Raw genomic sequence first — 144179 nt, 5'->3', positions numbered from 1 at the left:
AATTTCCATTCCTCAGATAGTGAAGTGCTCACAATCTCAGCCAACATATTAAAGGGATACATATAAACTAATAGGTTAAACATGCCTGGGACTGTTGTCTGGTATTAAGGCTACTAACTGCATAATGTCTCATGCCTGTATTATTAAACTCCTAATGATTCAAAATAATACAGTCACATGCATCTACTGCCCATTGGTGACGGTTCCTGACTCACACTAATTTCCAAACTGTGCCCAGGAATTGTCTGGGAGAGTGCAAGCTAGTATGCTTTTAGCATGTGCCAAAGTCTGTTTAAACACTAACATACAATTCTTAGACAAATTATTTCCCGAGTTTCTGAACACTTTGTGGTGGTTCCATTTACAAAACATTTTAGAGACACAGCTAATGCAGTCTCCTTGGAGTGATGAGCTAGAATAAAGGCAAGTAACTGTGGTCCCCCAACTATAGATAAATCGCCTTAATATTTCCAATTAATTCTTTATTGAAACAATCATCCAGTATTTTATCAGCAAAACCTCACAAAATAAAATTGATTGGAATCTGGCAATCATGTTAGATATTAGCTCATGTGAAGGCATCTTAAACAGTCCTGTATGGTGGCTAAAAAAGCCTTCTAAGCTGAAGCACATTCCTTTCTAGGGATCTTGCAGCTTTTATGAAGGGATATCACAGAACGGAAACAGAACATTGCACATTGTGCAATAAAATGAAGAAAGAGAATTTCTACACCCCTTTAAATTATGGATGTTAACATCAATTTGAAATGAAAATAACTTGTAAAATGTAATTGCTGTTTTTAAGCTAAACACAGAAAAGGAATACAGATAAATAAAACATCACTGGGTATTTTCTGAATGCTGACTATTCCTCTTCCAAATTCCTTTTCCAAGGTAGGAAAAAAAAAAAAAAGATGACTCAATTTTGTAACTGAACATTTATTAGCAGCTTGATTCCCAGTGTGGCCACAGGGACAAACATCAGTTCATCTGCTCTGTCAGCACTTCAGAAGACATGTGGGTGCTTCATTAGTGGCCCAGAAAGCAGTATTAGTTTGTCACAGATTTAAGTTCTCACTGACTTCCAGTGTTGTATATTCTAAAGCAGAAAGCCTTTATTTAGTGTTTATTTCAATTATCGGTAGTGATAATAGATGGTCCAGAAAACTGAATTATTGACTGGGATAAGCTGCCTAGACTTTTACAGTGCAATTACCTACAGATAAATGTCTCTGCCTAGGTGATGCAACTCTGGTGCAGAAAAAAAAAAAAGACTGAGAGAAGAATGTATTTTTTAGAAATGGTTAACATGGAATTTTCAAATACCCATAGCTAAAAAATCTAGTCACAACAATCTAGTTATGAAAAAATGTACTTTTTTGCATAACAATGCAATTAAATTCCAAATTTCAATGTTAATAATTTTGCTTTTGCCCTCCTACTGCTTTAAATAATCTACAAGACTTCCTTTAGGTTCCCTAAACATAATTCATATCCTTGTAGATAAGAACAGCATAGAAAATCTTGGCATAAGAGGTACATGCTATGAGAAATGAGGATAAGCATGTATGGTTATCTTAAAGGTTATAGATAAGCGGAAATTATTTACAAATCTTAACTACAATGAAAGAGCATCAGTATGTATAGCATTGTTAATTATGTTAATTTATAGTTTTAAGTTACTACTGAACATTTTGAAAAGTTGTCTACTTTCTCTGCTGAATTCCTCATAAAGATTGCAATCCTGTGTAAGTATCATACTCATATGAAAGAAGACAATCTGGCCGTCCAAAGAGGCTATAAAATATATCCTTTTGCTTGGGTATTTTCATATAGATTTTATTCCATTAGGATAGCCTGTTATCCATAATACTATTGTTAGATATAACATATTACAGCTAACGGTCACAGATAGTGCTTTTTAAAATCATTATAAGAAGCAGTTAAACTTTCACAAACAAGAACAGCCTCCACCAAAGCATGGGTACGTCACCATATAAAACAAAGGCACGTACAGGTGGCACATGTGTTGAATGTTGAATATTTTGAGGATTTGCGTGTGTGAGAAAAAAAAGATGTAAAATGCCATGGGAACAGGTGCAGACACAGAACCCTACACACCAGCATGACCAAGCACCAAGAGTGTAGCTCTAAGTAAAGGGAGAGAAATTCAAGATGACTGTCAACCAAAAAGGACCTGAGATTCTGAGTGAAATTTTCCATTGGTTCTAGTGGACAGGAGCATAGGTACAATCTTTGTAAACAATATGCATCAAAATATCTGATGCCACCATATATTTCTTCTGACAGACAATCAACTAATCAAAGAATGTGCCAGCAGATTTCCAGCTTTAATCACAGCTGCCTTCTAAATAGATCCATAAATAATAATAGCCTGTCAGAATTCAAAATATGAATTTTCCAAACAAGAAAATATATACACATGCCCCACAAGATACTCGTTATACTTCCATCCACTAGATATTTTCCTGAAGCTACTAATTACTTTCTATGGTTCAAGTTCTGTTTCCCTTCATTTCCAGAGTAAAATCAGTCCTTTGCTTTATTTCAGGATACACTTGTGACCACTCTCTTCTGGCCAAAGTTCTGGTTTCTCCTGCATTTCCTTAGGTAATGCTTATCTTTTCTCTGCCATCAGACTGTGTGCTCCCAAATGTACTGGAGTGTTTCCTCTCTCTAGCTCCCAATGATAGGGGCAACATATAAAAGCCTTTATTCACCTTCTTTTCCTATTTTGACTTTTCTCACTGGCAAAAATAATCCAAAATCTAAATTGGATTTAGATTAAAGAATCCACTGGCTTAAGACAGATTTTTTTCTACAAGTAATCATCTTACTGCTTTTATTTTTTCTAGTACTTATGTTTGCAGGCTGGTTAAATGCCCACAGAGACAAAAGAAGAATGTATTTTGTCTTTGAGAAGGTAAATATAAAATTCATTTTGGTGGGTATGTCACTTTGATTCTATTTTGCCTTGCAGAATTCACACAGAAAATCTGTGTTAAAATAATGTTTGGATAAAAATGTCAGTTAAATAGGGGATAATCTGTTCGTAAAGAGATTAAGTGTAAAACTTACATTAAAAAAATAATATTTAAAATATAGCATACCATAAAAGTACTTACATGAAAACACCATTTCAGAAAAATTGTTATAAATGTGTATTTGAAAATACGGTCTTTCTATTTACAATTTTTTTCACACCTAGTTTCAGAATCCTCACTTAAATTACTCAGAATAAATGTTTCATTTCTTTTTTTATTTAAAATGTAAATGTCGTGCTATGTTTACAGTTTTCTGCAAAGAACTTAACATGTTACTTATACTATGGAAACTCCTGGGTCTCTGGAATCTTCAGAAGTATTCGAGTTGATTGTCCAGCCTAGGAGCATGCTAAATAGAGACGTACAGGCTACTTTTGGTCACTTTATTTCCTAAATCTTCTCATTTATACCAGTTAGAACTTGAAAACAGAAAAAATCCTATTCCTATGTTGTTGATAATTAACCCAAAAACGTAACACGAGCTATGGGAGGAGTGTCATATAAGCATTTTGTGGTCTATCCCTAAGGCTTTTGTTCCATTATTGTGGATAATGATGAACTTCTACAATGTGAATTTAGTATAAAACTGCAAAATGCTCAAACATTCAAGATCTATCAATCTAATTATCCTTAGCAGTTACTTACATATATTTGTGTGTGTTTCTTAGTCCTCATTTAATAATTTTCCCTCCCAAAACTAATAACAAATGTGTACATTTAAATGAAGGTTTTTCTTACCAGGCCTCTACCAGTTTTGCCCTCTTCTAAAAGCAGATCAGAGATGTCTACGTGAGACTTCTGTATGGATGGGACTCTTCACGTGTAATAGATATAATTTGTCCAGTTCCCCAAAATTTCATTGAAAATGCTACATACTGATGCCAAAATGCCTGAAATAGAAAATTTCACATGTAATTTCAGGGAAGTTACAGAGCAATAATAATCTGGTAATAGAAATAAAATTACATGCCTAGGTAGCTATAGAATTATAGCTATTTCCTGGCTTTAGGAATGTTTTCTTCTCACTGGCAAAGACTTAAAGGCCAAGTTCTTGCAACTGAGTAAGCACCAAGGAAGAAGTTACTGTTCAATTAATCTAATAGATTTTCCGCAGTATACACACTTCCCTTTGATTGCAAAAATATACTGCAGCCTTTTTGTTAATTAAATGCTATTTTTGGTTATGTGCTAATTTAGAGCTCAAGAAAGGTTCTGGTTTGCTAGTGTAGTAGACTGAAATCCACTTATCCATGAAAACAAACAGAGCAGGAACAATGATTAATGCAAACTTCCCTGTGCTGCCTTGCTGCTGTGCCCCAAAGGGACCACCATTACAGTTATAATGCAGTCCAATCTCTTGTATGTGGACTCCATGCACTTAGCATGATGGTATTACTGCTTATACTGCTCAGCTGGCACATAACATTGGATAGACAAGACATGTTCTTATGAACTATGGAACTATAAAAGAGAAAATAAAATGCAAGCTAAAAAAAGAAAAGTCAGGGGGAAGAAGGAGGTGCTTCTCAAAGAGCAGATCCCTCCTATTCACCTCACTCTAGGCTCCTAGTTTGTTTATTCTGTGTGGTTTTGATTTGCTTTTAAGTTTCAGAGATTCTCAGAGGAAGTGGGCTTGGCATTTTATAGCTGCCTGGGAAGCACTGCACATGCTTATGATCCTACAGAAATACTTTCAGTATGATGGAAAGCTCTCATGTTTATCGCTAATAGCTGCTCTTACAGCAGCTACTTCACGACCATTTTAAGCACCCTCCGCTTCTTTCCATTTAGGCGCAGATCAAAGGACACGGTTCCTTACTTCCTTGACAAATTCTTATTATGGGCCTCCGAATCAAAGGCTCCACGGTATAACCTCTTAGGAGCGAAAAGCATTTCGTGTACAAGCTGACGTTTTAAATAGATCCCAGAGCACACCACAAGCGTTTCAAAACCACTCCAGGGGTGTAAGCCAGAGCGCGGAGGACTCCTGGCGCCGAGCACAGCCCGGGCGCTGCCCGCGGTGGCTTGCAGTGCTCCCGGCGCTCCGACACTCGGAGCGGCAGCCGGTCCAGTGACTCCTGTCCAGGCTCAGGACTCCGAAAAGCCGAGCCTCTCTGTTACACTGCTGCCGCTGAACAGCTTGCGGCTCAGTACACCACGTTACCGTATTTTCACTACAGAAAGCCGCGGGGCTCCTGGCGGAGCGGCACCCCGGGCTGTCCCGTGGTGGCTGCTGCCGCCCTTTTGTCACTTCAAGCCCCACTCCCGCCTCCGCTCCCCTGCCCTCCCTTTCTCCTTTTCTCCCGGTGCCGCTCAGGTAACCGGGCCGGTTACGAGAAGCGGGTAAGGAGGGAAACTCCGTCGATGCTGCAGGAAGAAATCAAAGCCGACCTAAAAGCTCCTAAAACGCCCTGCCAGCCCCAAACACGCTACCGGGTGCCGCCGCGCCTCCTCCCTCAAACCGGGCTGCGACACCGACCGGCGGCGGAGCGGGACGCGCCCACGCGCCGGAGGGCACAGAGGAGCCTCAGAATTTTACCTCAGCGTCACTGGTTTTAACTCACACATCTCCTCCTCGTGATTTATAGTGGCCATTTCTGCCTCTCCTTCTGAAATTTTACATCGAATTTCACAGTGAATTTTACGACGAATAACAAAGAATGTGGAAGTAGACTCCCCCCTCCCCGGGTAATGGAACAGCGCGATGGGTTCCTCCGCGCCGACGCTGCACCTTAACTCCTTCTTTGCCAAATCCAAACGCCCTTTGTGAAGGGTTGCTTCTTCCAAAGAAATAGTTCGGGTCTTGACTCTGTCATACTTCAACACCTCACAGAGATTGTGAGAGCACTCTCCCATGGACAGTGGGAAGTGTGGAAAATGATTGCACACTCTTCAGATAGACTTGAATGCCATTAGATAAAGTCATGCATTGTGTTTTCTTCTCATGAAGTTTTGTAGAGATGAGTGGCAATGCTTAAATATTAGTTGGTTAGACATCTTTTTACATTTCTTTTTCACACGTTTCGGTGTAAATTTCCACAGCCCCACTTGGCACCCACCTTCCGCCGCTCGGTGATCCCCCTGTCCCCAGAGGACGCATGGAAGGCTTCTCTCAGGTGGGCTCACTCACCTCCTGGAAACAACATTTTGCCTCTTGAGCCATAGCTGGAGACATGGAGATGTCCCAGCCTGAGGCCTGGGGTCCTACACTGTAGTTCTTAATTTAAACATTTGAGTATCCATGGTAAGATGGTGCAGATTTTGATGTATGGTCTTTCACAAGGACCACTTCTGAGAAATTACAAAAAAAAATTATACTAAACACAGTTACATTTTAAAATGATGTATGGTGAGGGGTCAGTTAGATCAGATTTCTGTTTCTTCAGCCATTCCTCCATTTCTCTATTCCTGTTTCCCCTCAACTTCAAGTGGCAATTCAATCCCTCAAAAAGCTTCAAATAAATAATTTTCAAGTAAAGCATTTGAAAATCCTATTGACTTCATTTCTGCTCTCAGCCTCGTCAGTCTCTTGGCTGTATTGAACACTAGAAGCCCCATTTCTATTCCTCAGTCTCTCCTCCAGGGGCCAGAGCACTGCCTCTCTCTTGTATTTTCCCTGACTTTAATGGTTGCAATTAAATTTTTTCCTCTTGCTATTTTCCTTCTATGACATCTTTTTCTGGGTCAGTGTTTCTTCTGTGGGACACTCTATTTTCCATTTCATTCTCTAATTCCCACATGATACTATTCTCAACAATACTGTTTTCATGAAAAAATACGGGCATATAGCTTGAAGTAAGTGCAGAGGAAAATTTTACATTTTCTCCAGGTTATTAAGATTGTTAGGCATGTGTTGGTAGTGGCGAACATGTGGAAAGAGTCCTGGTAAAGGAACTTCTGAAAGTTCGTGTCTCCTGCACTCATGTGGGAGAGCTTTTTCCAGAAGCTTCCAGAGCTGTATGAATGGAAGTACATACTGCAGCTCCCAGAGTGCGTAAGGCCAAGCAAGGTTAGTTCCTTGTACTGCTGTCTGACAGTTCATGAATACTAGTATCATATTTCCTATAACAAACTAAGCATTAGGATATTTAAATGTACTACAGCTTTATAATTTCTTGTCTGAAATGGGTTTTTGGACATTTGGTTTATATTTTAACATTTGGCCTAGTTTCCTAATCTAGAAGGCACACATGGTGCACAACTGCAACCACAGCCCTTAACAGTAAAAAGAGAAGGAAACGATTTTGCAAAATAACAATAAATTGCAAGACTTTGATTAATACAGTGCATATGAGAAATATTTGCTTTTTCTTAGAGAACTTGTGCAAGTTTTTTTAAAATGTGCAATTGAGGGTGTTGTATTCACGCACAATCTTGTTGTTTGCTTCTCTTTAGTCAAATGTTGTCCTTTTCCTTTCCATATGGAGAAGTCTTGGGAGCGCTGGGAACTCCTCAAGTTGTGAAGTTATGGCTGATTCTGTTGCACTCCTGATCTCCTCTGCAGTGAGACTCCAGAGAGGACCTCTTATCTCTCCTACTATAGCCCCTCAGGTGTTGTGATATTTTATTTGATTTTTGGTAAAAATCCACGGCTTATTTTTCTTCTTTCTTTTCTGGGTTCAGCCTTCATCTTTTCAGAACATGCATAACCCTTCCCTGTAGTAAGCATCTTGGTGTCTTTTTTATTGCTATCTCAGTGTCTCTATACTAATGTTTTTTATTATTTTTTATTTACAATGCCCAAAACCAAATGTCCCTCATGGCATTTGTCAGCAGCTATCTAATTCTCACATCAACAAATTCAGTATTAGAATTGTATTTGCAAGAAATGTATTTAGATATGGAAATACATAGCTAGGTCTAAAAAAGGACACAGGTCTATCTTATTAAGAGCTGAGGAACAAATGACATGCTTTAGTAGTTTAATTCTGGTCTGGAAAATACATGAGAATACCCTAGCCACAGTAAATTTTTCTGAATTACCACATCCTTTTAATGTCCCTGAAAGTATCAATAGGAATTTTACATTTTAGCTCTATTTGATGTAAAATTTGTACAGCAACCCATTTTTTTCCTTCGTTACTTTAATAGGGTTATTGCTTTACAGATGCAATAAGAGGATCTTTGATTTTTTTCCCCAAGAACGTTTTTCTAGTGTTTTCTTCTCGTCTTTATTTCAAAGATTGAGAAAATTATGTATAGTTGTTTGATTTCCCCGAAATAATCAGGTCAGCATGTGATGCTATTCACAGGAGCAGAATTAACAGAAAGCAACCGCCTTAACTGCTGGTCCACAGCCAATTCTCAGTCCTCAATGCTTCACGTTTCCTTCCCACTAGGTGGTGATATAGGAAAAGCTCTGGCTCCCGCATTTGTAGGACAACAGGTTAATCTCCCATGAGCTAGCGGAAAGCAATACGTTCACTCTTGCATAGTCTTTTAGACATCTGTGTGCAATTAAAAGTACTCTCAATCAGAATTTTTCTCCTGTTTTGTAGACCGAGCTGAATATGGTAAGATTAGGAAGAAAGTTGAATTTTGGAGAGTTTTAGTCTGAATTATTCATGTGTAAATATGCGTGGTGATACTAATATGCAAAACTTATTACAACACATAGGAGCAATATTTTGGAAAATTATTTTAGAAAATTATTTAGAAAATTATTTTAGAAATGTGACATTGTAAGCTCCCCCAGTCAATGTCTTTTGTCTAACTGAGAAGAATGGTTTATTTCAATACATAGCAATCATACAGCATGAATGTCTGTGTGAAAGGCCTCAGTGATAACTGGAGAGAGTAGTGTCTGGAACTACTTGAGTTTCAGGGACTTAGATACGTAAAGACTGAAGCAGAAACTGAAGCTATGAATACATTTAGAAGAACAAGCATTTGTGACAAGAAATACAAGGTATATCATTAGGCAACTGGATATTACATAGTTATGCAAAAGTAACAGTACATACTGTAAATAACTGGTAATGATTCAAAATCTTACACTTGTTTCATGTGGAACATTGTTCTCTTAAATGTAGAAATGAAAAACTCATTCACTTTAGAGGTTTGTAAGTGTGGGTTACATACAAAAGATTTGCTCCACAGCTCTCACTTCCCACTAGTCCTCCTGCTTCTTCCTCTCATTTCCTACATGTTATTTAAGTAGTTATTCTCAGCCTTGGTACATCTATAAGGGCGAGGGTAATCTGAGTTGCAGCCTACACTCTGGAAAGCATAAGATATGGTATACTGGAGTATTGAATTATAAGTTTAGAATGGAAAGTTTTTGGTTTTGGTTTTTTTCTGGAGGGGAGGGGTGGGGCACAGAAGGACCACCTTGCATCTAAGTAAATCAACCAAATAGAGGAAAAACCTCAGAATACAAACTGACATTGAAATTATCATAGAAAAAGGGTACTTTTAAAATATTCGTCTCTGAGACCTGGATATCATTCACAATATTTTCTAAAAAAAATAAATATGAGAAATTTTACAAAACACTGGCAAGAACATTTCAGATGCTTCTTAGAAGTAGTTCAGTGTCTCTGAAATAGGGGATCAGGCTTTATTCCTTCACTGGTTAAAAAAAGGAATCTGAATCCTGTCAACCACATAATGGAAACATTAATTTCCTTCATATTTCTTAAGGCTTCACGAGTATCTAATATTTATGCTATTACATCAGAGTTTAAGAAATATTTTTCTTTATAATATTGTTAATGATAAGTAGATAATAAATTTATAAATTAGTTGGAGAATGAATTAAATATTTTAATATCTTGATAGTAGCTAACTGATTTCAAAATGTTAAACAATTTCAGATATTAAAATTGGAGAGAAAACTAAAGAACAGTAAATATCAAATCAGTTGTGTTTTTATGGTATTGCAATCACTGAAAATTAGACTGTGTGAAAGACTCATTTTGATAGAAGAGTAGACTTTGTATTATTGTAGCGGCACAAAATGCTGCACAGAATACTTTATTTTTTTAATATGCTTCTGTCTGAAAATCAGTGGATGTCTCATTCCAGAATTAGATATACACACAAAATTACTGTTGAATTTTAATTAACATTTTCTATAGATTACGGAACTTCTATAGAGTTCTATAGCTACTGTTGACCAGATTTTAGAAGGTTCATTAATCATTGATAAGTTAGATATTTTTACAGAAAGACAAAATTGATTGCTCAGAAAGGGTAACTAATCAAACAGTAGCTTCGCTAACCGCACTGAACATTTTAAATTGAGCTTTGCTGCTCTGCTTATCAGCATCCAGTTTTGTTTTCTGAAACAAAAGGAAAAGTTGAAAGTGTCCTGGTACAAGTTGTTGCTGTTAGAAATAGACAGGAGGGAAGACATTTTAGGAGAGAAGAGGTTTCCCTGTATGGATGATTTTGTTATTAGTATGAATATTTACACCAGATATGAACACCATCTCTCTCAGCCTTAGCACTTTGGAACTTCCCTTGATTTCCTTGAAAGTAACTTGGTTATCCTTCATCACATTCTATCATATCTCTTATGATTTCAAAAATGTCCTCTTCACAACATTGATAATTATTATCTTATCTTAAGGTACATCTTTCTGGGGAAATTTGTAAGTATTTTTCTTCCACATTTTTGCCCTGAGCAGGACCAGATGACATGGTGATTACACCTGCATCCTGCCTACACTGTAGTTGCCATTCTTACAGATATCATTAGAGCTACATTAGTGGAAGGAAAACAAATAAACAAACAAACAAAAAAAGAAAAAACAAAAAAACTCCATGCAGATATTTCTTTAAGACTGTGTAGAAATTCCATCTGCTGGAATTTCTACATGTTATTTCATTCTCTCTTATAGACTGAAGCAAGTTTTCAGAAATCAGCTTCTACAGAATGGCTATGTCCACTTTGCTCTAGGAGCACATGTATTTTTAGCACGTTTTTCTAATGCCTTACTTGGTTCCCACAGTCATTGCAGATTTTAATCAAAAGTTGCTGCCTTCATCTTTACAACATAACATGGGCTTGCATTTAAGAAAGACAACTGGATACCCTCTATGTAAGAAGTATATTATCATTCCACAGTCTCATCACTGTTGAAAATGATTTCTGGAACTATAGTTTTGGATTCTAGATTTCCAAATTTGAAACAGACAAACTTAACATAGGAATAAAAAAATGTAACAGTAAGTGTATAGCCGGGAAGTTAACAAAGTATTAAAGCAACAGCGTTATGAAAGTAGTCAGCTTAGCAAAGAAGTGATTTTTTTCCAGCTTTTGATTATGTGTTCCAGCCACCACCAAGTCTGGGCTTGTGCCAGGAGCCAGCTGAAATGTGCAAATACATTTAATATGTGGAATAATATAACAAAGGGCATAGGAGCATTCTGAGCAAGCTAGAGATGATATTTTGTAATGCAATATGTAACAGAAAAATGAAGAGCTGAGGTACACCTAGAGTGGCCCAAAAGATCAATGAAATGTGATGTGCCTCTAAAGAATCAAGTTTTTACTTCCTCTTACACCATTATTTTATCCATGTGTTCATTTTTTGTGTGCTTTATTATTGTTCCTACTAGTTTGTTTGGGAGGAACCACAGACTTTCTCGGCTGTGGTTCTAGTAGTAGTGGGAAAATAATAACAATAATCTTACTTGATGATGACTATGTTGTGAGTGTGGGAGCTTTACAAGATGAAAAAAGAGAAACATTTTATAATTGTATCTTGAAATAAAAAAAAAGCAATATCATTGCAATTAAAAGGGTAGAAATAATGACTTTAGACAAAAAATTGCAGAGAGGAACTGAGAACCAAGTCTTAGTCAACCACATTTAGTGCTGAAATTATTAATTAAAACAATGCTTAAAATTCTGGTTATGTATCATAACAGATAGGCATAGTAAATACTGACACTCAGAACTAACAACTAGTTAATGACCTTCTGCAATGTGATTTGAGTCTTAAAAAATGGGAACTGCACATTCTTAATGTATTCTTATAAATTCTGTAAATACAACCATGAAATGATTGTTCTCATACTGTGGCTATTCTGTTTTACATGTGGTTGGCTATTTGCATGAGTAAATAACTCTTGTAACAAGTTTCTGTCTTAGCATATGCCATTGTGCACATAATCACTTTTTAAATCAATCTGTAATATCTGATTATTTATTGATCGTACAGTGTCTTCAGTGACACACATTCTTTATTTCCATTTTGAATCAAATCACTTATTTTCTATTACTGTTGTGTAGCCTTGACATATTATTTCCCTCTCTCTCTTCTTTTTTTTTTTTTTTTCCCAAATAAAGAGGAAGAAATGGATTGCACTGCAGATAAAGATATCTGCATCTATCTATAAAATAACTGTGTCACTGCTTCTGTGATATTGCTCAGCTGGACACTGTAAAAAGGACATTCTTTGTTTCAGACCCAGCCACTTTTGTCTGATGTACAGCTTGGAAATTTCTTCCAAGAAATGTTGTGGCTTGAGCAATTTCAAATATCTGGGAACTATACAATATCAGTTTTCTAGTTAGAAACATATTGTTTCCTGAAAGAGAGCGACATCTGTGCTACTGATTCATTTGTGTCTGATTTTCAAGCCTTTATGTGCCTTCCAGTCCTTCAACATTAGCCTCCCCTCTGTCCTTTCAGTATTTCTCGACACTGTTGGAATTATCACCTTCTGTTCCTTAATCTCTGGTATACCAATCTTCCTTTTTTTCCATTTCAGCTACTTTCTTGTTTCCTGAGCTGAAGTATGAATCTGTCTTCTAATCTTCATTCCTGATTGTTGAAAAATCTAGTGAGCTTGTATGAAAGTGAATATACCTGTTGTTTGTAGCAGTAATTTGTTAGGATAGAGTGCCAGCAAATTTCACTGACAAATATGAAAGTGAGAACCTTCTCCACTCTTAGTTTAGATAAACAGCTAAGGATTGGATGAGAAAGAATGCAAAAGTAGAATTACTGAGCAGGTGATTCTTTTAATTTTTTTTTCTCAGATTTTTAAAATTATCTCTTTTTAAACATGCAGAGTACTCTTAAAAAAAATCATTTTCTGTTTTCTCTCGTTAGTTTGTGAACATTTCATCACGAGATCTGACATCTGTGAATCTTTAAGGCTATAATCAAAATATTAAAGACAGAATAAAATCTGGATGTTTTTCTCTTACGGAATGTAAAAGATTTATGTAACAAAAGAGAAACTATTTTTTTAAAAAAGCTATTGCTATGAATTTGATGAACTCATATTGATGTTACTATACGAGATAAATCTTATTTGTACAGACCATTATATTATTCGAACTTTGGTGTGGGGAAACACTTACTTTAGTGTTCACTATAAAATTTGTAATCTTCAGAGAAACTTACTCTTTCAAAGAAACTTCGTTATGATTTATTTACACTCCTAATTTGTGCAGGATTCTGCAAATATGGTTTTAAGCTGATGAAATTTCATAATAACAAAGTGTCAGAAATAGGTAAAAGACATTAAAAATTGTCTTAAAGCATCATATAGAGTCTATGCTGTACCCCACCAGCTTGCTGCCAAGTATATTCTTGCCCCTACTTGTCAGTTGTGCCCATCCCACATCAGTCTTCCTGGTTTATCAAAGATGTGCCTTAGATCACAGAATGAATTACTGCAAACCGTGTTCATCATCAGTGACTCACTAGAGAGATTAAATATGGTTATATTCTTTCTTGCAAACTTACGTTGGAACTAGAGCCAAAAACACAGCTCTTCTGCTTTTAAGATTGCAGTGCAATTTTTTTTTCTGCTTTACTAATGGTCAGTCATTAAGATAAAACTTAATCTTACATCTGACTTGATTTTGTAGATTTAAAATCAAAGAATCAAAAAGAATTGAAAGGAAACTCATTTAGTCAGTTGTCTTACCCAAAGGCAAGATCTAATCTACCACAACACCTGTCCTTAAAACTTCAGCAACAAACATTCGACTCCATCTACTCCCATCTATTCCAGAATTTAACTACCACTGTGTAAAAATGTTGGGCACATTTTCTCTAAAGTTTAAATTAGATCTTTCTTCCAGCAGAATGAACTGTTATATTTTCCTTCATCTAGAGCAAACACTGTTGTGCCCCTTTATATTTTTAAATATACTTCTCATATCTGAACATAGTTCTGATAGTTTCCTCAAGAATTTCTTCTTACGGCTGAACAGTGTGCAGATTACTGTACTATTGTTATTAAATCATATTATTGAATAGAAATTTTCATTAATAATTCATTAAACAAGCCATACAAATAAATACATTAAAATAAAAAATACATTAAATTAAATTCAAATTAAGGTGCACTTTCCACAAAATGTATGTTCTAATTTATGTTAATAAAGGAAATACCTTATGAAAACAGAAGTTAAAACAACCCTCAGTAAGAGCCAATGGGCTTAAAAGGTTTTCTTTTTTCTTAAGGGAAATTAGATGAAAGTGTAAGGAGGCCTTTGAAACTATACCTAACAATCTCTTCATTGGTGCTGATATATTTTGCAATTACAGATCAACAAAACAACTTGAAATTTTTAAAAAATATCTTCCAAGGTAAGAACACTGTAATAATATATTTTCATGTTGGAATAGGCATTTGGTTATGGGCTTATAACGACATTACCTTAACTTAACACTGACATTAGTGAAATATTGAAAAATTTTGCATTTAACATTTGCTTCAGATGAGTTAAAAAAATTTTATTAAAAAAATAAAGCTCTATAACTCTTAATAAAAATGTTTTTGTCAATAATTTGTTCTAGTGCTAGAGTTTGCCAGGTTCTAAAAAACACTCTAACATATTGTGCTGTTTGGAAATCTAGTCAGTAAAGCATCCATTTGTGCAGCAAGAATAAAATCAGATTAAGTTTCTAACAACTGTCCCAAGTTTAATTAAATTCAATTTAATAGGAACTGATCTGAGTTTATATTTTACTTACAAACCACCATCTTAAGACATTTCCTCTAATGATGTATACTTACACACGCAAAAAAGAAATCAAAATAAAGGAGGAGCCACTATAGATGTTACTACCTAATTAAGATGATGATCTGTTTGGACTGTCCTGATTTCATAGGCTAAGCCTCATGACTGAAGTATGAACAGGGAATAGTAAGTCTTATTAGGAAGGAAAGACAGGATATAAATATTGTCCAATAAACAAACGCAATATTTAGATGCTTAAATGTCCTGAGTAATATGTAGGAACATGGCTATAGTATTTGAAACTGGTAAAGGGAAAACTGGAGTATTTTGTTCAATTTTGATCATTGTATTTCAAGAAAGTTGGGGACAAATGGAGAAAGCTTATAAAGAATCAGTGAGAAAAATCCTGGAAAACAGGCCATGCTTAACTACTTTGAATGAATGCACACTGTGTGTACTCCCTTTGATAAATGAAAATGAAGATCTAGCCTCCTTAGATGTGAAGGCTGAGGTACTTAACAAGTTACTTGTCTCAGTCTTCACAGCCAGTCAGGCTTCTCACAAATCCCTGAACTTTTAAGCGGGGGTTGGGGGAGCGAAATCCCCCCTCCAATGAAAGAGCAGAGCAAGTCTGAGATCACCTCATGAGACTGAATGTGTACAAACCTATGCAGCTCAAAAACATACATCCCAAGGTTCTGAAGGAACTGGTTGATGTGGTTGCCAAGCTGTTTTCTGTTATACTTGAAAAGTTGTGTCTGTCAGGCAAAGTCCCAGTGACTGAAAAAAGGGTAAAATCACTCACATATTCAAGAAAGGGAAGAAGGAAGATCCGGGGATCTACAGGCTGGTGAATCTCAGCAGAGGGACATGAACAGACTCGAAAAGTGGGCACATGAGAATCTAATGAGATTTAGCATGGCAAAATGCAAGGTGTTGCACTTGAATAGAGGCAGTCCAGATATGAGTAAAGACTGGGAGAAGGATTCCTTGAGAGCAGCCCTGTGGAGAAGAACTTGGAGGTTCTGATGGACAAAAAGCTGGACATGAGCCGGCAGTATACTCTAGCAGCCTGGAAGACCAGCAGTATCCTGGGATACATCAAAAGAGGGATGGCTTGCAGGGAGTGGGAGGGGATTGTCCCCTTCTACTCTGGCCTCATGAGGACCCATCTGGAGTACTGTGTCCAGGCCTGGGGCCCACAGTGCAGGAGGGATGTGAAAATGTTGGAGTGGGTCCAGAGGAGGGCCACGAAGATGATCAAAGAACTGGAGCACCTCTCCTATGAGGATAGTTTGAGGGAGGTGGGCTTGTTTAGCTAGGAGAAGAGACAGCTCTGGGGAAAGCTGCCAGGACTTAAAGGGAGCTTACAAGCAGGAGGATGACCAAGTTTTTTCAAGGTCTGATAGTGATAGGAAAAGGGGCAATGGGTTTAACCTAAAAGAGAGGAGATTTAGGTTAGACATTAGGAAGAAATCTTTTACTCAAGGGATGGTGAGGCATTGGAGCATGTTGCTCAGAGAGCTTGAGTGTTTCTGATCTCTGGAGGTGTTTAAGGCCAGATTGAACAGGATCCTGGGCAGCCTCATCTAGTGGTTGGCAACCCTGCCCATGGCAGTGTGATTGGAACTAAATGATCTTTAAGGTTCCCTACAACCTAAGCCATTCTATGATTGTATTTTAGAGTTAATGGAATTTGTGTCAATAAGAATATATTCTTTCAAAGTAACCTGTATAGATCCAAATAAATATCAAGAAGATAAAGTCAGAATTCTTTGTCAAGGAGCACTAATTTGATCTAGTCTTTTGATTTAGAACCCGTTAGATGATATCTATCTTGAAATCTTGCTTTCTAGTGAATCTCCATTAAGCAACAGCTGCAGAGCATTACTCAGAAATCTAATCCCTAGCCACTGAAGTAGCTGTGCTGAGGCTTGTCTTAATGGTGGTGCTACATTTAAAATATCAAACTATATTAAATGTTTAGAATGTAGAGTTGCAGTCCAGAAGCTCTTTGGCCATTAACACCATATACATTAGTGAAAAAGAAAATGTATTTTCTCTTTACACACCCACCCCAGACTACAGCAACTCAGAGATTATACAAGTTCTTCTAAAGTTGAAAACAAGGAGTTTGTTATTGAATATTGCCTTTGATTAATTGATTTGTTTTTGATACTTTCTACTTCATTATTATTTTGTCTTTAGTATTCATAAGCTACATTTCAGATTTTGTAAGAGTGATGTTCTAGCCACGGTTGTTTAAAGATATAAGCAAGGCTAGAACTATCCAAGTTAATCAAGGGCTGGGGATTGGAGATGTTAAGTCTGATGGTGATGGTTATGACCTTCCTACATAATTATTTGAAGTAGCTTCTGCCAGTTAGTCAGGTTTTTGTTTTTCTCTGTTTCTCTCTTTCTCTGTTTCTCTCTTTCTCTGTTTCTCTGTTTCTCTCTTTCTCTCTCTCTTTTTCTCTCTCTCTCTCTTTCTCTCTTTTTTATTCCTTCCTCCCTCCCTCCCTCCCTCCCTTCCTTCCTTCCTTCCTTCCTTCCTTCCTTCCTTCCTTTTTTTCTTTTTCTCTTTCTTTTTCTCTTTCTTTTTCTTTCTTTTTCTCCTTCTTTCTCTCTTTCTCTCTCTCTTCCTTCCTGCCTTCTTGCCTCCATCCCTCCCTTCCTTCTGCCCTTCCTTTCTTTTCAATTCTATTACAAATAATGCATTTAAGTGTCTTCTCTATGTCAGTTACTGCATATTATAGTTGTGGTATAGTTTTTCTTAGTTTATTTGATATGTTTGCTTGATGAGCCATTCAGAGGTGAAAAGGCTTGACCTAAAATCCAGTATTGTCACTAAGAATTTCCTATGCACTTAAAAAGGAGTAGAGATAGGCTTTAAAAAGCATGACTCTCATGAGTGGCTATAATTCCAAGATGTTATTACAGTTTTGCTCTTATGTGACATAACATAGCCTTTGTATATTTGTAATACTAAGAAAGACTATTGATATTGGAATCACCTCTGGAATGGAAACTCACCTTTTCCAACTAAATGATTTTTATTTCCACTGTTTCGCTTTTTCTTGAAAAAGCTTAAATGGAAATTCAGATGAAGATGATTTTTGTAAGCTTTTTGCATTTGCTACAGGGTTCGTTGTTGTTGTTATAGTGACTAGCTGAAGCAAAATCACTAAGTATCTATATATAATTTATTTTATATTTCACTTATTACAAGTTTAGAAGATGTTTCTTGAAGTGCAGAAGGAAATATTTTCTAGAAAATTATTTAGCAACTCACTTCTGTTGCATTTTCCTAAGGAAAAAGAAGTGGATTGTATTTGCATGTCATATTCTGTTAAGTTTTACATATTACAGTAAAAACAGTTACTGTTAGTCTTCCAGAGGATTTATTGCCAGTACCTCCACTGGATTACAAATGTATGGGAATGCTGATTTCAGTCTTCAGCCCAGAAACAGTCACAGTCTGTACTGCCCACTAAGTAGCAGGTCCTTCTGACAGCATGTATTACGCTTTCTCTGCTCTGGTCCCTGTGACTGGGAAAAATCTGTGGGGAAAAATAAACAAACAAACAAACAAACCAGAGGACAAAAATGAAAAAAAAGTCATTGTTTTCACCATTTTCCAGTTCTTCTCCCATGACAGAACTGTAAAAACTATACTGTGCTCAGTTTTAGCAACAGTTCATTATGTGTAACTCTTTGTTGTTTAACTGTTATTTTGTCGCTACTTTCGGGCTTTGTTTGTGATGAAATTGAACTAGGATGTGTACAGCGGTGCACCTAATGTACTGTAACCACTAATTGTCATTTGGTTCATGGCACCAAGGTCTGCAACGCAGACAGAAAGAACATTGGTCCTCAGCACTGACCATTTCACTGTACAAATTAACTACTATAGTCCTGTGCTACTTCTAGCATAGGCAGCACTTGCCTCATCCTTTGAAGTGTTGGGCTCCTTGTGTGTTAGAACTCTCAAAAGTATGTAGTTATTTTTTTACTGTCGTATGTCATTGTTAGTCCATCTTATAAACTACAATATCTGAAACACTAAAGGGTATAATCTGTGGACTAATATGATTAAGATAAACATGACCTTCCTAGAAGTTTCTCATGTTTATTCAAAGGAATAGAAACTTTTTTACATGCTTTTTCTCCATGATTACTATTGGATGTAGCCAGCTGTCATAGCAGCTTATAAAAATTGTAGTCTTTTTTAAGGGAAAGGAAAAGAACTGTAGAAAATACCTGAAACAGAGGTTATAGTGCTTAGATTTTTTTCCCTTAATGCTGTTAAAATTCACTTACAAATATATAACTGAAGTTACATCTTCTTTGAATGCATTATTTCAGTATTTGCCTGTTCATTCATGCAATCATTCTGAATAGTCAAAAATAAAAATGTTGTTACAGGTAGTCACTGTTGAAAACAAGATTTCAAGGCAGTGAACTAAGAGAAAGAAATTACTTCAGCTCTTGTATTCTTTGTTTTTGACAGGGAGGCAAAATTTCATAGTTCATGAAAGACCAATTAATTTTCACCATAAAACTTCATCACTTCCATCTCTTCATCACGTTCAGAATATAAATTCTACCAATGCATACAAAACCAAAGGACAACCATTTTAAACACTGAATTTTGTTGAAAACACATTTCTGCTTTGATGACTCTATTTTTTAAAGTGCTTTGAAGTGATTTTGGCCTGAAAGGTACTGTGGGAATGAAGAAGTCATGTTTTCCTTCTGTTACTGTCACATAGAAGTGTGGCCAGCAGGGTGAGGAAGGGGATCCTGTCCCTCTGCTCTGTGCTATGAGACCTTACCTGAAGAATGGTGTACGGATATGGACTCCCCAGTACAGGAGAGATGTTGGCCTTTTGGAGTTTGTAGGCTTTAAAATAGAAAGACAAACCAGACTTAATTACAGGAGCATTGTATGCATTTTTATAATAAAAAATTACTCTGTTACTCTCTTCCAAGTTATTACATCTGTTAGTCTGCAGCAATGCATAGGTACATTTATAATAACATAATCCTTTTTTAAAAACACCTATAAGTCAGGATGTACTTTTCTTTATTACTGACACAGAAGAATAAGTTCATTGGCAATAAACTGGTCACCTTTGGGATAAAAAGTGACGTTGTAACTGAATGAACCAATACTACTTCTGTATCTTCAATAAATAAAGAAGCTTGCAGCATGCATTAAAACTACAGAAAGAATTTTTGTAGAATTGATAAAATTACTCAAGAAAAAATAGAATGAAATGACGAAGAAGATGTTGCTTTGTTTTTAATTATAAGACTTGCATTAAGTGCAAATGAATCAGTGATGTCGCAGAAAATGCAAACATTATTTATAGCAGACAAATTTCTGAGATTTCCCTGATTCAAAATCTGGCCAACTTGACCTAATGTATCTTCTAATGTAATCTTGTGGTAAAAATACTGGAATGAAGCTGAAAATATGTTTATTTTGTTCTCGTTAATTTTTCAAAAAGTACATTTTTGCTGTAATGATGGACAATTCACTTGATGCCTATAGATTTCACAAGAGAAATTTAAACGTGTTCTTTGTATATAGGCATTCCAGTTATATATAGATTATTGTTGTTTAATCCTCATTGTCTCTTCTGTTTGCCACATTATGAAAGTTTTTACTAATAAATGCTTTGGAAATGAATGTTCTCAACTTCTGTATATCTACTCTCAATCATCAATTATCATAATGGTACTCTTGAAACCTGAAGCCCCCCAAATGTTCTATCATTCAACATCTCCATTTTCATTATTCTCTGGACTACAACTGAGATCCATTGATTGATATTGCCTCCACTTCTGCCGCAGTCCTTGTTCATTCTATGATTATTTCCTACCACAAACCTTAAAATTCTTCCTTTAAAATAATCCTAAAAAGAAACTAAACAAAAACCAAAACATCAACAAAACTAACCCCCCCCAAAAAATGCTTCCCAGATTTGGGGGAAATATACATAGCTCCTCATGGAGACTGATGTTAATATTTTATTAAATCCTCTTATATTTTTGAAGGGTACAATTTTTTTTTGAGTCCATATAACTCCCCACCCTACCTCACCCCTGGTTTTTGTATCCATCTCTAATTTCTACTCCCTTTGCTACTCTGATCTTATCCCCTTTTCAGCAGTTCTTATACCTGTGAAGGAAATGCCACTAGTGACAGTGCTTTATTCCCCAGGAAAAGAAATCATTCAGTGTAACTCTAGAGTTTTCTGTTTGTTCTTGCCCTTTCTGTTTGATAATGAATATGATGAATATTATAAAACAGCAGGGAGTGGATGAAGACCGAATTATAATACAAAGCTAAATTCAATGCCTGGAAATACAGGAAGATTAAATTTTCTGTTCAAAAGTTCCATTTATTTTATTGGATATCCACACTGCAAATGCCTTTTCTAATGGACCTCTGATATATATCTTGTTTTGTGTATTTTTCTTTATCAATACTGTAATTTTACTGTAATTATTTTAGTATAATTTATAAGGAGATCACTGCAAAAGAATTGTGGAAGAACTTCTTTGTCAACTTTTTTCTACAATTGTTTCCTGATAAATAGTTATTTTCAGTTCCACTGTGTGAAAAGAAAAATGGACAGCATAATTTTCCAAATACAAGCTAAAGGCAGAGTACTTCTCTTCCATTCATAGATCTCCTTTGAGAAAAGAGTCAGAAGAGAGACTGGAGAAATACCACCTATAACACTTTATTTTGACATGTGAGTCTGAAATTTCCCGTGGAGTGATTGCTTACTAGTTTTGGTGTGGTTCAGTCCCATTAATTCCTACTGTCCCACACTGCTAAATGCTGTACACAACCATATCAAAACAATGTTTGTGTGTAGGAAACACTTTTTCTTAAGATCTTGAAAAACCAAAACATTTTCCTGAATAAGAATACAATGTGTTTCATTAGTACAACAATGTGTTTATTTTCATGCAAATTTGGTTTTGCCTCACAAAAATCAGAGAGTCATTTTGCAATCTCAAAGTTTAGGTGTACTCTCTTTTTACTTAACTTTCTTACTGATAACATATAAAAAAATTTAGAAGGACTTTATGAACTTCAGGTAAATATAATGGCAGACCCTTGTGTTTGAGTAAAACCTCTGTGACAATATGAAATATGCTGATCCTGCTTATGCTAATCAGTGAGCAAATCTCCATGAACAACAGTGATGTAAGTCAGGGCCTTAAGAAGACATTTACAATAGCAGTGTAGTTGTTGATTATGATTTTGTCTTTGTGGTTAACTCCACTGAAGTGGATATTTATTCAAGTAGGAAGTTATAGATCTTCACATCTTTTGAATGACAGATGTTCTTTCTGGCAGGATGTTTATCTCAGAAAGATTTAACCAGACATAGTGTTAACAGAAATCCTACCTTTCTACTGCATTGTGTTCACTGTCTTTATTCTGAAAGCTAAGAGAACTACATTATTCAATTTATTTTAAATGATAAAATATAATATAATATCCTCTAATTATCTTAGTCCTTGCCTGCAGTTTTAAAAAGTGGATTACCTTTCTGCTTATATTTACAATTTCTAAAACTTCCCAGTACAAATTAACACAGAATGGTATATCCTAAGATTCTGAAATTGAGGCAGTAGTTCAGGGAAGGAGACCACTATCAGTAATAATATCATTATATTTTCAGCTTCATGAAAATTTAGAAGGTAGTTTATGTGTGTTTCTTGTTTTGTTTTGTAGTGCAAACAGTAAGAAGATCTTCACCTAGAGAATTAAAACAACAACAAAACCCCACAAAACTGTTGTGAGGCACTCACATGCTCAGATCCTGAACACAGTCCTATAACCAGAATAGAGTATTTGCATTCTAACCAGACAAGTAGATAGAATGCAGAGTTGAAGATCCTGCTTACGGCTGGGAAAGTCATGAGATCTGCCTTAAGTGGAACTTGCTGAGATTTAAAGAAAAAATGCCACGACTATGCAATTGCACAGAACATAATTATTTATATTCTGAAATCCATTGCAAAATAATTGCTGATACCAATAGAAGTAAAGCTGAATCAATAGTTTGTGAAGAGCAACATTCATACATAGACTTTTTTATATGTAGTTAGCACATGCGTTTACAAAGAAATGAAACTTACGAGAAGTACGGTAGACTAAAAAAAAATCTAAGGTCAAATAAATGTGAAACAAAATAAAACTAGCTTGGCCATATCTCATTCTGATGCTCTGCATTAAAAAAAGTACAATGACTCTCTTTCAGAGTTTGAAAGAAGAGACTAGTTTGTGTTCTGTATAAATCTTGTAATTTCCAGGTGGAGGAAAAATATCATTGCAGGTTACAATACTACTAAACCAAAGTAACAGAAGTGTAACCAGGTCTTAGCTATGAAAAAATGCCACAGCTTTTCGGTATCAGTTATTTTTTTTTAAACAGAATTGGGACAGTGAAGTACAATTGTGATTTTTGAGGGGAAACAAAGTATTTGGGGAACTGGCTGAAGAACTTTGGCTTTGTACTTTATGTTATAGAGGGGAGACATCAGTTGATTTATAAGAGCAGTTTTACAAACAGGTAGGCAAGCTATATGAGAAAACTAATGTACATTCTATAATTAATTGCTACTGAATGACATGTTCACACTAATATTTTTTTTTAATTTAATAAGCAAGTTGACTATGTAGAAGTGGGTAGAAGATAAAATTTGTTGAGTGCCATGTTATAAACTGAAGCAGTGGGAAATTAGGAGACTTTTGGATATATTTACAACACAAACCTTGCATGTAGATATGGAATTGAGTAAAAGGAGACTCAAAGTGCATCACATACACTTCTACTGCTACACAACATGCCTTTTTTATGCAAGCATTTTTTCAAAGTGAGAATCTTTTATTATTACTTTTATTTTAATTTATTTCTCTTACCCTTTCCGTATTAGTCCCTTCATCACATTAACATCATTACCAGTTATTGTTCTAAGCTAAATTGTACTGATTTGAACAATAACATAGTGTTTTTTCAGCTGTATTCTGTGAGTGCAGATTACCCATTCTTCATTCTGCTCCTCCTCAGACATCAGCTCAGTAATGTCTTTTATCATCATTCATAAGGAGACTAATACTAGACATTTCACAAACAGCAGAAGCCTGTGCTGGCAGCGAAAAATAGGTTGCAAAATTAGATATGTGGTGCAAATTATGCTTATCTCACCTCCCCTTATTCTAAAAATATACACCTTGATCTTCACTGTGTTATTCTGATGATCTACCCTTGGAATGATAGCATCAGTGATGAACTTCTGTGGTTTGCTTGCTTAAATTTTTTTGTTTTTTTTTGTTTCTATAAGATCTGCTCGGGGTGCATAATAGATTACACTTAGGAAAGGGACCATTTAGCACACTGAAGAAGGGCAAACTATTAAAGCTCACGAACCTTTGATGTGTCCAATTTGCCCACTTTAATCATATTAGGTCAATGGGTATCCTAAATTATGATTTATGCCATTTAAGTAATGTCAGTTTACATTTGTTTTTGAGGTCTATAGGTATTTAGGATTATTTCAAGGATTATAGGAATAAACGGAGAATCATTGGAATACAATTGCTTTTTGCCTCCATTCATCTGGAAATTACATCAAATATCTGATCACTATACACGCTGGAATGTCTAATAGCTGGAGAAGCAAAATGAAAACAGATAGTCTGTAAAAAACTTTACCTCATATTTTTAAGACACTTGCCATTTGTATTTACTACTTGCTAAATATAGCAATTACAGAAGTGGTTGTAGCACAGGATTCAATGCAGGCCTTTCATTTAGTAGCTACGGAAATGTTCCAACTTGTTTCCTGCAAAACAGCAAAGCAAAATAGTTGAGAGGATGATAGACTTCTGCTGAAGAACACTTCCTGTATGTGGAGCATTTTGAAACTGTTGTTTTCACTTTCTGCCCCTCATTCTTCTTACTTTCACTTCTGACATGGTGTTACACTGTCTTTTTCTTTTCTCTATACTATTTCTCCCCTCTTTTGCAACTACTACTGCAGATAGTGTTTGCATGTGTCATTCACTGCTGTATAACTTGTGATTATGTCCCAGCTGAGCAGCGCTAACAATTGAGATGTGGCTGTCCCAGTCAGCAGTCAGAATGGAGCATTGTAAAGACAGTGTGTGTCATTTTGGTTTCAAAGTGGTGAATAAGAGCTTGTGGTTTGCATTGGAAATGTGAAAGATGTATTGCGGTAAGAAGAAACAGTGTTACACATGTGAACAGTGTTTGTCAAGCACCTCAAGATCAAGCTTCCACCATTTCCCTTGAAGATTCAAGGTACAGAGCTCTTATAAACTGTCATTAATTGCTACCTAATAGATAGATGCATAAAGCACTTAATACATCAGTGCGTATATATGCATTCAGTCTCTTGAGAATTAATGCTGGAATTTTGCCAGATCTTTTTTTACCTCCATAAAAATGTCTCCGGTCATATCTTTAAGCCAGTTTGCAAGAAAATTAACTGACATACAAAAGGAGGAATTACTATATATATATATTTTTTTTAACTAGGAGTCTCTCCTTTCTTGTGACTAAAAATAAATATTTTACTCTAAGAAAAAAAAAGTTTTTAGTCACATCTGCAAGCTGTGGGCATAAATATTAGCCTTGGGCAAAAATATTTACACAATATTTGTAAATCGTACTCAGTTCCAGTGATTAAGAGAAACTGTCTCTGCACACACAGTGATATTTGGATGACGTGGGACATCCCAGACTACATGTCTCAAATGTACAGGGCCTGCAGGATAAAATCTCCAAGAGCCTCTGAGTAGCGAATTAAAGTTGAAAATGTCTGTAGAATCTTTATCTAATAATTTCTAAATTAATTCCCTCTCAGCTCTCTCACGGAACTTCCTTAATTCATTAAAACGTTCCAGGAAGGCATATCTGGTACGTAACATCTGGCTAGAAATCTGTAACAGGCTGTAGCTGTTGTAATACTGATGTACAAGTGATAAAGTTATGAGGAAGATCCACTTTCCCAAAACATCCTGATAAAAGCTTTGCATTCATTAGCAGTATTTTCACCTTCCTAAAAAGTGACTAGTATTTCCCTCCCTCATGCTTCTGTGCAAATTTTTTGAAATTCAGTCAGTCAATGATTTGGCTCTGCTGTCTAACTGTACTTGTATATTCTTCTGTAATACTCTCTTATTTCAGACTTCTGGAATTTGTTCATCTTCAATTCTGTTTAAAAAAAGTCTGCTGATGATCCTTGCACATTACAAGTCGGGCAAGATGACAAATCTTGTCATCAGAGGCAGTATATACTGTAAACTCCATAAATAGCTTATATACATATACAAATACAAGGCACTTACAAACCCTAATCTAGGTCACTCTGAGCAAGACTTGTCTTCCGTATATAAAGAAAATTAAGTGAAAATAGAAGAAAATTAAAAGATTTTCAGCTATGGAAGAAATGATTTATCTTGGCAGCTTTCTAATAGTAGAAATAGTAGTGAGCAACCTGTCTTCTCTGGAAGAAGAATTTTGTAAATATATGAGAGAACGTATATTATTATTAAAATGAAATTTTTAAAAGGACATTGCCATTTCCTTAATGCTTGTAAAGCTCTCATTTTTCAGTACATGTCCGTCAGATATACCCAACCATTTTCAGTGCTGGGTCTTTGTTCTTCTTATAGCAGTTCTTCATGCAAATTGCATGCAAATTGGTAGGACTGAACAAAACTCAGTGCACTCAGGCATCTCTGAGACATGTACAAGCACAAAAGAAATCTTTCAAGGAATACCTCTGAATTTGGGACAAAGGCAGTTTCAAAGTTTTTATATGACAAATTTAAATAACTAACCAAATTATCTTTGAATTTCTCTGTAACAACTGTGAAAGATTCTGCCTTTGTCATGCATTCCGATGGGAAATGCATTCCAGGAGTACCATGCACTCCATTAATCTGTCAAATTGGCACTATCCTATTTTATTGCTAATTACTCTTTTTTGTTATACAGTAGTAAAGACACTGTGCATGTGATTTTTAAGTGATTTACTCTTCCTTGTAATTAGATGGTATGATTAAAATATACTTTATATTATGTCCCTGTTTCTTTTTAAAAATGACATTTATGTTGGAGGAGAAGAAGCTCATAAAATAATGACAACCTCATCCATTTAGTGGATTCCTATGGTATCAAAAGGCCAATAATTTTTTCATTGTTCAGAAGTCAAAATGTAAAAAGGCAATCTACATTTAAATAGTGTACTATAAGTTATTTGAGAGCTTATAAAAATGCTTAGAAGATACAGACTACTCTCAGCAAACACAAGAAACAGAGCTTACAAAGCGAACACAAGAAAGTCTTTTTGGCATTCTCAGCTGGTTTACATGGGTAGGTAATCTCTCCTTATTAATTTCCATGGAAACTACAACAGATACAAAGAACACAATAACACTATTTGATAGAGCAAATACTCAGCTACAAAACACAATTTTTGAGTATAGTCACAACCATTACCTATGAATTTTTGTCAGCCATGAACAAGAGACTGCATTCCTCAGTCCTAAAATTCAGCACCAGTGGAGGTGACCCACTTTTTCACATCTATGGCAGAAATGTTGCCCACACAGTCCATCTTTCATCAGTGCATACAGATGAAAGTTGGAAGGCACCAAATCCAGAATATACAGGGGCTGTAGCAGGAATGTCTAGCCAAGACTGGCAACAAGTTCCACTGTCTTCAAACTGGTATGGAGTGTTATCATGTTGCAAAAGAAAGGTTGTGTTCTCTGGCCTGGCTCTGGAAGTTTGAGCCTTCAGCTTAGTCAGCATCGCAATGTAGCTGTCAGAGCTAGTAGCTTATCTGGGTTGCAGGGAATTCAGAAGGATTACCCCTTTCCTAGCCCAGAAGACAGTTCATATCACTTTACCCACCATGTGCTGTACCTTGAACTTTTCCTTTGATGGGGAATTCACATGCATCCACTCAATGGACTGCTGTTTTGACAGTGGCTTGTAGAGGTGACACCACATATTCTCATCGGTGATGATGAGGTCCAGGAATCTGTTACCCTCACCCTTGTATTTGTTCAATCTGTTCTGACAAATTTGCACACTGCATTTCTTCTGTTCCTGTCTGAGCAGGTGTGGGACCCACCTGGTGCAAACGTTGTGATGTTGTGCTCTTGTCACCATTGTTTCTGATACATTGAAGTCTATATGCAGCTCCTTACACAGTTCCCTGGTTGTAATCCACTAATTTGTGTGGACAAAGATACTCTGATTAAGATACTCTTCATTTTGTGGTGTGATAGCTGTGAATGGCCTGGAATGTGGCTTGTCTTTCATTGACAGTTGCCACTGCTGAAATACATCACCCACCACCCCACTGTGTTCATATCCACTGTCTGATCTCCATAAATGTTCACAAGTGTCGATGAATGTCAGTGGGAGCCATTTTTTCTGCATGGAGGAATTCAATGACAGAACTTGGCTTCATCCGCACTTCATGTCAGATGCCATTCTGCCAGACTGCCTCTCTGTTGCCATCTGTTATAAGACAACAAAATGCAAGGGAACTTTCGTGAGAAGGTTCAGCCTTCATTGCCATACCACCAACACCCACCTCTGACACTGTGGGACAAAATAATAAAATAGGAGGCATTACTTTCAGAGCAGACCTTGTATGCAAGACATTTCATTTTTTAAACCTGACCTCAACCTTCTTCTCTTGTCAGTAGGGCACTACGCTTAGTTTCAGACAAGACTCAAAAAATTAACTTTGTCTTGTTCCCACAGAAATACTTCTAAAGACCTCTATACCTGGTTTTTAGGCAAAGATGTCCAGCCACTTTACCCTGCGATTCATTTAAGTAGTAGCACAGTCAGGTACAGTCAGAGGTGGTAATGACAAGAAGATAAGATTGTTTGTTTGGCAGTGTTGCTGACTTGTTAGGCTCAGGACATGAATACAGTTATATGTTTCCAGATAGATACTCAACCACAAAAAATAGGTAGAGGCAAGGAGATTGCAGACAACCCAAGATAAAAAGAGTGGTTTCTTACAATGACACAAAGGTGAAGAAATGTTAAAGGAATTTGACATGACTTCAACAGAGAAATCCCATGCTTTTGAGTGCAGACACTTGGATAGAAGGTTGAAACATACTGTATTTTCAAGATATTATCCAAAAGATCTACAAATTACTTACTTGTCTTGTACAGGATGCAAAACAAGAAAAAAAAAAAAAACAAAGAAAAAACCCAAGCATTAAGCAGTGGATGTCTTAATAAACCAGGATGCACTCAAATTAGTAAGGATTATGATAGAATATTAAAAGAATGACAAAGTACTTGAATTTAATGTAGCACAAAGAAATGAAAACATCCCCCTTTTTGCTAAGATAGTGAGAAAGTTAATAAGCAAACATGCAGAAAAATTACTGGACGTTCATGGTAAAAACTAGATAAGCTTCAAATTATTATAGCCCAGAATACCAGAACAGGGTCCTTGAATATGAGAACTACATCATGAAAATTGCTCAGGGTGGGGTTTTCAGCAAAACCTTTTGGTAGCATCAGTTGCATTAAAAACAAACAAACAAAAAGCCACACACAGACAGAAAGATTACACTTTCAACTTTTCTTTTGTACGTTTCTATTTGTGTGACATATTTTCAGTATTTCCTGACTAGCAAGGCATGCTGTCCTGGGACTTTTAGGGTGAACATAAATATCACTGAATTCTTCATATGTGATGAACTTGATGACAATGGTGATCTGCATAATGTTTTGCAAAGTATGAAAGGAAAGAATGTGTCAGTGAAGAGGAGCAAATGCTGCAGGATGGATTGAGATTGATTTGAGACATACTTAGCAGCAAAAGCATAAGAAAGGTAAGCAGTATTGTACACATGGAAAACCAGAGATTATACAAGCTTCACAGTCCCTGTTAACTCACATCAGCTAATTCATCCTTTATTTGTTAAAACTAAATGCTTCTCTCATAATTCTTTGCACTGGCTTTACAGAACAAAATGAATGAGATAATGAAGAGAAATACTGATTTTCTAAAAATGAACAGTAGAAGTGTGTTCTGAATCCATTTTGTAATTAATCATAGAATCACAGTATCATTAAGCCTGTAGAAGATCTCTAAGATCATCTAGTCCAACCATCAGTCCGTTACCACCACTTTGTTCCAGCAGAAACTCAGGTTTATCTCCCATACTATTTATCAGTGTAAGCACACAAAAAATTGAAGAGTTTTTATAACATCATCTATTGTTTTATATTCATAGAACTCCGAGTAAAATGGAAAAAAATGGCTGAAACAGAAAAACTGACAGTTGTTATGTTTTAAAGTGGCTTCTCAGATCTACGGTCACTGGAAGTCTCAGTACACTTGTGTAAAGCACCACCTACATTTCAGAAAATAATAACGCCATTAGAGAATTGATTATTAAATGTGAAAAGCAAGCACAGACATGAATTTCTGAGGCATGCTTTCAACTAGCTATAGTGAAAGCAAGGGCCTTGTTGAGAAAAAAACCTCAAGGCCTCCAATTTTTCAGAGCGAAAATTGAAAATCTTAAAGGAAAACCGATCTCAAGACCTTAAGAGAGAAATGGTAGATAGATGCTTATCAGAAAATTTCCCAAGCATGTGGAAGCAGAGAAGTATACTGAGGTTATTGACATGAAATTGTTCCTGATTATGGCTTTCTATCCAAAGGAGTATTCACATTTTACAGTTCCCAGGAAATTGCTGTGAAGCTATGCTACAGTCACAAACAACTTCATTTCCATCTGATCTAAACAGTCAAATCAGAGACTCTCTGTAGAAAGGAATAGCTTGGGTATAATAGTCTGAATTCTGTAATGGATTCTCATCTATTCTGACAATAAGGCTTGGAAAACCACTGTATCACCAGAAAAGAGGATTCTCTGTTCTGAAAGTGTGCTGTCAATTATTCACTCAAATTTAATTTTGCACTATTCTGAACAGACATACCCAGTCTCTTGTGAAAGATCCAGGAAGTCTGTCTGACTCGCAAGTTCCTGTGTTGGAAATGTACTATTAGTATTACAACTAGAGTATGTTTACAGCAGTGAGCCATGCCTCACAAACAGGAAGGCCATTTTCATTGTCAAGGTCTTGTTTGGAGGGTTCTGTGAAATCATCCTTCCAGCACTCTGTTTTGGCTTTATTTACAAGATTTTAACCATGATAAACATTTTATATGGAGCTACATCTGAGCTACGCAGTAGCCGGCAACATCTACTGCCACCACCTTGTTTGTTTTATAAAGTTGAAGGTACTGTTCTCTGCTTAGTTAAATGGGATCTACACTGTAGTGAAGAAAATTCAGTGAAAGAACACAGAGGCTTTATTCTGGATCATAAAGTAATATGAAGTATTTGCAAATACTTGTGCAATTTTTTTGCTGCAGTGGTAGTGTTTGTATATGTCAGCTGTCCCTTTTCTTATGCTTGCACTTCAGAAGTGTCAGCTTCCTTTTCCTCCTATTTTTTAACTTTTTTTTTTTAACCACTTATTAGAAAATGCTAGTGGTCACCTTCTGATGTCTGATGCCTATCCTCTGGAAACCATGACAAGAGGGTGGGAAAATGATTCCATATTTTGAATATATTAAGTGTATCCTGCAGATTTTCATGGCAGCATTGAGAAAAACAGCATAACACACAAAGAGAAGCTACAGAAATAATATATTGTTTCTGCATATGGGATATCAACTGCTGGTTTTTATTTTTTCACAGCCATGGTGTCTTACAGGCATTATAGTGCTAGAGTACAAATATCACACAGTCCTCTACAATTTTGTACATTAAATGTTGATATAGTCAAAATCTTTAAGTATATTAATATTTACTTCTTATGCTATGTGACCTCCTGCATGCACGTCAGCCCTCCACAAAGGCAACACTTTAATACATTACTCTCAGGAAAGTTTGCAGTGAAAATTCTGTGTCCAGACATTGCTGCCATCTGCACACAATGAAACAACATACTGCTGATTACCAGCCCTAATGCTGGCAGGTCATTTGTGATAGGAGAGGAAGGCAGTTCCATCACCAGAGTGAATAATGCAAGAGATAAAATGTAATCTTGATAGATAATCCTGTTAAGATAGAAATGTGAAAGTATTTGAACATCCTTCTTGATACTAATAAACTATTCTATAGGATTAAATGTGAGATTAATACTCAGTATTCATAGACCTAGCTTCCTTCGTAGAGCTACAAGCTTCTCTCTAGTCTTAGGTGACTTGCTTTTTAGCAGGTAATACATATTTAACCTTATCAAAGACAAACCATAATGCTTTTAGGAAAAAAAAAGCAGGATTCATTTCGTAAGGGACTGGTGTTATTTTATTCTGTTTGCTATCCTATTTCAAAGGCATAATTGATTTTCTGTTATAAATTGACAAAGTTAACAATTTCTTGAGAGTAAAAAAAATGACAGGAAGCTGTTTCTATTTGCAGTTGTAATAGAGACAAGAACCTTTCTTAAGGAACCAGATCCTCAGGTGTTTTCTTGGAGCTAGATTCTCTTTTACACCTGAGCAGAGGAAGGAGTGCCTCAGGAGTCTGTCCTGCCTTGGTTGGCTCATGGGAATGCCAGGTAGAATTGCAGCCTTTTTTCAGATACCACTTCGCATTCCTCCTCTTTCCAGTGGAATGATACAGATCTTCACCACACTTAAGCTAGCTTTATTTGTCATACGAACTCCCCATGTTATCTTGGGTCTATCTCAATATTGGATCTATGCTAATAATGAATCAGTGATATATGAAGGACTAACATTGTTTATAACTACAATTATACATTCTTCACTAGCATTATGAAGATTTTGTGATCTGATTGAAGTCTGAACAGATCTTTACATAGCTGAATGCATCTATCAGACTTAATTACTCTATATAATTAAAATATTTTAGGAAGAACAGTTATTTCAATCTGCTAGTTTTTATGAGGCCTAATGATGAAAATAATTTTCATATTTTAATTCATTTCTTTTAAAAGCCTTGGTGGAAAACTGGGAACTAGAGATTCACGAGAATAAAAATACCTGAAGAATGATGCCCCCGGCCGTAAGTACCACGTTCTATCACAGAAATCTGATAAAATGAATTTTGAAACTTGAGATTAGAGGCAAGTTTTCAGAAGAACAATCTTGTGCAGCCTGTGCATTGGAATTTTGGAGAAAAATACAAATATCTGTGCAATAGCAACTTGACCAGTGGCACAATCCTGAAAGAACTGATGCAGCGCAAGTCAGTGTGCACCTTTGATTCCAGGCACATTCACTTAATCATGATACACTGTATATATTTTTACTTCCCAGGCTCCAGGCCTTTGTTACAAAGAGAGCAACCAGGAGGGAAAGAGAGAGTCTTAGGGGAATCTTAGTTTGCCAGCCCGAGAGTAAGACTTCTGCAGCACGAATGTTGGGAATGAAGTGAGAGTTCTGGAAGAAAATCGAGAGGTTGTTCTGAGCATACAACAGGTAGAATTGGTATCGTGTCAAAATCCAGCATGGATAACTAGAGGCATTATGAGTGGAAACATATTCAGATACTGTAAATCAGAAAGAAAGTCTGAGAGATTTCACAACGCTAAGTAAAACTACTTCATATGAGAAAACACTATTTAGATGACAAGTTAATGGGGAATAATTTAATTGTAACCATTACTGCTTTTGTCTTGCATTAGTAACTGAAAAGTTTCCTCCTCCTCTTCCTCTTACCTTCTACTCTCTGCTACTTCCTTATTTTCTTCTCCTTTTTTTTTTTCTTTAACACATAAAATACATTCTAACATGTGATTTCTGTGATGTTATGGTATGATGTGTTCCACATACTGTGTTAAAATATTTACTGAATCTTTATGTGTATTTTTATTGAAAACGGAGCAAAAATGAATTGAGATATGGGTGGGCATATTGAAAAGAACATGTGATTCAGACATTAGCATGCTCTGAAGGCTGCAGATGGAAGGAGTGCTGCCAGCCCACCCTAGGGAAACTTGCCTGAGGCCTGAAACTGAAGAGCTGCCATAACCTTTCACCTCCAAACAGGAGATGCCATACAGAATCCTTTCATGGGGTTAAGTGTCATGTTTCCTGCAGGCTGGAAAAAAAGAGGTATACCTGAATGAAGAGAAGAACAGTATAACAGAAACTGCAAAGCTTCAAAGAGGCACCACAATATGTAGGTTTATCTTTATGATTGCAGCTACCCTTCAGTTACACAGGTGGTGCAGCAAGCTTTACACATGACTGAGCAGTATGTAAGGCAAACAAACTCACAATCTTCCAACCACAAATTGTGGAACTAAGAACAAGGAGAACTCTTCTGAAGCATCAGGTTTGCATGGAAATGGCAGTTTCCTACCACCTAGAAGCTAGTTGCCTATCGAAAACCAGAAGAGTTTAAATGACTTTTTTTCCTATTTCTCTGGGGAAAGGAGAAGATTTATAGCATATTTTGAGATAGACGGGAAAAATCCTTTAAGCATAGGAAGTGAAACATTCCCAAGCACTTGAGGCAGTAGAAGTCACTGAATTTTGAAGGAGAGAAAGAGCTCTGAAAAGAGGAATGGGCAAAACTTTGGTAATACCAAAAAATGAATAAGATAGAATTAACTTCCTTCTTAGTATCTGGGTATGGTGCTGTTTTAGATTTACAATGAGAATACAACCAATCATCCCACTTTTTTAGCTGCCGCTGAATGGCGCTTGTACAGATCCAAGAACTTTTCAGCTTTCCACGCTGCCCTGCCAGGCAGGGGTGCACAAGGACTTGGGAGGGGATAGAACTGAGACAGCTGACCCAAATCAGCCGGAGAGATGTCCCATACCATATGGCATCAGGCGGAACAATAAAGCTTGAGGAATTGGCTGGGGGGCTGCTTCTGCTTGGTGACAGGGTGCATCGCTCAGTGTGTGATGAGCAATTGCATAGTACGCCACTTGTTTTATATAGTCCTATAGAATTATACCATAGAATGGCCTGGGTTGGAAAGGACCTCAAAGATCATTGACTTTCAACTCCCCTTGCTGTGTGCTGGGTCGCCAACCACTGGAACAGGCTGCCCAGAGCCACATCCAGCCTGGCCTTGAATGCTTCCAGGGATGGGGCATCCACAGCCTCCTTGGGAAACCTGTTCCAGCACATCACCACCCTATGAGTGAAAAAATTCCTCCTAACATCTAACCTAAATCTCCTCTGTCTCAGTTTAAAACCATTCCGCCTTGTCCTATCACTACTGACCCCCATGAACAGTCGTTCCCCCTCCTGTTTATATGCTCCCTTCAAGTACTGGAAGGCCACAATGAGGTCTCCCTGGAGCCTTCTCTTCTCCAAGCTAAACAAGCCCCGTTCCCTCACCCTTTCTTCATAGGAGAGCTGCTCCAGCCCTCTGATCATCTTGGTGGGCCTCCTCTGGACTCATTCCAAGAGCTCCATGTCTTTCTTGTGCTGGGGACCCCAGGCCTGGACACAGTACTCCAGATGGGGCCTCCCAAGAGCTGAGTAGAGGAGGACAATCTCCTCCCTCTCCCTGCTGACCACTCCTCTTTTAATGCAGCTCAGAACACAGTTGGCCTTCCGGGCTGCCAGCGCACACTGCTGGCTCGTGTCCAGCTTCTCGTCCACCAGGCCCCCCAAATTCTTCTCCACAGGGCTGCTCTCAAGGAGTTCTTCCCACAGTCTGTATAAATACCTGAGATTGCCCTGGCCCAAGTGCAGCACTTTGCATTTGGCGTTGTTGAACCTCATTAGTTGCAGATGGACCCACTTCTCCAGCCTGCCCAGGTCCCTCTGGATGGCTTCCCTTCCCCATACTGTATCGACTGCTCTGCTCAGCTTGGTGTCATCTGCAAACTTGCTGAGGATGCGCTCAATTCCATCGTCTATGTCATTGATGAAGGTGTTGAAGAGCACCAGTCCCAAGACTGAGCCTTGGGTGACACCACTTGTGACCGGTCTCCACCCTGACATAGAACCATTGATCACAACCCTTTGGCTGCGACCAGCCAACCAGTTCTTAATTCATCAAACAATCCACCTCTCAAATCCATACCTCTCCAATTTAGAGAGAAGAATGTGGTGAGGGACCATGTCAAAAGCTTTGCAGAAATCTAGGTAGATATAGGTAGGTATGATGCCCTTCCCCTGTCTACCGGTGCTGTCACGCCCTCATAGAAGGCCACCAGATTGGTCAGGCATGATCTGCCTTGGTGAAGCCATGCTGGCTGTCTCAAATCACCTCTTTGTTTTGTATGTGCCTCAACATGTTAACCAGGAGGATCTGCTCCACAATCTTCCCAGGCATGGATTATTGTTATTGTTATTTGTTTTCCCTTCATTTTCTGTCCTTTTAAACCATCTACGTGTCAACCCATGGGTTTCACTTTTCCTTCCCTGATTCTCTCCCCCGTCCTGCTGGTGGGGGAATAAGCAAATATACATATGTGGTGCTGAGCTGTCTCCTGGGTTAAATCACAACAGCCTCTAGACTGACATGCTCTCCAGTGAACTGCTGATGTTTGTTCTGCCTAAGGAGCTGTAAGTTAATTGCTGCTACTTGCTTTTCCTTTGCAATGTATCTCCAACAAAGACATTTTAAATGACACTTCTCAACATCTAAGTGCCTTTCATATTCAGCATAAAAATAGATAGAGCCCACCAAGTGCAAAACATTTTCTTGAAGGTGCGGCTTCCGAAACCCAGCCTCTCCACATCTTAAACCCATGAAAAAAAAAATAATTTTGCTTGAATAGTAGCTTGCTCTTGGATTGCTGCTGAAATCCTGGGATGTTCAGGTTTGGAGTTTTGCTTTCCTGGAGGGATGAAGCCAAGTCCTGCAGATCAACAACATTGCTTCATTTCCATGGAGTGGTGCTTGGGACCTCCTGACCCCTGAAGGGACAGACAGCCCCCTCCTGCCTCCCAGCCAAAGCCTTGGCTTTTGGGCTGGAGAAAGTGAGACTGTTTTTGTAAAGAAGTATGCCACACTGTCGATATCGCCCAGAAAGTCTGGGCAGGTATAGTGCTCTGATGCCTTCAATGGCCCTGCCTGATGCAGCTGGCTCCTGTTGGCCATCATGACAGAGTCACTCTCCTCCTGATTTTCCTTAGTATCTGAGGCTATTTCCTGCAAAGAAAGAGGTGCCAAGGACCTGAGCTTGCCTCATGCTAGGAAGAGACCTCCCAAAGGATCTCCCTGCGGGTTGTCAAGCAGCAGCTTCTCTTGGGCCAGCCATTCTCATGAGCTGACCTATACTCTTTTCTGTCCCCTTGGCTCCTCCCACTCCAGACCCCCAGATTCCTGCTTTCTCTCTCACACAACCAGCATAGATTGAGTTATCAGAGAGCACCCAAAGGGTGACTTTTAGCTAGTTTGGAACCAAAAATATAATAAAATGAATCAGTCTTGAAAATGGTTTGGGATTCTAAGCTATTTATTTCAGCGTGACTATTCCATCAACATTTTTCAATGGAGAAAAAATAAGACAAAATAACTAAGTCACTGGGATTATATCTATATGGAACATATGCTGTTATAAAATGAATCATATAGGAGAAAACTTCAGAAGCAGGTATGGGAAACAGGTCTATTTTCATGGATTGCTGATATAGCTGGGTGTCAAACTGACATTTAGACCATCAGAGGAAAACTAGGATGACTTTTTAGAAGAGTAGGGAGGAGAAACTATATAAATAAATAAACATTTATTGATGTTATATTTAGATCGAACTGTGAATCTTTGGGAAAAAAAATTCCCCAGTTTTTCCAGAGAATTTGATGGAATAGAAGAGAATATCAGAAAAATTACTAGCTACTATTCAATTTGTAATGTTTCAAATTATTATAAATGCAGTTCTTTGTTATTTGCATTACTGTGTTGGCCATAGACCTCAGTCAGGACTCAAATTCAATGTGTATTTGTATTGAAAAAGCCATTTACCTGTGGAGGAATTCAAATAAAATGCTAGCTAATATAAATGACATCAGCAAGGCTTTCAGTTCACTTAATTCCTCCTTTCTTGATTTAATAGAATTTTTCTGTAGTTACAGTAACTCTTAGATAGCATTTTTTATCCATAGATTATAGAATCAATTTAAAAAAATTATCTTTGTATAATTACTAATGCGTAACATACGCTTAGTCAAAGAAATCACTGAGCTTAATGCAACAGTCCCTTTGGCCTTAAAAATCATGAGATATCTGTTCATAGTTTACAAATGAAAGAAAAAAGGGTAAAAATGTGTCAGCTGAGTGAGACGCAGCAAAGCAGAGCAAAGGTGATATGTCTCAAGCCCCTAATGATTTAAACCAAAAGCAAACTACTCTAAAAAAAGTTAATGCCACAATTAAGGCCTCTGAGTGACTCAGATGAAATCAGAATGTCTCCTCCTATTTAAGAAACTAATAACTCTAAAGCTGATAATCAGCACTTCCAGCAGTCAATTATGTCATAGTCTGCTTTGACAACATTTGGTTTGCAGATCAATGACTTGGAAGACTGTAACTACTCAGATGTCATTGAGTCCATGGATCAGTAGAAGTGCTGTTTACTGACAGGCTGCAGTGGTTAAGTAGCTTTTTATCAGTTGTACCGAAGATGATTACATCATCGACTCTATAAAGTTCCTTGAACTTTTAATAGCTATCCAGTCAGTGACTGTGAGAATTGAATTATGATTTTGCTGTTGCCCATATATATATGTATACTATGCACACACCAAGTAGTGTGCACTTCTAGAAATAAGTCCTAGTGTTGCCCTTTCTCCAGTCATTTGCATTCAAGTTCTCCCTGTTGTGTTTCTCTTTCCATTCCTTTCCTTGTTTTGATCAAGGAGATCCACATTGCTGTGTAGCAGTAGCAGTCATTACTCAAAACTGTTCCACCATGCTTGGTGACCAAAGGTGCTGCAGATACGAATAATGATGTACCACACTTCAGACTGACAGATACAGGGTTTTATGCATGGAGATGCCTCTCTTTTCCTCTTTGTTCTTCTACTCAGCACTGAAAATGCGCAGCAGGTTTTTCAGATTATTGTTATTCTTTTAACAGTAGTTACCTAGAACAGAAACTAGAATCTGCAAAAAACGTCACTTGGAGTAATAAAATCAACATGAAATCTGTTGCAATGCTGCACACTGAAACTTAGTTGATTTAGGAGGACCTAATGGATGTATAATGTAAGCAATTTCCATGGCCTCTACTTTGAAAACAATTTGGTTAGTATTTATATAAAATGTAGGTTTTTACTATTTGTTTTGAGAAAGGGTGCAAAAATTTAAATATATCACTCATAAATTTGGCCTATTCTAAGCTCAAAAGCAAAAAGAGGTCAGTCTTTGCCAAAACAATCGGTGTCTCAGTCTCTGCAGAAGATGATCTTGTGAGGAATTGAAGAGAGGTCATTCACCAAGTTTAGATGTCAACACAAACCACCAGATTTGAAGATGGTTATATAGTGAGATCTTTTGTGGAAGATGAATAAATAAGAGCATCCTTATGAGTCTGAAAAGGAAATCGTATCTTAAGGTACTCTCCGGTTCTAACTGTCATGTAGGTCAGTGATAGACAAATGCAGATTTGCCTGTCACTGCACAATTGCAGAGAGCAGAGCTTCCATATGGAAGCAAAACAGAAATCATAGCAGGTGAAACTAGCTGAAAAACTGCTGTAACACTAGCTCCTTACAAACACTCAGTGAACATTCAGTCATCTCTTTGTTGGTTTATCTTTTTGATGTCTTGAAATGCAGTCACCTGAAGTGATTCAGTCCAGAAGTCAGAGGAATGGGGAACTGAGGCAGATCTGTAAGGAGAGGAGAAGCCTACAAGAGATGCCAAAATATGTGGAAATAATTAATGCCACTCATGTTGTTAGAAACAAATCTAAAAGCATGTTGCAACCCAAGCATATTGCATCTCAAGCAATCATTAATGGGAACAGGAAGCTGTGCCTGTCAAAGGTAGAATGCTGTTATGCAAACTAATGGCACTGTATTTTGTCTACTTCAGCCCTCCTTCAGTCATATTTAGGAAATAAATTTTCAGCTTGCTAATTATAATCACTCCCTGTGGTTTCTGAACAGAGCAAAGGCTCTGTATTTTGCTTTGCTTGTAGCACGCCCACTTAGACTTTGGTCAGCTGCAGGCCCTTTGCAGGCACGGAAGATTCACAAGCTGCCATAGAGTGAGTCATCTCTTTGGAGGAACTTGATGGATAAAAGAGCCATCCTACTGACTCAGTGAGGGTCAGACTGCCACAGAAGCATGATAGATACACATTTCCTAAGGTGTCAGCAGAAGTGAAGCCGTTCTTGTCAAACCTGAGATACATTTATGTTCAGAGTGAGATTTATGCATTTTACTATTTAACTTAGCAACACAAACAAAAGATGAAAAGGAGGATAAGTGCACTACAACCAGAGCAAGAACATTAGAAACAAGGGGAAAGTGATCTTGTTCACTTGGCAGTTTCTTAAAAATGGAGCCTTTTATTTTGTGTAAAAACATTTGAGTTGTCACTATCTGTATTGGAACCTGCAAATACCATGGCAGTTTGTACAAGTACAGCTGCGTGGCTGTGAAGAATATTTCTATAGTTATGATGTTTATGTATGTAAATGGTTCTAGGAGCAGCAAGGACATTTTGAGAGGAGAAGAAATATAAAAAATGTATTCTTGCATATTCTTGATAGAATTAAAGCTACAGATTTGTCACTAAGGCCCGTCAAAAATATACTGAACCACCAGTTTCTGAGCATTCTTCTGTAGGAGGAAAGTAATGTAAGGAACTTGGATTTTTCCTGAGGCTTACTCCTTCTGATCATCATACTCTTAGTTTGCTTCAAATTCAAATAATTTGATATTTAGTTTAAAACATTTTTCTGGCCAACTGAATTCACATCTACACCTTGGTGAATTACCTGTTGATGTCTTTCTTCACTTTGACACCATGTTTTTATGTTAAACTCTGCTTTCTCTGGCCTCTGCCTTTTCTTTGTTGACTTGCACTTCATGAAAGAGAGGAACACTCTTCTAATAGCTGTGGTGGCTCTCTGTCAGAGATTAATGTCATTGCAGCCTTGTCATCTAATGGTGTGGGCTGGAAGAAAAGCAGGGCTGTAAGTCAGCCACAGAAAAGATGAGGAAGCTAGCACACCTGCCAGGATCAAAGTTAGGGAGTTCCCAGTCTTTTCTTTCAAAGAAGGAAGAATACCTCAGTGAGAGAAGTCCCTGAACTGAGGAAGAGGTGCCATGTAAACATTGGAGGCTGCTAGTCCTGACTGCAGTACAGTCAAGAGCTCTGCCTGGAAAGGGGAAAGGTAGATGTTGGTTAGTACTGAGAGGACCTATGTGCTACAGCTCATGGAGAGCTTCCTTCCAGAGCCTTTTGAAGAAGTATTTTGTTCTGATCACCTCATTGCATTAAGTCTCAAGCTTGATAAATTTCCACCTGTAGAGATGTAAAGATGTTCCTGCCTTTGTCTTGCTAGTAGAAACCCCTGCATGCCAACATCTTTGTGCCAGGAAAGCAGATCTAATTCATCATTCACCATGATGTCAGTAAGGTATCTAGATTGTTGGTAAGATGCGACTATCTAAAAAAAATGTATTAAGATTCATATGGATGTCATAGGATTAGTAGTGTTTAAAATGGTGTATTTAAAGGTGGATAAGGCCTTAGTTACTTTCCACTGTACCAGAAAACAGGATTATTTCAAAAAAACAAATACTGCAAGATAGACCATCACAAGACAACACTGGAGGAGAGAATGCAGATACAACTGCACCGGGCCTGTTTAATATTGCAGAATTTTCACAGAAATGTTGCTGTCCAGAATGCTAGGCATGATGTTCAATGTGTATGACACACGTGTACATGACAAAACATAGAACAGCGAGGAAGAACTGAACTATCCTATACGCTGTCTCTCAGATACATCTTCTGGCAAGAAGGTAGAATGGCAGAATTTATTTGCCTTTCTTCCCTAGCAAGTGGCCTTTCCCAGTACACGTTCACAGCAGCTATGCTATGAACTTCAATAGCAAATACATTCAGTTTTCTAACTTGTGGAGTTCAGCAGATACTTTTGTTTGTACAGTGGCTGTTACCCAGATGTAGCATCTGACTGCTAACTGTTATCCACAGCAAATTGTCCTTTTTTGTTACTTGGCATTTCTAGAAGAAATATATACATTCCCCCTTCCATTCTCTCCTCTTCATTTTGGGATATAAGCAAGTTGAAAATTCAGGCTGTCATTTACAAATTAAAAAGACACATGGCTCTTGTTGGCACTGTGGATAAATAGTCATTAAAATGTTCATAAGTGTACAGTACAAAACTCAGGAAAATATATACTCTTTGGGCAGGTGGAACATTTGCCGCATCTTTGTAATGGCTGCAAAATCTCATTACTTAGAATGAGAGACTGTCTGTATAAAATCCAAGCATTTAAATTAGCATACGCTGTAAGCAGGCTTAATTAATGCTCAGCAGCTCTTTCTTTTGGATTTACGTCCAAAGTCTATTAAAAAAAAACAGCCACGGGCTTTTTGCTCACGTCTTCAAGCAGACTTGACCTCCAAAGTTCTAGGACTTCAGACAAAACTCTTTAGATTTTCTCCATCTCTTTCACGCTCATACACACTATTTATATTTTTCTGTTACATCTTACAGAAGTCTATTTTTTTTCTCTTAGTTGAAGCTAAATATTGCCTTTATGCTATGGAGGGAATACCTCTTGCATCTACAAAACAAAACAAAACAAAACAAAACCAAAACTTTCCTGTTATGTAGCAACGGGTCTCCATTCAGTGTTGCTGCAACACATTACCATATTGACAGGAGTTGTTGCTAGGAAGTTTTCCATTGGTTCTTATGTTGCTGACCTGAATATTTAAGCTTTAAAGGGGCCACTGAAGTGTGCATTTTCAATTACAAACAAAAGAAAATGAATATCTTGTTGATACTAACAGATTGTTCTGTAATGTTTAGCAGTGGAAGCAGTTTTGTAACACAACACCAGCAGTTCTCCAGTGTTATGGACTGGTTTTCAGTTCCACTTCTCTAGAAGTTCACAGCTCATGGACAGAATTCAAGTAACATGCCTAACAAATCACAATCCTTTGCTGTGATGTTAAAGAGGATTTTCAGTTACCTGTCCTGAAGAGGAACTGTAAAGCCTTATTCCCAATGTAGGAAGACCAAAAAACTCCTTGTTGAATTTATGCCTGTGTCACAGTCTGAGGTCTGTATTTGAGTGAAATTAGTCTAGTGAATGAATAAGAACTAATCTGAGAGAAGGTAATAGAAGGACAGTGAAGCAAAAATGCTGAATAGGAGCCACACATCTCATCTACCTAACTCCAACCCAGCTAAGGGAACCATTCTGTTGATCACATCTATCCTTCTAATTTTCAATTTTGTTGTTACTAGTTACATAGATTTTTACAGTTATTTTAGGCATGGATAAAATTTTAAAACCATAAAATTTAAAGCATTCTCTTAGCTATATTATTTAGAAAATCAAAACTGAAAGAAGATTTTGTGCCTTACTTGTTTTTTGTTGGTTATTTTGTTTAAGATACAGTTGGGTAGATGAGGGGAGAGCAGTGCACCTTGTCTCAGCAAGGCGTTTGACGTCTTCCACAACATCTTTGTGGGCAAGTTAGGAAGTATGGGATAGAGAAGTGGACAGTGAGGTGGATTGAGGACTAGCTGACTGACAGAGCTCGGATGGTTGTGATTGAGTGTGCAGAGGCCTGCAGATAGCGGTGTTTCCCAGGGTTTTGTTCTGGGTCTGGTCTTATTCAACATCTTCATCAATGACGTAGATGTAGGGATAGAATGCACCTCAGCAAGTTTGCTCATGATACAAAGCTGGGAGGAGTGGCTGGCACACCGGAAGGCTGTGCTGCAATTCAGCAAGACCTGGACAGGCTAGAGAGTTGGGCAGGGAGGAACTTGATGAGTTTCAACATGGGCAAGTACAGATTTACATCTGGGAAGGAATTACCTCATGCGTCAGTAAAGGTTAGGGAATGACCTGCTGGAAAGTAGCTCTGCAGAGAAGGACCTGGGCATACTGGTGGACAACAGGTGGGCCATGAGCCAGCAGGGTGCTCTTATGGCCAAGAAGGCCAATGGTATCCTGGGGTGCATTAAAAAGAGTGCAGGCAGGACATCAAGGAAGGTGATTGTCCCACTCTACTCTGCCCTGCTGAGGCCACATCTGGAGTACTGTGCCCATACCTGGGCTCCCCTGTACAAGAAAGACAGGGAATTGCTGGAGAGAGCTCAGCAGAGGGCCACAAAGATGATGAGGGGCCTGTAGTATCTCTCTCATGAGGAAAGACTGTAAGACCTGTGGCTGTTCAGCCTGGAGAAGAGAAGGCTAAAAGGGGATCTTATCAATGCTTATAAATATCTGAAGGTCAGATATCAGGTGCATGGGGCCAGGCCTTTTTCAGTGGTGCCCAGTGACGGGACAAGGGGCAATGGGAACAAATCAGTACACAGGAAGTTCCATACAAACACGAGGGAGGACTTCTTTACTGTTAGGGTGACAGTGCAGTGGGACAGGCTGCTCAGAGAGGCTTTGGAGATTCCTTCGCTGGAGAAGGAGAGCCACCTGGATGCTTTCCTGTGTAATGTACTGTAGGAACCTGCTTCATCAGGGGGCTGAACCAGATGATCTCCAGAGGTCCCTTCCAACCTCTATGATTTTATGGTTCTGGATTAAAATATCTTAGCTCAATTGAAATTATTTACTTAAAAAAAACCAGATGATACATAGGTTGCAAACTCTGCAGGGATTTTTTACCTTCTTTAATCCACCATTCTTCTGTCTGGATTAAAACATATCACAGGAACACTCTGTTAGATTTTGTGATATTAAGTTCTAAATGCCCAGAATCTGGGATTCCATGTAGTTGAACAATTTCTCATTAAAAACATTAAAAAAATGAATTATTTTCAAAACTATTTGGAAGAGGCATAATCTGTTTCTTTATATTTTATCGCAGCAACATAAAATTGTTGGAAATATTTATAAGAGAAGATCATGAGCTTTCAGGCAAGCTGGAAACAATATTATCTCACTGCTGTTATGTGTTAATAAGAAGCAACAAAAAGATATGCTATACTGCAGAGCACAAAGATACTATATGAGGCAGGTTAGAAAATATGTAGGTATGATAGGAACAGTAAACGGGATCATTTTTCCATCCTCCTATTTTTCTTTGCAAAATTCAGAAAAGAGACATGTGTAGAGGAGGCCTATATGGTTTTCTCTAGAGCTCTCTGTGCATTGTCTCTTTCCAAGTCTCTTTTCAGTTAAATATTTCATGATTGAATGAGCCTATCTAAAAGACGCTCAGCCTGGAGAAGAGAAGGGGAGACCTCATTGTGGCCTTCTATATCTGAAGACCATCTTGAGGGAGATCACACGGCATGTGCGGGACAATCTGAGGATCAGGCCCAGCCAGCATGAGTTCATGAAAGGCAAATCCTGCTAGACCAACCTAATCTCTTTTTATGATCAAGTGACCCATCTGGTGGATGAGGAAAAGGCTGTTGATACGGTCTATCTAGCCTTCAGCAAAGCCTTCGACACTGTGTCCCACAGTATTCTACTGGAGAAGCTGGCAGCCCATGGCTTGGACAGGTACACGCTTTGCTGGGTAAGGAGCTGGCTGGAGGGCCAGGCCCAGAGAGTGGTGGTGAATGGAGTTAAATCCAGCTGGCAACCGGTCACAAATGGTGTTCCTCAGGGGTTGGTACTGGGGCATGTCCTGTTCTGTATCTTTATTGACGACCTGGGTGAGGGCATTGAGTGCATGCTCCTTAAGTTTGCAGATGACACCAAGCCAGCAGAAAGTGTCATAGAATCATAGAATGGCTTGGGTTGGAAGGAACCCCAAGGATCATTAAGTTTCAACCCCCCTACCTGGGGGAAGGAAGGCCCTACAGAGCAATCTGAACAGGCTGGATCTCTGGGCTAAGGCCAATGGGACGAAGTTCAACAAGACCAAGTGCTGAGTCCTGCACTTTGGCCACAACAACCCCAGGCAATGCTACAGTCTTGGGGCAGAGAGGCTGGAAGACTGTGTGGAGGAAACAGACCTGGTGGTATTTGTTGATGCTCGACTGAACATGAGCCAGCAGTGTGCCCAGGTGGCCAAGAAGGCCAATGGCATCATGTTTTGCATCAGAAATAGTGTTGCCAGCAGGAGCAGGCCCCTCACTACAAGAAAGACATTGAAGCCCCGGAGCATGTTCAGAGAAAGGCAGAGAAGGTTGTAAGGGGTCTGGAACACAAGCCTTATGGGGAGCAGCTGAAGGAGCTGGAATTGTTTAGTCTAGAGAAAAGGAGGCTCAGGGGTGACCTTATTGCTCTCTACAACTACCTGAAGAAAAGTCATAGTGAGGTGGGTGTTGGCTCTCATGAAACTAGCAATTTGACTAGTGGGAATGGCCTCAAGTTGTGGCAGGGGAGATTCAGGTTAGATGTTAGGAAATACGTCTTCTCTGAGTGAGTGGTCATGTGCTGGAACGGGCTCCCAAGGGAGGTGGTGGAGTCACTGTCCCTGTTCAAGAAACATTTAGATGTTGTACTGAGGGGCATGGTTTAATGGGAAATATTGGTGAGAGGTGGATGGTTGGACTGGATGATCTTAGAGGTCTCTTCCAGCACTGGTGGTTCTATGATTCTATGATTCTATGATTCTAAAGGAAGCATTTTCCTACAGGAAATGTGTATCAGGAAGTATAGTGCTAGGATAAGGAAAAATATCTTTAAAGTAAAAGAGGGGAGATATTGAAATAAGGAAGAAATTCTTAACTATAAGAGTGATGAGGCCCTGGCACAGGCTGCCCAGAGATGTTACAGATGCTCCATCGCTGGAAGTATTCAGGGCCAGGATGGATGGGGTCCTGGGCAGCCCAACCAAGTGGGCAGCAACCTTGCCCACTGCAGGTGGTTGGAACTAGAGAGTCCAAACCAAACCATTCTATGATTCCGTGGTTGCAATATCAAAACTCTGTGTCATAAAGTGGTAAGATTTGGACTGGAAGAGAGATGTGGCAAGAAGGAATAGGTACAGACAGCTTGCCCATGTTTAACGCTTACCTGAAAGGAGAGACACCATGATCAGGCAGGTGGTTTTCCAGGGTGAGGTTCATCACCTGCTCTCTGGGTGTGCTGAACCCTGTGACTTCCCCAAATGCAGGAAACTTGACAGCATAATATGTGGTATAATATGTGGAGGCTGCATTTGCACTCACAGTTTTTTCCCTTTGTACGCAGCACTGGTGAGGCCACACCTTGAGTAAAGTTTTGGGCCCTTCACTACAAGAAAGATACTGAGGTGCAGGAGTATGTCCAGAGAAGGGCAGTGAAGCTGTGAAGGATCTTGAGACCAAATCTTATTAGGAGCGGCTGAGGGAACTGGGCTGTTTAGTCTGGAAAAGAGGAGGGTCAGGGCCTCATTGCTCTCTTCTGAAAGGAGGTTGCGGTGAGGTAGGGCTCAGCATCTTCCCCCGGGTCACAGTGATAGAATGAGAGGTAATGGCCTGAAGTTGCACCTGTGGAAGTTCAGCTTGGATATTAGGAAAAATTCTTCTCAGAAAGAGTGGTGAGGTGTTGGAACAGGCTGCTGAGAGAGGTGGTAAAGTCACCATTCCTGGAGGCATTCAATAAAAGGATAGATGTCACACTGAGGTACATGGTCTAGAGCAGTCACAGGCATGGGTTGATGGTTGGACTAGACAATCATAGTGGTCTTTCCAACCTTAATAATTCTGTGATCCTATGAATTAAGCTAAATTGACAGCCCAAGAGAGTTCTTCAGCACAAGTGCAGTTCTTCATATTTTCACTCAAATAGTCTTTGGGATAAAATTCTTGAGATGTGGCTAATTTACAAGGATTACAAGAAGAGATTGAAAGAGGTAAGCATTGCTAAGGGACCTAAACACCAACTGATAGTTCAAGCAAAGCACTTGAAGTCTAAGTTAACTCATGCTCTGTTCTAGTCAGTACCATTTAAATGACAGTTGTTTCAGTGCCTGTGAGATTTCTAAACATGGAGCCATAAATGTACTGTGTTTGTATATGGCTCTAAATATTGATTATTTTTCTTTTCCTGCTGTCCACAAGATCTTTTCATTACTAACAATTAATCTGCCTTTGTGACATTCTCCTCTATTCATACTGGTAATGTGACACAAACTTCTAACTACTGCAAGGCAGACTTTTGGGAATAATTGTTCTTACAGTGACAGAATCATGCCTATATTTGTATTTAGTAAATCCTGTATCTTTCTGAGTAAGCTTTTCATTCAGCTGAGGGATTGTTTATATGGGAAAAACAGACAAATGATTCAAGGTCCAGATCTCTTCTAATAATTAATTCCCAAGTATATCTTTACTGAGCTCTAGATGTCCTGGCTACAGGAACCTGTCAGGAATATTAGTTTTATTCTCTTAACAGGCTCAAAAACAAACAAACAAACAAACAAACAAACAAACAAACAATAAGAGCAGCTCCTCCCAAACAAAATCAACAGTATTTGAAAGGGGTGTCTGTTCTCCTCTATTGAGCAATAGGAGGACTCCTAAGTGGTTTAACTGTCCAATACTGCACCCCAGAGGTGAGAAAGCATCACCAACTTTCATACATGAAAAAAACCGAAGCATAATGCACTGGTGCCTTTATGACCTTTAGTGCTCATTTTGAGCACCATAAAGCACAATTCTGACCTTTCACAATAGCTATGTATTGCCATTGAATGGCTTCGTTTTGCATTTTAGAATTACCACAGGTAGCATGCTTTGGCCAGAACAAAGAACTTAGCTGCTACAAGTGCCACTGAGCTGCTGTGATTAAAAGTGACTAAGTACTTGGATGGGTCAGCAGTTTCTCACTGCAGTATCTCCTGGCAATGTAACTTGGCTCTATTTCAACCCTAGGCCAAGTAATCAAACATTAAGTGATGGTAGATTTCCAGGTACACTGTGTTTCTAAATCCCTTTCCTCCTTTCTCCCGTGTTCCTGCAAGTTGCTGCACTTGGGCTGAGGCAATCCCAGGTATTTATGCATACTAGGGGAAGAACTCCTTGAGAGCAGCCCTGTGGAGAAGGACTTGGGGGTCCTGGTGGACGAGAAGCTGGACATGAGCCAGCAGTGTGCGCTGGCAGCCCGGAAGGCCAACTGTGTTCTGAGCTGCATTAAAAGAGGAGTGGTCAGCAGGGAGAGGGAGGGGATTGTCCTCCTCTACTCAGCTCTTGGGAGGCCCCACCTGGAGTACTGTGTCCAGGCCTGGGGTCCCCAGCACAAGAAAGACATGGAGCTCTTGGAATGAGTCCAGAGGAGGCCCACCAAGATGATCAGAGGGCTGGAGCAGCTCTCCTATGAAGAAAGGGTGAGGGAACGGGGCTTGTTTAGCTTGGAGAAGAGAAGGCTCCAGGGAGACCTCATTGTGGCCTTCCAGTACTTGAAGGGAGCATATAAACAGGAGGGGGAACGACTGTTCATGGGGGTCAGTAGTGATAGGACAAGGCGGAATGGTTTTAAACTGAGACAGAGGAGATTTAGGTTAGATGTTAGGAGGAATTTTTTCACTCATAGGGTGGTGATGTGCTGGAACAGGTTTCCCAAGGAGGCTGTGGATGCCCCATCCCTGGAAGCATTCAAGGCCAGGCTGGATGTGGCTCTGGGCAGCCTGTTCTAGTGTTTGGCAACCCTGCACTCAGCAGGGGGGTTGAAACTTGATGATCTTTGAGGTCCTTTTCAACCCAGGCCATTCTGTGATTCTATGATTCCTCACATACTCTTTCTTAGTCACCAAATTCTTCTGGACTGAAATGAAGTCTGAAAAAAGCATGGAGCACAGACTCTAGGTCAGACTTTTGAGTTGCTACAAGTTTTACTTGCATGCTGGGCTTAGCATTTCAGTGATAGATGTGTTCTGCAGGCATGGCCTTGCAGACTACTTGAGAGACTTGCTTAAGCATAGAATTAATGTGTGCAAGCTTTGTACTGGTCTGCTGAATCCTAGGTAGAGTCTGAATGTCCAGTGTACTCTCCAGAATCTGAACAAGTTTGTGCTGCCCCACAAGTGACTGAAAAACATGCGAAGTACAAATAATGGTAAGCAGAACCTCCAGACATGTATGCATTCAGCTTGTACAAATGACAGTTTAAAATCTCACCATGTAATGCACTTAACATAACACTGCAGCACACAAATCATCCATATCTCAGTGTAACTGAGGGTCCGGCAGACTCTGGTTTGAGTAGAGTTAACTTCTCTTCATGACAGAAAAGTAAGCGTTGTAAGAAAATGGTGTTCTTAACAAGATAAATAGTGATGGAAACATGTTCTGGGAGCAGATCAGGTAACTGCAGATGTGAATTTCTGCTCCTAAATCATTATTTGGTGGTGTGACCTTGGCTAACTCAGATCCTGTGCCTTCATTTTCTCGATGTTTACCCACTTTTTGAAAAATGCTTTCAGATTCCTAGATGTAAGATAGCATAAAAAAGCAGAGCATCACTACTGCTGCAATTCTGTTGCTTTCTGAGTGATTTCTCTTCTGATTCTCTCTGGCGAGCATAGCCTGCTGAACTTCCACTGAGCAGAGCTTGCAGTCATTGTCATTGTCAGTCTGTCTTTCTTTTTGACTGACAAGCAGTTTTCTAGAAACTGTTGTCTGTCAGTAAAAAATAAGCTCTTACTCTGTCTGGTGTTTATAAAGCGTGCCTGATTTTACCAGGCTTTGGGAACCCTGGAAGCCCATGAATGGAATGTGTCTTCCATTCCCCCTTGATTATGATTCCCATATCATATATTGTCCATTCTATACTGCATCCATGCACACTACATTTTCATAAGTTTCAGAGAGGCATCCTAGCCAAGTTCTTCGGGATTTCTTAATTATAATAGTATAAATGTTACCATTCTGAAACCAAAATGAGTTTCATTTCTGTAATAGTTTTCGTATGTGGGAAAGTAGACAGTCCCTTTTGGATCTCACAAACTTTTAAGAACTCTAAGTGGACTTCTGTTCTTATGCTGGTACACCTGTGGTTTCACTGGAAGGAGCCTAGAACCTCCTGCTGTCATTGGTCTTGGTGTAAATGTCCTTCCTTCCTCACATGACCTGCATGATCTTAAATGGACCTCCAGACTGTTTAGATATTGATTCTATGTAAAATCCTATTTTCTTATTTATGGTAATTAATTTTTTCACACAAGCATCCTTTTGCAAGTATGCCTTTAAACATTGTTCCTTTGTAACATCAGTCTGATTTTTATTTGAAATCTGAAGCAGGCAGACGATGTGAAATGAAGAATCTAGTCTCAATATTGTAAAAATAAACTACGTATCTCAATTTCTTTACTCGTTTATTTAGCTACAAATTCCCCATAGTTCACTCTCCCCATTTTGATCAGTAATTTGATCGGTTGGATATCAGCTTCCTTCGTTTTAATTGAACAGTGAGCTCTGCAATAAACACAGTTTCAGGCTTGTTCTGCAAGGAAATATCTGGAAACACATAGTTTTAAGAGATTCTGTATAGGAGTTTCTTGCGAAGGGCAGTAAAAGCATTGTGCACTGCTGTACTTGATTTCTGTATATCAACAGAATGTTTAAATTAACTTGTTTGCCCTTAGTTACAGTTAATAAAACACCTCTTTATGTCTGAAAATGTACTGGAAGATCATAGGTCTACCTGTGTTTGATCTTCAGCATCCCACACCACCTCACAGTACATTTTCAGTGATTAGGAACAAACCAGTATTGCCATCGATGCCCAGATCAGTTTTTTTTGTAATAATCTCCAAAATACCTTCTTTCACATACTCCGGTCACTCCTCGATATTTTTGATTTGGTTTACTGATGTTCAAACCAGTTTTTTTGTTTTCTGCAAGAATTAGAATGATGAAAACACTGAATAAAGAGGATAATATATTTTGAGTTTTGTATGAAGTTCTTTAATGTGCAGAAGATTTTCATTTAGAGCCTACTGTTTCCTCACAATGTACCTCGTAAAATCAACCTTACCTTGTAGCCCTCTGGTGGCATGAGTTGGTAGTTCAAAATGCTTTTTAAACTGTGAGGAAAATAACTGCTTTCAGGAATTAAAGAGAGAAAATTCAGTTAAGAAAGCAGTTATTTTATAGCTCAGTATTAATGCAAAGCTAAACATCTTTGAATACACCATCATTTAAATGATCAAACTTGGTTAGAACGATTGCATAATATAATTTTGAAATAAATCTGTAGTCAGATTTTTCTCTTCTGGTATGGTCCTCTGTCCTAAAAGTTTTCCGATATGATTCTGCAGAAGAGAACACTGAATTTTAAAGCCGAGGTTACAGGAACAGTCATCCTCTGTGATGAACACAAACAGAGCACACACACCACAGACAACATAACAAGGAAATAAGGCATAACAAGAAAACTCTCATACTATTCATGAAAGAGAATTGAAGCTTCATTAATCTATCTATTGCAGACCTATTTCCATTTTCAAGAAGAAAGAATACCCTATAGATTTTTGACTATAAGGTCAGAATTTCTAGCTGTGTATTTTTAACCAGAATTGTTTTTACCAACAGGAAAGAAGAAATAATGAACAATGAGCAATAATTTGCCATGTTACTTACTAAACCACACTTTCATATCACGTCCAGCAGATATGCTTGGTTCTGCGCAAATGTCTAGGAGAATATCCTTGCTGTAAGCAAATTCCTACATTTACTTCCTGTGGGAAAACAAAGTGGAATTTTCTTCTAGAATCTGAAGTTCCTCAATGTGTAATATTTTGTCTGAGTGTTCAGTTTCCTTGACATACACATACTCTCAGTGGTGCTGGTTCTGTATCTGCATTAGTGCACTAAGTTTTTTAATTAAGAAAGTGTACAGAACGATGTGTGCTGCGTTTCTGTCCAGCACAGCATACCCACAGCCTTTAGCTGAAATTAAAACCTCTGTCTCTCTGTGTCAGCCCAAAAGCAGAGACTGCGGTGTGCAAACAAAACATGCCACGTGACCTGTGTGCTCTCACCATGCTGCGGGTGCAGGTATGTGCTGCACAGCCTTTCTCCCGCTCTGGCTCCCACACGCTGACCGCAGCTGTGCGTGGCTGTGAGCTGCGGGCCCTCAGCAGAGGACAGGCAGTGGGAGTATCTGCGTTCTTCCTCCTCTTCCACCATTCCCCTGTTGCTCAAGTCGGACCAGAGGGTGCTGTGTATGTCACATGAGCCCCTCCGTGAGCTGGGGCTGCCAGCATTGTGCTTTACAAGATCTCTGTTTGTTCTTGCTGCAAGCAGTATGTGACCATCAGAAAAAGAACATAACGAATGCTTACAGGTAAAAGTGTATTTAGAAGATAAGTTATGGGCAGGGACAACCAGAATTAGCCTTTAGATTGCTTTTGCCATGGAGCCTTGTGTCACGGGGAATTGAAAGTTTGTATATATCCATATGTCAGTTAAATCACATCCTCAACCGATGGTGCTTTATAGAAACGGATTGTATTGAAACATCAAGCAACATATTGCCAGTCTCTATTCTTGCATGCCATTTTTTTCTAGAGAATTTTAAGATACTCATTTGCTCCAGCATTGAGTGAATCTTCTTCTCTGGAAGAAGGAACAAGAAGTGGTAGAGTTTAAACACATCGAAGCATGGAATTGTTTCGAAACACCTAGCTTTGAAAATCATCCCAAAAAGTCCATCTGGGAAGGAAAGTGAAACCACCAAAGCAGCCTAACAAGGAAGATGTAGACATTTGTTCTGGTTAAAAAGATGCAGCGTTGTTTTTTAAATGTTTCAGATATTGTGTACAGAGCTCAGTTTTTCATAAGCTTAAAATGAAAACATTTGAAAACAATTAGAAAACATCTAAAATAAATCTCATCAGCCTAATTCTCATTTCTCTTTAAAATAGGAAAGTGTGCTGTATCCCAAAGCATTATTTTTGAGGCTTGCTTAGTATTTTTTCTCTTTCATTGTCATTTATGAGAAGATTGACTTTAGATTACCGACAACAGGATGGAGTTCACAGGTTGCTTGTGCCTGTGGTCAGGTTGGGAGGTCAGGAAAGAGTGTACTTAAGTTATATCTGTGTTTTTTTCCCAGTCTCTTGGGTCACTCTGGCCACCAGTTCAGTCACCACAAACCTCCGCAGTGGGGCTGGTGTCAGCAGATCATCGCAGCACACAGAAAACACACACCTCCAGTTACCAGTGCAGGTACAGGCACTGTGCAAGGCGCATGGCTGCACTGCGCAGGGAGCAGCCACAGGGGCTCTGACGGGGGAATTCCTGATGTTGCAAAGTCAGCAGAGGTCAATGTGCTTTCTAGAGTGCTCCCAGTGATGTCTCTATAGGTTCATTCTCTGAAGATAACTGAAATAGCTGAATGTTGCCGTGTGTTTTTTGGAGAGAGCAAAGCAAGTCTACGTTCCTTGTAACTGCTTCACTCTTTCAAAGCACTCTCATTCCGCCTGTTTCTGGCACACTGTAGTTGTAGTTCCAGAGTATACCTGAGGTAGGCAGAGGAACACAGCAGTGTTGCATCAGATGCAACTGTGAAAAAACCTTATACTGGTGCTTGCCATAATGCTCAGCTATTTGGAAGACTATGCTAGGGTTGCTGGATTCAACTGGACTGAATCTGAAAATCTGTTTTCAGCTCTCCAGCACCTTACAAGCTTGGGCCCGCGGGAACAGCATTTAAACTCTTCTTGGAAGGAGCCCAACAACTGAGTAACACCATTACACTAAAAGTACAAATTAAAAATGATTTATTCGAAGTAATAAGTGCAACAAGTAGACCAAAATAAACAGTTCTGTCAGTGGCAGTCATTTATTTTAACATCTGCCTCCTGCTACTTCTGTCCCTTTTTCTCCCATGAATGCTAGGTTCATAGCTACCATCTGCCTTATAGCCAGCAGGAAATTTTCATTGTCCCACAATTGATTTTGCTCTTCTCACTTACTCTCTCATTTTTTCCCTCTCCTTCCCCCACTCTTCCTTATTTTTAATGAGCTTTGCTTGGTGTGCTGAATGCTCAGAGCTTCACTAACTGTGGAGTAGTGGAGCATGACCCTGCTCTGACGCCGTCTGACCTCCTTCTGACCTCACAGCTTGAACATGTTACCCCGTGTCTCATTTCAACCCAAGTACCCCAGCATTTACCACAGCCTGAGATTAGTCTTGCCTGTGGGCAAGTGGCTGTAGATGTTGTAGATTATATATCTCTGATAAGTGGCAGGACCCTTTGGCTGGAAAGGCTGATAAAATGAGTAGATATGCATTGTTGATTTTCTTATAGTCTTTGTTTCTATGTGGTGCTCCCATTAGATCTAAGTAAGGAGAACTTTATCTACTGATATTCTGTCCTTCTACCGCATTTTGGCACCGTGAAAGTGCATTTATTTTCCTTAGCAGATGCCTCACTGCCCTCTGAAAGTCCCAGTTATGAATCTGGAATACACTGTGTTGGACAACATTGTGTTCACAGCTCTTCATGAATATCTGTCCCTGACCATTGAAAACCAACTTCTCTGTAGCATTCCTCCTACTTCCATAGACTTGTCTTTGGTATGTTCTTCCTGTGAGGAGTTGGAAAGAAATCTGGAGGAAGAGGACATTATACACCTAAGGGGTTTAAAATCCTTTATAAGGCTGCCAAGCAAAATCTTGCTTTTCCAAAATATGAGGTTTATAACACCTATGTAAGTTCAGCCTGGAGTGAAAGAAAGTTAAGCTAAGTCACGTTCCTTACAATTACTTTGCACTCAGAGCATTCAGTCACTTGCTGCAGTTCACCCAGGGTGCGAAAACTTGTTGGCCTTTGTCTACAGGAACGATGTTACTATAACATTGCTCTAGAGGCAAAACACAACTGTTCTTTTCCTGCATGAAGTCTGTGCCAGTTATGTTGCAGGAAGGTCAGATGTAAATGAAAAGCTAGGCATAGAGCTGCACAGCAATAACAGTGGATTTATCTGCATCCAGCATGGGTTTTAGTTTAGTTGTTCATTTTCTCTCTAATACGAAAGCCAAACCCATGTGTAGTTTGCATCCCCAAGATTCTCTTCCATGTAAAGCAGCCTGCAGGATCAAACCTGTATAGAGGCTGATGAGTATGGACAGAAGAGTGTTTAAATAATTATTTGAACAAAAGAGCTGATTAAACACCTCTCAGGGTAGAATATATACTGTAATCTCTCTAAAATCAATAAAGGCTGGAAATGAGCTAGACTGCAGATAAACTTGGTGCTTTATATTTGCATTATTTTGGTCTCTTAATTAACAGGATGCTCTTAGATCCACCATTTCACTTTTAGGTGACGGCACGTCTTCAGATTCTATCTTCATATTAACAGGTCACAAATGAGCCTGAGTCCTTCTGATCCACTCCTGTTTCACCCTCTCATTTCTCTCCTTGTTCTCTTAAGAAGTTAAATGCTCACACACTTTCACCCAAAGTTCTTTCTCTTTGTTCGCAATTGGTTGCTGCTCCTCAGATACACAGCCATTACCATTACCCCTTCCTGCTGTACAGCCTTCCATGAACCACATGCTTTTACTTGCAGAGCTTACTGCCTCTGGGCCTGAGTAAGGGATATCTCCACCAACTGTTGGTGATCCTAGGGGACAGTGTGGGTATCACCAGCTGTTACAGCACCTCTGTTCCATTACCAGAAATTATTCTGCAGACTCCAAATGGAGGTGGATATGTCATCCCACCACTGTCTTATATTTCACCTCGCTCTGAAGAAACTATTTTCTTCTGCAGTTTGGTGAATTTTGGAGGGACCAGTGGAGTTAGGTCAGGCTTTGTACACAACTGAGACTGATAGTATCTCCTGCTAGAGATCTGTGGGATGCAAAACAAATGACTGTTTGTGGTGAGGCTGTTTCCCATGGATGTGTTCATTTATGGTTTCTTAGCATTTAATTTTGAAGGTGGTAATAAGTACCTTCCTCAAAGTGGAAGGAAGTGCTGCTGGAACTGTAGACCTCCCCATGCCTACAGGGCAGGATGCCACAGTGATATGGCTGTTCCCTTTGCTCAGAAGATCTCCACATATTCTTCTGGCCCTGAATGTACCAAGGTAACCCCAGAGGAACTTTCTGTGAGGATGAGGGTTACACTGCAAGAACTTCCTTGTAATCTGCCTATTACCTATTTGCATTTTTCTTTGCTCATGTGCAGAGTACACAGAGAAAAGAAGTGGAAGGTCCAGATTTAATCCTTAGTGTTCACAAAGTATTTCAAAGATACTAATGCATGGCTGCTATTGCTATTTAAAAATTGCATCTTCCACCCCTGTCATGCATGCCATATTCAGCACTTGCCTGGCTTGAGGGTGTCCCATGAGGCACTGCACTGCTGCCCTGCTAGGCTTGATTACCAAACCATCCCTGCTTACCACTGACTCATGAAATTTCTGCTGAATGAATAATTGCTCTCTGAATTTCAGGTTGTTCCAAACCATGCAAGGCAAAGATTTCGTACTTCAGATTAACATTAAATGTTGCATGCATTAATCTTGTATGGACTGGAAAGGGAGGAGTGGGGTAGCTTTGTGGCATCCACTTTGCACATGAGATGATATGAAACTAATAAACAGGTTAGTGCCAGGAACTGGATTTTCACGGATCAGCTAGAGATGTGGTGTAAAATCTTTGCTGTGGAAAAGCAGTGGTTGCAAATATGACTCCGGTGCAATAACTTATGAAGACACTGGAATATTAATTTGAATGAGCTCTAAAGGCTCAGACAGAGGCAGACATGCTGTTTCTAGCAGAAACAGATTCTCCAGGACATCTGCCTGCAGATTCAGGGAGGAGTCATTCTCAGCTTAGAGAACCTTCCTCCACCTCATCTCTCCTGATATAAAAACAGAGGAGATGTGAGATAAGCAAACAAGCTGTTCAAATTACTGATTACCTGCTACTCATGAGGACAATAAATAAATTTCACAGGATATCTTAAGATCTGTGCACAAAACTGAGCCCACTGTGTGAGCTTAAAAATGGGCTACCTCTGGCCACATTCCTTTGCAATTCACTGATGTGCTTTGGTAAAAGCCTGACAGCAAGCAGGAGATCTGTCCCCATGGCTCTTGGGAGATTTACAGGTAGATCCTCCAGGAACATCCATGATCCCACATAGATCAGAGCATAATATCCTTGTTGTCCTCTCTGCACTTTGCAGGAGTTACTCAGCTTGTTGCTGAAGCAAGGTGATTATTCCCTCAGAAGATGTCTCAGAGGTCATCTTGGGAATGTCTTTGATTGTAGGAGGACAACTCAGCATAGCCTGCTGCTGGCACTTATTCTGGCAGGACATAGAGACTTGTAATTTTGTACCTTGTCCTTTCCCATGCTGAAAAATGTCCTGCAAGATGCTACTACATTCCCTTCCTAACTTTCCCAGCCCTCTTCCTTTTTCTTTCTCTCCCTCTGCCTGATACTCAACCCAGTTTTAATGAAGATACTGCTGCCAGTAAAACGGTGGCTGTATTAGTTTAATGAGCCTGTTCCAATGTGTTGTTTAATTGCTCCATTGTTTCCTTTGTCAGTGCTCTGGATAACAAAGGTATTGGTGTTTGACTAATTTTTCATGCATGAATTAAAATATATCAGTAAATACAATGTAAACTGAAAAGATGAACTACCAGCAAACTATGGGGATTCGGGGACTTGGGTGTTTTTTCTCCCTCTCCCTGAGCAGTAATTACTGAGGCAGATGAAACTTCTGGGATCTGTTATTTCAAATTGAATTTTAACTGCTTGCTTCCTGGAAGGAAAGACACCAAGCTTACAGTTTGAGTGAGGCATAAACAAGAACAGTGTGGAGATATGTAGTGAAAGACTCACAGGGAAGGCAGGTAATGAGATTATGTTAAATGTTATGCCCCTCATATTTAGATTAAGAAATGAATCAACCCAAGCAACCACTACTAAAGTAATGTTTTTATCTGTGACTGTATCATCTCCTCCTCTAAAACAACAGGATCACAGGGCATTTCAGGCCCATTTCCTTACTCCTTTCCAGAGGTGGAGGGGTTTATTGCATGATCACTGGGGATTTAGAGCACTGGGCTCCATGAAGAAAATGTGCTACATCCCTATGGCCACAGCTGTAAGAGAGAGCTCTTTGCTCCTATTCTATGAATGCCTTCCCCACAGGGCAGCTTTCTGATCTGCACCTGGTTCTCCAGTTCCTCCTGGGTAGGGTCTCAGCCTAAAGCTCTGCTGACTTTTTTCAAGAAGGTACTTTGAAGTAGAAGTGATTCTGAAATTATCTCAAGTAAAAAAAGGCAGTCTTTCCATAGCTTTTAAGCTACAAAAGGCAAAAGTTTTCCTTCTTGTGAAAGCCCAGACTTCTATAACCCACTTGAGACATCCTGTCACTGATTAGCCTAGAGCATCAGAAAGCTGGAAACTTGGGAAACTATCTGGGACTGGAGCGCACCCTCATTACAAAACCTGTGTTTGCTGCAGTACAACCTTTATAGCTCATGTCATTTAAGCACAGGACAGCAGAAGTTGATATGAAAACAAATCACTGGAAGTCCTACTGTCAAAATCAGCACAGTGAGCAGCAGAAGAGATGAGGAGCCTGGAGATGGGGACTGCAGTGTTCACTGAGACAGATGAGCAGAGGAGTTCATGTTAAGGTGTGGTAAATCAGGATCAGATGACACCTGGGGACACTGCTATTGCATCAGGTTCTCAGGCACTTTCATCACTGTTGTTCTGGAAACAAGACTGGAATTCAAGTCTGTAAACTGATTCAACAGTACTTACAGAGCTGTCACTAAGGGATTAGCTACCTCTGTGATGGAAAGGAGTGGAACAAAAACTCCTAAATAAATACACCTTAGGCTCAGAACTGTCATTAGAATACAAAGAGTACCATCAAACTTGATCAGTTCTGAAGAAAACAAATGTCAGTTGAAATGATGCTGAATGTCAAAATGCTACACTGATCCTAAGAAAAAAAAAGAGAAAATCTAGAAAGTGATGTTAGTTCACTAAGGTTTCAGTGTGAGGAAACACTACATGGGAAAAGCCTTAGGAGTTCTTTACAGTAGAAGACGTTGTATCAAAATACCTACTTTATTTTAAATGGAATTTTGGTGAATTTGTAGGCAGGCAATATTGTATGGCTCTTCATCCACTTGAGAGAGCAAATCTCTAGATTTCATTTCTTTCTTTAGGTTTTTTAGGTGTTTGTGTGTCTGTATTCACTGATGTTTAATGTAAATATGGAATTGTACATTGTATTAGAGGGCAAAACATAGATGTGTATCCAACACAATGACGCTAGCTCTAGCTCAGCTTCTTAAATTCTTTTCCAAGTAGTGGCATAACTTCAAGAACAGGGAGAAACAATGCCACATCCATCTGCCCCTCTCCTAAGAGCTTTTTCCAGGACCAAATCTCACCTCCAAGATGGATACACACTCTGCAGCTGCTCAGTGTAAGATACTTTCCTTCTGCTTTCTCCAAGTCAAGGGCAAAACAACAAATTTTCGCTGGAAATGGACTCTATGACCCTTATGGGTCCCTTTCTACTCAGGTTATTCTATGATTTGAAGATGCATTTGGTGGAGCAGCAGCCATTCACAGAGAACTAACTCCTTCAGCAGGAGCATGGTAGTGTGTAAACAGGGAGCAGCCATGACTGAGTAACCTTGTGATGAATTCTTGCAGAGATTGGAAGTTGAAGATATACACCGACTGAATCTTCATTTGAATATTTTTTTTACTAGTATGGAACACTGTAGAAACTGTAGGACATTTCTGCTGCTCATAAAAGTAATAAATCTATTATCCAGCTTTCTCAGGTTCTCTTTACCAAAATGTAGATTTGTACGTGTTAACAGTAATTCTTTCAAGTAGTCATCAAAAACAGCAAGTATGAATTCTGCTGAGTCCTTCAAGTGACTTAATTTTTTTCTCAAGTCTGTAGGATCTGTAGGAACTCTAGATATGTAGAAGAAAGGGAAAAAAAAAACCAAAATACTTTGAATGAGCAGCAGATGTATCTATTTGACTCATAGACAGTGAAAGAATGGCTGCACAGGTTACCAAACATTGGCAGATCTTCTGTGTATTGTACAGGAACACATGTGCTGGTGTTACATGTTGCACAACAAACACTCACTGTACCAGTTACCAAATTTCATTTATGCTTGGAACGGAAATTACAGGATTGCAAGGAAAATATACTGCAAATTACAATGAGTAGGTTACTGCCTGAAATATTTATTAAATAAACTGGAGAATGTCCCAGAGGGAACAAGAAGAAAAGCAAAAGATTTGTAAAACATGCTCCTAGGAGAAGTTGGGGTAACTGAGTTTGTTTAAACTGCAGGAAAAGATACTGCAAACACAACCGTGTTTGTCCATGCAGGGAGGCTGTTCTAAAGAGGAAGATGATCAACAGTTTTCTGTTCTACATGGGAAAACAGCAGGAATGAATTGTCTTCTACTGCTGCAGAGAAGGCTTGAATTGAATGATACAAGGTACTTCTAACTGAAATGTAACACTGGATGTGATTAATTGCAGATTTTAATAGCTATTTTAGTTTTTAAGAGCAGGTCAGACAAACATCTGTCAAAGATAATGTTCACATGATTTTGCTTCTGTACAGGTGCTTAAACTCTACAGATATCTGAAAACCCCCACTGCTGTGGTGTTGTTTAATCCTGGTTTAAGCAGAACTTGGGAAAAATGAGAATTAAGACCTGGAGAGAAAATGAAACAGGATAAAATGCAGAATGGATTCACCACGTGTAGATCAATCAAATCTGCCAAATCATTTTCACTCTTTAGATATTTCTTTGGTATTCAATCTTGGTATGATGTCTTGAAGAAAATTATCAAATGAATCAAAGTATTTGGATTTATATAGAACTGCTCAGGAGCTTGAGGCACTGGTTAAAAGACAAACAGAGATGAGTAAAATTGAAGGGGAGATTACTAGCGAAGTTCCTCCTTGAGACAAATCTTAATAATTTTTAATGACTTTAATATAAAAAGAAGTCAAACAATTAAATGCAGTGAGATTCATTTGTGCAAAGTAGAAACTCATTGGACTTAGGGATTAATAACAAGATTTTTTTGCTGTTAAAAAAAATTGGTTGAATATGTTTAAAGGATGACTGCGAGTAGCCAGAATGAGATGATAGTAGAACACTAAATGAGATCTGGAGATGTGTTAATGAGATATTTGGTAGCTATTAGGAAGAATTAAAGTTCTTCTGTGTTCCTAATTTCATGTGAAATACTATTTGCATTTCTGATTGCTTAAGTACGAGAAGCGTAAGGGCTTGGGCATAGCATGGGACTGCGAGCACAATTGGAGTAGATATACATCACAGTAGAGTACAAAAGGTTTATTCTTTGTCCATTAGAAAGAGGGCTAAGAGGAAATACAGTACCTTAATGGAGATGGGAGTGAAAAGAGCCACTTATGTGCTAGAGAGTATTTGGAATAGGATAAATGGATATTGAGTGGTTTTTATAGAAGCAGAGAATAAAAAGGAAATTCCTAACCTTTGGATAGGCTAATGAACAGCTTCACAATTATAGTGATAGAGGTAAAATCTTAAATCCTAATTACTCTTCAGTAATAAGGAGCTTGGCATATTCACGACAGGAGATGTGCAATGTACTATCACCGATGACAGGGCGCTTGCCTCGCAAATTCTTACTTTATCGCCTCCTATCTTCCACTAATAATTGCATATGAATCTTGCTTCACATTCTGCTATGGTAATTGGGAATTTAAGAGTCACTGTCTTGGTGATCTTGGTGATTCTCTAAGAATCACTGATTTTGGTGTCTTGAACCTCCAGTTCACTTCATTTAATAATATGATTTTGCAAAGACCAAGCCAAAGCTTCAGAGAAAATGCAAAACTACTGAATAAGCATGTGTTCTGGTACACCGTGAGGGGATTTTCTTCCTACTCATCATATCTGTATAAAATAGCACTATTCTGGATTCTGCAGAAATCTTTGCCCCAAGATAGTCTGAAGTAACTGACCATAATGAGTGAATTTTCATGGACTACTATTTTGCTGCTTTGTTAAAGAGAACATAAAAGGCACTTCTACTTTTCAGTTAATGGAGATCTTGTCTTCTTTAGTAGCTCTTCGACTGATTCTACTTCCTACTTTTGGCTGGAAGGTTTTTCATGCTGCTAATATAGATAGTAACTTCACCTTTCCTAGAATGTTCTGTTGCTGTTGGATAGTTTTTGAAATTATGTGGCCAAATATGAAGAGGAAGGAGCTGCTATTCAGTCCATTGAAAAAAAAAACAAACAATTATTTTATCATTTTATTAACCCTCACTGAATATAGACTCTTTTTGACACTGCTTTTTGAAAAATTTATTTCTGAAAATTATAGCTGAAAGAGATATTAAACGCTTAGATCAGAAGGGTGAAAAATGAAGAGCAATCTGCATAAAATCTGAGCTGAATTTCCAGGTGCCACTTCTACTGAGTGCCGTGTCTGAAGGTAACATTGTTATTCTAGAAAATCTGTGATGTGACTATTTTTTTAAAACTAGAGGTATTGTATAGCATAGGACAGTTATTTTACCTGTCATGCATCAAAGCTGTTCTGCTTTTACTTTGTGCACATGCACTTGTGAAAGACTCATAGCAAACTAATTCTCTTTAATACTGACCAGATTTCTTTACTTTTATTGAATTATTTTGCTTCATTTGAAATGTACTAATACAGATCAAAGTCCAGATTTAAATCATTTTCAAGGAAAAATGCAAGAAAAGGATTGGAATGGATAATCTTAGAGGCCTTTTGATTCTGTGATTCTATGATTCTAAAAGATCACATGCCCTCAGTCTGAAACAGTAAAATTTCATATAGTGTTTAGACGATCGAAATGAGAAACAAGGACTAAGTCTGAGTTGTTTAAAATGCTTCTGTTTAGGGCCACTAGATGTCAGGCTGAACAAGGAATTAAAACTGCGTGATTTGGAGTGAATTTCATCCTCGTCTAAGCAATTACTGCAAAGCCTGTTTAGCACAGGAGTAGGAAACAGCATCACAGTCCTTGACTTCGTGTTCCCTGAAAATGTATTTGTAACATCCACCACTCAAGCTTTCTCTGTATGAAGAGACATGCTATTATGAAGGTTGTAATTAACGTAGGAACAGCACATCTTCTGGACCAAAACACTGCTGGAAGGGCTTGAAACTTTACCAAATTGTTACAGCTTTCAGATGCAAAATTTTCAGTATATGAGAGCTAGCAAATTCTGTGATGCTGCTTCTCAACTAATTCCATTACATGAGGATAGGTAGCCTACGAAGAATTCAAGAAGCCCCCTTGCTGAACATGCTTTGTATACCAACTTACACCCTACGTCCAGAAAGCAGTAGATGGGGTGAAGAAAAGAGACAAAAAGTGATGAAAACTAAAGGAACAGAGCTGCCACCCTTTAGGTTTAGCTATAAATCACAGAGTCATAGAATCATAGAATGGCTTAGAATCATAGAATCATAGAATCACCAGGGTTGGAAAAGACCTACAAGATCATCCGGTCCAACCATCCACCTACCACCAATAACCTCACTAAACCATGTCCCTCAACACAATATATAAATGTTTCTTGAACACCTCCAGGGTTGGTGACTTGACCACCGCTCCAGGCAGCCCATTCCAGCACCTGACCACTTCTTCAGAAAAGTTGTATTTCCTATTGTCCAGCCTGAATCTTCCCTGGCGCAACTTGAGTCCATTCCCTCTCATCCTGTCACCAGTTACAAGAGAGAAAAGGCTGACCTCCAGCTCACTACAACCTCCCTTCACGTAGTTATAGAGAGCAGGGGAGATAAGGTCTCCCCTGAGCCTCCTCTTCTCCAGACTGAACAATCCCAGCTCCCTCAGCTGTTCGTCGTAAGACCTGTGCTCCAGATCCCTCACCAGCTTCGTTGCCCTTCTCTGAACACGCTCCAGGGTCTCAATGTCTTTCTTGCAGTGAGGGGCCCAAAACTGGACACAGAACTCGAGGTGCAGACTCACCAGTGCTGAGTACAGAGGGACGATTACTTCCCTGCTCCTGCTGGCAACACTATTCCTGATACAAACCAGGATACCATTGGCCTTCTTGGCCACCTGGGCACACTGCTGGCTCATGTTCAGCCAAAAATCAACCAATACCCCCAGGTCCGTTTCCTCTACACAGTCTTCCAGACACTCTGCCCCAAGCCTGTAGTGTTGCTTAGGGTTGTTGTGGCCAAAGTGCAGACCCGGCACTTGGTCTTGTTGAACCTCATCCCATTGGCTTCAGCCCAGAGATCCAGCCTGTTCAGATTGCTCTGTAGGGCCTTGCTACCCCCAGGCAGATCGACACTTCCTGCCAGCTTGATGTCATCTGCAAACTTACTGAGTGTGCTCTCAATGCCCTCATCCAGGTCATCAATAAAGATATGGAAAAGGACATGCCCCAGCACAGACCCCTGTGGAACACCACTCATGACCAGTTGCCAGCTGGATTTAACTCCATTCACCACCACTCTCTGGGCCTGGCCCTCCAGCCAGTTCTTTACCCAGTGAAGAATGTACCTGTCCTAGCCATGGGCTGCCAGCTTCTCCAATAGAATACTGTGGGAGACAGTGTCAAAGGCTTTGCTGAAGTCTAGGTAGACCACATCAACAGCCTTTCCCTCATCCACCAGGAGGGTCACTAGATCTTAGAAGGAGATCAGGTTGGTCAAGCAGGACCTGCCCTTCACGGTTGGGCCTGATCCCCTGGTTGTTCTGAAAATGCCCTGTGATCTCCCTCAAGACAATCTGCTCCATAACCTTCCCTGGCACTGAGGTCAGGCTGACAGGCCTGTAGTTCCCCGGATCCTCCTTACGACCTTTCTTGTAGATGGGAGTCACATTGGCAAGTCTCCAGTCTTCTGGGACCTCTCCAGCTGACTGGGAATGCTGATAGATGATGGAAAGTGGCTTGGCTATCACCCCTGCCAGCTAATCAGGGTAATGAACGATGGCCCAGTGATGGACTTGTAACTGTTAAGGGAAAGAAATCACAAGTCTATCATTGCATCATGCTTGGCACATTTGTTAGAATGGAGTTGTTAGAATAGAGATGTCACATCACATTTGAAGCTCTCATACTACTTGTAATACGCGTCTGTCATGAACTCTTCCAAATGAATATATTAGAGTGGTTCCGAATTAACTTGTAAGTCTGACTTGCTACATGGTATAGATCTTTTACACAGTTCTTGTCAGAACTCCTTTTCAGCACAAAAGATATGTAAAATGTTCAGTGCCTCTCAAGAGAGAGAGGAAAAGTAGCAACTTCATAGTATGCCGTTTCTGAATTTCTTTCTGCTGAGTTTTCTAAGTAACTTACTTTTAAGAAAATGCTTTCACAGATGTGCTGGCTCCCCTACTAGGGCACTGCCAGAACTCCAGCAGGCCAGCGGTGCAGTATTTCCCTTTGCAAATACTGTGTCAGCTCTTTCACAAGGGAGTGTGTGTTTATCCACATGCTGTGTGAATTTATGCTATTATCTTACCATAGAAGGAAGTCAGAAGTGTTGCTCTGTATCTGTGCCTTTTCTTTTACAATACTGTATCTCTTGCATTCAGAGAGCTGTGTTGTTTCTGGAGAGGCCTTTACCCACCAGGCTAAAGCATGTTATGTAAGTAAAGTCATGGCAAGCCTGGGAAATCACCAACAGCATGAATTTTAACTTGAGCAAGTGCTGGGTTCTGCACCTGGTGAAGGGCAACCCTGGATATGCATACAAGCTGGGGGATGAGACACTGGAGACTAGATCCACTGAAAGGGATTTGAGGATCTTGGTCGACCGCAAGTTGAACATGAGTCAGCAGTGTGCTGTGGCAGCCAGGGAGGGCCACCGGGAGAGGGGAAGGATTGTCCCCTCTGCTCTGCCCTATGTGGCTTCACCTCCAGCACTGGGTGCAGGTTTGTGTGCCACAATATAAGGACATAAAAATATTATGAAGTGTCCAAAGGAGGGCTACGAAAATGGTAAAGAGTCAAGAGGGGAAGGTGTATGGGGAGCTGCTGCGCTCCCTGGGTGTGCTGGGTCCAGTGCAGAGCAGGCTGAGGGGAGTCCTCATGGTGGCTGCAGCTCCTCACAGGGAGCAGAGGGCAGTGCTGAGCTCTGCTGTCTGTGGCAGCAGAGGGCCTGAGGGAACAGCACGGATCTGTGATGGGGGTGGGCCAGGGGTTAGGGTAAGGGTCTTCCCCAGAGGGCTATGGGCATGGAACGGGTTGCCCAGGGCTATGGGCGCAGCCGCGAGCTGCTGGATCTCAGGGTACGTTTGGGCAGTTCTCTCAGACATAGGGTTTGAATTTTGGGTGTTGCTGTGTGGAGCCAGGAGCTCAGTACTCCTTGCTGAGTCTCTTCCAACTTGGAATATTTTATGATTCTATGAATGAAAGGAAAGAAGGAACAGGCAATGCTTGATTCTGTACTTTGTTGTTAGGGCTCTCACTGAGGCACTGTTGCAGGGTGGCAATGAAGTCCTGCCTGTGGTCCTGGAATTGTTTTCACAATCCTGTAGATCTCTATGTCTTTAGCAGATCATACACTTTTTGGTAGTGGTGGTGAAGGCATTCACTGAAAGGTCAACATTTGCTGGAATAGGTTGTGCTCAGTATTACAGATCTCAGATGTTTAAAATCATCAGATGAGCCCTTCTGAGACTAACAAAAAATATAATTAGAGGCTCTTTTTCTCTGCTTTCTAATTCTTTATGTTATTTTCCAGGGAACTTTATTCTCCAGGGAACTACAAGCCGGTCAGTCTCACCTCTCTACCAGGAAAGATCACAGAGAAGGTCCTCCTGAAGGCCCTACTAAGGCACATGGAAAATAAAGATGAGGTGATTGGTGGTAACCAGTGTGGCTTCACCAAGAGCAAGTCATGCCTAACAAACTTGGTAGCCTTTTTTGATGGAGTTTCAGCATCAGTGGATAAGGGAAGAGCAACTGATGTCATCTGCCTGGACTTATGGAAAGCATTTGACACTGTCCTGCACAACATCCTGGTTGCCAAATTGGAGAAAAATGGCTTTGATGGATGGATCACTTGCTGGATAAGGAACTGGCTGGATGGTTGCACTCAGAGAGTTGCTGTCAATGACTCAATGTCCAACTTGAGACTGGTGACAAGTGGCGTTCCTCAGGGATCAGTGCTGGGTCCTTGTGCTATTTAATGTCTTTGTAGGCAACATGGACAGTGGGATTGAGTGCACCCTCAGCAAGTTTGCAGATGACTTTGTACAATCGATATTCTAGAGGGAAGGGATGCCATCCAGAGGGACCTGGACAGGTCTGGTGAAGTTCCCGCTGATTGGAAAAGGGAAAAAATTGAAAAAGGGAAAATATTGAAAACATAGCCGCCATTTTCAATGAAGGAAAAAAGAAGATCCAGGGAACTACAGGCCAGTCAGTCTCACCTCTGTGCCTGGCAAGATTGCGGAGCAGATCCTCCTGAAGGCCCTACTAAGGCACATGGAAAATAAAGATGAGGTGATTGGTGGTAAACAACATGGCTTCACCAAATGCAAATCATGCCTGACAAACTTGGTGGCCTTCTATGATGGAGTTACGGCATCAGTAGATAAAGGAAGAGCAATTGACACCACCTACCTGGACTTATGGAAAGCATTTGACACTGTCCTGAACAACACCCTGGTCACTAAATTGGAGAGAAATGGATTTGATGGATGGATCACTTACTGGATAAGAAATTGGCTGGATGGTCGCACTCAGAGGATTGTGGTCAATGGCTCAATGTCCAAGTGGAGACCGGTGGTGAGTGGTGTTTCTCGGGGATTGGTGCTGGGACTGATGCTAATTAACATCCTATAGGCAACATGGACAGTGGGATTGAGTGCACCCTCAGCAAATGTGCAGATGACACCAAGCTGAGTGGTGCAGTTGACATGCTAGAAGAAAGTGATGCTATCCACAGGGACCTGGACAGGCTTGAGAGGTGGGCCCATGCCAACCTCATGAAGTTCCACAAGGCCAAATGCAAGGTCTTCCACCTGGGTCAGGGCAATCCCAAGTATAGATACAGGCTGGGCAGGAAATTTCTTGTGAGCAGCCCTGAGGAGCTGATGAAAGACTTGACATGAGCTGACAATGTGTGCTTACAGCCCAGAAGGCCGACCATATCCTGGATTGCATCAAGAGAAGCATGACAAGCAGGTTGAGGGAGGTGATTCTGCCACCCTACTCTGCTCTCATGAGACCCCATCTGGAGTGTTGTGTCCAGTTCTGGGCCCCCTAGCACAAGAATGACATCGAGCAGTTGGAGTAGGCCCAGAGGAGAGCCATGAAGACGATCAGAGGACAGGAACACCTCCCCTACAGGGACAGGCTGAGAGAGCTGGGGCTCTTTAGATATAGGGGAGGGAGAACGCTCCAGGGGCACCTTATAGCAGCCTTCCAGTTCCTGAAAGGGGCCTACAGGAAAGCTGGGGAGGGACATTTTATAAGGGTAGGTAGTGACAGGATGAGGAGAAATGGCTTTAAACTGGAAGAGGGGAGATTTAGACTAGATATCAGGAAGAAATTCTTTACTTTGAGGGTGGTGAGACACTGAAACAGGTTGCCTAGAGAGGTTGTGGATGCCCCCTCCCTGGAGGCATTCAAGGCCAGTCTGGATGGGCCTTTGAGCAACCTGGTCTAGAAGGAGCTGTCCCTGCCTATAGCAGGGGGGTTGGAACTAGATGATTTCAATTGTCCCTTCCAACCCAAACCATTCCATGATTCTATGATTATGTCACATTGGAATTGTGTTTGTAGACAGCTATGAGAGATTAAAATTTATTTTAAGATAGTATTATCAATCTTCTGGTTCTGACTCTAGGAGTGTGCAATACAATACTTAGTACTACAAGAGCTGGCAATACTACAGATTTGCAAAGGAAAAGCTCAGGCCCTGGCCAGATGCTGCACAACATTTTTTTTTTTTTTACCAGCAGAGAGCAGCCCTGTGGCTGACAGATGTAGCCCTGGACGATCTCATCTGAATTCTGACATAGTTCAGGGGGCGGATCTTCAGCCACCCAGGAGGAAGAACATGGAAGAAAGATGCTCCATCTGCATTATGGGGGCTCCATAACTTCCCATCAGCTTAGAGAGCTGAATCGAGGAGCTGGCATGGGCCAGTTGAGCAAGGAGGCTAAACATTTTTTTTTATGTTCTTTTCTTTATCAGATATACCAATTCCTTTTTGGCCACAGTTGATGACCTAGACGAGTCCTTTTCAGTTAGATACCAATCAGAGATTCTTGTGGAAAGGCTAACATTTGGTCAGACTCTCAAGTCCTTTCAAAATGCATGACCTCTGTTTACTGACTGTATGTGTCAGCGACAAGTTTCGGCAAGAATAGTTTCTAAGTGTAGAAATCTAGCATTCCAGAAGGGAGAACTGGAGATTTGGACAGGGAGGAACTTGATGAGGTTCAACAAGAGCAAGTATTGAGTCCTACTTCTGGGGAGGTATAACCTCATGCATCTGTACAGGTTATGGTCTGACCTGCTGGAAACAAGCTGTGCAGAGAAGGACCTGGGTTCCTGGTGGTAACACGCTGGCCATGAGCCAGCAGTGTGCCCTTGTGGCCAAGAAGGACAATTGGTATCCTGGGGTGCATTAGAAAGAGTAAAATGCCACATCTGGAGTACCATGTCCAGTTCTGTGCTCCTGTTCAAAACAGGGAACTTCTGAAGAGAGTCCAGCAGAGAGCCCACAGAGATGATTAGGGACCTGGAGCATCTCCCTGCTAAGGAAAGGCTGAGAGACCTGTGGCTGCTCAGCCCTGAGAAGAGAATGCTGAGAGGAGATCTTATTAATGCTTGTAAATACCTAAAGTGTGGGAGTCAAGTGAATGGGGCCGAGTTCTTTTTAGTAGTGTACAGTGGCAGGACAAGGTGCAGAAGGAGCGAAGTGGAACGCAGAAAGTTCCACGGTAACACAAGAAAGAACTTCCTTATTTTGAAGATAACAGAGCGCTGGAATATGTTGTCCAGGGTGGTTGTGGAGTCTCCTTCTGTGGAGATATTCAAGACCTACCTTGAAGTTTTCCTGTGCAATCTACTCTAAGGAACTTGCTTTAGCAGGGAATTGGACTAGATGATCTCAAGAGGTCCCTTCCAGCCTCCATGATTCTGTGATTCTGTTATTCTCACAGTGCATTGACAGACATCAGGCCACCAAAAGAAGGCCTCTTTGAAGTGCAACTGTGAGAGTGGAAGAGAGATCAGCAATTGTGCTAAACTCCATCCTGTTAGCAACCAGAGTTAGCAAATAATAAGCCTATACACCAGCATTGTCCCAGTACTTGAAAGAATGTTTTAGGCACAATGTCAGACATTTACTCTAGGAAAACTCATCTTGCCTGAGATGCTCAGATAAAGCACAGAAAAATGAGCACAAACACACACAAAAGAACCCATATAACAAGAATTAAGGTGTTCACAGCTGAACCAAAAGGCTGTGCTGAACAAAGTACAAGATGAACGAATCTATTATTCATGTGAATAAATTGGATTACAGTAACATTCTGCAGCTGAAGTAAACTTTTGCAGTTTACTTTTTCAGCAGTGCTGAACTGTTCACCAGACGGTTTCACTTAGATTTTTTTAATTGAAGGGAAAACATTTCTTGTAAAAAAATATTTGCCACATGATGGCAGCACAATCCAGTGGGCCATGACTGTCATTGCTGGAAAACATTTTGCAGTTTGTAGGTGGCTGATTGTTATGGAGCCTCAGAACAGCTAAAAATGAAGTGTTGGCAGCGTCTGAATAGCTCTTTTGCACTGTGGATACTAAGTGGCACAGTGGGTTAGTATCATAGTCTTTTTCTCCCAGAGACTCAGTCTTACATCCTGGCTTAGCCTGCAAATGGAAGCAAGCTGGGTGGTCCCACCCCGGTCCCCATTTGTGCATACCACAAAACCACCCCACAGCTTGGCACGGCTAAACACTGCTGCCTGGAGGAGGAGTGGGATTCGAAGATGTGGGGAGAGGCAGGCCAAGGACAAGGTGAAGCAGCAACTCAGTGGGGGGAAGTTGTGTGGCACCTGCTAAGACCCAGTGACTGTCACCATCTGGAATCAATGTTCATTTTATTCTGAATATATTTGCACTGGGGTTTACCTCCTGTATGTGAAATACTAGTCAAATCTTTATTTTAGCCTTCCCCCTACTGCAGTTAATGGGAGTTTTACCAGTTAGAGGAGTAATAAAGCACCAAAGAATTAGGCCTGGTTTTGTGTACAATTACAGTGAACTAATTGATTTAAGTTTTGCTTGAAGTAAAGGTTGTATGAATTCTCAAAAGCATCTCAAATATTTACAGCACAGTAGCATTCAAAGGTCCAGTGCAGTAAGGGCAAATCCTCTGAGTCTGGAAGGCGCACAAGGCATTACCCAGCTTTGTATGTCAGCTCCACTGTATGGGCTCTTCACAATCTGTATCATGGAATCATAGAATCATGGAATTGAGTTGGAAAGGACCCTTAAAGGTCATCTAGTCCAACTCCCCTGCAATGAACAGGGACATCTACAGCTAGATCAGAGTGTTCAGAGCCTAGTCTAGACTGACTTTGAATGTCTCCACAGATCGGGCACCCACCACCCCTCTGGGTGACCTGTTTCAGTGCCTCACTACTCTAATTGCAAAAAACTTCTTCCTTATATCCAATCCAAATCTCCCCTCCTTTAGTTTGAAACCATTTACCCTTGTCCTGTCACCAGAGGAGTCTGTCTCCTTCTTTCTTACAGCTCCCCTTTAGGTACTGAAGGGCTGCTCTCAGGTCTCCCCAGAGCCTTCTCTTCTCCAAACTGAAGAGAGCCCCAGCTCTCTCAGCCTGTCCTCAAAGGAGAGGTGTTCCACCTCTTGGATCATTTTTTGTGGCCCTCTGGTTGTTCTTTATTGTCTGGCAACATCCCTCATGCTAGGATGATGAGCTATTATTCCCACTTAATTATCAGGAAACAAAACACAGAAGGACTGAGAGATTTGTCAGAGGTTATGAAGGAGACAAGGATTCTATCAAGATCTGAATCTGTGTTTATGAAGACCTATTGCAGTGGTGGTCTTGGAGGAGAGAAGAGCTAAAGAGAATAAGTGGGATGGATGGAGAAAGGAATACGGTACTGGAGAAAATGGTAAAATTATTAGGCACTGAAAAAGATTATGCAGAAAGTGAACACAAGGTGGGAAGGAAAAATAATGGTAACAACAACACTAAAAATGTCAGGAAAGAGAGCTTTTTTATTGTTTCAAGAACTTTTTAAAAAAACTCTTAAAAAGTCAATGGTACAATCAAGGAAAATATTCTGAGCAATAAGGAAAAGCAGAAAAATATACAACGTGTGGGAAAAGGAAGTTTTAAAGAGCAGAGAAAAAGTGTTCATATAAAAATATATTGCTGAAAAATGCAGTTTTGAGGCAAGTGCTTATGAAGCTGTGCCAGCTTTTGTGAATTCAGCTGGCTTTAAACTGAGGAGAGATGGAAAAGTTGAGCTATTTCATTTTGACATTTTCCTTAAAAAATTGATCAATGTTTTATTTGAGAATGACCATTCATTTAAAAGCTGTTTAATTTTGTTTTAAATAGACTAAAATCAATCCAGAAATGAGATTAAAATAAAATGTTTCAAGAAAGGGAGAATGAAACCTTTAGTTATACCTGAAATTGCTCTTTTTTTTTTTAATTAAAAAAAACCAAAAACAAACAATAAAAATTGTTTCATGATGCCATGGAAAAATTTTATTCTCCCCAGTTTTTCAGTTCTCTCACTGAAGTGAAACATCAATTATTTGTGCAGCCCTAGTTGTGTAATGAGGCATGCTGATGAAAAACTTTGGTTAGAGATGAAAATGTTCTTGTTCTAAAATTTTGGCATTTTATATACCTCTGTGTATCTTAGAGCCAGAAGGGAGGAAAAAAGACAGAAAAAGGCTCACCATGCAGGATGTTATCTTCCAGTTAACGTTCTCTTTACTATCAGAGAAAATCTTGCTGCCTCACTGATGTTGCAAGTCTGGGTTTTCAGATTGGCAAGGAGGTGTAGACATCTCTCCCCATCTTTCTATTGCACCACACTTCCAGTGTAAGCCAATATCTTAATAAAAAAAAATGACAGAGAGCCAGGCAGGGAGTGATCTATCAGCTCATCTCATTTTTTTATCCTGTTTTGGATACAGAACTGATCACACTAGAAGCAAGTTGATGGCACAGTGTTGATTACAACAAGCACAACTAGCACTTTTGATCACATCAGAAGCAAGTTATACTCTTCTGGATCATTTTCATTCTTTAACTTTATTAAACCAAATACATTTTATACTATTAGTTGAAAAAATGCCCTCAGTTTCTCATCAATTTTGCCTGCATTGGAACACAAATGTCACAAGTGCAAACCAGTCCTTCTGAAAGGAAGGCTGAAGCACTTTCTTGTGCCAGTAGTTCATTTTCCACATGCGTGATCCCTTTGCTTTGTATGGGCCACACACTGTCACAGAGACATAAATTCTTGTCAAAGAATGCCATGCCTGTTCTGTACCTCAACTTCCAAATGAAAACACCACTGAAGAATTATAGAATACTAGAGATCTTTATTCTGAATGGGGCCACAGAACTTTGAGTGAGGCCCCCGCACAAATAATATTCTCCAATTGATGCACTAACTCTCCTTTCTTTAGCTTTTCACGTTGTGATAATAATTATAGAAACACAAAGGTACTTAATTGAATTGAATCAAAGAATTAATGTGTAGATAACATAAAAAAATGAGAAAAATTATGCTTATGCATTTTATAACATGTTATAAACATGTTATAAACATGTTATAAAACGATAACATTTTGTAACATGCATGTTATAGTTTTATAACATCACTTCTTTTTTTGTTGTTGTTGTTTGTTTTTTTTAAGCTGAATGCATTTATATCTGTTTTTTGCTCAAAATGCTGCAGATGAATCAGGGAAAGTCATTGTCCAGTTTTGTTGGTATGTTCAGGTGTTGGGAAACCACACTGCTCTTCAACATTCAGGAAGGCAAGACTTCTCACTGCTGTCTCCATCTGCTCCAACCAAAACAGATTTCCAAATGCAAGTGATTCAGCTCATATACCTTCCCACTCCTTCTGACAAGACATTCACTTCCAATAGATAGTATCTGTGCTAGCTGAAGGTGTTGCCAAAAAGAACCCTAACACCATACCAAACTACTTCTGTGAGAAAAACAGTGGATTGTCTAGGGTGACCATTATATTACAGGGCTGTAATACCCCCAGACAAAGGACTTCTATTGCTTCCCATGGCACAGACCTTTCTGTATTTGGACCATGTAATTATACATTCAAAATGAGCTGGCAACTTTTCTGTTACTGAGTCAATTAAAGTATAAATACTTACCTTTTTAAGATTTTCCAGAGATGTATTTATATACCTAAATGTGAATGAACTTCATTTGGACATTTTTTTCTTTTAGTATTTAATGTTCCTTCCTGACCTCCCTTCCTTGCTTTCTTTTGTCAGGGGTGTTTCACTTATCTATTTTTCTTTGATCTTGGAACTCTAAGCAGATATTTGAAATGAGGAAGCCCTGCTGTGTAAAATGGCCTGGAATTCCTGTATTATGAGTTTATTTGCTTCGAGTTTGTGTAAAACTTTAGTTAGAAAGCCTTTGAAAGAAATCCCCCCAAAAAGCAGTAATGTAAAACTATTTTTATTGAAAATACATCTACAAAGTAATGCTTCTCAATCCACTCTGTATGCATACCAATGCGGAACCAATGAGGGCTGAGCAAGGGAATCTTTCTGTAATACCTGATTTCCATAAGAAACAAAGTTAGTATAAAAAAAGATCACGTACTTTGTGAAACAATTCGTTTTTCTCAGCTGATGTCATAGAAAGTCAGCCATTTACATTAAGTCTTTGCAATGTATTTCCAACCATAATCTTAACAAAAATTAAATCGTTATGCTGTACATTCTACAGTTAAAATTTATACACACATTTTGAATACAATATCTATATAAAAATATCTCTAATTACATGTATCAGAAAAATGTCTATCTGTATCCTATATTTGCATTCTGTTAGCAAAAACATAAAAGTCACACTTGCTTTCTTTCAGTGAGAGATTAATTTAAGAGCTTTCTAGGTTTGACCACTCAATGCTCTGAGTTAAACCCTGCTCACTTCAATCACTGAAGAGTTCTTGCTCCTATTGTCTGGACTAATCAACTGGAGAAGATGGGCAGGAGTTTTCAGTCCTAAACAAAACAGTCTTGCCTTCTTGCTCTAAACATGGGAAAAAATTTACCTTCAATCAGGATGTTCACATTTTCACTACAGTGAAATACACTGCATTTATGTTCTCTTAATGACAAAAGCAGCATACTGAATATTTTTTGTGTGGCACCTCAGACATTACAAGGGAATCCTTCATTTCTATGATCAGATTTTATTTTATTTGGTAAGGAAGAAAGAAGAAAAATGAACATTAAAATGAAAACAATTACTCAATATTATTCTGCCTTCTGATTAATTTTTTTTTTCATTCCTCTGAGCTGCATTATAAAACTTTCCAGTTTAACCTCTACAATAATACAAGTTAAAAGGAAAACATATATAATTTATATTTCTAAGAAGGGGCTTCATTGGGGAATAATGTTGGAATGAACAAAAGAAGCAACAGGATTACAAGTGCATTGTCTCTTTTTTTCATTCTTTCCCTATTGATTCCCTGAAAGAAGCCTACAATATTGCGCTTTAAAATCCCTTCTAATTTTTTAATATTTATTATAGTATTTACTATTTTGTATTTTATAGATTTTTCCTAGTAAAAAGTAAAAAAGCACCCATTAGTTTTACTTTCTAAAGGGTTATTTTTTATTTTTGGGATGCTGCTCATAAATGCATAAGGATTTTGAAATTTTGCATTGAAATAGGGAGCCTTCTTCTCCAGGTAGAAAAACATAAATCTGGCTAATGGCTTTAATACTTATCAGTGGAAGGATCAAGGGTTTCAGAACTCTACAATCAGAAGTTCTCTTGTTAGCCCTAAGGATTCAGATTTAGAATCCAGTCCTGTTAGGATCTGAACAACTCACCCTTCTGCACTTTTTGCAGAGGGCTGGCACTGCCTCCTATTTGTATTATTGCTTATTAAGTAGATTAATTGGTGCACCTAAAGCATATTTTTTTATATCCCCAAAAGTAGAAGAAGATGCATTTCCAGTCCCAGAGTCAGTACAGCCTAGGGCCTTGCCCCTACAAACATTTACAGACATTGATTGTTCAACTGGGTGGTGGAGTTGAAATTAAAGAGCAAATCCAGAGTGAAGGTACATATATATACATACATAAATGTCTGCAAATCCATGGGAACTGACTAGGCTGAGTGTTTGTCAAAATCAGCTGAGGATAATGCAAAAATAGTGTCTAGATAAAAACACTTTCTCAGAAGTATTTCAGCTTAGCTGACAAAGTGCTGATTGTGGGAATTATTTCTGTATCTATACACCTCCTTTTTTATTCTTTCAATTAATGTCCTTTTATTGTCTTGCTAGTAATTGAACAAGGTTGTAATGCTAGAAAAAAAAAAGAACATCAAATGAAAATAATCTTGTTAATTTACTCAGCTGAATGCAGTTATGAAGTTGGAAGTATTGATTGTGTGCTTACAGATGTTAAAATTTTCCAACGGGTATTTAAAAAAATAAAAACATTTTCAAGCTCTGTTATCTGTTTTTACTTTCCAGTTCATTTAAAAAAAAATCACATTTACAGGACTGAGTAACATATATGCTGGGTTTTTTTCCTTTTAATTTAATTGATGATCTCTCTTTTTTAATTCTCACTTAGCACATGCCTAGCAGGACCAGTGTTGTTGTCTGTTAATTTTTTTTTTTAAGTGGGAAGCCACTTGATCACTGCTAGTTTGGAATATATTTCCATTAATTCTTTTCAGTGCTAGCATAAAGGGAAAAGTCATGAGATAAGTGAATGTGGTGAATTCAAGATATAAAAGGCTGGAAAAAATGTGTGTTTTCCACATCTGTAGTGTTGGACTCATGCCTTCTTTACCCTACATCTTGGTTTCACTGTCTAGTGGTTTCTCACTCTCATTTTCTTGTGAGATCAGCTGGTATGGTTTCTTCATTTCATTCTCCTCTATCACAGAATTCCCCATCTCGGCATCCCTGTTCTTCAGCTCATGCCGTGATAAGTGTTCAACAATTCCTGCTCCAATGGAGTCACCCAAGACATTGGTAGTGGTACGGAGACGATCCCTAAGGAGAAATAGTAAATTAGCCTTGAGTTTACCACTTGTTCTGGGAAGTATGCAGACAAGATGTTAAAATGGTCATTACATATCTACTAGATGATTCAGCAATTTTATGTATATTCTTCTAACTGAGCTGCTAACATCATGATTCCTTCTCCAGAAAGTTGCAACATACTAGGATCTGGAGAAACTAAGCGTGCTAATACTGTTGGCAACTTCACACTAAGAAACAGCTTGTGATGTGGGGAACAAAGGGAGCATATGGCAAATGCTTATCGGAGGCATTTTTATACTTGTTTGGGTTTATACCCTCTGAACGTGTAAGCCAACAAGGATCTTCCCTATTTTCATTTCCCTTCTGGTCAAAGTTTCCTCCAACTTCTTGCAAGGATCACTTGAGACGATTGAAGGGTATAAAAGCCTCTGGAAACTAGGTTAGAGGAAATAGATTGGAAGAAATATGCTGGTGATTTTGTTCTTGGATCTAACAGATTTCCCTATATACCTTTGGATATGGCTGTACCGTCTTCTGCAGACAAAGGAACAGAATAACTGATGTGAGATACATTATGGTTGCTGGATAAGAAGTAAACAACTGTTTTTCATATCTGTGTCTATGGGGAACACATCAGACTTTCCTGGATTAGATAGCCAGCGTGGCTGCAATGAGCAGAACTGGGTCTGTGAAATTCCGTATTCTAAACCTGATCGATGGAATGATTTTCATTAACAGTCTACAAAAAAAAAATAATCAAAAGACTAAAGCAATTATTTTCTAGTCAAATTACAGTGTATCTGAAAGTTTTCTTAGTACCATAAGGATCCAGGTTTATAAATCTTCCTTTTGCACACAAGAGGAACCATCATTAGACTACACCATCTGCTTTAAGAACATACACTAATTGCAAGAAATTGTGATTCAAGACTTCTACAGCAAAAGCAAACTACAGACTGCAGTATTGTCAAACTGTGCCTGCTACTGCACCTTCAAATACTAAGTTCTTAATTCAGCCATAAAAGTACTTACAAGAACCAGTCCACTGCAATGATAAGAGTGATATCATCTGTAGGCAAACCTACTGATGTAAGCACAATGACCATGGTGACCAGTCCGGCTTGAGGAATACCTGCAGCCCCAATACTGGCAGCTGTAGCTGTGATGCTATGCGAAGAGACAGCAAGAACAATTAACTGACTTTCATAGTAAACATTTTATCATCTGGCAAACATTAAATACAAATATGAAGCAAGAAGACATTTGCTCATCAGTAAAGAAAATTGCGAACCCAGTCCCTAACCTGAACACTGCACAGCTGCAGGGGTATGTGGATTTTAGTGTATACACTGAGCATTTATCCAGAACTCTGGTAACGTGATTTCATGACACGATAAATCCTCAGTGCTTATGGCCAATCAAAAACATTATAGGTACATGCCACCACTCACTGAACAAAACAATTCCATCAGCTCAAACATGTTAAAGTTGAGGAAGTAATTTTGTCCTGGCAGATCTGATGCAAAAAGTTTTATTCTCTGTCCATCTCACTGTAACTTTATGCCAGGTGAATTACCAGCTCCTGTGGCATTTGGAATTCAGTCATCAGAAAAAAGAAAACTGGCAAAACCTCTGAATCATACACTTTAGTAACTTGACAGAAATATGCTTGTTCACACTCACTTTAGGAAGAATTTTCAGATGATTTGTCAGGGAGCAGCTCTAGTATTAATGATTGTTGAATTACTGCCTTGGAGTGTGAAAGTGGAGCTTTACCTTCTGTTAATGAATATTGAATTAACCTGGTGGGTTTTATGGAGAGAATTGCTTCTGCTTGAAAATCTCCATGCTTCCAGTTCACCAAAATCTGAATGTTCAGGGTTGCTGAGTAATAAATACCTATTTGTCTGTCCCACATTGTTCCATGCTCCCCTTGCTGACATTTATCTATGTTGCACGGGTACCTATCACCATTTTCTCTTAGGCCTTTTGAGTCACACAATAAAACTAATGCAAATCAATTATCTTAGGCTGTTTTTTTTTGCTGTTATATTACAAACATGAAGGCTTGTTTGCCTGAAAACATACTCATCTTCTCCCCCTCTATCAGCCAATGTAACAAAATGTGTTGCTTCTCCTTACACAGATTGCTCTACTTTCCTAGCAAGACTAGGAAAATACCACCCTCCTAGCCTTAGCACTGCACCTTGCTGCTGTGCTGCTCTTATGCTACAGCATGGTACATGCACTGTAAACTATCTGGTGCAGATCCTAACATCTGTGTGATTACTTCAAGAAAATTTTAATGAAAAGAAATTGAAAGCTTCTTGTTGACCCTACTACATGCAGTGATAGGCATGTCAAGCATCAGTTTTTTAAATGTTTACCTAATTATGAGTATGTGCTGGGGACCTCTTCTGTGCAGAAGATTTAAATCATTACTGTTATTCAGCTACTTTAGCAGTTCTTGTTTTTAGCTCTAGACTTTTTTTTTTGATCCCTCATATAATGGAAAGGAGTCATCACAAAGGTGCTTTTATTAGATGTAGATAAGAATGGCTTCTGTACCTGATTGTGATAATCTGCCCAAAGTTCAGATCAAAGTTGTTAACCTGTGCAATGAAAATTGCAGCCAAAGCCTCATATAAGGCAGTTCCATCCATATTAATTGTAGCACCAACTGGCAGTACAAATCTTGTAACTCGTTTGTCCACTCCATTTATTTCTTCTAGACACTTAAATGTAACAGGCAGTGTTGCAGAACTGAAACAAAAAGAAGATAATACATGATATTAATTTTACTTAGTGGAATGCAAACTGTCAGTCATTGTGATGGCATGAGAGATTGTTCTAATTGTCTCAAATTTTTGCGATCTACCAGAATATTATATATATATCTGCCAAGGCATATATAATACTGGAGGTTCTCCTGATCCTCTGGGACTATTTGGCTGTTTTGTAAGAGTGGACTGGTCTCTTTTTCCTTAGAGATGCATCTCTCCATCTGATCACACTGAAGTAAAGAGGTTTTTCAGCAATCTATATTACTGCATTTCAGTGATCTCTTCATTGCCAACTATTTTGCAGACTTGGAAAACTGTATCAATACTGACAAAATAAAAATACTGATAAAGTGTAAAGAAGGGCAGAAAAGACTGTGTTAGAAAATCTCTTTGATGACAGTCAACACAGAGTTGAATTTTGAACAGTTTTTAAATCTACTTGCATTATGCTCTCTTGATCCAGCAACTGTTTAGGTTCCTACTAAGAATCTTGAGCAGCTGAAATTAGAAAATACACTCTTAACTCTATTACTCTTACCCACCAAAGTTTAGTTTTGATAAAATTAGACATTTATTTTAATTGCTACTGTTTATTTTCTCTCGAACTTTGTTGATTGTCTTTAGTTGTACTATCTTCCTTTTAAAATCATTAAGAAAATTCCCTTTTAGGCATTCCACGCATTGCAAGGACTGACATCAAGATGTCAATTATGAAACATAGTAGTTGTCTGTCTTTAACTGCAAATATGCTGATGCAGTCTTTTTAAGTCCTCAAGAGCCTTTTTAGTGATACAGAACTTAATCAGATTCTATACTAATAGTCCTAATAGCTTCTCATCTGGATATGGTGCAGGAAATATGTATTTGATTTCAGCAACATTTTCTTTCATCACAGATGCAAACAGATATTTGCTCACATGAAGTCCCTCTGACCTCATCAACAAAGGACAATAGGGGCTTTTCTGTTGCAGGTCCAGGATCTTTAGCATAGAACATCACCTGCCAAGAAAGGCTCTCAAGCTCTCTCACAATCCCCTCTGGGCCTCCATGCTTGCTTCTTTGTTTTGCTGTGCATAAATGTAAATATTCTTTTGCCAGCTTCATCCTTTACCTACGATCAATTACAAACTACCTAGAGAACTCAAAGACAGAGGCTAACCAATGTCACAGGTGTTCCAGCCATACAGTCTGCATCACTAAACACATTTATTTCATATCTGTTCAGGAGTTCTTAATGAAAATAAGAGTCTGAATCAATATAATGATAATAACCATCTCTTTCAGAGTGGAGTTAACCAGTTGCAAAAGTGTTTCTTAAGCCAATATTATTAAAAATATATATATTTGGCCTTAAAATATTGTATTATACCTGGAAGATGTTCCCAAAGCTGTGACTAGTGCCTGTATTAGGCCTCCAATAAATACCCAAGGGTTCTTACGAGTGATTAGGAAGTACAGAAGAGGCAGGACAATGACAGCATGAATAAGCAAACCGATTATAACTGTTACGGTATACATGGCAAGCTGACCACCAATCACACCCATATCTTCCATTTCAACAATTTTACCAGCAATCAAGAAGAGGATTCCAAGTGGAGCATACCTGCAAATAAGAAATCAAATTAGTATTGTAATGAACAATATAAAACACTCCCTTGTTCATATCTTTTATATGTTTGTATGCATGCACAAAGTTAGGATATTACTAATAGGATGACTGTAATTCAGAAGCAGTTCAAGAGTTTAACTGTTCAGCTATAAAGAGTTCAACTTCGATGAAACCACAGCATGAACATTTTTGACAGGCTCTGTTAGATTCAGAATCTGATAAGAGGAATATGAGAGGAGTATAGCATACCATTCAGACATAAAACCTTAAAGACCAAATTAAAAATGCATGAAAATCACTCAGTAAAACTGGGTGGGTGAGGCACATGAAAAAAACTGCAGTGTAGAGGAAGAGTCTTTAGAAGAACAGTTTCAGCTCAAAGTTCTCCAGTAATATGCTTTCATATGTAGGGAGAGGAGCTTCCTTTGTAATTCAAGTTTAATTTAAAAGCTGGTTTAGCAAATTCTGTTAAAATTCTTCCTGTTAGAATGAAGTCTCATTCAGCATAGTTGGAGATTACACTAAGTGCCCATCTCTGTTCTCTCTCCACTGTTGTTTCTTACGTTGCTAGGGAAGACTCACTCTTCCAACGATTTCAGGCTGCTTCTGTCTATTCCTAGTGGAGCACTCCGTAAATACTTTAGCATGAAGCTGTCTGTATGGCAGAGGTTATAGCACTGTGGGGTAGCAACGAGTGGTCTTATCTATTTCTTCCTATCAGTAAGCACTGCTACAAATAAAGGAGTTAGCGCTCAGCATAAAACTCTAAGATCTACAGACATATAATTCTATTATTACAGCAGAACTTTTGATACAACTCTATTTCCATGGATGTCCATTTGTCTATTTACATGAAGTTATCAGAGAGCATCATTATCTAGAATATCTTAATTGCGCTTTCAGCCATAAAATCCATGTTGAAGTTTATCAGAAGTAACATTTTCTATCCTCTGCTTAGTTATGTTAAACATGCTTATAAATAATGAGAAAAGATTTTTAATTTGCACAGATGTTTTCTGGATTAAGAGAATTTTACAATGTACTCATTTTAATTTTGCATTTAGTACTACAAAAGTATGTGTAGGTTTTGAGATTTTGGGGATTGTGAAGATGGCAACAAGATATTTCAGCCTTCTTTTTCAAAATCAACCTCCTACATGACAGAAAACAAGACTTCATTTTTGAAAGGAATTTCCTCATGTTTGCTGGAAAATGTGTAGGTTTTATTTATCTATTGATCACAGGAAATGAAGTATCAAAAAATGCGTATATCTGTGTGCAGCTACAATGCAAGGACATATTTACATACTACATAACTGCAGGAACCGCTTGTGTTGGAAACTAATGATAGCAAGGTCTTGCTGTGTAGAAATAAGATTATGGGAGAATTTTGCCGGTTTCCTCTAGTGAAGTCTGAGTAGATGATAAGAACATTTTGATAGCATGTTATTTTGAGTTCATTCCTTATGAAGATGTAGAACGTCTACTAAGCTTGGCAAATTGTGCCAAAGATCCTGATTCTTCTCAGGGTAAAAAGCCAAACACACTGAAAGAATAGATATACAGAATTGCAGGTTTGGGGTTCATAAACCAGAAAGGTACAATTCAGTTAAGATCTTATTGTATGACTTCCTGCCAAACAGACTCTAGCTATCCACTGTAGTGAAAAAATAACGTTAGTAACTTAATACAGAATTTATCAGAGGCACTTACCACATGATTAGAGCTACCAGTCTCATGATAGCCTCATTAAGGCTATCAAAGAAGTCTTTTAATGCCTGACCTTGCTCCTTCATGCTTCCAATCACCAGACCAAAGCTTATTGAGAAAACCACCAAGCCAAGGGCATTCACTCCATTTACAGAACCTGGAACAGGAACCATTTCCTCTTTCATTTGTGTGAGGGTTTCCATTGCTGCTGATACATTACTTATTATGGTAGCCACTGTGGATGTGACATTGGACGGGATATCTACTTTAAACATTCTCTTTTCATAGTTAGTTTTGAACTGGCAAGACAAAAAAAACCAGAAAGATGGAAATTATGTGAATTGTGCAAACAAAGGTAAAAGTCACATATTAAATTATTAATTTCTATTGTAGAACATGTGAATTTCTGTGTAATACTTACTGCTAAGATAAACTGTGATGAAAACAGGCTTTCCTGAAAGCAACATAAGTACATACTGACCTCAAGGTCAATCTTCCCCCCTTTGGATTAAAGGATTTGTTCTCTCAGAATTTGAAATTGAGGACACATTTGTCATGCTCGTGATTTTATCAAAATCTACTGATTTTTTGTTTGCTTTTTTATAAATAATTATTATTCCCAATTTTTCTAACAGTTCATGAATTAGAAAAAATGGACTGAAAGTAATCTAAATATAATACCTACTCTTCCCAATTTTTTAACCTTAAATCAGAAATTTGCTATGGAAAAGCCATCAGTTTTCCCTACTTTGCAATAAAAAGGCACCATGTTTGTTTATATAGAAAAACTTTCTGATTTAAATAGTTCCACTATAGAATGGGGAAATCAATTTAAAAATCTCAGTGTTCTACTAAATCTCTACTTTGGCAACCAGTCTTCCACCACCTAATACTTTTCCAAAAGAGATGTGTACCCTGGATATCTGTTTTAGCATTCAAAAAAACCCTCAGCCCCATCCTTATTAAATTTGAGCACAAGAAATACTAAATATAACTCATAAAATGTTTCTAGTATATCTCACAATGCTAAATATCATACTAAATCAGTGGGATACAGGTATCAAGACTATTTGCTGTATCTCCGAAAGGCTTGAAGTTCTTCAGAATTTTGAGTAAAATTACAGGAGATTTAAGGAAACACTCTGAATGAGATACAGCAGAACAAATCACCATGGAGATCAGTTATTCTTGAGTTTTAAATGAAATTTGCTAAAAACTTATAAAAAAAGTGTAAAAAGTCTTATTCTGTAACTAGAGGAGGCAGAAGTGTTATTCAAACTGTTGGCTGACAGAAGAACACATCTCCCCACTCACTCACTCCCATCTGTGATAATTTCTTCTCTGTGTCAGATCAAGTTTGATCTCTCCGTGAGACAGTACTGTTCTTTAAATTGGCAGGAAAGTGATCAAGAAAAAAGTGACCTTTTTATTCTGTATGGGTTATGAAGGTGAATCAAGTCGCCACAAAATCGATTGCTAGAAGTGGAGCAACACTGAAACTGGGACTGTTGTCCACAGCTGTACATGAAAGACTTCTAACCATTATTTTTTTAAGGTTTAATGGGGTTGTGATGACTTCGTTATATGAATGTCTTAGTTCTCTTAGTCGTTGTATATAATAAAACAAAACCAACTAGATAGACATTTCTTATTTTGAATACCTGAAGGGTCTAATTATGCTGGACTTACAGACATGCAGATTAGACAACTATAAAAAAGTAATCTCCAAATGAGGACGGAAGTTAAAGGCTAATTTCCTACAGAATTTCCTTTTATTTTTTGCACTCCCTAGGCACACAATTACCAACTTCTCCTTGATTCTCCTAAATTATCCTCAGATTCTTCTCTTATTCCTGCCTATTTGAGTAGGTCAAAAGCAACACATAATAGGGCTACTAGACAGTGTTAGATGTGTGCTGTCTGCTGCCTGTTGCAACAGGTTATTGACTAAGTCATAAAATACTTTTATTTCATTGATACCACAATTTTTGTTTATGTAAGACATCCTGTCCTGTGTCAGTTACACTGGAGCTGCTGGGCTCCAATGTTATCAAGGGGAACTGGGAAAGAGTTGGGCAGTGGAGGAGAAGGCACAATCGCATGAAGTTTCTGGCCACTTTGAAAGTGCGGTTAGAAATCATCTTCTGTTACAGTAATTATTTCTGTTTCTTTTCCTTTTTCTTTTCTCTCTTTTCTTTCCTTCTTTTTGCTGCTTCTAGAATTCTGTCCCAATGGGAAGGTGCCTGTATTAGTAAGAGTTTTTTAGGGGGTATAATACAGATTTTAGAACTTCCCTCAGCAAAGTCTTCCCTTTTCAGTTACTACTGTGTACTCTGTGTACTACTGGTACACAAAGCTGTTGATCTTTTCTGTTGATTCACACTGTTGGTAAAAGTGAAGTATTCAGAAATGTTGGCTTTACCCTACGGAGATCAGTCTTTCTAGAATTCTTCCCAGGGTGGAGAGCAGTGGAAAAACAGTTTCTTAGAATGGAATTCAAAAAGGGAGTTTGAGTGCACAACTCAGAGAGCAACCTTTATTTGCCCTAAAACAGTCAGTTGTGTTGACCTTTCTTTCATTATTGATAAATGAGGTAATGGATAAATTCACTGATGTATCTGTCTTACTATGCACAAAGTTGTCTATCAAAAAATTATGAGAAACTTCCTGGTGAAAAAAAGGAAATTAGGGAAAAATAAATACAGTAAATGCAAAGGAAAAAGAGTAGGTTGAGGTTTATTCTTTTTAGTGTTTTTTTTTTTCAGATGACAATAAAAGCAAAATAGAAGATTACTTAGTCAGCACAAAAAATATATATAATTATCTGTATGTGGAATGGTGAAAAAGCCAACTGTTTTTAGAAATCAACAGGATGAAAGAATGTCTTCAAAAGGATAGAAAATATCAAAGACTGTGAACTAGATAAGGCAATAGCAGAGCTGACTATTATTGCTTTGCAGAGAAACTATTGACAGAGATCATTCTGGGAATTTTTATGAAATTTCTGTTTTCAGGCAGATCTTTACCTCATTTTTCTGGGAATAAGGTTTATCAGCTGTCTTTGGAAATCTAAGTGAAAATATTTACCTCAAACTGACATTTTAATATCACACTACACTTCTGTGAATCCTCATTCTTTTGCATCATTTAGTACTGGAAGAAAGTAGCTAAAGAACTGCTTCTATAAAACCTACAGGTAGGCTTAGGATTTTCAGGAGAGATGGCTGTGTTTTACTAGGAGTCTGTACTCCTACACTGATAATCTGTGATAGGTTAAACAGCATCACAGTGGTCCTGCCATTTTTAAGGGTGTTTTATATGTTTTGTCTCCAGGCAAAAAGATTTTTGCCTGATAAGATTTTAGATGCAAAATATTCATACATTTTCCATTTGTTCATGCACAGAATGCAAACAGGTAGCAAGGAAAATACTATCTGATACAAAATAATACTAATGGCTTTCTATTAACAACTTTATATGCAAGAAAATTCTATAACGTAGTTTCTGGAATTGGTTGCAAGACACTATAGAGTTTTACAATTATTTTAAATTAAAATATTTTATTATGAAATAGGCAATAGATTTAATTTCTCATTGTAAGATAATGAATTACCTATTTGCACTTGAACTATTTTTTTTTCATTAGTAATACAAGATACTCGTTACCATTTCATTTGAATTCATTGCATGACTTTAAGAAGCAACAGTATATACCATGTAAGTAAATGGTACTATTGCCACATATTTAGCTTGTGAAAAACATAATTGCATTGGTAACTACTCTGAAAACTCACTATTTACTGTCAGTACTCTGACAATATAATTAGTGCTATCTGTGCTAGGTCAATATGGTGATGTGGTTTTTAGTGAGTGATGATTTTGAAAACAAGAGGTTTGCTAGCCTTTAAATGCAAGTCTAAATAGTGATAAAAGAGAATAAGACAGAGATACCCCATCTTCCTCATTCATTTTTTCCTGTCCTTATGGACACATGTGAAAGAATTCTAGATTTCTTATTGAAGAGCTGATGACACAGGTTAAAATGCATCTCAACCAGCCAAAATTATAATGAGGAACAGACAGTGCATATCAGTAGTCTTGTCTCGAAATGTAATTAACACTTCAAATCCTCTTGATAAGAATGAGTTCTGGAAAGAACATTAATTAAGAACAGATCTGTTGAAATGCAGTTACCAGATACACCTTTCCTGTTCTTTACGCTTCAGCTGGCATCAAATTCCAGCTATTCACAACACAATGACCTCCTCCCGCAAATTATTAGACTGATTCTGTTTCTCCTGATGTCCCAAGTTCACTCTTTGTTTCTTCTGTCTTTTGATACATCCCCAGAGCACAGCACAAAGAGTAATCAGATAGAAAGCACTTTCTGCCTAACAAGCAGGCTGCTTACAGGTAATAGATAGCATCTTTGAATTTAGCATGGAAAGAGAAATGAAAAGCTAGTAGCCAGAGACGAAAGATAAAACTGAAGATTTCTTTGCATATCCCCAAACTGGGGGTGAATACTGGAGTATAGAGAATATTTTGAACAAAGTTATCTAATTTTAGACGTGTGGAATATTTACCTTCCATCAGTCTTTTCAGATTGTTGCTGAAAAAAAGACATAATGCCCCACATAGGAAAAGTAGCGTCATATGTCGTATGGAAATAACCAGCACCTGAAAGTTTGTCGTAGGCTTTAATATTCTGCTGTTTCCAGTGATCCCTATCTGCCACTGATTTACTTGGAGTGGGTCCTGATAGAGACAGGGTGCAAACTGATCTTTCACGAGAAGAAAGGTGTTAACTAGTGAAGAATAAAATGAACCTAAAGCCTGACATTTTCCAAGTTATTATTCTTAACTAGGCCTGCTAGGAAAAGGTGTGCACTGAGGCCTTCCTGGTGCGTGATGATGAACAGCATCGTCTAGGTCTGAAATGGATCTTGTGATTCCCAGCTGAATAGTTTGAACAACCTCTTCTTCCTGTTTCCTGGGAAGAAAATTTTCAGAAAAGGAGGAGGAAGAGGAGGAAGAAGTGCAGGAGGAGGAGAAGCAAGAGGAGGCAGTTTTGTTTGCCTCACAGGTTTGCTGTGAAAATACAGTAAAAGGAAGTCAAAGGGCAAGAAGACTTACTGGGAAGCAGCAGAAAATCCAGCAAGATCCATCCTAATTGAGTCCTGAGATCCCAGTCTTCCTTCCTGTTCCTTCTCTCACTAACAATGCCAGAAAAGCTTTCCTAGCTCCATCTAGAAGCCCTCTCCATCTTGGCTACCTCTCTCTTGATAACATTTCTATTTAATTCTGCAGAAAAGATATTCCACACTCAGAAGACCAATTTTACTTAACTAAAAATGAATTAACTAAATGAATTAACTAAAAATGAAGTAAAATTTTCCGTGTTACAATTTGAGTAATGTTTGTTCTTTTGAGGTAACGTCTTTGGAAATGACATTGGAATTGCTTTGGAATGTATTTGCTACTAATAGGGAATGTAAAGTGTCCAAATCTTTCTGTGAGTCTTAGCACAGTCATTACAGGTTCTATGTAGTGGTAACAGTGAGAAAGAAAGAAAATCCTTGCAGTGCAATCCAGTGCAGATCTCTGTCAGGAAAGAAACTTGTTGAAGGATGCTTTAAGACAGAATGTGATATATTGAAATATCTGATTTAGAATCATATATATATATCTGAGAAATACAAAATATATAGTAGAAAAAGAATTGACAGGACATCTTTAATTAACAACTTAGATTTAGGATTGCTATACACAGAGTTGAATTTCTTGTTGCTGTGAACTTTATTATAAACAGATGAACTATTTCATTCAGACTACCCCTACTTGAAGATTTTTTCAAGACTTCACCTTAAACTTGTCTTGTCACCAAGATAAATCTTCTTCTAGTTAAAAAACCTAATACTAATTCCCAGTTTATATTCAGTCATAGGCATTTCCATGTCAATGTTTGCAAGGGCCAATTTACTCATTATTGTGCTTATACTTTTTCTAGGTTTACAGTGTGCTAAGCCATACCACCTTCTTCGGCATTTGTTAAATAACTCAAAACTTTTTAATTTCAACCTTTACGTAATTTGTAAATTTTATTGCGTGCTTCTTGTAGCAATGTTGTTCATAAAAACATCTGTTGATATACATCCAGTATCTCAGTTCAGCACATTCCATAAGCTATCTCCAGAGGGGCCTCCCACCCCAAGTTTTATAGTTCTTAAAATAATCAAATAAGTGTATCCTCTGCTCAACTTCTTCATTTCCCATACTATATTAAAAACTCTGCTTTACAGAAGTCCAAAGAGACTAGAGCCATTGCACATCTGTGACACAAAAATAAAACAATAAAGGAAAATAAAATAAAATAATAAAATCAGCAAAATTAGAATGGAAAGTTATAAGTTATTCTGGTATGATCCACATTTTGGGCACTTTTGTTATTCTTTATCTTTTTTTAATGTATTGTTCTTTTTATTTAGTTACTAAGTCTTTTCTCCTACCTTCAAGGTACTTGTAGCCTTCAGCAGAACCAAGAGCAAGCTAATAATTATTAGCTGCTTAAAACCTATTCCCAAATCTTTTTGAAATTGCAGTTCAACAGGCAGTATCATTGCTTTCACCAGTTACAGATAATAACTTCCCAACTTGACAGACTTATTAAAAATACTTGCAACCAGCTATGTCAATCCCTAACTCTTTCATTATTTTGAGATGAAAATGATGTCATTTCCTGACTTTATTGCATTGAGTTCTTTGGATTATTTTCTAGTTCTAGATTTTTCCATTTCTACACTGCCCTTCTGCATCACTGTCCTGAGTTCATTATAGTCTTTGTTGAAAACCAGGGGATAGTAATTGTTGGTTTTGGATCTGTGTCTAGTTTATTTTTAATCTTAAACAAGTCTTTAATGTAGAAAGTCACTGCTTTTCAGTGATCACACTTTATGTGACTAAAGAAAATGTCACTTTTTATTTTAAATTCTCTCCTGCTGTAACTCAACTTGTCTTTCCAAAGTTTTTATTTTATTCTCTTGCTTTTTTATCTCCACATTCCAGCCCATTTTGTTGCGACAGTAACAACTGGTAAATAAACTAGTTTGTGTTAGCACTAGGCTAATGAGAGAGGAATTTAGGAAGCAATGAAGGATGAACATTCCTATGCATTCCTATCGCAGGTGATGGAATGTCCCCCTGTTTGATTATGTTATTGATATTCACAAAACTGTTGCCTCAGTTTCTAACCTATGCACATTTTCCATTCTTGAACATCTTCCAGTCTGTAAAATTGTTTTCATATCTCAGTATCTCCAAATTTAATATGAGTTGGAAATTACATACTTACCTGTTTAAAGCAAGCTTCCACCAAATTTGGAGGGAACATATTTCTGTGAAAGAGAAAGAAAATTATATGAGAAATAACATGACCCTAGTAACATCTTAAGTAGTGGCACATCCAATTAAATAGTTGACCAGATAATTTTCAAAGGAACCCTAAGATGAATATGTATTTATGCATACAGTTACATAGAACGAGTAGAGCTTTGCATACAGAACTGGCCTGGTTAGCTTTATCAGGACAAGATGAAGTCGGTTTGGATAGATCATGTCAATTATAATCTTTGGATCCAGTATTGGATAGCAGGTCTTGTTATGGAGCAGAACATGAGCTAATTTATCACATAAACAAAGCTCTGTGTATTAGTACCAACTTTCAAGTTTATGTTTATTTATTTTGTCAGAACCTAGATTAATAAAGAAATTAGTAATACTTTCTCAAAAACATTTGCAGTCACTTAGCCTTGTAAATAATTACTTTCATAACTCAATTTATTGTCTTGTGATTAAAAAAATAAATATTTCTGAAGTTGAAGCATTCTTTAATAGTAACACAGACACATACAGTAATATATGTGCGTATACTTGTTACATATGGGGGGTTGTTTATTTCCTTTTCAGAATGGTGATATTTCTGAGGGGATTAGAGGCAGCGTAACTGAATAAATCTTGAGGAATCTGAGTGCAAACCTCTTCATGGATCTTTCTGAAGTCCCCCTTCCTGGCAGCATGACTCTTGGAGGCCTTTCTCCATGTCTCTGGCTTCTCCAAATGGGTTAGTGGAACACAAAATTTTGATGGCTTTACCTGTGGAAAAGCTCCTGAGTTCAAAACCTCAGTTTCCCTACTCCCTGTAATACATCTATGACATATAAACTCTATACAAGAGGCATCACAGAGTCTCTGAGCAAGGAGAAAAGAAGATTTTATATTTGTGCCCCTCTATTTCAAGCATTTATTTTGCCTGTTCCTGGAATTTATTTCCCATCCATACAATTTAAAATGTTGAGTAGATGAACCCAGATTGGCTTTGAAGAATAGCTAAATCAGGGCTTCAAGTGAAGTGCAAAAACTGTTGAAAGTTGGAAGTAAAGAAAGCAGAGGAATTTGGTAATAAGAATTGTGCTATGGAAGGAGGGGAAAAGACCCATGCAGATAGCAGAACAGAAATCTTTATTTTGTATGCAAAAGAATCCTTCTTTCTTTGAATATTAAAAGCAGCTTCTTCCCTTGCAACAGCCTGATTGGAAAATAATACTATGCATTGTAGCATTGTAAATGTTAGAGATATCGGTATTGCATAGCTGAAAGAAATGTAGCTAGTTTGTACAGTCACTATCTGAATTTTTTCACTATACATCACATGTGAATCCAGATATTACTGTTGTCATTGGTACAGAAAATGTGCAATATCATAGCCATACCTGATTAAATCAAGAAAGGCATCTGCTGCTGTCACTTGCACAATTTTGCCTTCTCTGTGCATGTTTTCTTTTGTACCTTTCCCAGGGTGGATGATGACCACAATGATTATACCAATCAATACGGCAATGATCGTAGTACTCATGTAGTAGACTACTGCTCGGACTCCCATCTTTCCTGATGCTTTACTGTCCAGGGCAGCAATTCCTAGTAAATTTAAGCACAAGCACATTCACCTCATGCAGTTGTGAGTAAAGAATATAAAGTCAGCATGATGCAAACAGGTTTGTGGGAATAGTTTTGTGGACCAGTACAAATAAAGCTGTCCAATGTAAGTTGCCCTTTTTTGTATCTCATACTCCCAGTGTTTTCATTTCCTATCCCTAATGCTTGCTTTCACATTTTCCATTATAAGAGCTAATGATTCTGTGCTTTCTTAACTCTTGTTGAAGGCAGATACTATTGGTGTGAAGCAGTGTGGCACTCCCCGTATTCCAGTGAGTCAATACCTACTTTTTCATCAGTCTAGTGGCCATAATTTGAAAAATGTACCTTTGAAATATTCTGCACCTAACTTGTAATGGCTAGAAAAAAAACAGAGTACTTTCAAGAAATGCTGATAATGTTGCTACAACTAAAGTGAGTTATCTTCAACCATTAGTGAATGACCCGAGTTTACTTCTGTTCCAAGCCATGGGAATTTAAATGGATTGAATGCTATTAGCTTGTTTCAGAAAAACCCTCGCTATTTTATGAATAAGCATTTAGAGTCCTTTATAAGCTTTTCAAAACTTGCGACATTAATCCTCATCCTTGGCCGGTCTTAATATGTCTGATCTATAGTGAATACTAGGGTGCTCAATATGGCATCTGCTGAAGTGTTTGTTCCCCAGATTGCACCAACAGGGCTGCACTGTGGTTGTTAAATGAATGCGCTCTCAGCCTCTGAGGAGTGTCTCATGAGCACTGTCAGAAGTGGAAATACTCTTTCTCTTTCCAAACAGGTGCAGGTACTGTTTTTGTCCCTAAAAAGTCCCTTGGTACTTTCTCTTTAAAATTTCAAGTAGTCAGTAACTTTCCAAACTCCATCTGCATGGTTACACTGTCTGTTCCACAACAGTGCTAATGCTTCTTTTCGGAATAGTGCTTTCAAAGTGCAGGATGAAGAAAGACTTGAAACGATCTTCTTCTATAGACCCCTATAAAGCACTACTGGATTCAAACTTCACTGACTGTCCACGTGCATATTTAGGTGTCATTTTTGAACATACAGAATGTGATGAAAGTTATCTATCACAGAGGAGAAAACATTTAAAAGTACAGAAGGATGGTTTGAACATAAATAATACAGAAACGTCAAACCAGAATCACAAACTGGCAGAGCCAAACATTTTCTCATAATATCACTGGATACATTGTACTTCTCTCTGTCTTTTAAATGAGGAAATATATGCTACCAGAGTTACAGTGAGACTCCTCCCGAGAGTCACTGATGTAAATGAGGTCAAGGCTGCATTGTAGGCTCAGATCAAATCTTCAAACTATAAGACCAATCACGTGATTCATTCCCATTCATTTCAGCTAGGGCTTGCCCTGTAATAGCAGAAGCCATTACACCCAGTAAGATTCATATTGACAAAATGATTTGCACCCTTAATTGCTTGATTTATATCTTCCATTGCATCTCTAGTAGAAGAGTGAACTGTTACAAACACAGTAAGAAACTGAAAACAGAAATCCAACATCTGAAGCCCTCAATCCTTTATTCCTTTGCTCAGCTTTCCCATCAGCAAAATTCAATGATAGTATTCATGATAAGTTCACATTTGTAAGTTTTGAAATTTGGTGAGGAAAATGGAAAATGCTGCCAAGAGATAGTTTTACTTTTGTGAACAGGAAGTAAATTCTATAGTTAGGATTGAGGATGGGTAGATGGAGGGTTGCTGTTTTTCCTGATTACTCAAAGTAATGCAAATTCAAGAAAATGCAGGTATAATTAACCAGTTAATAACAACCAGACAATACAGTTAATAATTGCTAGAGTCTTTCAGTCATTCTGCTACTAAGCTGCACAGTGTTTATGTCAGATAGCATTTGTTTGAAATTTTATTTTTAAAGTATAACTATGTATCTGGAAAAGAAGTGCAATTTGAAAAGTGAAAATTAATGCATGCATACTAGTTCAGCCAACTCTATTTTTAGGTGCTTAAATTGCTACTCTATATTTTTACTTGCTACCTCTAAAGTATCAGCAGTGGGCTGTATATCCTTTCTGTTTAGCCAAGATCAGCTTTAAAGTTGCATTACATCTTAAAACATGAACTTAATTTATGTAGATCAGTAAGAAGATTTGGAAATGCACAGATGCTAGCTTGATCAGTTTTCAGTATCCTGCTTTTGCCAGATAGTAGATTCAGGACCAGATGCTGAGCACTGTCAGCCTGCAGGGTTCACAAAGCCTACAGCTTCAACCAGTTCTGATCTTTGTATTCCGCACTGGACACCAGACCGACTCTCCTACACACCGGAAATCACTAGGAATCAGTGTAGGTCATATCTTACCACTGAAGAGTGCTGTGTTGAAGGATTAGAGCTTGTGATCCTACTTCTTTCTCGGACATATTCTGGGATCAAGTGGTGAACCATGTGTGCCTGATATGTCAGGGAGCAAGAGTCATGCTCTTTTCTTTGCGAGTTTCTTTCCAGCTGGGCTTCCTACTATGCACTCTGTCTGTGTCTACACGGCCCCTTATTTTCGGTTGCTTAGCCTCATTTCTGCTCTCACTTATCATATAAATGACTTCTCAGCTTGAAAGTAGGGGACAGCAGTTCATCTCTTCTTGGGTTCTAACTGCTGATGGCATGTATAGCAGGAAACATTCACAGCAGATGGATGGCAGGCACACGTGTGAACAAAAGCTATACGAGGAGGAAGCAAGTTCTTGCCTCAGAGAACCCTTACTGGGGAGCTGCTGGGCAGCTTTCCCTCACACTGGGGTTAATGGGAACCTGAACACCCAGTACCTGCCAGAGCTGAAGCTTCAAAAGCTTCCAGCACACCAACAAGAAGACATCTAAAAAAATACTGAAAATCTGTTTCTAGAACATGAGAAAATGAAGGTTTTTGTTTTCTTTATTTTTTAAGATATTGACGAGATTTCTTAAGAGCTGAATAGGTCTCTGGAAGGGTTCTTAATGGAGAAGCAATAAAGTTTGCTCCAAAGCTTTCATGTGTCACAGACCATTGTATCCTCAGTGTGTCTTTCATAGCCAGCCAGAAAAACTCTCATTGTGCCACGGGAGATGTATGTGCCCCTTTCATCCCACTGCTGCTTCCCTCTCCCCACGGCTGCTGGCTCCCGCACCCTGCAGCCTCCTCTCTTCCCCTCCTTCCCCTTCCCCAAGGGGCCTGGGAAACTCTGCTGGGCTGCTGGTCCCCACGCACAGGGATGCCTTGAAGTTGTCAGGGCAACCCCAAGCACTGCGCCCGTAATTCCTCCTAGCATGTGCGCACGCACAGTGTGAATAGGAACAATTTTTTAAGTGTTGGTGGAGATGAAGGGAGGGCAAGAAAGAAGGGGGCTGGCGTATGTCTGCTAAACTGCAAACAAACCAAAACCCCTGCCTGTTCTCTCTCTTCACCCACTTTTTTCCTCTCTTGAGAAATAAGGGGCAGATCAGTCACACTCTGAATGAAATAAAAATGTTGCAGAGTTCTCCAGAGTGTCTTGTCAATAAGCAAAGAACTGCACTGTTCTTTAAGAAAGGTATTAGAAAAGACAATATTTTAGGGTGTAGGAAAAGCAATGAAAGCAAGTAAGTAGGCTAACTGCAAAAGAAGGAAAAAACAGAGAGAAACAATGGAGGAAAAAGGAAGAAAAATCTAGTTAAGGCAATTCGTTAAATTTTGATTTGTTAATTGAAATTTTAATTTGAATTGTTAAACTGCTCTGATTGTTTGCCTAACTTAATCGTGGTTCTCCAAATTAGTGTGAGCTGATAATGTAGCAGTTTTCTTGAATAGCTACTCTACTACTACTGCTTTTCTTTCAATTATTTTTTTATTATACTTGTGAATCTAAATTATAAAGAATTCTGAAATTTATAAATCTGGAGGTGCTTACATTGATATCAATTTGCTCTACATTGCAAGCAAACTGCACGTAGTCTATCTCTAGTCTTGTATTTTACTACGGCACACTAGCACAGGCAAGATACTGTACTCCTCAGGAAGATCAAAGATAAAATACCCTGATCATATTCTCTTTAGATAATATTTAAATCGGTTACTTTGGAGCTGCTTACTGAAAAAAAATCCAAGGAATTATTTTAAAAGCCAAAAATCGGAGCCTGTGCTTAAAAGTCCAAATTCAGAACACTTCCTCCCTATAATCAGTGCAACCCTAACCCTAACCCTAAAGTCATAACTAATGTGCTATGTAAATCTGAGATTTGAGTTTAAGCCCATACCTACTTTTCCTGTCACCTTAGAGTGACACACCTTTTCCTGTTACCTTAGAGTTTCTGCCTGGTTTGTTTTGTTGTTGCTGTTGGTTGTTTACTTGGTGGTGGCTTTTACTGTTGTTTTGGGTTTGGTTTTGTTCTGTTTTGTTTAGCAAGGAGTAAACATATTCACCATAATGATAACTGGTCAGCAGCTGGTATGACTGAGGTCCTATTTCTGCACATATATATCCCCAGTCAGCAAAGCATACTTGAACTTATATTTGTCCCTAATGTTAATTACTAACAAAGATTATTTGTTGAATCAAGGCCCAAACTAACAGTTTGTAAATGGAATATTTTTCTTTACACACACTGATCCCAAAATGTTTCAAGACTAAGTAGTACACTACTGAAGATCTGGGCAGCTGACAAGATCCCTTTTGCTTTTCCTAAAACAGTCACTGCTTAGGAGTGATCCTAAAGCCTTCAGTGATTTTATCATTTGCCAGAGCAAGCAAGATGCCATTGTTGGAGGGGGCAATGTACACATATATGCATGTGTATAACCTCTGTCCAAAAAAAAAATAAAGTGAACAGCTATTAATTTTCGTGTGAAAAGCCTCTGTTTCTGGAAGCCTTTTGTTGTCCTTTAAAACTTTTGGAAAAAATAGATCTTATATATTTGCTTTCCTATCTAAAATTCTTGTGTTTTGCATAAGAGAATCTATCGCATTGCACAAAATACAATTAACTTTTGGTTACTTTAAAAATACTTGTGACTCACTATGATAAAAAAATTTAAATACATAAGATTATCAGCTCTGAATGAATGTGTACAACAAAATGTACTGTCTGGTCCTCATAAATATTCACTACTGCAAATAAAAAAAATGGAGATTTCTAAGATTGTTTCAATTTTTTTCTTATTCAATACCAATTATTAGAACTGAATTGATAGCAAGATTTTTAGCAAGATGTAGATTTTTGTATAAATTTCCTTTGCATGTTTCAAACTGAGTTTTTAAAAACAGAACATAATGAACAGAACATCTTTTCACTGCTAATTATTTTCCTGTTTATTTTTTAGTCTCTTCATTAGGAAATTGCAGTTGCTTGTTAAAGACTCTTATGGTGGAACAGCAATAATGGCAACTGTTGATTCAGGAGTGTTGCCCTAATTTTGTTTCTTTTAGGTTGTCTTTCACTCTCCTAATGAATCAGTCTTAAAAAGACTACTCCCGACCCCCTACGTCCACTAAGCACTATGTGATGAGTAAACTCTCAGTGTGAGACCCTGAGAACAATCCCTTTTGTGTATGTTGATGAGGATTTGTGGAAATGAATAACACTGTGCAAGCTCATGGTGAAATATCCTGACAGAAAAATTCTAAGGAAAAGCATTAGTTAGGTAAAGACAGCGGCAGTATTGCCTGACTTTAATTAACATGATTAAGTTTTATTCTGATAGCTGCCAAGCGTTCCCAGAAAAGGAAAGTCAACATTTAAAGTTTCGACAGCTGAACCCTATGCAAGATGAGGTCCCAGATTTGTCCAAGCTCCAGGTTATTTCTTCTGGTAAGAAAATAAAATTGAAGGAAAAAAAGCTAAGTATCATTTTCAAAGAATTAAAGTGGTGGTGAAGTTAATTAATATTAAATTAAAACAGATAATAACTTCCTGAAGACACATAAAATTCAAGTCTGAAATATGGCTGTGTCTGCCTTTTTTACAAGAACCAATAGAGCAAGCTGTCCCCAGATCTCAATTTAATTTATTCTTTCATGAATATGGAAATTGAAATAATAAAATTGTATGTTTTAGTATTTTTGCTTTGTCCATTAAGACAATTTGACAAATCTCACAGGAAAATTAGTAATTATATTTGATCCAAAGTTACGTGACTGTGATTAAGCCAAAATGAATAAAGAAAACCATGGCAGGGATGTAGTAATGCAATTTAATGAGCCAATTAAGTGGCCAAGAGGAGCTTCTGAAGGACCAAGCATGCCTCACAGCTTTGTAGTCCAGCCCCATCCCTTGCCACCAGAAAACTATTTACTTTGTTTTTGTGGAATTAGTTTTTCTGTCAATTTTTTTTCTGAATCATCTCAGGATGGTATCAGATAAGCACCAGACCTGGTACAAAGGAAACAGAAGGATAGCATGTCTGGGAGAAGACAGACAGCCTATTTGGTGACAGTTTTCCTTTGCTTTGGGTTGGCTGTACTATTATTAGACTACATCCTCTGCTATGTGGTGGCAGTGCTGCTGAAGCACATTCAGAGTTCCTTGCTTTACCATGCTTATCTTTCAGCTGGCTCTGCTCTCACCACTTTGCAGAACACACAACAAGCACCAGCTGGATGATGAGGAGTGAGCAAAGGCATGGAAAAGAACACCTGGTCTTAGGAGGGCTCTGGAAGGCCTGGGCTAGTGGGATAGTACTGACAAAAAAATCAACATGAAAACAAGCCATTCTGAAGGTATAAAGATGTTCTTGCTACATTTAATAGGAAATACTACTGTGTGAATGAATCAGGAAAATCACAGACGGTAAAAGGAAAGTGGGTCTTGAAAGCATGTGTAAGAGTCCACATAAGCACTTACATGAAGCAATGTGCCATTTTCTGTGGATTCTTCATCAGCACGGCACCGAGAAAGGTTGTGTATGATGCAAACCTAACTATGCCATGCATACTTATTGCTGCTGTTCATACATCATTTGGTTTGAATTATATCTGACAGTGGGCACTGGATACCAACCAGTGACCACTGATGCTGAATCACTCTCCATGATTCTGGAAGGTTTTTCACAGGCAACAGCACGGTGATGCAAACCAAACATCATACTCCTGTTGGTCCAACGCATCATGACAGAAGCAGTATAAAAATATTCTAGCAAACAGGTATGATGTGTTGCTAGCTGCAAATGTATTTCCTCCTTACCTTTCTAACTCTTGTTAAGGGAAAATAGTTAACAACTGACCATGGTTGATTGGCCTGCATCCTCCTGGCTCTTCTAACCACAGTTACGTCATTAGTAGTATGTTTGTGAAACCACAGTAAGATACTGTCAGAACATCATTTGCTGTTAATGGTAGAGGCCCAAGTAAACTCCAGTGGCTTTGCAGTGATTTTTACCTTTCACTTAACCATGAATAATGAAAGACAATTTTTATTGTCATTCATCACTGATACTTACTTCTCTTTCAGCGGAATAAATTTATTTTAACATCATGACTCTCTGCTTAATTTCAGTGCAGCTGAAAACTGTTATCTTGTTTTTTAAAAAATGACAGTAAACTGTCATTGGTGAAAAGTATTAAAGTATTTCCTGGGACATCAAGCATAGTATTCTAATACAGCTGGCAAATACACTGTAATGTCTTGGTCAGTATTTGATTGAGCTTGAAGTTCAAATCAGTTGCTCTTTTTACTTCAGTTGTTTTCATGGTAGGTTATGCCAGTCTTGCACTCCTCTTACTGAGGTTGCTTTCACAGAATTTTTTTACAAATGAAGCACAAAAATCTTCATTTTCTTCCTTTAAGGATCTCCTGACAATGTTAGTCATTGAAGGCTAATGGACGGAAATCAAGAAGCCTCCCAAGACTGTGGTTGTTGCTAAATGACATATAGACATCAGTGTATCACAGTTCCTGCTAAAATAAAATACATAAATAGCAGTGAGATACAGCATTTGTTGTGCATCAGTGATATGTGTATTAGAGAAGAAAACCTCTTGCAGGAATACACTGTACTGTCCTGAAGACTGTCATTGATTTACTGTCAAGGGATACAAGATACCAGAATATGTTTGGGGAAGGACATTTCCTGAAACTCACATCTGCCTGAGAAGAAACCTGCTGTGGGCCTGTTTAGATACCCATTTAACTCTTCAGTTTATTCCATCTTTTGCTCACAGTACTGGAATGTGCCAAACAATATGCTTTTTGAAGGGAAACTAGGGAGTAATTTATCTTCTTTATGTGTGCTAAGCAGAGCAGGAGGGAGAAGCAAGCAGGGATTCACAGCAAGCCATGGAGCAGTGATTAGTAACAGCTGACAGTCTCAAACCAAGACTCTCTTTCTTTGGTTACCTCATTGTAATAACACGGTACAAAGAACTGACTGTATTCAAGCCAAGAATCAGAGACTCAGGAACACAGAAAATAGCAGCTCACATTTTTTTGGTAACAAAACACTGCTACTACCTGCACAGTGCAATTCTAAAAAGACATGATTTCAGGTCCAGACATTTGGACCAAACTTCCCTGGAAATGGAATTCTTCTGTTGGGCATGAAGCCACTCATTTTCTGTATCGTGAGTAAAACAATAAGCACATAAAATTTGCTTAAGGAAAAGCATAATGTAATATGGTAAGTTATGTCAGGTTGATCGTAAAAGGTTCATTGCAGCAGCTGATAATCTAAAACACATTAAGGTACCACAAATCCTACAGGACATGCTATTACAAGACTCAAAAATAAATACACTAGTAACAACTTTCATAGTAACAGACCTCTACTCTGTTCCCCAAGGATGAAAATACCACTTCTCACTTATTCTGAGCATACTGCCAAAAAATAACTACTTTAAACACAAACTATAATGTATCCTGCTAAAATGCCACCGACAAGGATGCCTTTCCCTTCTGAATGATGTTAAGTACATTACTTAGCAATCCATAAAAGCAGTATCTTAAAATACATGCGGAAGCTTTTAATCTGCTAAAACACAGGTCTGAGTTTTGGCAAACTGTGCCTGGAGCACTTCAAAGACAAGTTTTTGTTATGTGCAGAACTAAGTGAGCAATATTCCACAAATGTACAGTCACTGCATAACACATGATGAAACTGTAAACAATTTACTATACTAATGCACTCCTGATCAACTTTAGCTGCTACTGAAAAAAATAGTTTGACATACTTTAACACAGGGATATGAGACTGAAGACATACCTAAAGGAACAGGAGTTAGTGTTTCAGTCTAACATAAAAATGCATTTGCTTTTACAGCTTCAGTATGTAATTGATATCTGAAGAGACACTTCTGTTATTTGCTAAAAAATGAAACGAACATAATTTTAGTGAGGGAGTGGCAAGATCTTAAATATATGTTTAAAAATGACACTGGATTTGGTATATGAGATCGTACCAATCTGTAATTTGTAATAGCTCTACGCTAGAGGCATCACCTTCTCACTCAAGATGTGATCGGGTATTGTTGGCCAGCCAGCTTTTAGCTTCTTTACTAAAATATTCAACAGTGTACTCTATTGCAGTGGTAGTGTCTTTTATTTGGATGACTGTCCACTGAGGTCTGAAGCTGGTTAAGTTCATGCAGCAGCCATGATTTGGAAAGTTTTGCTCAGTTCGATGATACTCAAATAAGATTTGAACTAACGGCAGTATGTTTCTAAAGCGTGTGGTAACAACCTGGCCGTTGGGTTTCTCCTTGTCTTTTAATTTTAGCACAATTTTTAAAACCCTGAGATATCTTACTTCGTTAATTCAGCAATACTAAGGTAACTTTGAAAAGAACTGTGTGACATTGCCTGTAGATATGTGAACAAGACTTGATTTTTGGAGTAATCTGAGGTTACTGCAGCAATTGCCCACTCATTAAAGAATCCTGCATATTTTTGTTGTTGCAGTAGTTACTGTTTATCCCTATTTCTTAATAATCAAAGCTACCCTGTCTTATTTTTAAGAAATCTTGCCAGAGAAAAAAAACACCAATTGGTCCATCTGTGTCCAACCCCAAAGTTATAAATTTTCAGTTTACTTTCAAGCTGCCAGTTCATCTATTTGCTGCAGATTGACCTATTTATCTTCCAAAAACTGTATCTGAACTGCTCATGGAGCTGTTGCTTTCTTTTTTGTCTGTGTTACAAAAACCCTGCTGGTGTTTACATGTTCTTGTAATCCTTTTCATTTATTACATTCCTTTCCATTTGCCAGGCATTTTTTTCTGTTTTTAGTGGTCTGGGTTTTTCTTTTTTCTTTTTTTCCCCAATATTATATATGTTTCCTTCAGCCATTCTTGACTGACCTTCATTTGTTCCCTGATTTTTCTTCTCTCACACCTCATGTATAATTATAATTTCCTTCAAGGTGTAGTGCTATCTGCATTCACTTGAAGCATCATAAGTCAGTTTGAATGGTGCTCCATGCTACTGTTGCTATACCATTGTCTGAACCAATAGAAAAATATCTTAATTGTCTATCTAAAACATTGAAGTCAACAGTTTAGATATAACGCCCTCATGGTTTGGCTAAGTTCTGAAAGACACTGCCACCAAAACCATAATGACTTTGGTGCAATACCTCGGGTAGTGGGGCATCTGTCCTTCTGATAATACAAATAATATGCACTACTAAATGGTGTTATCTGTCTATGTTAGAAATAAATACATATTTGGTCCTTGCTGACTCTCATTACTCTACATCATGATTAGCATTAAAAACTGCAGATCAGTAACTAGTAGGACAATCTGGAGTATTTTTAGCTTATCTTTTTCCAAAGAATCACATTAGCTTGGATTTCGTAATAAAAATTCTGCATATAAATTTTTAAATAATGTCAGTACTTGAATCATCAGTTAATAATGAATCTAAAAACATCCTGAGACTTCCCTTATCAGGTATAACAGCATCTGTCTAAAGAGTTAGGGATTCCATGTAAGCATATTTGAAAAACAGTTGTGTAACATTTTCAAATTTATGAAATAGTAGGCTTTTAGAATATCACCTATAATCCATCAGGTAATCTCTTAATGATAAATAAGTACATTCTAATTCATGAGGTCATGAGCATTTTACCTTTTTTTTACAGACTATAGGAGTAATTAATTATTTAATTCACATCTATCCCAAGGTCTTATTGGGTAAAAAGCAGATGAACGTTAGAGAAGACTTACATATTTTTTTGTGAATTTTAGTTCTGGTAATATGCCATACGTATACTGAGGAGTCTCTAGTTTTGCTGCAAAGAGTCAATTATGCTTCAAATTGCCTTTATACTTTGGACTTTTTTTCATAGTTCAGTAATGATGTTAAGGCTCTTCTGAGAACTTGTTACGAAAGTGTGGGGTTGGAGTTTCATGTGAACAGGCTTTTGTTTTCCTTTTCTTCTCTCCTTTGTTTCAGTGACCTCTTGAACTCTGGGTCACTGATTCAGTTACAGCCTTGCAACATCAAAGCTGTACATATTTTACTTTGTCTTTCTCCACCTTACAGACCGGTAGGAGGCAATGGAAAGAAGTGGAGACTTCCTTTGGAATGCCTGACAGTAGCAACGAGTACTTTTTAATAATATTATTCATCTCTTCTCCAGGATCTCATAGTGCTAAGTGGGGCTGGAAAAGGGTTCTGGCTTCCATAATTTGAGTGCTATACAATTGCCATCTGAGCATCATCTGTTTGCAAGGCAGAGTTGAGGATATAAATATCTATGAGAGGTCTGGGGTACCAAAGAATATATCAGCTGTTTTAAAACTAAACAGATAAAAGAGAAGGGTGTGTTTTTTTTGTTGTTTTTTGGGGGGTTTTCTTTTTTTTTTTTTTTTTTTTGGGGGGTTTTTTTTTTTTTTAGGTTACTGTTTTTTTGGACTGTGATGTTCTACAGAACAGAAGAAAATCCTGTTTACTTTTTAAGGAAAGATTAAACATCCTATCTTGAATTTGAAAACTTTATTTTCTTTATGGATGCAGGTCCTTTGCACAGATTCATTAGTCTTGAGACAGACATTAGCAGGCTTAGTAAGATAACATTCTCAAGCTTTTTTTACTAGATTTTGAGAGTTAGGATGTACTGCAGTTGTAAATAATGGACAGGGCTGATTTTCAGTGCAAGAATGTATTCACTGAAGAAACAGGAATTCATTAAGTGAACTCTTGACCAAAACCTATTGTGTCTCTAGCTCTGAAAAGGAACTATTTTCACTGGAGAGTCTCTGATATTATCAAATATTCAAATCTATGCTAGAAGGGGGTGGTGATTATCAGAATAAAGCAAGCATTTAACTTAGCTAAATGCAAGTAGTGAGAGCTGTTCATGGAGGGAGCATATTAATTCTAGTCCAAATATAGTACTTACAGTACTATACTGTATTTTTCTTTTTCTTATCAACTACCAGTAAAGAGCTATTGGCACAGTTATCTGAAGACAAAAAGGTGTAATTATCAGAAAAAGTGTGACTTCTGTTTAATTCTGAATTACTGAAAACCTGATCCAGATCCTGAAAACACACTGATCTAAGGCAAATTCACGAGTTATGATCCATAAGGTCATTCAAACACTTCAGTGAAGTAATGTGCATTAATATTGCCTAAAGAACTATACTAGAGTCAGTAACTCTAACTACTTAGGAGTTACGACTCATGCTCTCCAAATATTGGAATAACTTAAAAATTGACATTTTGTAGAAGAAATACTTCTGATGTCTGAGTGCTGAGTTTTTGGAATATGCTCAGAATGTACTTTTGAGTTTTTCTTCACATCTAGAGTTAATTTGTTTAGACATTTCACTTCTATAAAAATGAGTCTTTAAAAATGACATTAAGATCTGAATGCATCTGAAGGTGTTCGAGTTGAATGCTCTGTAGTTTTCTTTATTCCTATGTTTCTTATTCAGAATTAGAACTGAGTGGCTATTCAATTGTTTTAAACTGTAAGGGATTTTATCTTCTAAATTCCCATATGGCAATGTAAATAATGAAAAATTTTTTTGCATAAATCTTTCTTTGTCCTAATAGTTTTTACTTCCCTTTGTAGGCCATCATTTGTACAGCTGGTTTTGAAAGACTCCTGCAGAGTAAAAGATCGCTTCAAGAAAATATCTACAGAAGAAATATATGGGACATTTTCATCTGGCATGCTGAGTGCTCAGGATTTAAGATCTTACAGTCCCAGCAGCTTCTCTTAACATTTTGCAAAATACGAGTGTTTCCTTAACAGAAGTAACTGACAGTTAAATATAAATCTTCCCTGTTCCGCTACATGTACAAAACTCAGAGGAATCCATGTTTGCATGAATTGCACATGTCCTTCTTTCAAAGGGCAGGAACATGTCTTGCACTGACAAACTCTCCACTGAGATGAGAAAAGCTATATGTACAACCACTGCTGACCTGGAAAGCTCTGAGAAAGGCTAGCTAGCTGTGAGAACAATCAGTGACCCACAAGAATTTCTTTCACTCCACTTCTGGAATTCAAATGGTGCTTGCTACCTTCCAGAGGCAGGCAGATGGGGCTTTAAGGTGAGTGCAATTGACATTGCTGTGGTATGTATCAGTGATTTCACTGTATTCTGTCAAAACTGGGCAAGATCAATTACTAGAGAAGAAAAGGAAAAAGCCTAATGGGGAAGAGTGTCATCAGAGTAGCCCCAGTAAAGTGACTGATGCAGTGCAGAGAAGTGGCAGAATATGGCCAGACCTATCCAAATCTAACACTGCCTAGAATTGACCAACAGCAAAATCAGCTGAACCGACGAAACCAAACCAAACCAAACGAATGATTTCTGGGATTGATGGGATGATGCATGAGTTCTTCATAAAGCTTCAGCAGTGTAACAGCACTGAGTTGTACACTGGATTGACTTACATGAAGAAAACCAGATCAGTCTGTGTGAGCCTGAAAAACTTGACATTATGAGATCTTCCACCCCAGTAAGACAGGCTGACAGTTCTGTAAGGAGACTCCATGTTTCAGCAAACATTTTGCTGTGTTCATGCCTGCCTCAGGCACATCTGGAGACAACATTGCAACAGATGAATAAGGAAAAAGTATCACACTGTGTGTCAGAGATCTGCAAAATTTATCAGCTATGAAAAGGAACTATGAGACAACTGGAAAGATTCCTAGCAACAAAGCAAGTTCTTAAATACTTGGCAGTGATATCTTCTGTGACAATCTTAATTCCATATGCAGCAGCGTTGTTTATGTTTTGTTGCTTTCGTTTCTCAAGGGCTGAACTGGAGGCTGCAAAGCATACTCATTTCATCAATAAATAAAAGGCGAAGAAAAAAATATACACTAACAGGAGGACCTGGGTGGAAGGAATTGTAGAGGACACAGATTCTGCTCCATGATAGTATCATGTGGCTCAAATCCCAGATAATGCTGTCTCTTACTTACATCTTTAATCTCAACAAATCTTTCCTCAGTTAGAAATTTCTGTCCTGAGTTTCTCTGTTTTTTTCCTCCTCACCCTCCAACACCAGTGAATGATGAACAGCTAGCAGAGCAGTCATCCTCCTCTTCCATACAATCGAATATTTTACTGGACCCCAGACCCAAAGCTTGAGTCTTGTAGTTCCTACGGTGTCTAGTGATGTCTCTAGTTCTCAATTGCTCAGAATTCAGGTGGGACATCCAGCAGTGCTATCAAAAGACAGTAACTGCCTCCAGTAAAAATTACCCTGTCTTACAGAAGTTTATTACAGATAGCTATGTTTGAAGGGCAGCATATAGCAGATCCAGAAATTACATTTGAGAATTTAATCAAAATATTACCTTAAAGATCAAGAATTGTCCATCATCAATACACAGAAAAAGAAGAATAAGGAGTGAAAACAAGGAGAGAGGGCCTGATGATTGCATTACAGTCTCCTGAGAGCTGAAAACCTTCTGCTTATGCACAAAGGACTTAGCTTGTAGTGGGTCTTTCTGCGATGATGCAGTGATTCAGGAAATAATTTGTGTCTGTCAGATTTTATAACTCTGATGAAAGGATGATAAGCATTACTCGTGCTGGTGTGCAAGTACTCCCAGTAGTGTTCCTGGTGTCCCCAGAATGCACCCTCCGAAACATTCTTGATTGAGGGAACATTCTTGACTGTTTAGATGTTTCTGGTCTTCATGAGTGGTTGTGGCAATTATCTTTGTGCAGCCTCTGTTAAAGCAGAGACAAACTGACAAGGAAGTAAATATGTTGGAGCTGTATTATATTCAAGCATAGGAAGTGGGGATGCAGATTGCAGTGTTCAAGCTAGAGGTAATGAGGTGAAAGAAGTAGGAAAACAAAAGCTGCATGCTTAATGGTCGACAATGGCTGTGTCTGGGAACTCTCCAGCTTTGTTTCAAAATGGTTAACTTCTGGCTTGTCCCAATGTGCAGAAACAATTTAATTCTGCACTATGTGATAAAGTACATCCTTTATTGTAAGTGTGCTCCCAAACTATTTATTTGGACACCCCATATTTCCTTTATTATGAAAAATCACTATGAGATACAATAACTACTCCATCTAAGCCTCTGAAAATGATTTATGACTTCCGTAGACTTTTCTGGCAATCTTCTACTCCAGTTTTATCTTTTCCAAGCCAAAATGTTGCAGTCTGTTTAATCCCTGCTTGTATTTCACTGGAACTCTATACCACTAGTAAGCATTGTTCTGTAGTGTTCATGGCTAGTCTGAGAACTCTTTCTGTGTATTAATGGCCAATTAAGAACTAATGATTAGGTGTAGTATAGCTGTAGTATGGTCACCTTTCCCAGGTGTATTACGTTGCACTTGGCACTATTTATCTGCCATTTTATCACAGTCATTCACTATTGAAAACATCATTCTTTACAGCTTCAGTCTTCACTATCATGAATAAAATGATAGGTCTCAATGTCCTAATGCCTAAACTGCTTAGGAGAACTGTTTAATGCAACTAATTTTACATTTATTAATATTTTTTTCGTTTTCACTTTTCAGGTATGGTGTGTGCTTTTTTCTGTAACCAGTACAAATTTGTTTGGATTAAAGTAAAAAAAAAGTTGTTATTATTTGTCCCTAACGTATTTTCAGTCCTTGTGCCTTTGATGGGAATATAGGAAGTTAAAAGTTCCTCTAAACAGATTGTGCTTTTTATTCTGCAGCAACTTGCCTGTCAGCAAGGAAACTCTTGATGATATTCATTTGAAGTGAGGTAAAAAATTAAAACAAAGCCTTTATGGATGGGAGTTTATTGCCTATCATCAGCTCAACAGGAAATTCATGGAGATTGCAAAAGGAATGGCAGCACGTAACCACCAGTTATACAGTAGTTTGTGAAACAGCTAAAAGTACCGGTCCATTGAGAAAATCTGTATTTTGAAGTGAAATTTAAATCAGCCTTTAATTCGGTGCAATTAGCAAACTCAAATTATTTTAGAGGTTCTTTCTAATTTTGCTTTCTTTAAGTATTACTGACTCTCATTTTGAAGACACTTGCTGTTTGTGCATTACTGCTTGCAGGGAATAATACTTACAAAGTTTCACTTCTTCCTACTTCCCACTGCTGGATGCTGTCTATCATGCTTAGGTTTTATTTTTAAGTTATAAGCAAATTTTATTATATGCAGTGCTGTTATATGCAGTAATTTCATCTCTGCTCTCACTGACTTCTTATTTTTAGTGGTTTCAGAGTTGGATTTTCTTCCTCAGGCTCTTGTGAAGATTGATTCTGGACAATTCATATTGCAAAAGTGTTAAGTGAGATAATCATCACAAGGGTTAATCTTACAAATATTTATGTATTGATGCTTTTAGGTACTGAATAGTTTTCAACTTTTTTCCTGACTTTCCAAAACATAACTGCCCCGCTACTTTTGAAACTGCTAAGAGATTTGTCCAAATTGTTTTACAATTACTTGAAATAATTATTAAATTTATCCTGCCCATGTTCATTTAAAGACTGTATATAAGAAGATTCTAACTTTTTCACTTCTTATTGCCTGTCTAATGATCATTAGAGGTTATAGATCACAACTGATAAACATTTGGTTCAAACAGTAATACAGGCATTGAAAAGGTGGTGTTTATACTTTCTTCATTTTACTTCTATGAAAAATGGTAAAAAAAAAAATGCTTTTTTAGCAAATCAGTTGCAGGCTTTTAGCTGCTGTTGGCCCTAATCTACCATAGGTATATTAGTCTGAGGCAAAACTGTTACAGAGCTTGGACCTGTACAGAACTTGGATAGTAATATTTCTTCAGTTGTTTCTTTATGCCTGCAGGGGATCCCATTTACAGGATGAACGAGTCTTTATACATTTAACAACTTGCATGGCCATGTTTTAAGCCAGTCTTGATTTTGGAGGCACACTAATCAAAGAGTGGGTTTTCTTTTATTTATGGAAAAAAAGGATTTGATTGTTGAAATTGAAGTGCGCTCTCATCCAGCTATGCAAGTTGCATATGTGCCTATATGAGTGCTTTAACTGTTGTGTATGTGAAACTTACAAGCGTTTAAAATTAAATCTGCCATGAAATTTAGCTTTTGCAACCTTGACATGCTTTCGTAGTACCGTGGCAGAGTGGGAAGGTGGAAAATTTGCCATAGAATGAAGGTACGTTATTCCTTTAATAACATTTTTTGTCTTAAAAGAAAAGCTCAAGAAAAACATAACATTCTTAGAATATTCATGGATTGGTTTCTTATAGCTTAATACTGTGGAAGATATCTACAGAATTCCTTCTGTAGAAAGCTTCCAGTAGAAATATATAGGCAGGTCAAATACAGCAACAATTCAAAAGTTGCTCCTCTCATAGACAGTCTGTCATTTCTGGTTTTTGTCCACACCTAAAGTCAGCTAAGACCACATACAGTTAAGCTAGTATACAATTTCCCATTGATTGTTCTGATTTCTGAAATAATTTGTTTAGGACATAAAAAATCAGCAAATTCTGGAATAATTGGAAAAAATAAATCAGAATTTGGAAAATAGATTTATTGTTCTGGTGACCAGGTAAATTGAACAAACACTGCCTAATTTTTTTAAGTTGTCACGTATGAACTATTAGAACTGAATCAGGAATATATTTCTCAAACTGAAATACAGAAGGGTGACATTTATTTTTGCTAACATTTTTGGCTTCTATCTTTACTGTGGATACCTGAGATGTTTATGGGCCTGTTCTGCTAGAAGGAATTAAAGAGAATTACTCTTAGCACTTCCTTTTTCTCCCTGGAAAAAAGATTATGCTGGCTTGATAACATTTGTTCACTCTCTGGAAACCTGCTGATACTGTGCTAAAACTCAGTAGAATACTAATATGGATTAAATCCATTTTTCCACATAGAGAAATCAAGGAGAGACTCCATACATTGATACATTTGTTGTTGACAGCAGACAGCATCTGGAACCTTATAGCAAATGACAGTATTTATTCCACAGTAGACTTGTCACTGAGTAGACAGGAGATCACTGGAACTAATGGGAAACTTCATGCAATATGGCTTCCTCTTCCACAAAAATAGACAAGGGTGGATTCCTAGCCTGCTTTATGTTCACTGCTATTAATTTAATATGTTCATAAAGAACACTGTTAATATCAAAACAGAAAAGTGCTCTTTTTTTTTTTTCCAGCAAAAGGGTATACTGGTAAAGTTTAACAGAACTTGCATCCAGTTTCACTTGATAGGTTATTTACTACCTCATGCCAAATATTGGAAAAGCAGATATAAGCCCTAATTTCTTAAATTTAATAACTCAGGGCTGCAGTATTTTCTGGAATGATGGCTGCACTGGGGACTAGGTACATCTGCTCTCAGTGGAAGTTTATGCTAGTGTACTGCAGCTCCATGTCTTACAACCAACTGTAGGTCCATCATACTACATGCTAACTTCAGGAGAAATTATTTTTGACTTCATGATCAATACATTCTTGTTGGATCCAGTAAAAAGAAGTATGTTCCATGGTCCATTTATGCATATCTGGTTTTTGGTGATATCATCATAGCTGACTGAAAACTATCACCAGGTAACTTTGGGTATTGTATTTCCATAGCAACTATCTCAGGGTTGGCCCCATACCATTCTTGCTGTAGTTATTTGCTCATGTTTATTTCCATCTCCACCATGGCATAACTAGAGTTGCTATACTCCTTGTGCCTGCTGAGCTGGGACAAATACATGTCTCCAATAAAATTTCCGCATCTGTAGTCTCCTACTTAGCAGCGCTATTGAAAAATCTTTGCCAGCACTACATTTGAAAGGATAATGAAAGCAGAGGTACAAAAGGGTGACATGATTTGCCTAAGGTTGCACAATGTTTCATAGCAATAATTTTCCACATTTTACATCCATAAATTACTTCAGGCAAAATCTGGCTTTTCAGCAATGGAATATATGTTCATTTGTTTCACTGAATGTTATCTTTGCTCCATTGTAGGTAATTTAAAGCATCTTGTCTGTTAAATGTGGTCTCTACTTGTGTTTAATTAATTACTTGAGTCACTGTGTGTCTTCTTTTAAATTTAATTTAATTTTTTATTTTATTTCAGTGATGGGACAAATGATGCCCCTTACTGTTTTTTTTTAGCGTTATCATCATTTGTTGCACTCCATTGGGAACTGAAATTAAGAGCATCACATTTACTTCTGAGGTAAGTTAGCAGGCATGCGCATATGGAAATCCCAGGTCTGTGTACTTTATCAGCTCTTTCCATAGTGTATGTAGTGGTAAATGCTATTAATGTATTTGCTTGCTTATATTATTACTCTTTCCACATTCCCTTTCCCTTTGACCAGCTTGACTTAAGCTAGTAATATGTGTAATATGGAGCTTGATTGGGCTTTTCATGCCCTGCTATACTTTTCCAAACAAATATATCTGAAAAAAATGCACTTGAATTAATTTGTTTACTTGCAAAAGTAGTGGCCCAAGCTTCCAAAATTTCAGAGACAGAGTTGTGACAAGAATTATGCAAAATACTTGCAAATAGGCATTCAACAATTTCTTTAGTTTCAATATTTTTCACAAATGTCATGTTCTAACTATGCTTTTTATGGAGACCCATCATTACTCATTTTTGTAAACTGTCTTACTAAATAAAATATGCAGACAAAACTTGTGGGGTAGTTTTAAGAGCTGTAAATTTAATTGCATGATATTCTTGCTGTAACAGCTCAAAAATGTTGATGTACAGTCTTCTTAATGCTGGTGCAAATTTAGCAGTCTTTGGCTTTTTTCATAATGAGTGGAATTGTTAGCACTTGTGTATGCATTTATTTTACATAATTTTTAGGGACACTATATATTTTAAAGTAATTATGTCAAGCACATTGTTTATGTTAAATTCTTCAAGTTACAACTAAATAAGAAAGTATAAAATATTTGGAACTTCTATAACTACAGCAAATTCAAAGCAGAAATGGAACAAAACTGTTAGCCTTGTGTTTATATAAGAAGTCAGGTCAGATTTGGTCATAAAATAATAGAAATTTTCTTTATTTCTCTATTTACACTACCTCTCATGTTTTATGCCTTAATTTGACTTTGGGAGAAATACTGATTGAGAATGCTGACTTAGGTGTTCTGACATTTGTAAGACTGTAGAGAATAAAGACTGGCATAGAGTATGCATAGGATTTGTGCCTAAACCATAAAAGATGAAAAATATAGATATTCATATAATCCTATGTTCCTTTACACAATAAAAGATGGTGAAAAGTATACAAATAATCTCAGTCTTCTCCCAAGCAGACATTAGTACATGCCTGGTAACATACAGATCAGAAGACAGAATCTCATGGGGAAAACTGCTGGAGCCGTGTACAATAATGGTGAGTCAGAAGTTAAATGTGAGTAAAAATCTCTGAATGGAGTTCTGTATTGTTTCTTCTGTGAAAATGCTGAAACAGCCTGTTGAGAAATGTGACTGAATTGACTTCACTATTTATAGTCTATTTTCCCTATGAGAGTCTGTGGATGACTGTCAGAACCGTCTACTTGGAGTGCAGAACTCTTCACTTTCAACGTATATCTGTCACCTACGTAATATCCCATACTTTCTATAATCATTACTTCCCTTTTTATCCTAATTTCTTTGCCTTTCAAGAAATTGACAAATGAATGCAATTATGCTGAACCTATTTTTAACAATTCTAACATCTTACATTCTGACGCCATCCTCAAAACCAATTATATTGCACACACATAAATACAAATGGAAACCCAGGACATCATCTCTGGGAGACACTGTCATGGCGGCAAACAGAAAAAATGTTTATTCAGATAATTTGAAGTGGGAAAAAAATATTATTATATTATAATATTATTTAATATTATGCTGTCAACATGTAAGACTCTGGAGGAAACTTAACACCTTTGCCAAATAAAATACAGGAAATAAGAAATTTGGCTCATGGATGATTCACAGAGTGGTCATAAAAGTGATTTGAGAAGGATAAGGCTTTTATCTAATGAATTAGCTTATAACTTATCAACTCAACAGTGTTCATGCAGCTGCACAGTAGTATAGCTACAAAGGCTATAGTTTGTTATTCGGTTATTGAATAATAGTATGTGAGTATGAGAGTTCTGCATCAAATATATAAGAACATCTTTATGCTTTGAAACTATTTTTATACTAAATGAGGTACTGTTCATTGCAGAAAACAGTTTTTCCATTTTTTAGCAACAAGCTGAGAAATTTCGTGTAGTTCAACATAAAAGGACACAATAATGATGTATTTAAGAATTCTTTTAAGAGAATGAAATCTACCATTTGCAAATTGCATTGTTCCCTTCAAGACTAAGGAATTCTGAGTATTGTATTTCACCCAAATAATAAATGTTCTTGCTTTAAAGGGAAACTCTAAGATTAATCCTCTCAACAAGCATTTATTTCTCTTTGGAATATGTGAAGGCAAGTGATATTAGAACAGTATTAGACAGTATATTGGGTGTGTGGGCCCAAGGACTGAACAGTATGTGGTATTTTCTCCATGCTACGTCACTGATTTGCTTAGTCTTTGTTTTCTTTTCTTTAGATAATTACCAGGGTAAACACAACACTGAATGTGTTCTGAACATTCGTAAAGAAATATTATAGCTCCCATGAAACACAGATGAAATGACAAGGCGTACATGATACTATGAAGTAAATTATTGTATCTCTAGCTGAAGAAACAGCTTAGTAAACAAGCTTAGCAGGGTTGCTAACCAGAATAAAGAAAACCAGAACAGATGGAAAGAAGTTTCTTCCAAATAATTTAGGTATCACCTATTTTTTTTCTAATCTGTTACTAAAGGAACAGGAAATAAATTTTTTACAGATCAGTCTCACAGGTTATTGACCTCAATCAATGGCTGGAACTTTCTTGGGTCTTGGAAACATTTTTCTGAGATTTATTCTCTTTGATAACAGTACAAGATTGTAGAGGAAAATATCTGTTCAGAAAGTAGGAGAAAAAAGTAGGAAGTACAGTCAACTTCATAGCAGCTACATATAGTAACATACAGTTACATTGTCTTGGTACTGGGAAAAATATCTTTAGTTTCTTTGCATATTCATTCAAAACTTTTGCTACATGGTCTCTGGAATAGATGCATTTTTTTGTTACTTGGAGTGTGGTGCGTCTTTACAAAATTAATCACGAAATATATTTGTTTTTACCTGTAACTAAACTGGATACAATTAGTGGCAGGACCAGCATTTGCAGCATTCTCATGAGAAGTTCTCCTGGAAATGAAAAGTACTTGACTTCCCGATAGCTCATCTTGTACGATCGGAGAGAAAATCCAAGGATTACACCTGTAGAGAGGGAAAAGATGTCACGATTTACTCTTCTGAAGCAGTTGTAACATCTGAACACAAATAGTTGTAACTACTTGATGAAACTGACTATAAAACATGCAACTTTTGTTGTGCTCTAGACTAGACTCCAATCTGCTCTCTGAAATATCAACTATGTGCATGAGTAGTTCTACTGAAGACAGTGAATTATCTTTTACAGAATCAGAATGTTATTTTCATTACTATTTTATGTAATCTGGGTTTGCACAAAGGGTTATCTTGACTGTTAATGAAAAGGAAACTGCTCTTACTGAAGTTCTTTGACTTCTGGGATTCTGAATGTAATCACATATGCAATGTATATGCATGCTAGCCACCAGCCTTCAGAAGACTTGCCCATGCCTGTCTTCTCTGTAGGACTTGATCCTGCAGACAGGCTTCAGATGGGGTGAGATAATCAGGAAATGAGCTGAGAATCCCCTTGTGGTTAGGCCTTCACACAGCAAAACAGCACCAGGATGTGAGTAGCTTTATACATGCCTGCCTTCAGACACATAGGCACTTGCAAAGCAGCAGCTAATTGGGTGGGAGGGCCTTTCTGGATGACTAAATGGTGGGTTTTAATGCCTGAGGCAGTAGGGTGAGGGAGTGCCTGAATCCATTCATCTTGCTAGGAGCAGAAAAGTGAAGCTTGAGATACGTTTACAAATGGAAGCCATGGGTAGTCCCATATTCTCAGCTGGAACTTCTACGATTTCATCCTCCACCTAGCACCAATGGCCTTACTTGCTTATTTTGTTAATTATTCAGTTAATTGACATTACTCATTACAATTTACTGAGCATTGTATGGTTTGGTACCTATCTGATGTAGGTTTTCTATATCCAGCCAGGCAACACATTACTGTATCTGGAACAGTCCTTACTCATACAAATGATGAAACTCAGCAATCTGTTTCCACTCCTGACACCATGTTCATAGTTTGAACTGGAAGAGACCCTAAAGGTCATCTAGTCCAACTCCCCTGCAGTGAACAGGGACATCTACAGCCAGATCAGGCTGCTCAGAGCCTGTTGCAGCCTGATCTTGAATGGCTCAGTGACGAAGCATCCACCACATCTCTCCACAACCTGTTATTGCCCACTGTCCATTTCTGGAATTTGGGCTAATTACGGCTGTACGGAAAGTTGAATCAGAGAGTTGATTCAACTGCAGAAATGATTTATTTTACTGGGTCAATTTTCTGAGGAGATATTTTTGCATGGCTGCACAAATGTTGGTAGCTCCACAAGGAAACAGATAGGAAAGTGCCTTGAAGAAGAGTGGGTCTGATGTTTTCTGGCAGCCAGGCATATTCAGATGTCCTGATGTTTTGCATGGAACTGCATCTTTAGTGATAATGGGCAGCAGAGTACTCTAGTTCCCTTATAAAACTCGCTAGAACTTCAGGAGGTCCTGAAGATGCCATAATACTGTCTAGTTCCAGATCTTGATCACTTTCTGCTTTTTTTTTTTTTTTTAATTAAGATTTTAGATTTGTAAATCCATACAGAAGATGTCTTCATTCCAAAATTTTCTCAGCTAAAATATGTTGCTATGCCTACTACACTAGCTTATTGCCATCTGTTGGTGTAAGGAAACAACTATAACTCTTATGTTAGTAGCCTGTATCTGTCTGACAATCCTGCTAGGAAACTCAGAAGGCTGGATGAGTTACAAGTGTCCAGAAATGCACAGGACAGAAAATCCCAGTGTCAAGGGGTGAGAGAAAAGTGTTAAGAATACAACTGGAACAAAGCATGGAGATCATGCTGTGGAATAGAGTGCTAGGACTAGAGGACATTTATTTTATCCTCATTCATATTTTGTGGACCCAGGAAGTCATAGTGTGTTTTGCAGAGATGATTTTAGGAGTGAAAGTAAACCATAAACAGCAGAAGGGCCTCAGCAGACCTGCATTACAATTTCCTTGTTTTAAGATTTTAAATTCCACTGCAGTGCTAATAATTATTTTCTTTTTATATGGGAAACACACTTCTCAGACATAAAGAATCCATCTGGACCCTTTGTTTCTTCACTTAATGAGCACTACATTTTGACAACTGGATAACAAGCAAATAGAGCTAGACCAGTCTCTTACTTAGGCTCCAGTCCTGCAATTAGTTCTACATGGATTAATCTCTGCACTAATACAAAGCCTCACTGAAGTTAGTGAGGGTTTCTGAGGCTGCTATAAGAACTAGTCCTTATGCTATACTATAAGGGCTTGATTATCTCATCCACTACTGTCCAAGCAGTACAATGTTGGCTAAGAGAGAATCAGGGCCCAAGTGGATGGCTGCTTCAATGAATATTATTGGTGGTATTCCTTTTTTTTGTCCTAATGTGCATTGTGCATAATTACAGTATTGCCCAACACTGTAATTTACAAGAAAATAATGCTGCAACATGGAAAATATGTGCCCTGGTGACCTGGGCTGACATCTGATATTTACTAATTCTTCAGCCTTAATCTTAGCACTACTGTTGATTTATGTGAAGTCATGCCTAGGCCATAAAAACCTTTCTCTAACTCAGTTTCCCTACTGATAAAATAGAGCAGTAATTGCTTTACAGATCTCTCTGAATGTTGTGTTAACATAGTGATCTTAGCAGCAGCAGAAGGAATTTAAGCAAATGATTTTCTCATTGTAGTCTGAAAATGAAAGCAGAACTGCACAATATTATTAGCCTCTCTTAATTTTAGAATAAATGAAGATGAAATCTCTTTTTATATTCTGAGTTTAATATTTAGATACTGGATATTTCTTCCTGTCAATATTTTATTAACAAAAAGTATGGTCTGGAAAGCAAAAAGTGAAAGTAGTTAAGATAGCTTTGACTTCTTTTAATTCACTTTTCAGAGCCAATGCTTACAGGTTTTAAATAATTAGATAACACCATAAAGTCATAGTTTAAAGCTGGACACTACAACAAGGTATCAAAATGAATTCAGTATGAGGCATTAAACCTTTGGAAAATGTGCAGTATTTCAACAGTCATCCACAGCAGTGTCTGGTAAGAGTTGTATTGATTAGCGTACTCCACAATCAAGACTGAGAAGGGTAAATAATGGAGCAGGCTTTTCTCAACAAAAGTTTCAAGTTCCTGATTAATTCTGAAAATTGTAACAAAACAAATCCTTGTGTGAAACATGCTGCCACAACCTGTAGGGCAGGTTTCTGTCTACCCTTTGTAACAGAAAGGAACAACTAATCTACAGTATCAGAGCCTAACCTCTCAAACAGTAAATGGTGCACCATTTCTACATTGCTAGAAATAGAAGATTTCTCAGCAGAATCTGTTGTTTTCTTTTGTTTTGTTTTCTGGACAAAAATCTGTAGTGTTTGTTTAAATTGAGGAGCTATATTCTGTACATGTGTAAAAAGTAGCACAAAAGAGCAATTTATACATAACAAGGCAAATCAGGTGACAGTTATAAAAATATGGCTTTTGAAGTGTACTTGTCAGTGAACTCAAATTTATGGAAAATCATTTTGCAGATAAATCTGATGACAATCAGAATAAACTTTTAACTAAACTATTTTATTGCATTTTCATACCAATGTATTTGTTCAAATTAAAATTCGGCTTACATGAATTCAATCAAGAGAGGATTTAAAAGTTGAAAGGAGCAGAAGGGAAAATAATGCTGCTGGTAATGAGAATGGAACTGAAATGGCAGAAATGGCAGGTATGATTTGAGATTTCTTGTTACTAAAGCAGGAAAATATTGATGAATTGGTGGAGGCTGTTAACATCCAAACGGCTGCAGTAACAGAAAAGAAACAATAGTTTTCACTATTGCTGACAAATACCCTTTTACATGAAGTTTCTTAAATGGATTAACATCAAAATGTGATGAATTGAGTGTTAAAATTCAGGGTTGGAAGCAGCAATTAAAAAATAATATTTTTATGCTCATCAGTTTGTATGAACAGTTTAGTTATGGAGCTCTTTTTTTATTGTATGTGGTCGTTACAAAAATAATGTGATGATCTGCCAGAATGTTGTCAGCTTAAATATAACTTTCTGAACTTAAATTTGAAAATTAATTTTAAAGTATTACATGAAGAAAAGGAAGATGTTCTTTACTGTGTTACATAATGCTTTGGTCTCACGTTGGTATAAAACTGTTTCACATGATACTTTATATTGCTTAGAAAAAAGAAAGATTGCACATCTACACATGTATTTATAACACCACATCAGTGGGGGGGAAAAAAAAAAAAAAAAGATCCATAACTCTTAGAAGATGATAGATGGGTCTTTACCCAGACCTAAGTGCTTACTCAAGAACTTCAGGGAAGTTTATCTTCCACCTTAGCCTATCTCAAAGAATTGGATATAAAAATTTAATAAAGAGAGAAGGATGAGTTTCTTCTCTAATTGAAATAACTGATAACTTCTTTTTTTTTAAAAAAAAAAGGAAGCTTCCAATAAATGGCAAAATATTTTTAAGTGAACAATAGCAGCAGTTCTGCTGAAGAAGTATTCTCAGTTTTAAAATGAGTCTTTAAAAGGTTCCCTTCTCTATCTTATATCAGAAACACACAGGAAATAAAGCCATACCACTTATTGGAGTTTATATTCTTTAAATGTCTGTGTTCTCTTAAAATTTGTACAAAATCTAGCACTTTGCCTTTTCAGTTGATCATAAATCACTCAGACTTGTGTCAAGAGGAAATCATTAGATGGTGTACAAATTACATGGAAAAAGCTGCTCTTTAAATGAGATCACAGAATCACTGAGCCATAGGGATTGGAAAGGACCACAGGAGTTCATCTAATCCAACCTCCTCCAAAGCAAGTTCTCCAGAGGAGGTTATTCTAGATCTTCTGCCTTTTACCAGTAGATCCTAAGTCACTGTTAATGAGCTCTTTTTCTTCAGAAAATTAGGTACAGACTTACTTTATCTTTTCTAGTAGGAAATAGGAAATATCAACGTAACTGGAAAAGAGTACCTTAGACTAAGTAGAGTGGTCGCTAAAATAATCACTGTTAAGTGCAATCTTGCAGAAAACCTTGTAACCAGCAAGCAAATAACATTTTGTTCTATGACAGAAATTGGGCTAGAGCCAGTGAGAGAATCAGGCTCCTACCAGTCTAATGGGACATTGTATATTTCTGTTAGCTGCACAACCATTTCATTCTTATGTTCCTGCAGAGCCCTGGAATGAAAGCTTCTGTTCTTTGGGTCATTTGTTTTTGCTTAATTTACCATTCTGTTCTGACACCTTTTCATCTAAAAACCATTTTCAGATAAGACTTCAACCGTATTTATTTAAGACAAACAGGTAAGTAATCCCTCTAGAGATAAGGAATACTTTAAGATGCTGACAAAATCACAGTCATTCTTAACCTCTTGATTTTTTTGTTTCATAATTTTGAATTAAACCTTCTGACCATAACCTATATATAATAACCTGCTCCCTCCTTGCTTTCTGGTTTTCCTTATGTCAGTAGGAAGATATGTTCCCTTTGTCACCATTCTGATAAACCTAAATGCTAAGGACTTAACCTAAGTATTACATATTTGCATACTGTAGCAATATTCTTGTTAGTGACTTTTTCATTTTTATTAATTATATTTTAAATATTAACTCTTATTGTGCTAACTGTTCTTTAGTAGCTAGATAGTTACTTTTGTTTGGTCATTCAGTTTGGGTCTGCAGCTGAGTTACTGCTATTAAGCATCTGAGAACTATTTCTTGCATTGTGTAATCATCAGTGCTGTCTTGTTACATCTCCTCAACTCTTTTTTATCCTGAAGTTTTTGACTCTCTTTAAAGCTCCTTCACAAAAGTTGTATTTGGTGGGATAACTTTGAGAGTTCTCTATGAGCCTTCATTCCCCAAATCTCCTTGGTTTAGAAGAGATGACTCCAGTTTATTCACTCCAAGTGCTGTAGATGGGGAGCGCTGAAGGAAAGGATGGGCACATACTGCATCAAACAGGAAAGGATGGGCACATACTGCATCAAACAGGAAAGGATGGGCACATACTGCACCAAACTGAGGGGGATAATATTGTGGTGAGCACCAAATTGCTACAGCCAGGGATGAGCTACAATTTAAGCTGATCTAAGTTTTAATTGCTTCTGTGCACATGTACTCGTCTAATACTGAGGATTTAAATTGAGGTTAATTTTCTGTTATTTACTTCCTTGACTTAATTTATCATAAAAGCATGCCTTTAAGCAACCTCATCAGCTACTCTTCCTCGTCTATAGCTATCTAGAACTGGAGCTAATAGGTAGCTCAAAATTCCTTTAAATGTCTTCTTTTGAGGGTGAATTATTTTCAACATGCACTTGCTGTTTCATGCTTAATAAACCAGCTGATTTTTCTCTACAGTTTTCATCTGACACAAACCTGACAGAAGATCTCCCATCTATAGCAGTTTATATATCAGCTGTGTTATACGTTCTTGCACTTTTAACTGCGTGATGCCGATACAAGAGAGAGCTTAAGGAGCAGTGCTCCAAGGAGCTCTTGCAGGTGGATATAGTGTAGAAGAGTATGAGTTAATTTGGACACAGATAACTCTCTCCTTTGCTAGAGAGATATGATGAAGGGAGCCAAGAAGGAACCTGTTTAAAAGAGCTGAATATCCTAGACATGACTGGGGCAGAGAAGCCTGTGGTACTGTAGTATGGGACAGTTCTATCAACAAAACATTGACTTGAACTACCTGGTTTATCCACATATAAAAGACATTTATTTTGGTCAGGATGCACTGTGCTTATTGTGCAAGTGGATACCAATGTACACAGTGGCTGTGGCAGGCTTAGCATTTCAAGGGTATGGTGAAGTCTTTGCCTATCTGCTACTGAGCCCACTGTTCATGAATACACAACCCTGACACTCTCTGAGGTTGCCATCAAGCACTGTAGCTGAAACTCCCACTATGGAAGATCAGAAAACAGAAGCAGATGTCCACACATTCCACCTGAATAGAATTCTAAGGCTGTAAAGAGAGGTTTTCCAGTGCACATTGATTTTCTCTGGACATTAGAGTTGCACTGATTGCAGAGTTGTTCCTTGCATCATGGGAGAAGTCATTGCGTTACTGCTGCTCAGGCTTTGCAGGAGTGGCATGGTGCTGCCTGCTACACTGAGCACAGAGGCTGTGCTGCAGTCACTGTGCCTGAACCCAGCCTTGAAGGTTTACTTCAAGTGAGTGCTGTTACCTTCCAAAAACCACTCTGGACTACAGACATCAATCTTCAGTTGCAAATTTCAAATATCCAGAGGCATTTTGTAATTTGTGATTTATTTTATAGACATTTATAACCAGATTAAAATATGCAGAGCACTCAATTTACAGTTCAAAATTAAGAGGCTCAAGATTTCTTGTCAATGCAGAGAGGCCTGGACTTGACAGCCTTGGTTGGACCTTTGCACTGTTGCAAGCACAGCAGCCCCTCCTTGGATATTGTGGACAGAAAGGCTACAGTGGGAATGAGGAGTCTGAAGCTGTAAGAACTGATCAGCTGAAGGAACTGCATTTGTTCAGACTGAAAAAGAGAAGCATGCAGGGAGATCTCATTGCGGCCTCCCAGTATTTAAAGGGAGTTTATAAACCTGAGAGAAATCAGCTTTTTACATGGGAAGATGGTGCTAGGACAGGACAGAATGGTTTTGAACTGAAGGAAGGGAGATTTAGATTAGATGTCAGGGGGAATTTTCTTACTGAGAGAGTGGTGAGGTGCTAGAATAGGTTGCCCAGAGAGTTTGTGGGTGCCCCATACCTGGCAGTGTTTAAGGCCAGGTTGGATGGGGCCCTGAGCAGCCTGAGCTAGTACTTGATCTAGCAGTTGGCAACCCTACATGCAACAGGGAAATGGAACCTGATGATCCTTGAGGTCTCTTCCAAACCAAGCCATTCTGTGATTCTATAGCTCTAACTAAGCAACGAGTAAAATCACTGCTTTGGGAAACACAGCATATGCCAGAATACTTTATATATCAAATCCGAAGATATAACAGCATATGAGTGCTGTTATAAATATTAAAAAAATGAAAACAGAAATTGACGTTTGTCCTCTGTTTCTTTTTGACTCCGGTGTTACTCAGGTAGTTGCTTCGTTCACCTTACTTCCTCAGTCAGGGGATGATTTTTTTCTTTGACGACACCTTCAAAAGATAATTCTCTTTCTTTTCAACTTAGACTTCTCAGTCTTCACATTTTTTTTCTCAATATTTGCCTTGTCTTAATTGAACTGTTTCTATATTTACTTTTTATCTTTGATTTCTCTTCTGCTGTTAAAAATGAGGCAAGTAATCGCAAAGCTTTTCTAGAGGTTTTGAAATGGAAGTTTTCACTGCTATACAAAAGATAAGGCATACCCAACACAGGTCAAATAGATTATAGTTTGTAAAGTATGATAAGGTATTGTTCAGTGCTCTACAATGTTACTGTAATAACCGTCTTTTCATGCCTGGTTTTACTTTGCTGCTCCACCTTCTTAACTAATGTTCATACTTTCACTCCCATAAAGAGTAATTCCCAATAGATAAGAGGATTGGTCTCTTGTAAAGTTTACATAGTTCCTTTCTTGCCTTTGCATTTCTTTGTTGTCTGTTTTTCATCAACTGAAAGCTGACATAACCCTAAACTCACCAAATTCTGCTCTTCTCTTCAACAGTCCCATCTGCCCATCAGTAATCTTTTGTCTTTTTTACAGTACAGAAACACTCAGGAATTGCAGTCAATGAGACTGAGATCCCTCTGTGCCAAGAACTTTATGCAAACAAAATCAAAAAACAGGGCTCTACTCTGAAGAATGTGTGGTGTAGTTTAAGGGAGAGCCTGAGGTTAGACCTTGATAGTTGCCTTTATTTGTGTTTTTTAATTCCACCTTAGACATACATTAGAAAATATTCCTTTGCAGGCTTGGCTTCCTTGATGTGTAGTTTTATATGATCATTTGTGGGATGCTCGAATTACGCATTTGTATCTCTATGGAGCTAGCCCAACTTCTTATTCCTACAAAACCACCTGTTAATTTAACTTAGCACTGACAGTCTAAACCTGTAATTGAGGTATTTGCCACTGAGGATTAAGTTTTTGTTGAATCAAGATATGCCTGTGCCAGAACTGCTTGGGTCATGGAACATAACTCACACGGCAAACTTTTTCAGAAGATTTTAAAGATTTCTTATCCTGTACTTTGGTGACACATGCAAACAACCTGGACAGAATTGAGAGGAAGGATTACCATGTGTGGAATAGAAGACTGCTGCCATATTGGGTTTAAGGATCACTGTGATCCTTTATTATTGAAAGAAAGTGTATTCGACAGGGATATTAAATATTCAATAAGGAATTCAGGTTCACAAATGAAATTCATGGAATCATGCTATCGTCTTTTCAAAAAGATAGTTAGGATGCTTTCAGTCAGTTTGATTTTTTCAGTTGAGCCACCTAAAAATCTTATTATGACTTTGATGAAACTACCTGTATCTAGAATCTTCCATCCATTCTATTCACCAGTCAACAGCCTCTTTCAACATACGAATTTCAAAAAGTTCTTTATTTAATTTGACTGCAAAGAGGACTCACATGAGCCTTTTAATTGATTGACTTCTTATGAGTTGTACTTTAAAGGGTATAGTGGGTGGTCTGCGATTCTGAAAATGTTGTACAAAGAGGATTGATTTGGATGTAACTTCCATGAAAATTGCGACATCTCTCTTCTCACTGCTAAGTATTCAGAATGGAAGGTCACAAAAACAGCAAAGGAAAACTGGCACCTGGAACAGTGCTTAATCACTAAGCACCTCAGTGCAAATTATGACCTTCAAAGTCCCTCTAGATAAAAAAGCTTAGCTGTGGGACTCTATAAAGTTCATGGGCACTTCCCTTTTTTTCTTTTTTGAAGTTTCCTAGCTTTTCACAGTTCTGCCTGTGCTTTTCTCAGATTTGCCATGATCTAAGCATCAATTTTCTTATATCCAATCTCGGTACTGGAGAACAAGAAGCTGAGCACAACCAACACATATATGCAGAGAATTAGCTGGATTTGGAATACCCTATGTTACTGTTCTTCCTCCAATGATTTCCTCACTACCTGGGTCTCCCTGCTGTAGATCAGTGTTTTAGCCATTAGGATAAAACATTATGCTGCCTTTTGTTATATTGGCATATAACTTTCAATCTTGCACTTCCTTCTGCCCAACTTCGAAAGGAATGGTAGAATCCATCCTAAAACTCATCTTTTGAATGGAAAAGTGCAAGTCAGTTCCTCAAGAGCCATTCACATCATGCCCAAGGTGATGATTCATATGCTTCTGGATCTTGACTGGGTTGAAATATCCGCCATGATTATTTTAACTCCTGTCAAGTTTTAATCAGCTACATATCTGATTTGCAGAATTGTGGTGTCACCTTTCAAATCTTCTAGCTCTCAACCATGTACTAAAAAAATACTCAGCTCTGAGTTTTGAATTCCATGTACAGCTATCTCCCTTTACTTAAATTTTAAGCTTTGGAGGACTGGGTTATAACTCTTTGTTTGTTGATATATGCATTCCCAAGTGAAAAAGATTTCAAAAGCCATCAAAAATTATGCAGCAATTTAATTCATTGGTAGTGTTTGGTTAGCACTCCTATGAATTTCTTCATTAGCAGTTGTATTATATTCACACTATGATAGTATTTGTCATTTTTTTTTTTAATTTGTCCCTTGTGTATGGTAAAAACTGAATATTTACTAGAGGTAATTTGAAGGAGCAGTTTATGTTTGAGTGCAAATACTGTTTATCACATAAGTCACATCTTTTATAGACCTTTGTGGAAGAAATGAATTTTCAGTTGTGCCAGGTTACTGAAATGGTAAAAACCAAGCACACAGAGTGCAACTGCTAAGCTGATTTCCATTTATGATCTTACACCAGTACTAATAGGAGGTAGGTAGCCATGTCAAATTTAAAGGAAAAAAATGTGTTTCTTCCATTTATGGAATTGAACAATATTCAAAAGTTGAATGTAACAACTGCTAAAAAAAACCCATGGAAGTACATCTATAGAGGATAAGAATAACACTCCGTTACCCTTCTGATTCTCATCATTCTGATTTTGCCTCCCTTCCCAATTTTAACTGCATTTCTCTTCACTGATATATATTTCAATGGATCTATTATTAAACATTTGCATGGCTTTTAGAAGTTAAATACTCTGAGTTTTCATTATGTTAATTAAAAATACACACGCTGTCAGTACAATTCCAACTCTGCAGAGTTGATGCAATTAAAAAAAAAGTAATCAAGCACCTACAAATATCTATCTTGAATAATTTTCATTTGTTCCTGGTCTATTTTTCACAGCCTCTTCTGTATTCTATATACTTTATTTTTTGTTGTGTCTATGATCTAACTTAAAACTCCATAATCAGTAGCCCAGTTGCTTCCTAATACACATTATCAACATTGGTATATTCTGCGAGAAACTCATTCAGAGAAATTAGTGCACAAAGTAGAAATCTCTAAGATCCTTTTCTGTTATTTATCATTTACTTTGTCTTATTGCTCCAAAGGTCAAGGTCAAACTGCCTAGGCAATAAATATGTAACAAAATATGATAAATGCCAAGGATAATGAGTTCTAATCTGAAGTTGAATGAAATACAAAATGAGAATGTAATGAACAGGAAAAGAAAGAGCTGGGAGAATGGACAAGATATACACACAACTAATGTAACTCTATGGACTATTTTATGCAGCTAACTTTTTAAAGAAAGTGTGAAATAATCAAAATGTCAGTATCTCGCAGCTGCCACTTATCTTGATCTAAAAGTCACTGCTATAGTACAAACTATTAGAATATTTGCATTTGTATCTTACATTTTTAGCAGCCTTATTAAAATTTAGAAGATTGAATTTCCGTATCTCTTTCATATTGTTTTGTGTACACTTTCAAATACAATTTATCTTGATTCACCTAAAATGAAAACTATTTTTTTCTTTCATTTTGTAAATCTTACAAACTTTTAGACACTTGATTATTCAAGAATATTCAAGCAAAAAAAATAACACTTCAGGAGTTATCAAATGACTGAATATGATATCTTGGACAATGTTTTCATCTTGGCCAACTGAAAGGCATTCCAGTGCAGATGGCTACTGATTTGACTGTTTCAGTAGTTAGGGTGCTAGTAAGAATCTAATGAGGTTAAACATTTACTCAGCATACAAGTCACTGGTACTTTGCGTATGATTTTGTACCACTTTGCAGTCACCACAGTAACTGCAGCACACATACAGGAAAGTGGAAAGAACTGGACAGCCCTGAATTTTCATCTGCCACTGAAAATTCTCTTTAGATCTCTCTGATGCTTACAAAACTACAAACTCTTTCTTGATGGTCTTTCAAACTGCTACTGTTTCTGTTGTACCTCGTCCTTTGATGGCACGATACCATACTCTACAAGCACTGCAGTCAAATTTCTTAATAAATCTCTTAGAAATTGCATAAACACACTATATGTCTCTGTTAATGGCCTGCATTCCACCCAGGAAAGCCCTGAAATCCATTTTGTACAAAGCAGTATTAAATAAATCAATTTAAATTGAATTTCTAGTGCGAGTTTTGAAGAAGCTGCTAATGCCTACATTTTCACAAGCTGTATGAGGAAAGCAGTGAATAGATGTTTCTCTGGATTGATTTATGATCACCCAGAAATGCTACATTTCGGCACCACTTTGCAAGTCCACTGATTGGTCAAATAAGAGCAAATAACGTATTAAGGTGATGCTGAGCATATTTTGGCCTTTGTTAATATCTGCACTGTTACTGAATGCACAGCTGTGATTCAGCAGCCACGTGTATTGTCACTGCTGCACAGCATATGGCAGTCCGACAAGTAGTGCTGGGTTGTTTCATTAACACCAGAGCGTATGATAAGAAATTAAGATTCTGGTAATAAATGTACATAATTTTATTTTACAAGTAACCACTTAACTGGTGCGCTGTTCATATTTCACTGTCTGCCATTTGTTACCATCTGCTAAACAGCAGAATGACAGGTCCTTGTACTTCCATGCTTCCTTTTGAAAAGGATTATATTCGAATTTTTAAGTGTTACTCCGTATTAAGGATGACATGGTGTCTGGTTCTATTTTATTTGTTGTTTTTTTTTTTTCACAAATCTATAAATACTTTAAAACTTCAAATAGAATTAAGGCTTTACTTAGAAATATATTGTTATATATATGTTTTCAATACATTGCTAGGAAGGTTCACATGGTAAGAAAGAGCCATTGTGTAGCGTAGGTTCTTCAGGAAAATGCTGGGACAAAGACAGCTTCTGACTTCATAAAAGATAGAATTAATTTCTCCCTAGCTGTCCTTAAGCTATCTTGATTGACTTGTATACATTTTATCCATTTGCTGGTATCACATTTCTCTCTTTATGTTTACCATATTTTCTCACCCAGGACTCACCTCCCACAGCAGTTTCTCCTACAGTGATGGATCTCTGCTTTGTTCTCATGCAAATTTTACCAAGGTTGCTGTCAGCACTGTCACCACGCACATTATCAGTGTGCAATAGGGTCAAATACCCTTCTCCTCAGTGGGTACAGGGGATCTACCAGTAGCAGAAAATATATTGCTTCAAAGTATAAGATTCTGTCTTTTTGTTTTTTTTCCAGAGGTTCTGTCTACCAATGTATCACTTGCACCTCTTAGGACTCATTTTAAATTATTGTCTGGACCTGTAGCATGTTGAGATAGTAGAATCTGCTACTCTGCACAGCTTCTCGCTGTCTAGATCTTTTAGGCTTTTCTTTCCTTTTTATTTTGCACTCTCTATTATGAAGGATCATCTGCAGGATTCATTTAACTCTGTTTTCTATCTTTATCTTACACTTTAACTGCTTTTTTGTTTGTTTGTTTGTTTGCTTAAAAGGACATCAGAAAGTTTTGGGATCCTACACATGGCACACACTTGTTGTAGAATGGATCTTGTATACACCTATCAGCATTTCACATTTTTTGTGAGATTCTCAGTAATTACAGAGGACTGCATGCCATGATGCAGCCAGCGCTGTGCTCATTTTGGTGGGTGGGTAACTGGAAACACAAACTGGCTCCCAAAACGAGCTCCATCTCCATCCCTCTTGAATGGTGCTATGGTGGCTTCATCTCTATGCGGAAAGTACTTTTTATTGTACTTGCTCCGCAACTTCCTTGTTCACTGAACCCCTTGGTTATAATAGTATTTTTCTGTGAACAGCTTCCCAGGAGCTCTGTGAGCTTGGATCTTTCCTTTAGCACAAGTTCAGATTCTACAAGATATTTTTGGGCATTCAGAAGTCCTGCCAGTGCAAAATCTGGACTTCTGTGCATTTCTGAAGAATAGGAGGTTGGTAGCAGAGAATCAAGTGTCCACTAGAGGAAGAACATCTGAAAGGAAGGCATTTTGGGGACAGGATGATGAAGTGAAGTAGCGTGGGAGAGAGGGCAGCCCCTGAGATTCTGCCAGTAATTTGGCTAACACTTCAAAGCCTGTAAGACTTCCTGCAGATTTTCCATGAACCACCCTGACATCTACCCTACCTTAAACTGCTCCATCACAACACTGGTCATCACAACACTGGTCATCACAACACTGAATTCACCAACAGTCAGCTTCCTAAATTCACCTCAAACATTTATTGGCTTTTGCCAACATCCACTGCAAAAATACCAACAAACCAACTAATTTAATATTTCTAGCTGAGACCGCAGAATCTGAAAGACATAGTTGTAACTCACTTTGCTGACCATGTTTTTCTCAGTCTCACAAAGGTCTTGAAAGTAGTTTAAATTTCTCTAAAAATGACAAAAGTTATGATACTGATGATGATGTACTAGACAGAACCTACCTATGAAAAATGAGAAGTTGGAAGAAACTTTCTTGAGATTTTTAGAAAAGAGAGAATAGTGTGTGAGCAATCCTCAGTAAGAGTTCTAACTTCTGAAACATTCCTAATTAGATTTTTAAATACTGTTTTTGTATTAGAGCAGCTACTGAATTCACTTTAGAAATTAGTTCAGAATTGGACTGCTTGCAGAAGTTGAGGTGGTATTTCTCCTTCTCAAAAGAATGCTACAAAATCTCTGCTATGTCAGTAAAATATCAGTACTCAAAGAACCGCATGCTGCAGCCATCTGCTTCATAACAAAGTGCTTGTTTCCACAGACACAAACTCACCCAACAAACTCAAATACTTGCTTCAAGATACAGTCCTGGAAGTGGGCTAGGGCAGATGATCCTATCCACCTCACCTCTAGCAGCATGGATCCTACTCAGCAAAGAAGTTAGAAATGTTCATCTAAGTGGGCTTTTTCATCTCACTCCCTAGAAAAAAGCAGCCTAAAGTAAATGCTTCTGAAGAAATGTTGCTTTCATTTAACCTAAAATTTTTATTTTCTGGAGTTGAAAATTGCTGGACTGACAGTCCTAGAAAATCTTCCTGTCCTCTTCCTGTGCAGATTACAGAAAGCATTAAAGATTTTCTACCTGAGTATAATTTGGTCTCTACCTGCATTCTCATCCAAGCATCTCTGATGAAACAATCAGCAGTCCTAATTGATGGGTTATTATTTTCACAGTGTTTATTGCTGTCTGCTAGGAAAGGATTGGGCCCTCCATCTGGTTTTGCACAGATCATCAAACAGCTAACTGATAAGAATTTTGTCCAAACTAGACAGATGCACACAGCCACTGAATATTTTCCAAACTCTCGAGCCAACTGTTCCCAATATCTGCATAATTCCACAACAGTGAAAAATTATCCAAAAAAGTTTTACTTTCTTATAACTGCCAAGTGTGAACATGCTGTTCTAATCATACATGTAACGTGAAGTTACACCACCCATGTGAGAAAATTTTGGAATATTCCTAAAGCGATGAGAAGATTCTTTTAAGATATTACAGCAGATAGAGGAGTCTATAGGTTTGTGAGCATAATTTGAGCATTTGAGTCACTGGAGGCTGCACATTTTCATCAGCTCTCCCACTTGAGTTCCAGCCTTACTATATTTTGCCCTGGCTGTAGGTGGTAGCCGAGGCCTGGGCAGATGTTTGTCACTAGTACTCTAGAGCTAATTGGAACATGCAATAAAAGTAAACACACTTGTGCAGCCTACGTTTCTGCTCCTACACTGCCAATCTTAAGGAAATCACTCTTGATCCAGATGGTAGTGAAAAAAAATGTAGGATTTCTTTGCTCTTGCTCTCTGTTATTTGTATCAATTGTATTGCTTTGAGTTTGCATCGCATTTCTAAACCTGGCTAGTTTGCTCTGCCTTTCCTTACCATTGTAGATGAGATGTCTGCAATTTGTATCCCCAGTATTAATGTTTTGGGACTTTTTTGCATTGAGCAAATTCTTATTTAGGAATGAAAAGTACTTTTGATCAAATACCATTGATAAACATGAGAGAATGATGTTTCTATCTTAGCAACAAAGTACCTGATCTTATCCTTACACAATCTAGTATAATTTTCTCCCAGAAAAAGACCTGAAAAAAAAAAAACTACTGAAAGTAGTTTTAAATAGCCCAGCAGTACTGGTATCAAACAAAAATAATGATAGAACCCTAAAATTTCCACTCTTAAGAAAGATATAAAAATAGAGCAAGCAGATTTATGTAGAACAGCATCATCAAGGACATTAGGGTCTATATAGGATTTTTTTTTAAGTAAAGGATTTTCTTTAAGTAAAACATTTGAGTTTTGATGAGCAGTTTCATAGTTTAAAATTGCAAGCTAATTAAAAAACGAAAACAGAAAGAAAGGATGATAAAACCTTGATGTTCTTGCTCCCAGTGTGAGTACTTAACGGAACATATGGTGTCATTTAGAAAATCATTCTGTATTCAAAGTAAAACAATCAGAAGTGATTATATAGTTATATAAAGTAATTATTTAGTTAAAAGTTGCATATTTTTGTCAGATGATTCTGTCTCTAATGTAAATATAAAATGTGTAACTATATTTTAAACTAACATTTTGTTGAATTTCTAATCTAAGTGCTGCTTGATGTTCTGGATTCCTCTCCATACACTCTAAAAAGGCATTTAATCAGCTGTTATCTTGCAGTTCTTTTAAGAGGTAGCATTTCTATTGTTGCCACAATTGCATCTGAAAGATGCATGTGTGAGATTGTGAGCAACAGAGAAAGCGTAAGCTTGCACTTACTTTTGATTGGTTTGCATTCGTCATGGGGAAACTAAAAAGATTGAGGCTCTGATATAGAAGTTTGCTTAGAAGTAAGTTAATGTTTCATTCCCATTTCATTCATTAAGGACTTCTGTTAGTCATTGCAGAGTGTTAATTATGACAAGGCTGGGTAAATAAAAGTTACATCCTGAGCATTTTGCTGAACCTGCTTTGGGCAGAAAATGATTTTGCTGAGTATATTCAGTTACGGTTATTGAGCCTAATTCTTCAGACAGGCCCATAAAACATCTGATCTCTTTCCCCACAGTTTTTCTTAGAAATACTACAATAATTAAAATGTCTCTTCCCATAGCTTCAACATGCAGCTGTCAGAGCCCAAACTCTCCAAGTAACATCATCCTTATCAGTGCAGAAGAATTTGGGATCTCGTTTGTAATGCAAAACATCTAGGCAAACTGTCATTGTCAAATGCAGTGGAGAACAGAATATTCCTATTGAACAAATGACTCACCAAGAATCACAGCAACAACGGTGAAGAGCACAAAGGCATTCCTCAATAAGTAACTTTTAACATCATCCTTTGTTATGCTCTGCACCTTTTTTTTTGCCAAAAGTGTACGTTTCCGGACTCCTTGTTGAAAGCGTTCCATCCTACTTCCAGTTTTGGGATCTTCTCCGTTACCTTTAGTCATTTATCTTGCAAAAAGTATTCTCTTATAGTTAATTTTATCAAAATCCTTTCAGAAAAAATGGGGGACCCTTTTCTGTAAGAAGTGCTGGAGAAGCCTGTAAGAAAAGAAATACCAAATATTGCAATAAGATTTCAGAAGAATGATTAACCACATATTTACATGGAAGCAGGTGTTCTTTCTATTTCAATAAAACTTGTATTTGTTGTATTATCTAAGTTATCAACTGTGAGAAGAACTCTTAGAAGGAGGGATTTTATGTTCTGTTCAGATAGGCATCCTGTGTCTTAAAAAGTTAAAGTGAACTTGCTGTCATTCTGTAAAAAACAGGAGTAACCTCTTTTGTGATTCCTAGATATAGAGTAACATGAACTGGTTACTATTCCTGGAAGTATAGAGCTCTATGAGGTCTAAAACTCTATGTCAAGTTTACTTCCCAACTGACTAGGAAACCCTTGCCATCTGAAAAAAAAAATAAATAAAAGAAAAAAAGCCAGCTCACGTTCACTATAAACGTTGGAGAGAAATATTTTGCTTGCATTGGAACATTTAAAACGTTCTGCACTTCAGATATCTCTAACTGGCTGCCTGCATTGTCTGAATTCCTCCTTTTCGCATGGCAAAACACAGCAGGAATAATTAACTCATCCCTCAGCCGCTGTTTAGAAGGTGTGCCCTTGACAGCTTTTTGTTGATTATATTCATCTTTAAAGCGTATAAGCTATTTGGAGTACATTTGTAAAGCATCATATTTTGTATCCCACTTAGCTTGTTGCTCCTAACTGTAATACAAGTTCTCCTTGCATGTAATGTCCAGCAACTGCAGGCATACTGTCTGATTTTATGAAATCATGCCTCTGAGTCAACCATAAAATACTTTAATATTAAAAAATTATTTTCTGTTTCAGAATAAAATATTGACATCTGCTTGGTATTGGCTTATTTCATAATGGAGTCTGCACAAAGGTGATTTCCAGACTGAGAATCTGGTTTTCCGAAGTGTTAATATACCAGAATTTTTTTATGAGGAAATCAGAAATTTGCATCTATGTACAGAGTTTCCAGTGAAATCTGTCTCCACTTATACACAGTTTAACTGTAACATCTTGGTAAATTGAATGTCTAAACATTTTTTTTTTCTCCTTTAGGAAGCAGTTAGAATATAAATACAAAAGATTTTGAAACAATATGTCTTAGAGGAAATATCATCTTGAAGCGAGTTGATTTTATAGAGATTCGATCACTGCTTTTGAATTACCATATGTTTGGAGACTGGCATGTGGGCACAGCATTCTCTGTGAATTTTAAAAGAAGGATACATGCTTTATTGCTTAGAGAGTGAAAACATTTGTAGATTGCAACAAACATTTTCATTAGTACTTATTCCAGCCCGAACATGAGCGCTGCATGTAAGGTTTTTTCAGAGCAATTAATTTTCTCTATTTTGCAAGAAACAGATTCGTTCCACATGCCTTTTCTTCCCTGTACACTTCATGCAGCTAATCTATGGAGCACTACAGAGCTAATGTGCTCTGTAACAATTCAGTGCTAAAGTCAGGAGAGAACACGGTTATAGGCAGAAGGATAATTGTATTAAGGAACATACAAAGGAGGAGAGTGAGAAATGAGGGCTCCCGTGCAGGTGGAGGGTCCGCTCACCTTTCCAGACCTGTGGGGTTCCACGCACTTTTGGCAGACCAGGTTGGAATTTCCCAGCAAATACAGCAGAGCTGCACAGTTCAGCGAGTGGGAGGCAGAAAACTGACAATCCGCATGGGCTGGGGAATGCAGCAACTTACTATCACTGCAACTTAAGGAAAGGGGAGGAGACTGTCAGCCCAGCTCTGAAAAAAATTAAGGACATCAGGGAGAGGGGAAAGCCGAGCTGCTGGAATATTGATGAGCCTCAGCACAGTGAGAACAGGGTTGTTTTCTTTGTTTTTCCTTTTAGACCACTTTCACGCTTTGTCAGTTCAGCTTCATTAGAAATGCAAAATCAGAACCCAGGAAGGACCGAGGATCGCGCACGCACTGGAGCTGAGCACTTCGCAATTCGGCTCCGCAGGCTGGAAGCTGCAAAGCCTCCATGTAATTATATAACGCTGTCTCTGTGCTCATTAAAATAAATGATATGATACATGAGCATGACAGTTTGTACCAAAAAGAAGCAAGATGTGATGCTATCAGGTATTTTCTAACCCTTAATGACACCTATTCATGAACACCCTTCTCCCAGGGCTGGAACCAGACATAACTTTCAGAAGCAAGTGGAGCACTGTGAAGAGTAAAGAAAAACACAATCAGCTATAATTCTGTGTACATTTCCTGTAAATAATCAAAGGACATGATGAGACCTGTCTCCCATTCAGCAGTTTAAACTCACTGGATGCTAAGCCCCATTCAACCTGTTTCAATAGCATGGGATGAATGGTGAAAAGCGTAAAACATCCACTTTTGGGAAATAACTGGCCTTCGTTTTTTTTTTAGTATTTTAAAATTTGCACTATTGAAAAGACATTTGCAGAATCAAGTCAGGGGAATTCCCACAGAGTTTTCAATTCTTGAAGGAACATTTGTATTATAAATGATGGTCAAGTCGGTTAATTCTTCAATAATCAGAATTCTGTGTATTTGTATTTTTCTGTGTATCTATAAATTGACATTTATATGTCAATTTGTATTTATATGTATTTGTATTTTTCTGTGTATCTATAAATTGACATTTATATAAACATACAATAAACATTACATTTATGAGGTTTGTTTACAGCTGATGCGGGTTTTCACGATTTCTTTAAGTATGCAGAAGTACTCGGACACACTGAGCACACTGAACACACAAGAATAGGTAAGAGATCAAATTCAGAGCAGCGTAATTGCCACATAGTGAAAGTGATGGTTTTGCAAAGATGTTTTCTGATTTAAAACGTGCTTCACGCAATAGTGTATAACATAAAGAAAAAATGTTCTTACAGTATAATGCATCCATACTCATGCTTAGTAAGGCATGTGTTTGGATTGAGAACCATGGAATCTTGATCTTAGGCTTCACAAGAGAGAAAATAAACTTCTGAATGACCTTATTTTGTATTCATTTATTTTAAAAAGCAAGAAAAATTGTTAACAGCTTGTGTTGCAAGGATAGAAACCACATGCTGCATTTTTTAATACCTGGCAGCTTAGATGTCCATCTTGTCATTATTTTTCCGGTGCAGATTTTAAATATTTTCACCCTCTTGCCTGGAGATGGGAATTGACCTCTTACCTGACCCTTGGCCTTGATCTGTTTGTTTAATGTTTCCTTGTGGAGCATGGTGTGCTTTTTGTGACACCACCCAGATAAGGACTTTGCTTTGCTCTGTGTTTGTATGGGTGGTAATGTTACGGTTGCCTTAACTGGAGTGAGGTCAGGACACAAGTGAGGTGATCCCAAAGTATGCCATCATTTAGCACTTTCATTAATAACTGAATCTGTAAGACAAGAGGATAATCTTGTGAGAATTAGCTATTCAATGTTGACAAGACATAAACAGACAATAAGCAGTCTTACAGCTTAGTTTAACTTCGGCAGTGATATTTTTATTTGCTCTCATGAGCAATGGATACTGTTGAACTGTGCTTAGAAAAATAGAATGCTAAGGGATTTCTGGCAGCGTGTTCAACATTTTCTTTCTTTTTTCCTCTTCTCTTTCCTGACTTCCATTCCTTTTATAAATCTGCTTATCTTTGATAGTGAAATTAGGAAACTTGTAAAGAATATATAAAGATTACTATCCAGTATATTACTGCTACAGTACCATTATAATAAACATGTATTTTAGGTGTTCCTCAGTAACAATGAATGAGTCACAGTTAGTAATGCAGTGTCTCCTGGCAACACATAATTACAATGCACCTACTGGAATTACCTTCTAAATACGCAACAGATTTAATGGATTTCATATACAATCTTTAATACTAGGGCTAGGATGAGATTTAAAGTGTTACTGGTTAAGGGCTTTAATCTGTAGTTTTAGTGTTATAAGTTTCTAGGAACAACAACTTAAAATATAGAAGTTTCTATGAATATTATAGACTTTAGATTGAACCAGGCAACACTAAGAATGTGGAAAAACATCAGAACATTTTGCAGAGTAACAGAGCAGCAGTCAAGTTGTTACCATCAATGTCACATTGACAAAATCATTCCCATGTGCTTGACAAGGAACAGTGTAAGGCCATGAAAAGCCTTTCTATGTAGTTAATCTAGCTCAGCACCCTTTTTTTGTGCTTTGGGCTTCGGTTTCAGCTCTTTCTTGGGAAAGCAGGAGATGCACAGGTAGAGCAAGGTCAAATTAATTTGAGCCTTTTCCATACAGGCAGTGCGGATCCACATGGTAAACTCAAGCTCTGTTATGTTGCGGTGAGCAAAATCTGCCAGTAAACGTACTTTGCACATTGGCAAAGTGTCTTTGTAAAGCAAATAAGTGTCTTTGTAAAGTAAGTGAAGATATCAAAATGGAAGCTGCAGTTCAAACAAAAGGTATTGTTATTTTCATCTTAATAGAGCTATCCAGAAAACCTTGGGGAAATTAAAAGTAGCAAATGCAAGATGTGGAAATGAAGCAATTAATTCCATTTCATTCCACACCATTTCTCAGTGGATAATAAACCTAGCTTGAGCGTGTATGGATCCCAGTTGAAACAGGCATCTTAACAGCCCAAGTAATCCGGTCTTCACATTAACAAATCAGCACTATCAATTAACGCTGGCAGTATCTTTAAAGTTTCATAGTTTTAGGTTGAAGCTCAGTTAAATACTATTGAAACTTCATGCAATCTCTTCCACAGTGATAAAATTGAAATGAAATGCCTGTGAAAGTGTATGTTTATTTATAGTAAATTTTATGTTGGTATGTCCCCAGTCTTCAATTAATTTGGACGAAATGAGAATATATGTGACTCTCTTGCAAGATCCAACTCAGCTTAGAACCATTAGATCCTGTTGTGCCAATGAAGAAACTGAGGCTCTTAGAGGTTAAATTTAATCCGTACAAACTAGCAAATAGTTGGCAAATCTAAGACACAGCCTTAGACTCCTAAATACTTCCACTGTACAATGGCATGCTTTTTTTCCTGAGATACTATATCGGCTCTTGGGTTTCTTCTTTTGACCATGCTGAAATGACTATGAGAAATTAGTTTTTGGTTTTGGTTGCTTTCAGATCTGTGTAGCACAGAGGAATTTGACAAATATTTCAGTTTTTGCCAGCCAAATGTGAAAAATATACATTATTTATGTTTAATATATGATGCAATGAAAGTTAGCACTTTCATTGAATAGAGATAGTGTGCTGGAATGTGTATACTTGTGTGTGCCCTACATGCATCAAAGAAGACATAGGTTGTGTTCTGCTACAACACACGATAAGGAGATCTGTGGGTCTGTAGCTGTTACTGATATTTGCACTGCGGAAACATTAAGTTGAATTATTGCTAACTAATTTTTTGTTGCCTAAACACCTGGTAGTGCTTGGATTGTATGATCTGGTTTTGTTTTATCATAAAGGAATCCAGATCACATCTTCTAAGACCAGTCAAGGACATAAATCACAGCATGTTGCTGCTATTCACTTTTAGTAGGTAATTCCATCTACTGGTTACTCTGAACTTGAATTTATCGTCACAATTATAGCATCTGATTACTACACTACAAATATTTGGCCAAAATTAATTGTCAATAAATAAGATGTTGTGAAATGTTCTGTTGATGGTGGAGATTAAATGATTATTGTAAAATATCACTCTTCTGACAAAAGAATAGTTTAAAAGCAAAGTCCCATTACAGTCTTAGCACTGGTAACTCAAGTTGGCCAAGAAATCCTGTTGGCTATTTTCATTCCAACATTTTGAGGTCTTGTGCTGTGAAAATAATGGTGATTTTATGTTTTAGAGTTCTGATGTTTTTCAGATAGAAGTTGTGCAATAGAGACACAGCATTCCTTTCTGCTCAGTGACAATTCTCAGCAGAGCAACACAGACCTGTAGTATCTCCATTCAGCATCAGCGGCTGCCTGGGCCTCTCTGCACAATGCGCGTTGGAACTGACAGCACTGCCTCTTTTCAGCGTCAGGAGAAGGGTGAAGGGAAGTTAAGTTTAGCCAGCGGAGAATACGGCTCGTGAACTTTTCCTCTGAATGTCTTATCCCAACTCTGAATATACAACAGAGTAATTCTCAGCAATGTATAGGTAGGGCTGTAGGAAGGGTTGAGAGATTGGATGGGGACAGTGTCATTGTAAGAAATCTAATGGGATCATGTTAGCAGCTGGTAGAGATTAAGACCCAAGGTTCTGTACAGTGCAGGTTTGCTGGCTTTCCCATAGCTTGCAAAAAACACACAGGCAGGTTCAGCTGAAAAGTTGACATACCATTGTGGCTAGTTGGGAAAGAGCACAGCACTGGAGACAGAGTCTGACATCCCTCTTTCTCTCTCTGCTACCTCTTCCTGATTTATCTTTCTAAAATTTTTTCTCTGAACAGCTGTAAACTTTCCTAACATCTGAATTGACTGAGCTACTGCACATCCTGCAGGGAAGCCCTGCTGGAAGCATGCACTGTTACTGGCCATGGTAGCAACAGAGCAATGATGTCACATTTGTACTATATTGGGAACATAGTGCTGTTGGTGGGTGTCTCACTGCCTGAAGAGTTTTCTGTCTTTATTTTCTCCTGTACTGCTTGTTAAAAAAAGCCCATTTCTTGCATTCTCAGTTGCTCTTTGTACGGGATGCTCTTTACACAGGGTACAGGCTTATCAGTAGTGCTTGTCCCAGCCTGTACAACACACACGGTCTCAAATTCTTTTTCCTTTTTACATTCCTTTATTTTCTTTGAGATGTTATTAAACAAAATGAGGGCAGAGAAGCAAATCCAAAGAGCATTACTTATTTCTAAATTAAAATCTGGTATTATCTGCATGAAACACGTTTCATATGAAACATTACTTTTTATTTGACATCTTTATTCATAGTTATTTCTATAATGAAACAATGGTTTATCAGCTCTTTAATATATCCTAGTGTGTTGCTAGAATAGCAAATCAGATTAATACAAAGAAAACCATTCATTTGTATGAAGTTCAGTTAAGGAAACTTGTTTATTTGGAGCAATAATCTAACATGACTGTTTAAATACACATTTATTACTATAGAACCATAATTACTGCAATCAAGACATATAAAAACCTTTGTAAAAATAATTATAATTTAAAAGCACATAGCTCAAAGTTGCTATTATAATAATGACTATAATAGCAACTGCTTAGCATTTGGACATTTTTTTGGCAGGAGGGCTTTGCATTGTTTATTGTGAGAAAGAAACAGGCTCTGAGAAAACATGCAAATTTTCACTGAGGGAAAAAGCAGCACCAGGTTTGAAAAAACAAATGTAAGAAAGCCTTTTTCCTTCTATTTCACTATATAATCAATCCACATCAGCTGAGACAACGTAAAGTCGTTAAGTTCTTCTGGATGATCTATGTTTCATATACCATGGTAGATCTCAAAATATCTCCGCTTCACAGTAACCCTGGCTTCCGGACATTCAAACTGTCTGGTAGTCAGCATTTATTTTCTTGCTGTGTTTTTCATTCTGGAATTCCATTCTCTATTGGGCTCCCAGGCCCACAGAACTCATTAGTTCTCCGTGACTTACTTAAAAGAAAACAGGAACAGTCCTTTAATATTTATTACACATTGTTCTTGAAATGTGATCAAATAGCTGTCGTCAGATCTATAGAAGAGTTAAACCCATAAAGGTGTTAGTTATCAGGGTGAACAAGGATCTTTCAAAGGACAGAGGACATATCACTGGTGTGATATATTAGCTTAGTTTATTCTGTTCAGGACCCGGTTCTTCTCTCTACTTCTGAGAGGGTATGAATATTGCCACTGCATGAAAGAAATTCAGAAAACTGAAATAAAAAGAATAACAGAAATCAAGAGAGGAAAATGCGTAGAGTTCACACTTTAAAACTTCTTTTCCTATATTAACTCAATGCATTGATACATTTACTTGGTGTACAGGTTTTTTGACATACATTATAAATGCATCTGTAGGAAGAACACAAACAATGATCCTTTTACTCAAATAAGAAATTACTAAAAACAAAACGAAACAAACGAACTATTTCAACCATAATGTGGTATCCTTCGTTCACAGATTCACAACATGGTCACACTGAAAGTAATGCCTCCTATTTATTTCCATGGAAACTACATCAGATACAAAGAGCACTGTAACAGTAGTTGACAGAGCAAATTCAATAAAAACAGATACATAACACTATTTTTTTAATGTAAACACCACCACTGACTGTGCTTTTTTGCTGCTGATGAGCAAAAGCCTGCTTGCTGCACTAGTAAAATTCATGCAGATGAACAGATTGAAATGTTCTTCATTTTGTGTTGTGGCAGCCATGTGTGGCTTTGCAGAACATGGCTCATCTTTAAAATAACTGTTGCCACTACAGAAATGCACCGCTTTCTGCCTCAAGTGCTTACTTCCACTGTTTTGTCTCCATAAATGCTTAGCAAGTGTAAATGAATGCCAATGAGTGCCATTTTTTTCCATGTGGAAGAATTCAATGACACACCTTTGCTTCATCCGCACTTCCATGTCAGATGCCATTTTGTCAGGCTGCCTCTCTGCTGCCATCTGTCACACAGCAGCAAAATTTAATGAAATATTGCTGTGAAGGTTCAGTCTCTGTTGCCATCCTACCAACATCCACCTCTGATGTCATGGGCCAACGTGATGAAATACGAGCCATTATTTCTGGAGCAGTCCTTGTATTATTCATTGAGGTTGCTTGTCCATGTAGTCACTCAGTCCATCCCTTCTGCTCCTTTCTGAACTCCAGCTCCAGCTAAGTGTTGCCTTCCCTCTTGCCCTCTTTCCTTTGATAGAACAACTTCTCCCCATGTCTGTACATTCATAATTCTCCGTCTTTCTATTTCCATTATTACTAGCTCCTCTCTCAGTTCTTGGCCCATCAATATTCCTCTTTGAATCCAAGGAATATTATTCTTTTCATTTGATTCAGTGAGTTCAAGTTTTGAAGGAAGCTTAGGCCTTAACTTATTTGGTTCCTCAAGACCTATTCTAAATCGTTCCCTATTTTATGCTCCTTCTCTGTGGAGATAACAGTCCTCTCTTCTTTTTGTTTTCCCACATTCTCTTTTCTATATGGCTTTTCTTGTATGGCTTTTTTGTCCTTTTTCTTTACTTGGCTGTTTTCTTTTTCCCTTTTGCCTAGTCCTTGTCTTCTGCTCATATTAGCTCTCAGTTGTGCTGAGAAGTGGGATTGAAGGTCCCACTCATACAGACTTGTGTTCATGGAGGAGTTTGTACAGCTGGCAGTCTATAGATCAGTGAGGATGCACTCAAACAGTGTCATGCTGAGAAGTGGATAGGCAGAAATCTCCCCTTTCTCCAACTAAATAAGGATAGCCTGTCTGGACAGCGGAAGAGATTTCCATTTGCAGCTGCAAGGACATCAACTCTTCTCCAAACAGGGATGCCTCTTCCGCCTACAGACTGGGTGCAAAAAAGGAAATTATTTTAATTAATTTGTTAAACCAAAGGGAATGTCAGCGTGAACAGCCAGATACATTTCAAAACAAAAAAGTTTAGGCAAAAATAGGGGGAAACGAGAGACAATACTTTTGAAGTGCTGCTTTATACTAGCCTTTCACATGGCTCCAAAAATGTCTGTATTTCTTCCAGTTATGTCTACCACCTAGTGTTAACTTCAAAATAGTGATGTATTGAGTGCTTTACTTAGCTGCTCTGTGAATGGGTCCCATTCACTACAAGTCCCAACTCACTCCATATGCAGGCAAAACTCCCAGTGAAGACAATGGGAGTCCAGGTCTCCTGACTCACATTTTGCTCAGGCAAAACCCCCATTGTCCAGTGATTGCTTTGCTCAGTGA

The 144179-nt window shown here is 38.0% G+C and overlaps 2 protein-coding genes across 3 annotated transcripts in view; both read right to left on the bottom strand.

Moving 5' to 3' along the window:
* Nucleotides 1-5592, bottom strand: part of NIPBL (NIPBL, cohesin loading factor) — a 163540-nt gene extending 157948 nt beyond the window's left edge. Inside the window, exons 1-2 of the mRNA XM_021379383.1 lie at nt 5499-5592; nt 3804-3955 (exon numbers count right to left, since the gene is read on the bottom strand). The gene's annotated coding sequence lies outside the window, so the exon portion shown is untranslated. The remainder of the gene's footprint in view (nt 1-3803; nt 3956-5498) is intronic.
* On the bottom strand, nt 75910-136251 carry SLC1A3 (solute carrier family 1 member 3). 2 transcript variants are annotated; one of them, XM_021381070.1, is made up of 10 exons: nt 135863-136251; nt 134026-134300; nt 116183-116320; nt 93360-93564; nt 91943-91985; nt 84595-84890; nt 82642-82875; nt 81058-81252; nt 79522-79656; nt 75910-78498 (listed from the first exon to the last, which is right to left on the bottom strand). In XM_021381070.1, the coding sequence occupies exons 2-10, from the start codon at nt 134204-134206 to the stop codon at nt 78294-78296; spliced, it is 1632 nt and encodes a 543-aa protein (XP_021236745.1). In that variant the 5' UTR covers nt 134207-134300; nt 135863-136251; the 3' UTR covers nt 75910-78293. The 2 variants fall into 2 exon arrangements, with proteins under 2 accessions (XP_021236745.1, XP_021236746.1); XM_021381071.1 differs by lacking the exons at nt 93360-93564; nt 116183-116320; nt 134026-134300; nt 135863-136251 and adding an exon at nt 92626-92742.

This window comes from Numida meleagris, chromosome Z, assembly GCF_002078875.1.
Source record: "Numida meleagris isolate 19003 breed g44 Domestic line chromosome Z, NumMel1.0, whole genome shotgun sequence".
NCBI classification, from domain to species: domain Eukaryota; kingdom Metazoa; phylum Chordata; class Aves; order Galliformes; family Numididae; genus Numida; species Numida meleagris.
This window is presented reverse-complemented; position numbering and strand designations above follow the sequence as displayed.

Bases quoted from the DNA above. Each gene is read 5' to 3' on its own strand.
- SLC1A3 (XM_021381070.1), bottom strand. From the start codon at position 134,206: ATGACTAAAGGTAACGGAGAAGATCCCAAAACTGGAAGTAGGATGGAA. The intron at 82,876-84,594 runs GTAAGTGCCTCT...TCTTATTTGCAG, and splicing joins CTGGTAGCTCTAATCATGTG to GTATGCTCCACTTGGAATCC. The intron at 79,657-81,057 runs GTACAGAAGCCA...CTCTTCGCATAG, and splicing joins GGGCAGATTATCACAATCAG to CATCACAGCTACAGCTGCCA.